The sequence below is a fragment of the Manis pentadactyla genome, chromosome 3 (assembly GCF_030020395.1).
Source record: "Manis pentadactyla isolate mManPen7 chromosome 3, mManPen7.hap1, whole genome shotgun sequence".
NCBI lineage: Eukaryota > Metazoa > Chordata > Mammalia > Pholidota > Manidae > Manis > Manis pentadactyla.
Window position 1 is genome coordinate 75,431,230 of NC_080021.1, and position 123,764 is coordinate 75,554,993.

Below are 123,764 nucleotides of genomic sequence, written 5' to 3' on the forward strand. Positions count from 1 at the left end.
TCTGGTCCACAGAAAAGGATGAGAATCCCAGGTCTGGACCATAGAGCCGTGTGTGATCCTCCATGCACTTTTCCCCTCCCAGATGGCTAGATTAAGTTGGCTCCTAGGCCTGTCTTGGGAGCCGCATGTTGAACCCGGCAAAGCCACGTGATAGAAGAAGCCAGGCCCTTGACTCACATCATGGAGGACTGTTGCCCAACCAGAAATATCAGCCTTAGACTGTGACATGATCAAAATACAAACTTTCAGTATGTAAAGCTGCTACGATGTGGGAACTTTTGTTTTAGCAGCTAGCAGAATTCAATTGTGGCATCAAGAATATACCTCACTGAAGATAGTCATAAAGTAAAATGTGCATTTTCAGACCGACTGGGGGAGAAGATGAAAGTGAATTAGTGAGAAGGGCGAATGACAGGGCTTTTATGTAGTTTTATTGCAGTAAATAAAAGTAGGCTGTACAGCCACTGCTTTCCAGAAATCTTCGAAGACCCACTTTTTGTGACTAGAAGGTTATATGTACCCGCCATCAGTCATTTGGGTGCACTATGACATTTTAATGTGCTTGAGGGTATTTAAAAGTTCCTCTCTTAAACACTTTAAATTCACCCTTCCTACAAATGTGTTCACTCCAGACATGTGCATTTTCAATGATTATCAGAGCGATAAGTAAATTTCATTTCAGCTTCTGTCAAATACTACAAATTCCAAATGTGTGGCACTACATTTAATGAGGTTTATTGAATTGGTAGCCTTCATATTCCACAACAGGAATAAAGTATGTGATTGGAAGGAAGTCTCAACCATAGTTGGATGATGAAAGGGTTGGTATGAAAGGTGTGTCTTCTCCAAGAACAGAAGAAATCCTGCAATAGAAGCAAGCAATGAGGTAACCATTTGAGATAGGAGGGATTTATACCAAGACCTTTGGTACATAGATATCACAGAGCTCTCTGGAGTCTTGACTGGCATATGCAGTGAAGGTAACCAGGGATTATCACTATTTACATTAGTGGGACTGCTGGGTGAGAAGATAAAAGCTTTCCCAGGTACACTCATGCATCTGCCCAGCTAAGGGAGGGCAATAGATGCCTGAACAACCTCTCTGCCCATGGACCCAGAAGAAAAAGAGAAACAAATTGATTTCCTTTCCACACTGAGAAGATGCATACTGAATCTTCACAGCCCAAAGCCACCATGAGTGGACTTGTGCTCTGCTCATTGGGTCTTGAAGACACTGCATTTGAGTGTGACTGGCCCTTTAAAAACCGCTCAAAGCCAGAGAAACCTCATCCAGGAGATTAGTCAGTTTGTTTTAGCAACTGCTCCTGTGCCCTGGTCTCCCATTACTTCATCTGCATTCCCCAGATGCTGAACCTGCCCTCCTCTAAGCCCACAGCAGTCCCCCCACACTTGCTTTCACACTAACTTGGAACTCCCAGTACCAAGCCCTGGCGGCCCCACAGGATGCCACCTCTTGGGTCACAGATGGAACCTGATGCCCTCATCCACTTCTCTGGTTGCAACCTTACCTGCCCCAGATTTCAGACCTGCGTCAGAGGCTGCTACAAGAGGAGATAGGGAGGTGACCCTGTTTTGTCCTGCCCAGGCTGGCCTCTTTCTTGCAATTCTAGGCAGCTAAGAATAGTCCTGAACCCAGGGGTTGCTTAGTCAGGTTCATTAAGAGGACTGCATGGCAAGGATTGCCAGTGTCTCTGACTCAGAGCCCTATCTAGTCACTCTTTGCTTGACCAGTGAGTCAGCAACACGCCTTCCTCGTGCTTTCTCCGCTGTTGAGTAGCAGCCATCAGGGAAAACTCCCTACATGTACTTGGGAATGCCCACGAGCAAAGGATGATCCAAACTAGCCCAGCACAGTTATTGGCTGGGACAGAAATGGAGTCCAAGGGAGTAGCAGGCTGCAGGCAGAGCTGCACCCAGAGCTGGATTGGTGCTATTGTCAGTGTTCTGTCTCTCTCCATCTTTAGAGAGTGAGCCCACCCAGCAGGCTGATGTCCACAGGAGGTCATGACTCGAATCCCAACACTTAGCAACCTCAGGGGAAGGAGCCAAGTCTATCCTGACAGCTCCAGGAGAAAATGTCTGGAGAGAAGTTTAATCGGCCCATCTGGGCCATGTGCTCATCTCTGAACCAAGCACTACAGTTGGCCAGACCTAGGCCTACAAGCCTGCCCCTGTGGCTAAGGAAAAGGCCAGGAGACACCCTCAAAGCACACTGAAGAGTGTTCTTGGCAGAAAACGTGGCTCTCCAGTAGCCTCCACTTTGCTGTTGTCATCTTTAGGCCTTGTCTTGACGTGGCTAACTCCCTCCTCCTTGAAGCACTGCATATGCTCTCCGGCACACCCCATTCTCCTTGTTCTCCTCTTAACTAAAACTTTCTCTCCTGTTGTCAGTTTTTTGGCCTTCCCTGGACTCCTCATACTGGAGCCCCAGGTTCACACCTTTATCTCTCTCTCTCTGCTGTCTTCTCTCTGCACCCCATGGGTAATCTTGTTCTGTCCAGTGGCCTTAAATGCCATCTATTTGCTGTGGACACCAAATTTACATGTGATTACTGTCTTCCCCTGAGTTCCTGACAGCCCTGGAGTCCTCCTCCGCTTGGATAATGGATAGGCATCTCAAACAAACCCACCCAACACTGAGCTCCCCACCGGCCTCACCCCGAACTGCTCCCCAGCCCCTTCTCCTTGTCGTTATGATAAATTGCTCCATTCTTACAGTTGCTCAGACCAAGAATTTCAGAAAAATCTTGGGTTTCACACTTCTTCTCATCTGCCACATCCAGGTGACCGGTAACTCATGCCATTCCACCTTTCACCTTTCACCTGAGACTGTGACTATTTCTCACCTCCTCCACCACCGCCAGCCTGGGCCGAGACATACCATGTCTCCCAGTATGGGTCACTGTTGCCCTAACCAGGCAACCTTCTCGGCTGTGGTCTCCTGTTGGTGTTCTCTCATCTCGGCGGTCAGAGGGAGCCTCTGAACATAATCAGATAGTCCTTCCTCTGGCAAATAGCCAGAAGTGACCCTCGTAAAACTCGAACAGTGGTCCACAAAGCCCTATACCATCTCCCTACAACCCCATTTCCTCTCTGATATGACCTCTGCCCTAACCTCCTCCAGCAGCCCCAGCCACACCTCGCACTCACTAAGTGCAACTGTGCCTCCAGGCCTTTGTTCTTGCTACACCCTTTGTCTGGAGTCCTCTTTCCCCTGATATCTACATGGCTTCCTCCCTCATGTCCCTCAGAATTTTAATCAAGCCTCCTTCCTCCATGAGACCTTCTCTGACCACCTGATTTAAAACCATAAGCCCCTTCCTGACCCTGGCTCTTCCTGTCTTCCTTCACTACTTTGTTTTTCTCCATAGTAGTCATTCTGTTCTGATGTATTTACTCTTTATAAGAATTTTTTAACTTATTTATTTAATTTAATTTTTTGCTTACCTATTTTCATCCCTGTTTGCCCACCTCTAGACTCTGCAGAGGGAGCTGCACCCTCTGCGCCTCCAGCACCCAGTGCTGGGAGATAGACCCTCGGTGATTTAGTGAGTCAGTGAAGTGGAGTGACTTTCGCAGTCCCCCAGGCTGGCTCGCACGGAGCGTGGTGGCCTTCGGTCCCCCTCTTGTCTCACCCTCAGAGTCTCCCTCACCAGCAGTCTGCATGCAGGGACCAGAGGCAGAGCAGTTACTGCCAGGAAAGGTGAGACCAGACCCCAGGGCAGGAGGATGGGCAGGAGGGTGGGCAGCTGGGAAAATGTGGGTGGCTATGACGTTCCAGCTGTGGGACAGAGCCCAGGGGGTGGTGGCCAGACAGGGCCAGGCAGTAGGGGCCGACGCAGTGGGTGGGAAGCTGCGTGGCCTCAGTCCTTCATTGGGTTGGCACAGGCAGATGCCAGGTCCGAGCAGAGAAAACAAAGGAACAGAATTCATGAGACACACTGAGGCAAAAATGGATATAAGCCAAAACACAACACCCAGTGAGCTCAACCACAGAGGCAAGCCATTTGTCATCCTCTCCAGCTGGGGCTGACTTGCGCTCTTTAAAGACGCCAGGCTCTCCGTTCAGGCCAGCACCCTCCCTTCTCCATGCTCAGCTCTTTATGTCTCTCATTTGGCAGGCTGTGCCTCTTCAGGCAGGCCCCTGGTTACTGGCTCTGGCAACCCCGGGGGGGGGCAGTGCCTCCAGCCTGGCCTGCACCCTCGGGGATGCAACCGCTCTGCGTCCCCAGCTGGCGCCAGGCCACCAGCTGCAAGGACACCCCCATCTGCCCAACTCCCCTACACCTGAAACAACTTTTTTTAACATTATAGAATTTAAAACTACTGTAGCAAGTCCTTCAAGTCCAATGTTCTCAATTTCATCAGTCGAAACCTGAGCCCCAGAGGGTGGCATGAGCTTGCGGTCACCACACTGGGGAGATGCTCAGCCAAGGGCTCTCTACACAAAACCATGCTGTCCAAAGTCCTCCACTTCAGAAGACTGGCTAATCGCAGGCCAGGCCTGGTAGCTTTACCTGAGAATTAGAAGCCTTCAATGTTCTAGGAATTTCCAACGTGACGGGTGACATAATGAAGGGATGCCGCAGAGGAGCCTGTTTACACCACCCTCTGGCTCTGTCCGCTGCTTCCCATTTCATGATAGATTGGATGCGGTCACTCCTCAGCCTGATGGAGTCTCAGCCCTCACCAAGCTGCTTGTTCTCTCTAAGCTCATTATCCAACTGCCTCATACTTTCCCAGGGGTTGCAGGAACGAGGAAAGGTAATTAAGTGTTTTGCTTAAATGGCCTTTTCAGCTGACAGAAATAGCTTCCCAGGGATGTGGTGGACTCTCCTTCCTGATTCTCCTCCTCCAGTACAGAGCTGCAGGGCACACATGGGCACCAAGGGCGAGGGAGGAAACCAGTGATGGTGCAAAGGCCACATGGACCAAGGCTCTGCCTTCCCCAAACAATCCCTAAGTGGTTCATCTGCAGGCAGATAATGGAGGAAAATGAAATTGCTCCTAGGAGTACCGTGCACAAGCCCAGATCGGCCTCTCCCCTCCGTGACTGGAAAGCGTCTGATTTGTGTGCAAGGGTGCCCTTGGGTGCCATGTATGAGCAGGCCAACAAGACCCAGGACCTTCCACCTGCCTTATAAAGCCCTCTGTTGGACCAGCATACTGTGTGGACCAAACGCTGGTGATGTTTAATGTCCCTTTCCAGCCCAAAGCAGTCACTGCTGCTTAGAGAATGCGTTATTTTGAAAGAAATGATACTGCCATTTGCAGAACTCCCGAGTTACCCCACCACCACCAAAACTTGATCACTTGATGCAAAGGCTAGGGGGTGGGATGGGAGACACAGCACAAGGATGCATCTGCCCCAGACCCCAGGAATGACAATGAAAGCCAACAGCCTTCTCTGACAAAGGGGATTTATGTGTATTTCCATTAGAGAAGAATTTGGATGCAAAAGGAGTCATTACAGAAACACACAAGAAGGGAAGGGACAGTGAAAGCAAGAAAAAAATAAAATAAAAACAAGAATGGGAATTTCAGAGGTTGGAAATCACACATAGGGCTATAAGTTGCCACCTAAATTAGACCCCAAAGAGTGAAGTCCAATCTTAGCTAGTAGCACCAGCTGGTAAGTCCAGGGCACATTCAATATTATTGTGTTAAAGATAATAGCAGCCTTATTACAACAGAGAGTTCTATATACATTAGTGCCCACACAGTGTCACCTGTCTGTGAATTCAGCAGAATTTTATTCACAGAATAATACAGAATTGTCATTGTTACAGATGAGAACTACACATTCATTAATAAAAACAGTTTCCCTGGCACTTCTATCCAACACTAAGTCCCAAAAAAGGCTCATTATGGAATGTGGCCCCAAAGCCAGTAATGGCAGTCATTATGATAATGTGCCTTAATATCAAAGGAACTGTAAACTTTTACATTTTTCCTGGTAGCACCCAGTGATTCTCTAAACTGTGCACTTCTCTTGGTATAATCATGTGTCCTTATAGGTTCTATCCACATGCAAAATTTTATTGCAAATTGTTAAAAAATTGCAGAAAATGTGCCTAATAGAATGTTTATGAGCTACCATTTTGTTTCAAATTGAACCTTGAAGTATAGTCAAAGTGACTTTACTCTCATTTAGTGGTATTTAGCCCAAATCAAATCAATCAAGTTCTTCCTAATTTGTCACTGTAACAAACATACTGAAGACAAAAATCTCTCTCCTCTTCTGCATTGCTTGTTTGGGATGGTTTGAGGTGGCCACTAACACTCAGCGAAAGGAGAGAAAGTAATACCAGAAAACTCAGTAGGGAAAAAAACGACTTTGCCAAATGTGTGTTGATTGCTGTAGAGATTCCTAATCTAACCCTTGTCCATCCCTCCTCTTACAGGTGGGCCATGTAACAAGTTCTGCCTATGAAATAGAAATGGAAGTGTGATGGTTGTTTCTGGGCTGAGTTACAGAAGACTGTGTGACACCTATATCCTTTCTCTTCCATTCTGCTATTTTCTCGTTAAAGTTCAGCCAGCTGTATATTTCAGTGTGCTTTTCTAAAACATAAAAATAAGACATGGGCCTGGGTAAACGTTGCTTTCCATGGTAATCTGCCAGCTGCGGGCTCCATTCATGAGAGTTCATAGTTTTGTTCATAGAATAGTGAACAGATGCCTTCTCCCCAGGCCCCTGCACCAAATGAGGGAGAAAATCAGAGAAAATCAGACTCGGGTGATCAGGATTTGTTGATGGAGTGCCTTACAGGAAAAGCTGGGGAGGGAGGGAGGGAGGGAAGCCTGGAGGTAAGGCAAAGTGCTAAGAAAGGCTGTTGTTTCAGGTACAGTCCAGCCTTGGCCTGATCCATGGTAGGGAGTGGTGGGAGTTCTAGAGCATAACACAACCTGATCACTTGATGCAAAAGATTAGTCAGTCATTGCCTGTGGGACACTCCATGCTGGAAGGCAGTGCAAATCTTCACAAGGCTGTTCCTATCAGCTGAGGGAAATGTTTTAGAGAAAAAGATTACTGGTAGCTGTGAGCAGCAGACACACACAGCAGCTGGGACATTCAGGCTCCAGAAAGTGGTTCTGAGCAGAACACCACAGACCCACCACAGTCCACCCCTTCCACTTGCTTCTCACATTAGGTTCACTCACTCCAGGCATGGCTTGTCCATGATTTTGGGTCACAGTCCCTAAGAGGACCTTTCAAGGAGATGGTCAGTGGAATGGACCACAGCCCCCACTGCTGTAGCTGGCCACAAGGCCATACTTGATCATCATAATTTCCCTGCTCTACCACCCCGTCGAGATTCCCCTACCCTTGGGTAGCACTCTGGCTGGGGGTGGTGTTCATGCAGGAGCTAAGCCCTTCTGACCATGCCATGATCAGGCCATGGTTGCTATACTTACCCAACTTCAATTTAAACTGAGCCTGAGAACACCAAGAGACCCTGCAGCAGGACCCTCGAAATGCCAAAGCTGTGCCTCCCTGACCTCTGTACATGACAACAGTCCACTTCCCTCGTGATGATTGAGATCAATGGCTCTTCCTAGTGTAGCAAAGTTTTCTTTGCCCATTTAGCTACTGGCATATGGAGACCAAGTGACCAGAGGGGCAGCCACAGCTTTATGTTTACTGGGACCCTCACTGTGTTTCTTGGTGTAAGCAGCCTCCTCTATGAATCAGGCTTTCTAAGACTATATGGATGGAAAACACAAATTTCCCAAGTGAGTCATGAGAGTGGAACTACTGGAGAACAAAGCCACATCTATGTCCTGGAGTCCTGTATTTACCTCTTAGGGGTATCGCGCATATAACAGCATTAGTCTAAAAAAGTCTACTGCATACTGAAATAGCACCCCATCCACACAGGGTGTCATGTTCAAGCTGGTATCTCAGTTGCTTTGTTGAAATGCTTTTCCACTATCCTATCAGGTTGGTAATTTTTTAATAGTGTGGCATGGGGTTGAATCAGCAATCCCATGGTCATGTGCCTGCTGCCTCACCTCCTTTGCCCTAAAGTGAGTCTTTGGTCTAAAGACGTGTTATGTGCAATCCCATGTTAGTGAATCAGACTCTCTCTGAGCCCTTGTATAGTGTAATGGCCAAGTCTTGTAGACAGAAAGGACAAATCCATATCCAGAATATGCATCATTCTCAGTGAGCCTGAACCATTGCTTTCTTTAGGAAGGGAAGAGACCTATATAACTTTCACCACCGTGCCATTCTGGTCGGCTGAGAAGCTCAGCTTCATTGAGCCAACAGATCTTACTTTCAACAACAGCAGTAGCTACAACAGCCTTAGTGAGACAAAGTCCATGCTGTTGGGCCCATGCATAGCCTCCATCTCTGCCTTTATAACTGCTCCATTCATAAGCCCTTTGCTCATGTACCAGGGAAGCCAAAGGCAGAGGCAGACATCCACTGACCAAGTCATCCTATCTGTTTGGTGGTTAAGAACTCCTGCTGCCATGGCTCTCAGTGAGTGTCCACATGCAATGCAAAGATCTTCATGCTTTATGACCACTCCCATTGGTTCATCCACACATCTTATCCCTAGAACTTCTTGTCTCCTTCTTGTTCTATGCTTTTCTTAAAATCTAGCCAAGTCATCTGTCACTTCCCAGAACCCATGTATATTCTTTCCTTGAGCCACACTCTTTCTACACAGAGCAGATGACCATACCTGATGGTGAAGCTCTGTGCATCAAAGGTTCTCCCTCACAACATCTTTCCGGGCCACAAGAGAGGCTATAGAGCAGCAACAATCCATTTTCAGCTTGTGTCAATATACCTAATTCATCTCTAAGCCAAACTTGGGTTTTTTTCCATCAGCTGGTCATAAGAAATCCCCACTGTGGCAACAGATGTGAGCTGAGGGAAAGACATCAGTGCACAGTACTAGGTGACACAGATGCCGGAACCACCAGCTTATTTGTGTCCTCCAGACCAGCTCAAGCTCAATCTAGGATGTACCACTTCTATTCTATGTTGAATTAATCCTGGAATGTCTGATCTTGTATCTTGGTGGAGCTGATAGAACTCAGCTAATGATAGGCAGTTCGGCATATATTCAATTGGTATTTATTCAATGTTTAGATGGTCTGTCTCTACCAGTGCCCAATAACATGTCAAGGGATATATTTCAAAGAGTGTACAGTTCTCTGCCTTGCTCCAGAACCCCAGAAGTCTGCTGAATTCTTTGGGACTTGCCAGAGACTCTAGTCAGCATCCCTTTCTTCCCAGACACCTTGAGGACCATGGAGTCTGCTGGATCATATAGTCCAAAAGGCAAAACGGCTTTTACTGCAAGGGCTTCTTTTTTTTAATTGGCATGCAAAATTATATTGGTTTCAAGGGTGCAACATAGTGGTTCAACAATTAAATATATTAACAAAATGCTTACCACAATAACTGTAGTTACTATCCATTGTAATATAAAATTTTTACAATATTATTGACTATATTCCCTATGCTGTACTATTCATCCCTGTGACTATTTTATAATTGGAATTTTGTACCCCTTTATTCCGTTCACTTATTTCACCCATCCCAACACACCTCTCTCCTCAGGCAACCACCAGTTTGTTCTCTGTATTTATGAGTCTATTTCTGTTTTTTGTTTGTTTGCTTGCTTGCTTGTTTTGTTTTTAGATTCCACATGTAAGTGAAAACATCTGATATTTGTCTTTCTCTTAGCATAATACCCTCTAGATTTTAACATGTTGTCACAAGTGTCAAGATTTCATTATTTTCTATGGCTGAGCAATATTCTATTGTGTATATATATATATATATATATATATATATATATATAATAGAATATATATATCATATAGATAGATAGATCATATCTTTATGCATTCATCTATTGATGGACACTTAGGTTGCTTTCCTATCTTAGTTATTGTAACAAACATAGGGGCGTATATGTCTTTTTGAATTAGTGTTTTACTTTTCTTGGGGTAAATACTCAGAAGTAGAATTTCTAGATTACAGTGTATTCCTATTTTCAGTTTTTTTAGGAACCTCCATACTGTTTTCCATAGTGTCTCCATCAATTTACATTTCCACCAACAGTGCACAAGGGTTCCCTTTTCTCCACAGCCTCTCCAACCCTTGATGTTTCTCATCTTTTTGATAATAGCCACATGAGGTGAAATCACACTGCTGTTTGGTGTTGCACTTCCCTGATGATTAGTGATGCTGAGCATCACTGATTTTTGAGTGTCTGTGGGCCATCTATATGTCTTCTTTGGAAAAATGTCTATTCAGGCCCTCTGTTCCTCTTTTTTTAATTTTTTTTAAATTTGGTATCATTAATATACAATTACACGAGCAACCTTGTGATCACTAGATTCCCCTTATTTTCAAGTCCCCACCACATACCCCATTACAGGCACTGTCCATCAGTGTAGTAAGATTCTATAGAATCACTACTTGTCTTCTCTGTGTTATACTGTCTTTCCCTGTGCCCTTCCGCTACATTATGTGTGCTAATCGTAATGACCCTTTTCCCCTTCTCCCTCACTTCCCACTCACTACTCCCTAGTCCCTTTCCCTTTGGTAACTTTTAGTCCATTCTTGGGATCTGTGTGTCTGCTGCTGTTTTATTTCTTCAGTTTTTTCTTTGTTCTTGTACTCCACAGATGAGGGAAATCATTTGATACTTGTCTTTCTCTGCCTGGCTTATTTCAGTGAGCATAATACCCTCTAGCTCCATCCATGTTGTTGCAGATGGTAGGATTTGTTTTCTTCTTATGGCTGAATAATACTCTATTGTGTACATGTACCACATCTTCTTTATCCATTCATCTACTGATGGACACTTAGCTTGCTTCCATTTCTTGGCTATTGTAAATAGTGCTGTGATAAACATAGGGGTGCATATGTCTTCTTGAGACTGGGAAACTGCATTCTTAGGGTAAATTCCTAGGTGTGGAATTCCTGAGTCAAATGGTATTTCTATTTTTAGTTTTTTGAGGAACCTCCATACTGCTTTCCACATGGTTGAATGAGTTTACATTCCCACCAGCAGTGTAGGAGGGTTCCCCTTTCTCCACATCCTTGCCAGCATTTGTTGTTCCTATTCTTTTCTATGTTGGCCATCCTAACTGGTGTGATGTGATATCTCATTGTGGTTTTAATTTGCATTTCCCTGATAATTAGCAATGTGGAGCATCTTTTCATATGCCTGTTGGCCATCTGAATTTCTTCTTTGGAGAATTGTCTGTTCATATCCTCCACCCATTTTTTAATAGGGTTATTTGCTTTTTGGGTGTTGAGGCATATGAGTTCTTTATATATTTTGGATGTTAATTCCTTGTCAGATATGTCATTTACAAATATATTCGCCCATACTATAGGATGCCTTTTTGTTCTGCTGATAGCATCCTTTGCTGTACAGAAGCTTTTTAGCATGATATAGGCCCATTTGTTCATTTTTTTATTTTGTTACCCTTGCCTGAGGAGATGCGTTCAGGAAAAAGTTGCTCATGTTTATATTCAAGAGATTTTTGCCTATGTTTTCTTCTATGGTTTCATGACTTACATTCAGGTCTTTGATCCATTTTGAGTTTACTTTTGTGTATGGGTTAGACAATAATCCAGTTTCATTCACTTATGTGTAGCTGTCCAGTTTTGCCAACACCAGCTGTTGAAGAGACTATTTCCCCATTGTATATCTATAGCTCCTTTATCATATATTAATTGACCATAAATGCTTGGGTTTATATCTGGACTCTATTCTATTCCACTGGTCTGTGGGTCTGATTTTGTGCCAGTACCAAATTGTCTTCATTACTGTGGCTTTGTAGTAGAGCTTGAAGTCAGGGAGCATAATTCCTCCCACTTTATTCTTCCTTCTCAGGATTGCTTTGGCTATTCGGGGTCTTTTGTGGTTCCATATAAATTTTAGAACTATTTGCTCTAGTTCGTTGAAGAATGCTGTTGGTATTTTAATAGGGATTGCACTGAATCTGTAGATTGCTTTAGGCAGGATAGCCATTTTGACAATATTAATTCTTCCTATCCATGAGCATGGGATGTGTTTCCATTTATTCATATCTTCTTTCATTTCTCTCATGAGTGTCTTGTCGTTTTCAGAGTATAGGTCTTTCACTTCCTCGGTTAGGTTTATTCCTAGGTATTTTATTCTTTTTGATGCGATTGTGAATGGAATTGCTTTCCTGATTTCTCTCTCTGCTAGTTCATCATTAGTATATAAGAATGCCACAGATTTCTGTGTATTAATTTTGTATCCTGCAACTTTGCTGAATTCAGATATTATATCTAGTAGTTTTGGAGTGGATTCTTTAGGGTTTTTTATGTGCAATGTCATGTCATCTGCAAACAGGGACAGTTTAACTTCTTCCTTCTGCTCCTCTTTTAATTGGACTATTTTAGATTAGGTGTTTTTCTGTTTTGTTTTGTTTTGTTGGTGTTGGGTTGTATGAATTCTTTATATATTTTGGATATTAGTCCCTTATCAGATACATCATTTGCAAATATATTCTTCTGTTCAGTAGGTTGTTTTTGTTTTGTTGATGGTGTCCTTCACTGTGTAGAAACTTTTTAGTTTGATGTAGTCCCACCTGTTTATTTTTGCTTTTGTTTCCCTTGCCTGGGGAGACATATCCAGAAAAACTTGCTAAGGCCAATGTCCAAGAGCTTATTGCCCATATTTTCTATTAGGAATTTTATGGTTTCAGATCTTACATTTGAACCTTCAATCCATTTTGAGTTTATTTTTGTGTATATTATAAGACAGTGGTCCAGTTTCATTCTCTTGCATGTAGCTGTCCAGTTTTCCCAACACCATTTTTTAAGAGACTCTCTTGCCCATTGTATAGTCTTGCCTCCTTTGTCATAGATTCATTGACCATAAAACTGTGGGTTTATTTCTGGGTTCTCTATTCTGTTCCACTGATCTACATGACTATTTGGGGGCCAGTAGCATACTGTTTTGTTTATTATAACTTTACAGTATAGTTTGAAATCAGGGAGCATGATAACTCCAGCTTTGTTCTTTTTTTCAAGATTGCTTTGGCTGTTTGTGCTCTACTTGGTTCCATACAGATTTTAGGATTATTTGTTCTAGTTCTTGAAAAATATCTTTGATATTTTGATAAGGATTGTATTGAATCTGTAGATTACTTTGGGTAACATGGATGTTTTAACAATATTAATTCTTGCAGTCCATGAGCACAGCATATCTTTCCATTTATTTGTGTTATCTTCGATTTCTTAATCAATGTCATACTTTCAGAGTACCTCCTTAGTTTAATTTCCTAGTTATTCTATTCTTCTTGGTGCAGTTGTAAATGGAATTACTTTCCTAATTTCTCTTTCTGTTAGTTCATTATTAGTATATGAAATACATCAGATTTCTGTATGTTAATTTTGTATCCTGCAATTTTACTAAATTCATTTATTAGTTCTAATAATTTTTTGGTAGTCTTTAGGGTTTTCTACATATAGTCTCATGTCATCTGCAAATAGTGATAATTTTCCTTCTTCCTTACCAGTTTTGGATGCCTTTTATTTCTTTTCCACATCTGATTACTGTGGCTAGGACTTCCTATATTGAATAAAAGTGGTGAGAGAAGACATCCTTTTTTGTTTCTGATCTTAGAGGAAAAGTTTTCCGTTTTTTCATTATTGTGTATAAAGTTAGCTGTGGATTTTTCATATATAGCTTTAATTATGTTGTAGTACATTCCCTCTATACCCACCTCAATGACTTCCCTTGCTCTGGGACCACGCAAAGCTAGCAGCCCTCTGTACTACTTAAAAAATGAGTCAGAGAAGTAGTCTCAAGTATAGAATATACTACCCTGAAACCCAAGAAGTTCTAACAATTATCACACTTCTTTTCTTAACGGTAGTGGATATAAGGTACCCACTTGTCCCTTACTTTGTTCCTTACTAAGAACAAAGTTCTCGTTCATTAGTTTGGAGGGTCTATCCTGGCATACCCCAGACCACTGCACAACTATAACTTTCACTGATGGGCAGCTCTCTGAATCTTTGGAGAGTTTAGCTCCCACTCTCTGGAGCATTTATCTTACTAAAGCATCCAGAGTACTTGCCACAGAGAAGCAATGTTCTTCAGAATGTCCAGCCAATCCAGACCCATTCAGACACTATAATGACAGAGTGCAGGAGAATCAACATATCCATGAGAGTAAATCATGACCATATACTGTTGAACACCTCATATAAATGCTGACTGTTTCTGCTCCTCCTTCTTATGGAAATAATGCATTGGCCAAATCAGTGGCTGCATACCCCACACCTGAGGCTGTGATGATCTGCTCTAGTAAAGATAGCACATCTGACAGAGCAGCCATAACTGAAGCCACTACCTAGTCCCTTTGCCATAGTCCATTCTCATATGCCATGATCTGCCTGATTTCACAAAGACCATGCTGGCGATGATGCTGAAAGCCACTACCTTGGCATCATGTAAGTTATTCAGTGTTGCACTCATGCTCTCCTTTTCAGGATGCAGTTCAGATTTTGATGTAATATTCTGGTATGGGAAGGAACTTCCACTTAGCTTTTCCTACTACAATAGCTCTTACACCACAGATCAAGAAACCAACATGAGTATCTGTCAAGCTATGTTCTCACCAAACATTCAGGAATTTAGGAAATTAGGAAATGACCACCTGTTGGCCTATGGACCCATTCCATCCACCGTGAGATAGACCAGGGCCATGACCCCCAGAAAGTCCTCCAGGTATGACCTCTTACTGAGGGGATGGTCACCCAAGTGAACAGCCTTAGGTTCCCTAAGGGAAGAACTGCTCTGTACACTTGTTGCAGGATCCATCGTTACCAAAACATGGCCTTCAACAACGGGTGCCTGAGAACTGGCCCAGGTTTAGAACTTGGGCCATAAATCGTGAATTTTAACTGGGACCTGGGTTCTCTGTTCTCTTATGATGCCATATTTACCAACTAATAAGTAACATATGATGGATGCTCAATGTTGGGGATATAAAGGTGAAAAAGATGTAGCCCCTGACCTCCAGGGCCTCTCTCTGCCACCTTCTTTGATCTAATACCACAGGCTGGAAGAACTAAATATGAAGATGGAAAATGTAGATTCTTAGCAGCTAACATTTGAAAGTAAAAATACCAAATTAATAATGGCCAATAGAGAAGGATTACCATGTGTTCTAAGTATTTTACCTATATTATTTGATTTACTACTCATAACCCTAAAAGAGAGGTTCCTTCAATTTGTGTATGGGGTAACTTCCACTTACAGAAATGGCCAAGGCTTGCCCTGTGTGCCTAACTCTGTTTATGGCCAAATAAGTAGGATTAAATGAAATCAAGTGAAAATCAAGAAGGGATTCAAGCTGGTTGGAACTGACCAGAGGAACTCCCATTCTCCCATTCTCCAGAACTCTTAATTCACACACAGAGTACTCAACTAAACAACTTTTTTCTGTTTATGATTCAAGCCAATCTGGGACAAACAGAGTTCACAGTAAAACTCAAGAGATTTTTAGTCACCTCATGCAACCATTATCCATCCATTGGAAACACCTTTCATGCATGGAGCCTTGAGGAAAAGAACCGCCACATTGCACTGAAGGCGCTCAGCGCCTGCTGAGATGAACTTGCACACACTGAACAAGAAGGGAGCCACAGAAGAACGGCCTGGCTGCAGCGGTTCTCAAACTGCCGGTCTCGATCCTTTGGTTGAATCAGGACAATACCTTCATAGGTTTTGACCAGCATTTTAAAAACTACAATAGAACACAACTAAAGAGAATATTACCTGATAGAAAATATCAGACTGCATCTCTTGTAGGAAAAAAACATTGTTTCTGTAAAATTCTTACTGCAGTTGAAGTAAAATGTATTTTTTGTGGGGGGTTGCAGTCCAAAAATTTGGAAAAGAGCATGTAGAACCTACTTAAGAACACTTTAGCAAGCATACAAAGCAAGCCAGCCTCCAACCAAGGAGCAAAGGAGGGACCGAGTTAGTATTACATGAAGAGAAAGGTGAATGGCTAAAGCAGATGTTCCTTGGCTATCGAGACTAATGTAATTACAAATGTTACTGCATCCTAACGGATCATATTAATGGAAAATAACATATTATTAAATAAAAATAACAACATTTAACATTTTTAGACTTTCAGTGATCATGACCCCCTCAGGGTCATCTAGGAGAGAGGCATGTTTGTGAGTGTCCAGAGTCACCAGATCTCACCCAGGTGAACACTCACTGCTCCATATAGTAGGTCTGAGGAGGTGGTCCCAGGACACAGGCCTGACTGGGAGGGCTACGCATCAGTGATGAGGGCAGAGGAGACTGCTGTGGGCCTGGATACACTGTCACTGCCCAGCAGATGCCTTCTCAAGACTGCAAATGTCATTTTCCGTTCCCACTTGACACCATTTTGTTTGACCACCTAGAAATCCAGGATTTCCTCCTTAGCAATCCACTCCACAGCATAAAGTCTCCTGGCTTGAGAACTATTCCACTACAGGTCAAAAAAATGGAAAAGAGGAAATGTGGAGGTTTTCAAAGCACTTTTCCCTCAGGAAGGGCTCTAGGTAAGTCACGCTCAGGCTGTCTCAGCACCCTCCTTCCCAAGGGCTCCGAGAGCTTCACCCTGCTCGTCACTGCCTCCTATATGGGAAGCACCAGCAGGGATCCTTGTTTTGGACTCCCTAGGTTGTGTGCAGCCTGGGGAAGAAGGACAGCGGTGCTTCTTTCCCCCTGAGATGCTGCACTTTCCACAGAGTATGTCAACAGCAGGCAGATTGATGCTCCATTCATAAACCCAAACCCTGAGCTGCTGGAATGTCAGGAAACCAAGTCAACCAGAAAGACAGTCAGAACTGACTTGCAAAGGGGGTGCTGGCAAAGCAGTTCAGTTTTACCCAGAACCTGCTTGTGCTGCATCCTCCGCCAAAAGTTTATTCCCTCCCAGCCTGCACTGGCCTGGCTTCTTCTCATTGTCAGGCCTCTGGAAATGCCACCTTGTCCAAAAGCCCATCCCTGAGCACCCACCCCACCCACCCAACCTATGCTCTCTCAACACATCTTGCTCCTGTCCTCACAGCACTGATTGCAGTGAATAATCATACACTGGCTGGAATGTTCACTTGTTTAGTATCTGCCTCCCCAGGTGACTGGAAACTGTGTTAGCTGTGGGCTCTCCCTGGACACCCAGCGCACTGCCCCCTGCACCTGGCACTCAGAAGAACATGAATGTTTATTGAAGGAGTATATGAGTTCTTTTCATGAAAATGGAAGTTTGTTACCTGTTACTTTCAATGAAGTAATTTGCTTCTTTCATATTTTGAAGTGATAGCTGTTATTACCAAAATATTAAGTGTTTACATGCACTTAGCAGCATTATTCACAATAGCCAAAAGGTGGAAGCAAGCCCTGTCCATGGACGACCAGATAAACAAAATGTGGTAGGTACAATGGAATATAATTCAGCCCTAAAACGTAACGACATTCAGACACCTACACCAACGTGGATGAACCTTGAACACACCGTGTTATGTGAAATAAGCCGATGGGAAAAGGACATATACCAAGTGATTCCACTTAATATGAGATCCCTAGAGTAGCCCAATTTATAGAGACAGAAAGTAAAATGGTGGTGACCAGGGGCTGAGGGAAGGGGAGGCGGATTTCATGTTTAATGGGCACAGAGTCTCAGTTTGGGAAGATGACAAGTTTTAGAGATGATGGTGATGGGTACACAGCAGTGTGAATGTACCTCAGGCCTATGAACTGCACTTAAAAATGCACTTAAAGATGGCAAGTTTTATGCTATGCATATTTTACCACAATTAAAAAAGTGGAATTTAGAAATCTGTTTTAAGATGTTAAGCATTTATTACTACACAAATGCATGCTTTTGGTGTTGTGAGCGTATGAAGCATAATTTAAAGTGTAAAGTATAAAATATAAATAACAAAATATTGGTCGCATGCTGAATGAAAGTTCTGTGTTCTGGCTGTGATTTCCATGGAGCTTTACTCTCTCCCCTTTCCTTGTAGAAAGCCCAGTGCACAGCCCTGTGTCTGACACACAGCGGGTGTTGAGGAATGCTCCTTGAACCAGTGGCCAGAGGTATGACAGACACATAGGTGCACAGACAGGTGGGTAGATAAATAAAAGGACTTGCTCAAAAGCATGTTAAGGAAACTAGAATTTCATATCCTAGATTTTGGTAGTTAGGACATCTTATTTCCTCCAGGCATTTCATTCCCTTTCTAGTGAAAGCTGTTAAAATAACAAATATTTTTAAATAATCAAATTTGAGAGGAATCATAAATAAGAAAAGCAGAATTTTGTTTTACATTATTTCTGAAAGTGTTTTATTCTCAAAGATTCAAAAAAATCATCAGCGTAATCTTATTGGCAAACATTTATGAGTTAGCTGTTGTTGTAACCCACACTTTACAGGAAAAATAATTGGGGCAGAAAGAGATCAGTACCTTGCTTAGAGTACATGGCTAGGAAGTGAGAAAGCAGAGGTCCAAGCCGGATTCAATGTTGTCAACCAACACGTTCTACTAGCTCTCTCTCTGGAAGGAAGGAAGGGAAGGAGGAAGGCAAGGGAGGAAGCAAAGGGAAAGCAAAGAACCTTCTAGTTCAGCTTCTGAAAATTTAACAGCCAAGTCGTAGTTAATTATTTGGTCCATGTTAATGTTTACATTATAATACAAACAATTCAGACTGGAGTTTCAGTGTCTTCCTCCAGGCAAGTCTGAGTCTTGCCAAATGAAGTCTCCTCTTGTTTCCAGGTTGCTGGCCCTCTGCAGCTGCCCTGAGAACCTGGCCAGAGGTCCCACCACACACATTGCCTCACTCAACTCTTCCTGTAACAGGGGATAACTTCCCCTAACACTCCAGTTTTCAGACGGCTGCATTGTTCTCCAGTCCCCATTTTGGAGTTCTAAAAGACCTCATTTCCTCTGGCTATTCATTCCCCTTCCCTGTAGGTGGGGGAAAAGAATCAACTCTTCCATTCTCCTTTGCTCTAGTTTGCCATCTCTTAAGGAACCTTAGGAAATATATTTAAAGTGCTAAGACACTGACATCCTCCATACAGAAGTTTCAACACTTCAGGAGCATACTCTGCATGGGGCAGGAATGAGGAGGGAAGTCTGTGGCCACTGTGTCTGGACAATACCAGCTTACCTGTAAAATATTCATCAGGTATACCCAAAAGTATCATTGAACTGGAATTTATCCCAACAAATATGTTTTTATTATTGATAGTAAGTTAAACAGATTATATCTAAGGACAATATTTATAAATAGTAATTTTTTTAAAAAAGGATTTGAGGAGGGTGATCTGTGTTTACCAGCACTCTATTCTCTTTGAGAAGTAATATTAATATGTCATCATTGCTGGGGTGTCTGCCTGGTCCTTATTCTTCAAACAAGTGTAAAGAAGGCTTCCCATGCCTCAGAGAACTGGTATTGGTGTTACTCTGGGCAGACGCTGCAGCTCTGGGCTTATATTTAGATTACACTCAACAGACCTTCCCTTTTACCCTCTCTGAATTCTGGCCATCCCCTGACAGTGCAGACCTGCTCTTGGTAAGGGTGAGACAGGCTGGACACCTGGGCCGGCCACAGGAGCCTGGGGCCATGCACACCTATTCCTCAGGATCAGATTCAAAGTGTTGGCAGTCTCTCTCCTACCTGTGAGGTTGAGAAATCTTAAAATTCTCTTTAGTGTCTGCCCTTATTTTATCACTCAACTTGTATAAAGAAAAAAACAAAAAACATTAAACTTCAGACTGGAAAATGCAAACAAAAAAGGAAATGATGGGGACACTAAGATTTTTGAGCTCTTGGGAACAATGCAGCTTAAGTGACAGAGGAATTTCAGACTGTCCCCTCCCCGCTCCCTATCCTATCACCATATTGAGGACAGGGTAAAAAACCAGAAAACTGCAGATCTCCCCAAAATGGAAACACTAAAGACCAAGAAGATCACGGTTTTAGTTTTGCTCAATGAAATTTACATCTTTACATTCAATCTTTAAAATAAACAGATTTCAGGATATTTAAAAACTCAAAACATAACAAAAACCACATTTTTAAACAATATTATTTTCAAATGATATACTCTGCTTTTTTTTCAACTTCTAGACAATTTTTCAGATGAAGTATCTCCAAATGTAAAGCATCTGGTCCAATTATTAGTCTGCAAAACTCTGAAATTAAAAGTCTGCAAAAGTCGACAATATCTACTATCCGCGCCATCTGGAAACTCAGGGAAAGTTGTGCATTTTTTGCAATTCTAAGCTTTTGGAACTTGTACATCTATCTCTTTTTTTTCCAAGTCCTCTGCTTCTTTTTTGCAAGCATTTTACAGGCCTTCCCTCAGGAGCCACTGAATACAAGGTCCACAGAGAACGACTGCACATAAAATAAAGTCGCATGCAAAGTTACGCCTGACTTTGGGGGTAGTTCTGAAGTGGAACCTCACCAATGAACTAAGAGGGAGCGATTGTTAGGGGACTGGTGTGACTTCATAACCAGTGACTCTTGGGTGTCCCCAGTGTTGAAAGGCTGTTCCTGGTATCTCAGGCTCTAGGTAAAGAATTGCTGGTTTCTGAGGCTTGGAGTTGTGAACCGTGTTCTACTTTCCCCCTTGAGCTTGGGAGTGATTGAGAATACCTGGTGGAGCTGACCCAGCCGGGGAGCAGGCAAAGGACTGCCTGCCATCTCACTGACTTCACCTGAACCTCTGAGACAGTGGTATCTGCAGGGTGTTACTGCTCATTCCTGAGTGCAGATTTCTGTCTCCCTTGCCTGTCAGTGTATCGGTCATCTGTTCTACGACTTAGTTCACCTGCCAAGGTCTATCCAGCCCTGACTTGTAGCAGAAAACGAGCCTCTTGTCTCACTGATCAGAGGGAGCTCCTTGCTGGAGCAGTAGTCGGAGGGGCAGACCCCACTGGAGGCAGAAGTGACACCACAGCTGAGTGGTCTTGAGCTTTTCCAGCAGAAAACTCTCAGACTATTCCAGACTCTGGCCGGACTGAGGACAGCCCCCAGAGATTTCACAGGCCCCTGGAGGCATGAGGAGTGAGGAAGGGCCATCCCACCCTCACCCTTGCCTGAGTAAACCTGTCTCCGGTCTCCCTTGTCACCCAGTAAGACATCAGTGTGAAAGCCCCCTCCTGGAAACCCACTCTGCTCTTCATTCTCCCCCAGGCTCCTCCCACAGCTGTCCCCTTCCTCCCCACTGAGGTGTGTCCTCCAGAAGCGCTTTCTCATTTTGTCAAACTCAGGTCCCCATATAAAGAAGAAGAAAGGACAGGCACCCTGTCTGCTGCACACAGAGACACACACAATAGAGTAGCCCATGTGTGGTGCGGGACCACTGCTCTGGGTCTTCATTCCCCTGTCTGTCTTGAAACTTTGGGGTCCTCCCACCAGCCTCTCCACCCTGGGCTCAGCCACGTGCCTTGCTCCAGGCAATGAGAGGAGAACAGACCCAGCACAAGTGAAGGTTTCTTGACCGGCTTGCATCTTGCCCTTGGCCATCAGCATGAGAAGGGGAGCGGGGCTGGCCTGCTGTCCCAGGAGGATGATACAGACATCCAGGGCCAGAACCATTTCCAGCTGCAGCTCAGGCCCTCAGACTTGTAGGAACTAATGAAGGGCTGTTGTTTTAAGTTCTTGAGTTTGGGGAACTTTGTTGCATAGTATTTTGAGACAATAGCTAATAGATACATCCTATTGGATTTTCCCACTGGGGTGTGGTTGACTTACTGCGATTCAATTTTACTGAAGAATAGAGGAGGCTTTGGAGCCAGAAGGTACCAGAAGGAGAAATAGATAGCCTTTCCCTTACTCTTAGCCCTTTCTCTGTGGGGTGCTACTCCCCTTCCCAAGTCTCATATGACAGACCCTTAAGTGGAGGAAGTGCTTACACACAGAGAGAAGCAAACTTTGCGCTTCCTTCATTAGCTGTCCTGTTTTTCTTTAGAGCCTGGAAACCACCAGCATATCCCTCCACCCCTTGGGAACTAGTTGGTAATTGCCATTGCCTGTTGACGGCCATCAGCCCTTTGGCCAGCATCACCTCACTCCTGGACTGCATCGTGCATTACCCCCACAGGGTGACAGGAAGTTGCTCTCGGAAGAGACTGACACACAGAATCAGAGAAGACAAGGCAGCAAGATGCTAGTGAAGCAGCAGATGGCTGCCAAGCTGGTTTTACCCCCTTCTTGCTTACATTTGGTCTGAGAAAGTAGAACATTAAGTGCTCTAATGGGGAATACCACCAGGGCAGGAATGTTTCAACAGGTGACTCAGCCCCCTACCTGCTCTGTCACCCCTGATGTTCTTTCTGTCCCCCAGGTCTCGGTCTCTCCTCTCAGGGCAGAAGCCGGTCTCACCAATAGCATAGTTTTTGTTAGCCTAGAAGCTGTGTGCATTCCTGGCTCTGCTTCTGGGGCCTGCTGCACAACCTGCTCTAATACCTCATTCCTTTCACACACACTTGCTGAACCTATGGGAGGATCAAGCATCTTTAAAACCTTCCAGCACCCCATTGCCCCATATCTTATCTTATTTTGTTTCCTTGAATCCTTCTGCCTGAATCCAGAAGATTCTCAGTCCTCTCTCTTCTCTGTCATCAAATCTTAATTTTGCATCTTCCCCACCCATTTTTCTCCTTTCTTTGAGAACATTTGCCAATTAGGGTTTTCTTGCTTCATCTGCAACCTGCTCCTCCTGTTCTACAAAGGATTTCATCAGGAACAGCCACTAATCACCTTGTCCTCATTCTGTATTGAATTATTTATGCCACTCATGCTGGTAGATTTCAAGTTCCTCAATGGTCAGGAGCTTTGCAACGTGTTTTGGTTTATTTTCTCCGCTGTGCAGTTCTGTGTTCAATTGTTACTCCAAACACAGAATAATGAGGGAGTAACAATGTGAAACCCAGAGGAATAAAATGATGGTTTTCTTAAAAGGTCCAGAGAAAAAAATGGGACATTGTGAATTATTCTGGTGTTTTTCACTTCAAAAGTGCCACAGAAATTGCCCTTTTAGTATTTCATGCTCGACAAGTCCTAACATGGAAATGGATAGAGTTGGAGGTGAGAAAGCCAGAAGATAAGCAGCCCCTGGGTGGAGAAAGATGGTGCCAGAAGCCCATGCCAATTGTGTGGGCTCTGGTCCCCCTGACAGGCTCCACGCAAGCAAGTGAGCATCATCTATCTCCCTTCCTGTGACCCTCATGCCCCCACCACTCCCTTCTGAGCCTTTTGCTGCAGGCCTGAGGGCCGGCTGCCCAAGCACCCTGCCCTGGCATCCCATCCATGTCTGTTCTCTTCGCAGAACCTTTCCTTCATCTCACCAAAATTCCTTCCTCTCAACTACAACAGCTACAATTTCTGAGTTGCTCAGAACTTTATAGACTTGGAGCTAACATATTATGGAGCTTAAATGAGTGACCCTATTTAATTCTCACAGCCATCCTACAGTGAAGTAGGTGTTATTATTATTATCTTCATTCTACAAATGCAAAAACTGAAGCCCTAAGAGTTTATAACCCACCCAAAGCTACAAACCTATCTGAGATTTGGACCCAAGTAGCCTGACTCCCAAACCTATGTCTTCCTATTATTTGTCCTTCTCTCTACCCATCCTTTGTGGTGGCTGACCTTGGCTAAGTATTTGAACACTGTAGCTCAGGAATATGAGGACTTGCAGGTAGTAAAGGAGCCATCCTTTTAGGCAAGGACCTTCCCAGCACCTTGTAAAGCCTGGTGCCTGGCACATAGTACGTGGTTAATAAGTATCTGTTGGCTGGACACACACCTGGTCAGCAGCCACCTTCTCCATACTGGGCAGAATCCTTAGCCAAAGTTGTTTTGTCAAGATATTCTAAAAGGCCCGGAAGGTACCAGGACTTTGCCTAGCATTAGCCACTATGCTTCTAGAAGGATCAATGTAAAGTATGCAAAATGCACCTATGTGTGCAAAGACCCTGTCACCTTTATTTCTCCATAACCAAACCTAGCTATCTCTGGAACTCCCCATTTCCACTGATGCTGGAAAACTTAGCCCTGCTAATTCAGAATAATTTAGTCAATTCTAGATTTTTTCCGGTCGCTTTTGAGTACAGTTCAGACTTTGGTCCCCACCCCCACCCCCATGCCTTCTATTCGCTTCTTCTCAGGGTGATCTAAGTTCTGTGAAGAGGGACATTTCTTCTATGAGACCACAATTCTTTCTGAATAAAATGTTTCAAAACCACAGTCCTGTCATAGTGAGTGCTCTGGTCTGGATGACGATGAATGTGAGTCTCAGGTAAGGGCTCTCCTGCCCGGGCATGCCCGGTGGGCTGCCACAAAATGGGCAGCCCACAGGTAGATCCGGAGGTCAGGCTGTGCCAGGACCTCTAGGATTCCAGGGCTTTCTGGGACTACTGCAAGGAGACCTCAGATGCAAATACACCTTTGAACAGGAGGCAGATGTAGGAGGGCCTTTCCTCCCAGGAAGCTATGACTTACAGGAGTTGTACAATCATAGTGGCTGAACCGAACCCACCTTAGACTGTCACCCTTGTTTTGCACCCTATATTGGTTAAGGGAACAAATAAGCACCAACCTTTCTGTGGCTTAACATGATAAAAATATATTTCTGACTCAGATAACAGCCCAACACAAGGGACGGAGTGATAAAGGCATCTCTGATTCTTAACAGTCCTGAGTGACACGTTTCACTTCCATGCTGGCTCTAGGGCTGCTCTCTCTGCCCCTCCTCCCTTTGCCCTTCCTCTCGGTTGACCCAGTTTCCTGGGGCCTCACGTACAGCAGACGCTCACAGGGAGACCACACCCTTACCAGGGCCCTGAGAGCCTGGGGTTGAGGCAAATGCTTGTGACAAATAAACCCAGGTCAAAGTCCCAGCCCACCTCTAACATGCTAGGTAACCCTGAGCAAGTTCCTTAACTCATGGTGCAGCATCATCTCAAGATAACCAGAAACATCTGGCTTGCAAATGCTTAATAAATGTTGGCAATTCTGTTCATTGCAGTCTCCTAATCAGACTGCATAGGACAGTGCGAGATCCCCAGGCCTGTGATGTTTGCTCCCAGCCTCTGGAAGCATCCACATGGTGCTCATTAGTTGGCAGGAGGGTGGGCACCCTTGCTGTCACCCTGCTCTGAGGTGGCACTGCCAAAGGAGGGTTTGAAGCAGAAACAGGCCCAGGGCAGGAAGGGCCATGGCATCCAGGAAGGAGTATTCCAGGAGTAACAGAGGAGGGGCAGCCAGCAGAGGGAGGGTGAACAGGAAGAGAGAGGCAGGAGGAGCAGGCAGGGGCTGGCCAGGAGTCTGAGCAAGGAGCAGGACCAGCAGGAAAGACACAAGGGACAGGCGGGGCACACCTTAGACCCCCTAGTGCAGCCCCTGTCCACTTCTCCGCAGATACGGAAATGGGTGTTGGAGATTGTCCTGTCCAAACTGGGCTGAGTAATGATTCGCCAAAGTACCCATCTCAAAAACGTACTAATGTTACTCACCATGTCTTGAGGGTTGAACTGTGCCCCCCAAAAAGAAACATTGATGCCCTAACCCCTGTACTTACGAATGCAACCTCATTTGGAAATAGCTTCTTTCCAGACATAAGTCAAGATCAGACTGTACTGGACTAGGTGAGTCCTTAATCTGATATGACTGGTGTCTTTATAGGAAAAGAAGAAACACAGGGCAGGCCCACACAGAAGGACAATGCATATGAGGACAGCAGGAGGACACCATGTGACCACAGAAGCAGACTGGAGCACGGCAGCTGCCGTCCAAGCAACCCCAGGACTGGCAGTCTTGGCCAGAAGCTAGGAGTAGAGGCATGAGCAGATTTTCCCTCTGAGCCCCAGGAAGGAACCAGCCCCTCTGACCCCTGGATTTTGGACTTCTGCCCTCCAGAACAGTAAAAGGACACATTTCTGTTGTTTCAAACCACCCGGTTTGTGGTATTTTGTTACAGCAGCCCTAAGAAACTAACACAGTACTCATGCCTTGAACACTTATCGCTGCACCCCTGTGGCCTTCAGGTACTGTGAACTACATAGATTTGTTTCTTGCCTTCATAAAGCTTATAGTCTGGTGGGAGGAACCAACATTAATCAAATAGTTAGTTGTGAAGGTCCAGGGTGCCAACTCTCTCTCTACCCCAACTGTGAGGGGAGTGAGGTCCTAGTCACTTTTGTCCATGGACTTGGCCATGCATGGGAAGTTAGGCTGCCTTGACATCAGTCTCTCTGTAGTGTCACATTCAAAGCAACACAGCTTCCCAAAGCCATGAACAATGATGTCAGTCATTCGTCCAGTTTCCTGGAGGAGGTGGCAATGGGGGATTACTACCACAAGGCACACAGGCGAGAGTTCCTGAAACTCCTCTTTGGGAGTCCCCTCCCCACGCAGTCATCCCTCCACAGCTGCTCTGAGTTCCTTTCCCTCTTGCCTGCCTCTCTCTGGAGGTTTTCTCCAACTCCTGGTCTTTTCTCAGGCAAAAAATTTGACCTCTCTTGGCTTCTCAAGAGCATTCTGTGTACATCCTGAATTCTGAATTTGTGAATTGTCAAACGAATGTGCAAACAGCCAGCTCCAAGTGGTCTCAGGTCTTTGCTTTTTGCAAAGTAAAAATGATTCTAAATTGCTCAGGCAGACCTAGAAAGCCCAGGATTCTAACACTAGGCAGTAGCCCTTCTCCTAGGGCAGGAAATAAACTCCTTCCATAAAGTATTTGGGATCATTTGATTTATTGCCTGGGGTTTCTGGTATGATAAATACCTTAGCATGTTCCTCCCTTTGGTTCCTGCTCACTGCTCAGCCAAGGTGCTCTATTGGAGGCCAGAAGAACTCTGGGCTGGGGTTCATAGGTGTGTGCTCTCCAGGCTGCCCCTCCACTTCTCCCCATCTCAGCATGAGCCTACAAAAACTGAGAGGATTCTAGTGTATCTCCTTTCAGGCCAGAGCAAGCTCCAGAATGCAATGCACCCAGGCAGCAGGCAGGAAGGGGCAGAAAGACAAAGCAAAGAACAGAACTTCAGTTGGAGAATCTGCAAGTTCTATATTACCCAGGACCTAGTGATTTGCTTCTGCTCATCAGCATTTCTTTGGTAATAGTTTGTTTAGGAGACTCACTGAGCAACCAGCATCCATAGAAGAGCAAGTGGCCTGGACACCACTTTCATAAAATCTGGCCCAGCAGAAGCAAAACAGCCAGCAGAGAAACTCACACCGAAAGGCCTGGGAACCTCTAGAATTGGGCTTGACATGATCAGACACCTCCACACGGCCAGGGATTTGTAACCCTTGATTCTTTAAGGCCTGGAATTCTAAATGCCTAGTTGTTATTAATTTATTGTATATTCAATGTAATTATCCCACTTGTAATAAATTCATTTGGTATGAATTTCGATGTCATATGTGCAGTACTTTAACAAGAATTACCGTATGATTCAGCATTAATTAATTTATCTTTAAGGTGAAATATTAACAATCAATTCATATTACTTGGATCCTTAAGCCACTGGCAGAGCCTTTACTGTAATTATTATTATTCATGAACTGCATAAGGTGTTTTCAAATGTGTGCATTCACAGGTTTCTCCCAACACCCCTTTCTCCTATGTATATACACATCACTGCTGCCTTGCCAAATAGATATGTCTAATCGATACTTCAGTGTCCTTATCTTTAAAGATGTCACCTTGTGTTTGCAGCTTTTAGCCCATCCATACACATAAAGATTTCTGAGCTGCTTCTGAGGCAGTGAAATGTATCATATTTTTATACTACATTCATCTCAAGGACCATCCAGATAGGAAAAACATCAGGATCTTTTCTATTAAACCATGAAAATGTTCTCTTGATTGCTTAACATGCCTTATCACACAAAGTGGTCGATTCACCAATAAACAAAATAATATTTTAAACTGTGAACATTAGAATCAGATTGCTTTAAGAATGATATTTTAAGTCATATGACTTCATGTGAACATATCAGGTATATCATGCTGACAAGTGAAAAATGAAAAACAAGGCAGATATTTGTCATATTCTAACCAGACACTGAATATTATAAATACACAGCCCATCAGTCCTCTGGTGCAAATGGGAATAGGGAGAAAAAAAACACACTAATGCTAGAGAAAGATATTCAGAATAGAAACACAAAAGGGTAAATCATTGTAGTGCTGACACTTCTTGAACTTGACCTTAAAGATCTCAACAGCAAAAGAGAGTTATTTTTAAAGGGGTCAAACTATAAACTTAATTTATGTGGGGTCTTGAGATATAGATCCAAAGCAAAGAGGGCATACATATATAATTTGGAGTTTGACAACTCATTTTATTCATTTTATTAATTCCACTCCAATTTTTTTATATTTGATTAGCCCTCTTATTATTTAATTCCCAAATCCCAAAAGCAAATGCCTAATGTCTACTGAATTATTTTTTATTCCTGCCTGTGTGTGTGTGTGTGTGTGTGTGTGTGTGTGTGTGTGTGTAAAAATACCACCTCATGCTGAGTAGTGAACAATTTGCTATAAAGTAAAGGGTCCACAATAATGAGCATTCTTGTTAGTTTTTATCAGGAAGACAGTGTGAGCCTCCTTGCGATATTGTGTCTTACTCGTGACAGTATGATGTCATGACGGTATGATGCATATGATCTGTCATCCCATTTCCTTCATGCATTCTTTGCCCTATTGGAACAGGCACGAGATGATGGTAATCTTATGAAAACTCAACAGAATTTGTTTATTACTGCAGGTTTATTTAAGGCGGTCGGTGGCCATGACCTGTATCCATTAGTAACCTCACAGTTTCTTAAAGGGCCAATACCCAATCTTTTAAAAATCCTCCTGAGCTTTAGTAAAAGTCCATGTCTTTGCTCCACTTCCCCACTGCCCTCCCATCCTTTTTGAGACTCATTTTGAGTTTTATCCACTTTTCCACAAAAAAAAAAAAAAAAAGATTTCAGGGCTTCTGTAGCTAGCCAATGTTAAACAGTGTGAGTTACACTAAGAAAATAAAAATGTTCTACGTTTGTTTTCAGTGAGATTGACTTCTCATGAATCAACTTGTTTTTGAAATGTTTATTTACTAACACAGAAAGAAAAATCCTGTCCAGCTGAGAGTTGTAGTTGTTTCTTCATATCTACTAAACGAAACCATCACATGTACCAGAGGGGTAGCTGTGTCTGCTGTACTCTCCAGGTCACAAGCCAGGTTAGCTTCTGGGGGGTCACTACAAATGCCACATGGGATCAATGCAGTGCCCAGAGCACCCAGCAAAGGACTAAGCATTTGACCAAGTGCTTCCCAGGAAAAACAGCTGCACCGATGAAAAGCCGAATCCAGCAAGTCCTTAAAAAGCATTTGTGGATGAGGACTCACCTCATAAGCAGAAAGCCTCCATGTGGGCGACACAGACAGGTATGCCAGTGTCTAGGGGCCAAGTTTACAGGTCAAGTTTATAGCTTATCTCTGTTCAAAATCATGTGGAAGGAGGTCTGCAAAAGAAATGCATAAAGCACTATGTTTTCAAAGTGTTTAGTTTGCCAGCTTGAAAGTGCTTTTTGTGTCCAGGCATATGAAACCAAATAAAAGACAGGGCTTTCCGTTCTGAAGTCTGAGCTGGTGATGCTACACAGACTTCAGGGCTACCTTCGAGTCTACCCACGGTTCAGCCGTTAGGTTAGGGCCAGGCTGGAGACCTTCCGGGGCCTCATTCAGTGCACCATCCTGCCCCCAGACCCCCAAGAACATCAATTTCCCTGCCAGGGAAGATGAGCCCCAGGCTCTTCCCAGTGACGGAAATCCTTTTGGAACAACAAAATAAACCAGTGACTGAATTAATTTTCTCACCTTCTGTTTGAGTTTGTGTGGGTTGCCATAACTAAGAATCATAGGCTGGATGGCTTAACAGTAGAAATTTAGTGTCCACAGTTCTGGAGATGAGAAGTAAGAGATCAAGGTATCGGCAGCATTAGTTCCTTCTGCAGGCCCTGAAGGAAGGCCCTCTCCTTGGCGTGTGTCTGGCATCTCCTCCTATCAGGGTCTCCTCTCCTCTTTATGTAAGGACACTAGTCAGGTTGAAGTAGGGCCCACTCTCATGACCTCATTTAACTTAATTACCTCTACAAAGACCTGTCTCCAAATAAGGCTGCATTCTGAGGTACTGGGCGCTAGCATTTCAACATGTGAACTTCACAGGGGCATAATTCAGCCCATAGCACCTTCCTGGAGGCATTTTGGTGTCAGATAGCACAACCTTTTAGACACTTGTTCCTGGTTTTATCCATAAAAGAAGAAGAAAACAGTTGAGCGAGTTTGGGAGTGCTGGTTCACACCTCTGTTTTCTTGCCAACTCCTTCAAACTCAGCAGAGGAAAAAAAAAAAAAAGAACACCTAAAAGTTCACTGTTCACTGTATTAGACAGAAGGCCATACTACGAAGGTGGGTAGACCAGGATGCAGGTGGGTAACGCCAGGACACAGTGCCTGGATCGTGGGCTGGCTGGCTGGTGGAGCCTGATGAACCTGGACAGAATGCAGGACCATCTCCACAGCGGCCTACCTACAACAAAAGTCATCCTAATACCAACACCACGGGAACTGCAAGGCCAGGGTGTTGAGAAGAGCTTGCCTTCAGTTCCCAGTTGAAGGAAAGATGATTCCACCATCAATGTTAACAGTCTGGCAAAAGAGTCTTTGGTTTTTCCTCATACCACTGAGCAGCCAGGAGGACTGCTCTCAGCAGGTCCTTTAAGGATGGGATTTTCTACATTAAATGTAAGCTCAAAAACAAGACTCTAGCACCACTCATCCTGCTTTTCTTGAATCAAATGAAGGATGTAACTCAGTTTTGACTCTTGCTTGAAAGATAAAATGGTCTTAAAATCTCCAATTTGTGACCCAACAAGTGCAAAAGAACTGCAAATTAGGTGCTTTTGTTCCCAAGCACAAAACAGACCATCCCAAACTCAGCAAAAAAACCTTAAATCCCAGCTGTTGCTAGGTTGAACCATTTCAACTGGGGAGGGGGAGAGGAGACGGCTGACAAACAAGGCACTCTTAGACACAGAAGAATCCACTCTGAGTCCTCTGCTTGGGAACTGAAGGAGAAAAGGAACTTGGTAGATGCCTAGCTGGAATGCTTGGATTATTATATTTTTAAACATGTGAGAGCATGTAAGTGGCACACTTATGCAACTTTACTAAAGCAAGATCGATTACACAAAGGTACCAGAGAAGTTTGAAATAGAAATATTTTAATGCTGCTTTGAAGCAATTTCCCTCCTACACATACCCCCAACAGCCATCATTCAATGATTTTATTTGCTAGACTTAGTCTATTAAACTATTAAATTTAATGTAAATCTAAGCCAGCCTCTAAAACAACGTCTGGCTTGCCATTGGTTGCCCCTACCACACCAGAATTCAACTCTTTCAGAGGTGTTGAAGGGAAAAGATTTCCCAGGAAATAAAACGCTTTGGCAAAATTCTGCATTGTCTTTATCCGGGACATCATGCTTTTGGCATCAGCAGCCACTGTCTCTGAACTTCACTGTGCTCTTCAAACAGTAATATGCATGAGCAGAGAATAGCTCTTGGCTTCCCAGATACGTCGGGTAAACAGCAGTTTGATTCGATCATCTGGCCTCTAATAACGAAGAATGGGGCAGAACACCACCATACTAAACGCGTTGGTTTTGCAGCCAGAACAGAAAACACTCCTCCAGCCTCAAAAGCAAATCTCTCTGGGTTGTCCCCACGACTTCAAGTTGACCCACAATGACAAAGCCCAAGGGAGCAGTTAGCACGCTGAGAACAGCGCCGTGTCTCTGATGTTTACGTGTGCAATGTGGCCACACTGGCTTGTCAGCGCCGCTCAGGGAACTTCCCGAGTCCTGAGGGCTCCAGGCGCGCTGTGCCCGAATCAGCCGGCAGATGGCGCACCAAGCTACCGGCTCAGCCTAGCCCGCCGCCAGCAAATTTGGGCAGAGAGGCAGGCAAGGATTTTGATTCATAAGAAACACAAACTCTACTTGATGAACAATAACAATAAAGGAAATTGAGTATTGGGCACCACAGAGATGACTTTTTTAAAGACATGAAATCAACGTATTTGAGATTATTTAATTTACTAAATCTGAATAACTCTGCAGTGTAATAATGTATGGCAGGGCATTCAGGTTTTGTAGCTTCTAAATGCTTCTCTCTAGGGTGATTGCCCTCAGTTGCATGGTCGCCAGAGAAGTCTGTCCCCATCTTCAAACTGTGTAAACAAATAAAGGAAAGAATAAATACACATTGGGAGAAAAGCAAGGAGAACCTGTTGAAGATAGTGAGCCCCACCTACAATATATCCCCCCTTTTAAGGTAACAAACTACCTCAAAAGTACTCAAAGCCCAATCAATGTTAACAAACTTCAGTAGCATAAGCACAGCAGCTAAGCCAAACTAAGCACTTTCTGGGTGCTTCTTGAAGGAGAATCCTCATCTTCTAATAAAACAAATAAGATCTATAACTATATTTATATTTACATCTAAATTTTTTAGTTGGTGAATGTGCATTTCTAATAGCTCCTAAACTGACAAATTAGAAGTTCTGCTCATCAATTGATCAATGAAAATTTTCTGCAAGCAAATGTCAAAAGTCCTTTTATAAAAATGCAGCCCTCAATTTTTCCTCAGTGTAGCTCCAGCTGCAATGTTTGCACAAATGTATGTATACATCTGCATAAACATAGGGAGCTGCACACACAAACACATGTGTTCATTCAGATATCTGTGAGTGTGTACATATATGAGTGTGTGCATATATGCTGTCTGTGTACCACTCTCCTCTATTGTTTCCAGCATAACGGATTTTGGCACCAGCTCTTTAGCACTTTGGAAGGGCCTTCATTAGCACTGGGATGGTATCCAAAAAGAATCCAGAAAAATCAACACATGGCTGCTCTTGTTCTCACGATAAATGACAGCTTTGGTGGAAAACAACAACAGTCAAGAAGCAAAACAAAAACCAAAAAGCAACAAGAGTAGCAGTGATATGAATAGAGGAAGTCAGACATGACTCACTCAGATTTTTTTTAATTTTAATTTATTTATTTATTCAGTTTTTACAACTCTCTTCCTTTGCAACTAAGCCTCCGGGTACTTTCACACAATGAAAAATATAAATAGTGAAAATATATTAAAGATCCTAAGGGGGAAAAAACAACAATTGTGTGGGTTTATGTCTCTTTATGGACACAAACATGCTTATTAAATTCTTAAAAATGTATGAAAGCATGTGTGGCACATCTATGTAACTTTACTGGTCAAGCTGCCCATTAAACCATACCAGTTCCCAAATTGAAGGCTGTCCACTGAATCTTCCACACCAATGATCCACCATTCCTTGGAAATGGAGGGGTGAAGAGATTAGCCTGACTTGGAAAACAAAATGTTCCTAATTACCTGAATTACCTGAAAGTCTTGTCCCAAAATCATTAACAAGAATTCGTGGGTCATTCAGATGCCATAAGAATGTGTAGGGAAAGCAGTGATTTCTAAACTAGTCTAAAAACCAATAATATCTGATGTATGTGGGCATGTGAATATGCCCACACCGTGTTTTAATAGGGAGATAATAAATCACACTTTGAAGAAAAGCAGTAACCAAACCAACTAGAGAAGACTTTGATTCAAAGGATTAATGCCTTTGCACTTCAGCTGTCAAAACAACAGTGGAAAAATTGAAGTGTGCATGGCCCTTTAAGATTAGTGGCTCTGCCCTGGAACCCAGCAGAGGAGGGAGAAAGCCCCAGTGGGTCTTCAGAAAAGAGAAGTATTTTGCTATTTCATTGGTCCTCCACTTTCTTTCCTTATATTCTCAGTTGTATTTTGTGAGTTGTTTGTCTTGGAAATTATTTTCTTGAAGTCTTTCAGGGAAAAGGGAAAAAGGAACAGAAAAAGTCTGAAATAATAATAATAATAAAGGGGGAGCACGTGCATGGGATTTGAGGGCAGATGCTTCAGAACTGGAAAAGGGAGAATGAAGGGGGGCTAGGACTGCCTTATGGGGAGGCTGACACATGCTCATGGCAAGGGTCCCAAGGAAAAGAAAGCTGGGCACAAGGAGGTGGCAGGAGAGGCATTTAAAAGAGCCAAAACTTCAGGTGAAGATTTCCTGGAAGTGTGGCTCTGGAGTGATTCAAACTACAGAAACAGCCCAGGATTGTAAATCACCAAAAAGAGGAAGAAAAGTGTCTCCAAATTCATCCATTCATTCCACAAATATTTATTAAGTAACTCTGATTGTGACACCATGGTAAGTACTAGGCATGCAAAAGTGAACAAGATACTTCCCCCTGGTGTTTTTCTTACTTAGAAGCACAGCCACTATTTTGTCCGACTGCGAACTCAGTCAGGGCACAAAATCCAACTCAGGAGACAGAGGGTAAAGACCTTGTGAATCTGGGCGGAGGGAAAATTGAGCCCCAGGGCTGAGCACTCCTAAGGTGGTGTACCTGGCAGCACCTTCCACTGCCTTACCCCTTCCCTGATCACTGCACAGGAACACACACCCTCTCGGGGGCTAAACAGTTATCCTAAACTGTAGCCTAAGTACCTATTGACAACAGTTCTTCCTTAGAAACAACTCCATTTCACCCTATGCCTGATAATTATTATGAATAAGCTAACACAGTCTCATGTTTGACAGAATTGTCTCACTCTCCAAGATGGGCCAGAAAGCCGATTGAAAGGTTTCCAAAAGGAGGAGAGATTCCAGGGAGAACTGAGGCTACTTCTCAACAGCCTATTCAGTAACGCTTCTCTCTTTCGTCTCCCCCCAAGATGAGGATAGAAGCAGCCTGGCATTTGGCAGGGAAACCAGTGTCAACACTCTCTATATTTACTTATTTATTGGCAGTTTGGAAGGCAGCCACCATTTGTGGCCCTTCATTCCCAAATAGAGGGAGCGATGATTCCTGCCAACAACATCTCCATGCCACCTGACTGGCCTCTCTCTGCACGAGCCAAGAGGGGAAATGGGTCCAGGGCATTCACTGTTGGCCGCCATGTTATAAACATTTAATGCTGTCTGTACTCAAAGACCCCAAGTGGAGAAGACAGTGGGCTGCAAGCTCTTCAACATGGTTCAGCTCTCACAGAAGCAAGGTCTAGAAAGGCAGAACCTGCCTCGATCCATACCTAACCACACAACCCCATGGCAGTCAACCCATATTGGTATTCTGTTTGGAAGGTGCAACTAGAGAGTGATGTGAAGACCTTCAAGAGAATCACAGTTTCACATCACACATGGATGACGACATGCTTGGGAAAACTGTCTTTCTGAGAAAAGGTCAGATAAAGTGGGATTTGTCTTGGGAGCAAAGAGAGAAAGCTAGGATGGGGAGGTAGGACCTGTAACAGTTCTTTAGAATGACACCAGGAAAGAGAGATTGTCTTTGAATGAGAGTATGCAGCAGTTTTCACTTTTAGCACAGATAGGACAAGAGAAACCGGGAAATTTTAGAGCCAGTTATGGCCTTAGCAATCGACAAGGCTGGTCTCTTTGACAGATGATAAAACTTATTTTTAAGGGAAAGATTCGGGACTAGCAGTGGGACCCCTCAGGCTGAGTGGAGTGCGAGACTCTCACACTTGTCTGACACCAGCACCAGAGGCTTAGTTGAGACATTGTTAGAAGTACAGATATGTCACCAAAGACACTCAAGCCACAGGCTAAATTCTAGACCAAGGTAAGCAAGATTTTTAGTCGTGAGCAGGGCGTACTCCTTGCCAGGAATCAAGAGACCTCCTGACATCCTTCTGATGGGATCAAACAGCTGATTGTCCTGCACTTGTACTGCTCTCTAAAGTAGACCAACTGTGGGAAGGGAGTGCAGGGCAAGTTCCCCCAGTCCAAGGTGAAGGAGAGCATGTGTTCACTGAGTCCTGGAGCAAGCCTACTTATGACGCCCAGAGAGCTGTCTAACCATGCAGCTCAGCTGCCACTTCCCAGGTTGTCCGCACTTACAGGCAATTTCATGGGAAGCAGGTTGTGGACACACCGTGTAAGTCACTAAAGCCCAGCTGGCCTCCATCACAGCACTAGCATGAAATTTCCCATTTACTCCACAACCTCCGAATTCAAAGCAAAATTACCACCAGCTGTGCTCTCAACTTTCTTCCTCCATTGCAAGTGAAGAGCAGAACATCTCTGGTGATAATGTGGATGGAAGAGAACTTACAGAAACCCTTCTTCACTGAGAGTCAGTCAAGGTTGGCCAAAGTCAAAGTCAACCATTCCATCTGAGTTATCAAGCTGCACTCAAAGCTGACTTTCAATGTTGCCCAATAGATGGAATAACAAGACCAGTTGAGAGGTCAAAAAAGACTGGAGATCTTATCGTTCTGGTAACAAAATGTATGATCAAGATACAAATGTATCCACACGAGAAATGTAACCTGAACCTTCTCAGCAGTTTAAACATTAGTCAGTGTTGCAGAAATGAGGTAAATGATATATTTCCAGTTCTTAAAACACCTTGCTCTGCTTTTTGCCCTGTATCTTTGCACACAGCATTTTCTCTGCCATTCTCTCCCAACCCATCTTCCATCTCCACTTGGTCAACTCCTGCTCATCCCTCAAACCCCAACACAAATATCATCTTCTCAGTGAAATCTCCCAGTGTTCCCAAACAAAATTAGAAAAATCCCTCCTCTGTGATTCCAGATATAAAATATTATATATTACACATATATATTTAACACTGACCACATTAAACTTCAAGAAATTGTAAAGGGGGAAAGAAACATGAGCTTTGGGGTCAGAGATGAAAGGCTGTACACCTAACTCCTCCATTTACAAGTTCTGTGTCCTTGAGCAATTTATCCAATCTTCCCAACCCTTAGTACAATTCTGTCTATAAAATGGGAACAATAATGCATACTTTAGAATATTCTTGTGAAGATGGTATGAGATGGTCAAATAAAGCCCCCAGCACTGGGCCTGACTCATTATCAAAACACCATAAATTAGTCCCCTCCCTCTTCTCCTCTCTCCAACGGCATAAGAATGCCTTCCATCACTATGTCCTTAACAGCAGGCACAAAACGTATTAGAACATATTAGGGATTTAATACATGCAATTGCTCAATGAATGTGATAACAAAGGACAAATAGGGGCCAGCTTTTAGTCATAGAATGTCAGGCCTGGAAAGGGCCCTAAACCAATGGCATTTGACCCAATTATCACTGTGGAGGGAGTTCAGGGCTGAAAAGGACAGGTCCCAGATGAGGCCCCTCTTCTCCCACACCCAGGCCAGGACCCTCCACTATTTCTTACCACCAGTGCATGATGACCTGCTTCTAAGTGTTGCAGACCAGGGTGAACCTTTTCTGGGGATGCATTTCAACTGGTCTCTTTGCCACTAGAACTGAGACCGGAACCAAGCTTGGTGGCTGCTTTAATATGGAATCCCATCCAGGGATGAGTGGTTAAGGGCAATTTCTCTTCATCCACACTAATATGGCTTCATTCAAATTGGAAATGATAGATGATTAACAGGCATGAAAAAACTTGTTGTGCTACATTAGAAAGGATGCAAATGACAAAAACATGTTGCCTTCTGGATAGGCAGGGAAATGGCATATAGCAGAACGCACTAGGCTTCTTGCACCTCCATGTCTGGCTAGACGGTTTTATGGCATTTCCCACCACATACCATAATTCTCACAAAACAGCGTTTTCATGTGCTAATGGCAACTGAATCAGAAACACATGGATTTAATTTCCTTCAAAATACCCACGGGTATAAAAATCAATGCAGAAAAGCCATTTGGCTAACTATATGTGGGGCTTTTCTGAGCCCAAAAATAGTGAGAAATTATTGGAGATGGCTGCTGAGCCTAAAATCCCACCAGGTTCAGCCCTCCCCAAGCACAGCCTTGGCCTAATGTGATGTGAAACCCGGCTGTCTTTTTGGAAAGAGGCAGGTGCTTGCTTAGCGGCTGCCATCTCCACAGATTTCCTGTTTTCTGCTGTTAGTTCATTGGCTCAGCCTCTTCCACCACATAGCCATCAGGGAGATCTCATTTTGGCAGCAGATCGGGATCCCTGCCTGAAAGTTGATAGAGGTTGAGCTATTTGCAGAAATAATGCTTTCCAGACGTACTAAACAGTACCCCTCTTTCCAGATGGAGTGGCATTAGTGTTGCTTCCAGCCATTTCCTCACCTTCTGGCGTACTTGTCAATTCTCCCATATGCACCGCAAGCCTTCCGTATTCAGGGGAATCTCGGAGAGCTGCTCAGACCCTCAGCTTCTTGCCACTTGCAAACACAAATGCATGCATCCATGCACACACACACACACACACACACGCACACACATTTATACAGCCCCACTCTTATGTATGCATACACAGTTTTCTTCTCCCACCTCCTGGGAGTCAACTTAGATTTTCAAGAGAGCTAATCACTAAATGTGATAGTTTAGCAGCTCAGGGAATTAGACAGGCATGAATACATGGGACATCAAAGAAGTCCCTTGCCTGGTAGATGCTTCCCCCACCCGCAGTTCTCAATGACAATCTCATTCACATTGTTACTCACACTGCCTTTCCTTGGGCTCTAGTTTTCACTGACACCAGGAGTCTTTGTTGAAGAGGCAGCTCCCTGGCCCAAACAAACCCCTTAAGATCTGCATTAAGTCTCTTTGTGTTATGGCCCCTACACAAGATGCTTTGGACTGTGGGACCCCATAAAATCACATCCGAGTGCTATTTCCTTTTTGAGAAATTGCCCGCTTGCCACATTGTATTAACTCTGGACAGTTTCAACATGCCCAGGCCAGAAATCAGGTACTTCAAGCAGGTCACATATCGAAGTCCTTCCCAGAGCGAGGTTTGGGGCACTTGGGGGTCCTGATGCTGCTTTCACACTCACGCCCTCCGCCTAGGTGTCAGACAGCACACTGGGCCACACGGTGGAAGTCCAGGGTGGAAACCAGCCTTGCTTTTCTATGAGTAAGCAACTCCTTTGGTTGGCCATTCTGCTTCCTTTTCTGAGTCCCTCCTGAAAAGGAGCTTCCCTGGTTTCGGCAGGCAGGCCAGGAAGGGGGTGTTACACAGACTCTGTCTGTTGCTCTCTTTTCTCACATTGGCTGAACGTCGTCCCTGAGAATGTTCAGGATGGACATGCTCTCCCCAAAATAAAAGCACTGGCCTGTTTCTGCTCTTACAAAGTGAAGACTCATGCATCCTGGAGTGCACGAGGGACTTAGGGCTAGCGTCTCAAAAAGGCCTGACCCCAGGAGCTCTCAGCGCTGCTATATACTGTGAAACTCAGGTTGAGTTGCTGAGGCCAATTACTAAACACAATGAAGACGAGGTAAAAGAGAAAATACATTTTAAAAATACCAACCTTTGGCAAAAACTGACACCTTCTTCTTCAACTCAACTGTTCAATTATTTCTCATAATCAGTACATCCTATGTGACCTTGGGTGAGTTAACCTCTCTGTGCCTCTGATTCTTCCTCTGTAAAGTGGGGCTAATGCTAGTAAATACCTCATGGGTTTGTTGTGTGGATGAAGTGAGATAAGGCCTGTAAAGTACTGAGAACAGGACTGGAATATAGTAAATAATCCCTATCTGTAGCCTCACAACCAAACCATGAATTTTCTTTCTACCACCAGGAAACCTTACTTCCTATTACCATCCATGCTTTTAGGGACTGAAAAGACCTTGGCTGTCAACCTGGCAGTTGCCACTGGTAGATTTGATATTCTACCACTCTGGGTCACTGCGGTCATTCAGGTTCTTGTCCCTGCTGGGTGAGTTTAATCACTGGTGGTTAGGCTTGCTCCTGGGAGATGTGGCCCTCAGTGATGAGCTACTTTGTCTTCTGGAAAAGCACTGTCCTGGTCATCTCAGGGAAGATCTCACACATTCTGGCCTAAGTCCTTGATCCCTACATCTCTGGATCTTGCAGGAATGACAAAGATCACTTTGCAATTGTTGTACACAGTTGTGCTTAGCACAAAAAGGGAAAAAGAAGGCTTAGCAATCAAATCATTGCTTTATTTGATCAACTGTGCATCTCTCCACCTTGATCAAGTCTTCAGATTGCCTGAATCTTCCCCACTCAAAGCTTGGCAGATTTGCCATGCTTCATAAAAGCCCCAGACTTTTTTCTCTGATGCTTTGAAACACATAAACACAACAACAATAAGCTTTTTACAGGCTATAGCAATTTTTTTAACATTTCAAATTGTATCTTATTACTTGATTGATGTCTGTACAGTTCAAAAGTACAAATCAACTGTTCCATATTTATTTTCTCGATGCCCACATTCTTTAATTCCTGGAAGTCCTAAAGAGCAAAATATCACCCTCTCTAATTCTTTCTGCTACTGCTGTTGATAAAAGGAAATGAAATGTATTAGTACCACCCATCAACTACGACTTGATTACATTGCGAGACTTACTCATTAAAGCAGGTATGAGGTGCAGAGCAGAAAGGAGGAGTTTCCACTTAGCCCAGAATGGGAGTAGCAAGTTGATCAGCATGACACACCAGCTCCACGAGGGAGAATACCTTAAACAATTCCATCAACATTTAACCAGGTGATATTTTAATGAGCCAACCCCAGTGCTCCCTGGATGACATGACTTCTTAAACTAAGAGAGCACACCATGTTTAAAAGAAAAAAAAAAATCACTGAAAAATCCAGAGAATTGACACTTGCAGATGAGCCGAATTCCCTTTGTCCTGTGGTCATGCACGATGCTGGGAGAGCTCCAAGTGCATCGAGCTGATTTTTGCTGTCATCAGAACTGACCCTTGGTCCCCCAGGAGGCCTACAGCCTGTCTGCTACAATGACAGGGAAGGAAGCCAAGCTTCAACATGGGGTTCTCAGATGTGGAGGACCACAGGCTACGCCCAACCCTGATGAGGGCAGCTGGGCATATGAATTTTTAAAGTACAACAACTGATTTGGGGGCAGGAGAGGGTTGTGAGTTTTCCTTTCTCCCCCTGTGAAATCCCTGTGGAAGATTTTGTTGATTTTGGCGTCAGCACATGGGGTCCCTCTGTTCTGAAGCTGAGCTGACATGTGCAGATTTGCAGATCAGCCATTTCAAAAGGTTAATTAAATATTACCATTGTTTTCCAAGCTATTCATATATGTTCTTTTATTTCTTCATGTGAGAGGTTTCTCCCTACTCAAAAATCAGGGTTTGGACTTGCTTCCCAGTCCCTTCCCCTTTTAAAACCTGGGAAGAGAACAACCAAGGGAAAGGGCCTAGAGAGACAGAGAGAAAGGAGAGAGGAGCAGAGACTCCCAGGCCAGAGGCAAAATGCATTTTGGAGCTAAGGGAGTGACCGCAGCTGCAGCTGGCACTGTCAGAAGTAGAGCCCCTGAAACACAGTCTCAGCTGCAGCTGGAGATTAGAATCACACCTTTAAGGAAGGTTCTAGAAAAGGGTGAAGAAAGAAGCCATGCTCTTTCCACCTTCATTTATTTGCTGGCCTATCTGACCACATGGGCCCTCAGGAATGCTGCAGGCCTGGGTCTACAGTGGTTCTGGAGGAGAGTGGGCATGTGGGTCAGTCAAGTGGCCAGTAAGGACTAAAGCATGAACACATCCCACCTTGCAATGTCTGTCTTTCCCCTGCCACCTCCAAATGGTGTGGTTTTCTACCTGTTCTACCTGCCTGGCACATCCTGAGGTTAGCAAGACCAGGACCTCCTTGCAAATGGGAGAGGGATCCCAAGATGGATGACAAGGGATAATAAGACAGAGGTCAGGGAGAGGACAAGGTTCCTCTCTGGCAGGAAGTGCCACCCTCTGCGACTGCAGTTTACAAGAATCCGGAGCCACTATGAGCACAGCAGTCTTCAGGAAATCTCTCCAGACAGCCCATCTTCCAGGGCAAGCAGGACATGTTTTGTTTGCAAAGTAATAATGCCTCCCTAGATGTGGGGAGGAGGCAGCTAACCTACAGTGTAATGAATGAAAACAAAGCAGCGGAATGGAGACAGGTGGTGACAAGTGCCATGGGTGAGGGGGGAGCTGCTGCTGGGGGGAAGAGGAACAGGGAGGGTAGCACCACGCCTGGGCACTGAGAGATTTGGAAGTCCTGTGCGGGACTCCTACCCCAAGTATCTGCCCTGCCCACCCCATCCACATACATGCCATGCAGTCTGAAATTCCATCTGCAGAGGGCTAAATGATGCTATAACATAGTGCTTACAAATGCAGACTTTGTAGACAGAAGATCTGGGTTAAAAGCTCATCTCCATCATTCTCTGGCTGGGTTTCCTTAAGGTTTGTAATTTCCTAATATTTCCATTTTGAAACACAAATTGCTGTACTGTAGAGTTGCAAAAATAATAAAATGAAAAAAAAAAGGTGTGTGAGGTGACTAGTATATGGTAAGTGCTCTTGAAATAGGTGGAAAGAGAGGGAGAGCTAGCCATGGGCAAGCAGAGAGGAGAGAAGAGAATGCCAGGGGAGGAGGAGGGAGAGCACAGAAGGAGAAGGGCCTGGATACCTCTGTCCTTCTGGAGCCATCTGTTAGCAAGCCGCCCCAGAGTGTCCTGGGCCCAGCTTCCCAGGATGAGCTCATGATGATCTCCTGCAGTCCTGACCCAGTGTCCTTTCAGCTGCATCTGCCCCAACACAGTGTCAGATAGGGTCACCTTGCCATGCTGGCCACCCACACCCAGAGCTAAGCCCCTGCATACCTGTGAGGCTTGCTGGTGACCAGGCAGTCAGGAATGGAAGGAGCCAAAGGTGATTGCATGTTGCACAGGCTAGAGTTCTGAAGGAGAAAAAACAGGCAGACCTGTACTCTCAGATGCAGCCTCCAGAGAGAAGTAGGGGATGTCCTATAAGATCAGGGTCTGAGGATAGGAAAATGGTGCAATACATACAGGGACCTTGGGCTGAATTTGTCCAACTCAGCACGTACTGGCACCTAGCATGGGATGGGCCCTTAATGAAATGTTGGGAGGCACCAGAGAAGCCTGCTCTTCACATAGCTTATATCCCAGCACAGGGAACAGAGACCAAGACAGTGAACAGTATATGATAGAACCCTGAGCCCTACAGAGTAGGGGTAAGATTAGGTGGTCAGAGCCAGGGAGAGAGATGGCAGGAAGTCTGTTCCAAGCAGAGGAAGCCGCTAGTCTAAATAATGCAGGGACAGTGGACACCCCCAGGGCTGTCTGCTCAGCACAGGAACCCCACACACACTCCCACCAGCACCAAGTAGGCAGTGGTGAGGACACGATCCAGCCTACTGGCCACAGTTAACTGATGTGAGGGTGGACAGGACCCCAACTCTCTGGCTCTAGGCTAACTGGTCTGCAAGCAGACTCCTGGCTAGGTTTGCCAAACTTAGCAATATAAAAATATAGGATGTCAGTTACATTTGAATTTCAGATAACCAATTGATAATGTTTTGATATAAATATATCCCATGCAACTTTGGGAGATACTTATAACTAAAAACCAATGATTTCTTTCTCTGAAATTCTAATGAAACTGGGCATCCTGTATTTTATCTGGCAACCCTACTCTTGACCCAAACTGGGCCCTCAATAGAGCACTTTCTGTAAGATGCAATTGAAGAACTGAGTCCACCTCTTCCATGGACTGAAATCACAAGATGTTTCTTGCCACATGCAGAAGGCTGGCATACCAAGGGAGAGAATGAGATGAAGTCAGAAGTCAGTGAGAGGCAGAGACAAAGGGAGCAAGAGCGCTGGCGGCAGTTGAGGCCAGGTTCAAGAATCCTCCCTGCCCTTCCTGCAGCTTGGTCATTCTGCTGTCTACTTGCTGTCCAGGTCCTGTGGACAGGGGAGAAAGCAGAGGCCCTTTAATCCATCACCTCCATGGTAGTAAGGTCAAGCAAAGACATCTTTAGCACAATAAGGCCATGGTTACTATGTTACATGGTACATGGGCAGAGATATATTTTAAGAAGAAATATCATTTCTTATACAGACCAGACCAGGTGTTTTTCAAAAGAAAATTAATCCTCAGGATGGTGACTTATGTTTGATTTCCAAATTTAAGGAAAATACAAGCCTGAGTTGAAACACATACCTTCTCCCCATCCTGTTCACAAAGCCAAAAGTTACCCTTCAAACCAAACAGAAAATCTCATGTCCACATTGCACGGATACCTGAAGACCCTAAAATCTGCATGACAAATTATTTCCCACAAGTAATGGATCCTGGGTTGATATTCTATAAAGAGGTCCTACAAACCAGTAAGAAAAACACTGTCAGCACCTTTTCCCCAAAATAGGCATGCGATATTCACAAAATAGAAATTTCTAATAAACATGGGAAGAAAAGCTCAACCTCATTAACAAGCAAATAAACATAAACAAAACTTCAAAATGCCCTTTTAGATTGTTAAATTGACAAATTAAGAAAATGTATTCTACTGAATGCCAACAGGAGTGCAATAGAGCACTCTTTTGCACTAATGGTATAAACCTAATGTAAAAGAACTTTTGCAGAATAATAAAGGCAAAGACCCTGACAGAAAACTGGGCAAAGCGTTTGAACAGGCAATTCACAGAAGAGATGCCAGCGATCAAGAGAGATCACATGTAGATACAGATTTTCCATTCAGATGGGGATTTAGATTCAGATAGCTCCCATCCACCCAATCAAGGAAGGTCAAGATAAAACAAGGTACCAGCTCTTGGTCTATGATCCCGTAAATATGAGTAACTTCTATTACTGGAGAGGCTTTGGGAAGTAGCCAGTCTCTCTCAAACTGGTAGGTGTCAATATTCCTGCAGCATTTCTAAAGGATAATTAAAAATCTATTTAAAGTACCTGAAATCACTGACATCCTGATGTTTCTTCCTTGAAAATAAAAAACCATTGTTTACCGTCCTCCTAGTAAAAATAAATTCTTACTGTCTCAGGAAATAATCATTACTCCACATTCTTCTTTTTTCTAATTTAAAAAACACTTTTATTAAATGTTCAAACCATGGGGTTATTTTCCCTGTGTTTTGATCCATATCTCAATTCTGGGCAGTCTTTGGTGAATCATCTCTCAGTTTTTAGCATCCCATTAAGAATGTGGTGGTCAATGTGGGCACATTCTTTTCCTTGAAAGAGCAAAGTTTAAATGCCAAGGATTGTAACGAAGTAATTAACGTTTTCAGCAAAGTTGGGGAAATAGTGATGGCGCTGAATGCCTGAGGATTTCCCACATCCCAGGCGTCCAAGTAGCCCTGCTTACACACAGACCGCTCCTCCTTTTCCTTCTTTGGCATTTCTCCCAGTGCCCCTTCAACCCAGCCCTATATTCCATCCTTTGAGATTTCCTTCATTCCTGGGTGGGAGTCCCTGTGCCTGGAATCCTGCCCCATTGCCTCTTGTCAAGCTGTCTCCTGCAATCATTCTACAAGCTCCTGAGATCCCGTTTCCTCCACAAAGCACCCACACACAGCTGACAGCAAATGATTTTCCTCCAGCTTCCCAGCTCTTCTGAGCCTCTGCTGCTCCCTCCCCTCCTTGCATTGTCTATACCAAACGCAAGGATGCCCTTTCCACTCAATGGCTGCAGCATCCTGAGCGTCCTTTTCTGTGCCCATCTGTGTCAGAGATGACCGCAGCCTGAGGTTATAAATGTGCTCTGCTTGTGACAGAAATTCAGTAAGTGTGGAGTGACTGCGTTCTCCAGATATCACCCTGTGGGGCATCACCAAGGGTCAAAGTCTGGAGCTTGGTGAACTGCACTTGCTCTTAGGGTCAAGTCTGCTCCCTGTGAGACGTTCTTGAGCCATTCTGTGCCTGTCTCAAGTGTCCTTGGGATGGAGTAATGCTGACGCAAACTGGCAACATCTGAAAATTAAACTAAGGATAATTAAGGATAGAGGGCTGGCTTTTTTCTTTTTTAAGTGGTTAAAAGTACCACCACCAACTGAATATAAATTTTAGAATCCTCCTTTCCTCAAACATATTTTCTTCTTCTTGATTCAGCATCACTTTGACTGAATTGGGTCCCACAAGATTAGAAATCTGGTATCTAGGACTATAAGACACCTTCAATTGGTAAAAGAGGAAGTTTTCCTTTAAGTCCTTTTTCAGATTTGTCTCTATCCACCATTAAAATTAATTTCACACTCATTCTCCCCCTTGTACCTTTTGGAAAGATGCTTGCTTTTATAGCCTTCTCTTAATGTCAAAACAAAAGCTCCCTTAGAATCTGGAGATTCTTTTTCAGTAAAGAGAAAAACAAATATGCTCAAATTAAGGCAACCAGGGAAGTACTGGATTACTACAGAACAGAACGAACCCTCCTAGACTTCCATGAACTGGTAGCTTTTACAGTAAAAGACAATATGAAACAGGAGAATGCCAGGAATCACACAATTTTCTCCCTTATTCTTAATTTTTTCTTAAAGTGTTGTATGGATTTTTTGTAAGCCACAATTTGAATAATTCACAGTTCAGGGTAAGATACAATCATTTTATAACATCATATAAAATTATACTCTGGAGAGCTGAGGATATTCTTCTTCCCCCTCCACTGTAAGGAACAAGAGAAACACAGCAAACTCAGGTCCAAAGCTCTGGGCCCTGTGAGTGACGTTTTCTTATTTTATATAGGCACTGAAAAAAAATACCCCAAGGACAACAAACAATAATATGTAATAAATTATAGATGCTAGAAAATTGAAGGACATTATGCTTCAGCATTTCTGCCTTCTAATAAGCCAGTGGGGATGAGATGCCCTTCTTCATCTGTCTGCTCTCAGACCGTTTGTTCGTTGACACCCACTGTGTCGCGGGTCACCTGCACGGACCTCAGCAGACAGACTGTAAAAGCAGGTGAGTGGCCGCTGACCGCCGAACCCTGCCTCCCTCCTCCTCCGGCCATCTCATTTGGTCCAAGGGCACCCTTGAGAGGGGAGAGAGAGGAGGCAAGTCTCTTCTCGGCTGCAAGGAGCAGCTGTGAAGACCCGCAGGTCCGGTCTCTGCAGAACCTTTATTGGCATCGAGGTCTCGCTCCCTCCCACGCCAAGCAGACTATCCTTTCCCCAAATCTTGAAGATCAGCAATAATTGATTTGGCTTCCGGCCCGTACCCTTCTGGTGCAAAAGCAACAGCACAGTTCACTAGCTCTTCGGATTTCTCCCTGCTCTCCCTTAAAGAGAACCCCCGCGTCTGATTAAAATCGGTAATGCGCTGCTCCTGGAGTGAAGGGGTGCTATTTATTTCTGTCAAGTTCTGCTTGGAAGGTTTGAAGCTTCCTCCTACCAGACATTTCACTAGTAAACAGAAAAGTTACCCGTATTGTCATGCTTGCCCTGACCTGCAACCTAGTGAACAATAAATCTTAATTACAGTTAAATGCCAAAATCTGCCAAGAATGAGGCAGCACTAGTCAACTGTGAATTGGTCCGGCTCCCCGCCTCAGCTGGGGTGCAGCTGCAGGAATACATAAATTAGTTTGTGATTCGTTTGCGCCGGAACAATCAGTGGAGGCTGTTTCTTAAGAGCATTTCCAGTATCAGTGGCCGTACTGGCATTCATCCTATTGCCGGGTCAGATGCAGGTGGCATCTGGGAAGTTTTATTTTGAAGGACTTTCAGCATTATGCTTGGGTTAGTAAGAAAACACTATTTCTAAATATCTCGGCACATTTCCAAAACAGGGCTCAGTCTCCTGACATCTGTTCCGTCCCTACTTGTTACCTTTCGGTTTACTCAGGGAACTACTGAATAACCTTTTTGTTAACAATCTCCTTTTTTTGCACCATCCAGGGCCGCTAGAGCACAAGGCAGGCATCCATGTAGGGGCTTTTTCCATTTTTTTTTTCCTCCAGTGCTGTAAAGCTCATGAGCTCCTTGGTATTCAGGCATTTGCTTGTCATAATGCTAAATAAAGCCACCTTGTTGTCCCCTTGCCTGGGTCCTCTTGACATACTGGCACCTATATGCAAGAATTAGAAAGGTGATTGCCAACATAACTCTGTTCAATGGCTTCAGGCCGTTCTATCAATTTTGAAACTGACAGGAGATAGGAGCTGGAACTCGGAAGAAAGAATGGAGTTCGGGCTGCTTGGTGCTCGGTCCCATGAATCAATCTGCAATTTACTCATATTATTTTAGATGCATATCCTGTTCTCACTGGGAGTCAATCACCTGCTAGATGCCCTTACCGGCATTTTTTTTTTCCAATTAAGGCAAGGGCTACTCCACAGGTCTCTGGAATCAGCTCAGGGCAAAGGCCAGCCCTGGATGAGGTGCTATTTCCTTAGGCAAGGTGAATGTGCAAGAGGGTCAAAGAGAAGTGAAAAAAACCTTTCCCAACAGAGGTGGGGGCTCGGACGGCCGGTCACAAAATATAAAGAAAAGGGTTTTTTTCTGCCTTATGTTTAATGAAGCGGAGGAGGCAGCCGTCCTGGGTACCTATTTAAATGGCCAGGTCGGGCTCACGCGGCACCCCCGCGGAGGCCTCCCTTCCTGCCCGCAGGGCGCCCCCGCATCCCGGCGCCCCGCCCCACCGCCCGGCTCTTCCGGCTCTTCCCGCGCGCAGGGCCCCATCCTGCCACCAGCGGTCCTGCTTCCTGTTTGTGTTGCCGCTTTGTTGCTTCCTGGTGGTCACCCGGAGCCCGCCCTTCTGCCGCGCCTCCTCCCTGGGACTGGCTCTCTTCCCAGCTCTCTTGTGCTAGCAAATCTGGCTCCGGCTAAACGCCACGATTTTAAAGGACCCGTCCTGGCACGGAAGTCTTTGCCCGGATCCCCCAGGCTGAGGGGTGGCCGCACGGAGATGCTCTGCTTCTCTGCAGACCTGTATCCCAAGAGCTGGCCCCGAGCATTTCTGCATTTGGTACCCCGCCTTACTTTTTGTGTTCCTGTGAGGAGGGGGCAAAGGTTATCTCTTGCTTTTACTAATCGAGAAAGAAGCCCAGAGAGTATGAGGGGCTGACGTGGTCCTGCAGAAGAGTAGGACGGACACCCAATCTGCTCATCCAGACTGCACATGGGGCCCCCACCATCCCTGAAAACACCCACCCGCATCCAGTCTCTACCCTGTGCCAAGACTTTACACACATTACTGTTTTTAATCTACACTAGCACTTTGTCAGGTAGGCATTATTAGTTTTATTTTAAACCATGGAAATGGAGGTTCAGGAAAGTTGTTATCTGTCCCAGGGTCGTGCAGCTGGCACAGTTGTCTGAGTCATCTCTATGCAGGTACCCTGAGCTTCCCCCAGGGAAGACACCCTTACTTCATCCAGGTCTCTGGACGCCACCACCTCAGATGAAGCTGCTTGAGATAGATTGCTCTGTCTTCAACAGCTTTCTGTTTACTTTCGGTACCCTCACCCATCTTATCTTTGGAGCATTTATTGCTGCTACCTGGTATATATATATATGTATTTAACTTGTCTAGCTGTTGCTAGTATATGTATGAGGTCAGGGACTTGGACCGTTTTGCACACTGCTGTCGTCTCCTGGTGCATGTCAGGCACTTACCAAATATCTGTGAGGAAGGAAGGAAGGGAAGGAGGGAGGGAGAGAAGAAACTGCATTTCTTTCCAGTGTGAAGCTACAATAGTCATAATGTTTGGCCAGACTGCCCAAAACGACAAGCAGCAGGCCGACCTACATGTGGAAAACTCAGGCATGAGGTGGACTAGCTCAGAATTCACCATAAAACAATGGTAGATCTAGGACTAAGCCATCAATTCTATGAGTAATAGACTAAGCCGTTGGGGTTATCCCCCAGCGGCTCCCTACACCTGTCAATTGTGGCTGGGAGCTGCTTTATGAAGCTTCTCAGTTTTCTTCCTGTGCACTGCAAAACTCTTGCTTAGACAGCACTAACCCAACAACCAATCCTTCACTGCTGCTGGGAAGCAGAAGGTGGCAAGCCTGTGGAGCCGATCCCTTTGTCTTCCACACAGAACCCAGGTACTTCTTTGTAAGTTGAAGGATATAATTCCTGTGTTTGCCCTGATCTTGGAAGTAACCCCTTCCAGTGTTTAATACTTAGAATATTCGAGAGGAAATGTTTGGAGCAGGACCCCGCCAGAGACCCCTCCAGAGCCAGCCCCACTAGACATCCCACAAGTGCAATACAGTCCCTTTGGAAACTGCTCTTTCTTCCAGGCCCTTTAACTTTTTCCCTCTGAGCTGCAGAGAACCAGCAAAGAAAGGAAGATGGCATATTTACAAGTCCATTCCTGACCTCTGTTTTACAGGCCTAACATCTGTAAAAGTAAATGTGAGGCAGCAGATTTGATGTGCTGGACTAGGCAAGATACAAAACCCAACTGCTCTCTCTTCCTTTTTTCTTTTCCTATTTCCCATATATGGTCCTTTTAGCAAATAAACTTAATATAAATGAGCCCACAATGAAGACTCACTCTAAACTGAATGCTTCCCCTGTTCCCCAATCATGGTGGCCCACAGTAGTCAACTCAAGGAAACGTTATTGCAGGTGGTGGGTGTAGGGATTTATAAAATGTGTGAGGCCCGGTTTTCTATTTCAACTTTAAGGACATGTGCATTTTGGTTTCACCTAGAATACACATTAAGTGGATTGATTGATGGCACCAACGTGATTTGAGAAATAAAAGAGAGATTATAGTTGACAGAATCACAGTTGAGAAAATAAGCAAAAATTGCATGGAAAAAGTAGCTTCCTTCTCGAAGGCACAGCAGGCTTTTAATAGGCAAAGATGGCATGAGGGCAAAATGCACTAGGATGGACCCAATACCATTGCAGTGGCTATGGTGAAACTGTGAAGGTTGGGGTGGGGGCAAAGGCTGGGTGAATTTGGCTGGAGTGTGGGGTACAGGCCCAGGAATTGCAAAAATAAAGCTGAAGAGAAATTAGGGTATGGAAAGCAGGTCAAATGAGCTTTAACTTACTTTAGAAGGCAAAGGGATGTGGGTGCTCCATCCCTACAATAGGATACTCCTCTGATGTAAGAAGAATGAGATTTTTTAAACTTGATTCAAATTTAGTGTAAATTCAGTTCTAAAAACTGGTATGTGATTCAGTTATTGCAAAATTTTAAGGTACACTTGGACAACTTGGTTTGTGAATCTTCTCTTAAAACTGTAAATCTCATGAATGCTAAATGCAGATTAAGTATATGTGATAAAATTTAACTTCCAAATCGAGATATGCTGTAACTGTGAAACACACACTGGATTTTGAAGCTCAAGGTAAAGAAAAGATAAAAAATATCTTGCTCATATTCTGTCATGGATTACACTTTATAATGGTAATATTTTGGATTTCTTGGGTTAAATAAAAATGTTGTGAAACAGAAAAAAACCAAGGCACAGGGAGCCACTGAAGGTCTTTGTGCTGGGCTGTCACACAATTAAAAGGCATTGGATAATGGTAATAAAAATAATACCTTTGAGGAAGTGTACGAGGCAGATTGCAAGGGGGAGAGTGTAGTGATCTGAAAGTCCATTAAAAGGTTTTGTTTTTTTCAATGGCTACATCAGAAACAGCCTAAGTCAGAGACTCAGAAATACGCCCTTCATTCCCCAAACATGGCTCAGAAGAGGGCTCCTTGTTCTCAGGGATGTTTCCACTGGGCGAATACTAACCCTTAATCATTCCCCAAATCCTTCACAGTCAAGGAAGTTCTGGGTTTGGCGGGGAGGGGTCAGCTCCTGTGAAGGGTCAGAGGTCACACTGAAGGATCCCAGATCAAACCTGACCCCTGGTTTGACTTGGTGGAAAACCTGACCAGGTTGGTTATTGCCTCCTGGGCTGGGATTTATGCCACTGGAAATGCAGCCTTTGTCACTGGCACAAGGAGAACTGTTTTGCATTTGATGACATTTTCAAATGGTGTGAAAAAACCTTGACGTTTTTATTAGAAAATCTATAAAGCCCAAACAAATGGTTTCATGCTGCTTAGCCTCATTCTTCATAGGCTCCTTGGCAATCCATCACCCACCCTGCTTCTCCATGCCCTCCTACTCCCCTTGAGCCCATCACCAGCAACCTGGAGCCCATGAACAAAAGGCAGGCCAACTCAGGGGAGCCCTTTCAACCTCGGAGGTCCTTTGCCTCTCAGGGTTTACCTCTTCAACCAACTACGACCATCCCGTTTTCACTGGCTCCCTTTCTGAAAGGCCCAACAGTGCTATAACCTCCCTCCAGAAACTCTCTCCTTTACCTCCCATGACACTGAATCACGGAAGCCTGACCTGCCTTCACTCTGGTTAGCGATGGGACTCCTGCTCTGGTGCCCCTTGCGCAGGACGAAACTTCCAGCCTGAACCAAATAATCAGATTCACAGCAAATAAATGAGGGCGTTCTCTCCTGGAAAAAACTGTAAGTCCCTTTGTTGGTTGCCAGTTTGAATCGAGTTCCTCTGTCCTGAACTTCCAATACGGTGAGCCGCCTCCATCTGCCTCACTCGCAACTCCAGCCCATCCGCGTTTTCTCCTCCTGTCTCTCTCTCAGGATGCCATTCCTGCCTCTGCCATGGGTCCTCCTAAAACAAACCGCTGTCTGACTGGTTCTCCCCCGCCTGCAGTGCTTTCCTGCCATGCGGACCCTCCTCTGGGTCTCTGCCTCCCCCTCACCAGCATGGTAGCTGACACTCTAAGTCCCCACGCACGGGGGCCGCTCTCATTCGTTGGCCCCAGAGCTGCTTCTGCATTTTTGAGTGCATCTCATGCCTCTGCCAATCATCGCCATTTTGTTCTTTCTTCCTTTCCTGCCTTGCTCCCCCTTCCTTACTATGAAGACTCATCTTTTCTCTATGTTACATTTTATGCTCACCTACTTATTTATTTCTCCAAACAAATTTGTCAGGTAGTCATGGTTGCTCAAGTGTATTGGCATGAGTTTTGGCTCATGGAATTTTCAGGTTTCCATTTAATTCACACGACGAGGGTGGAGATTATCACTGGCTCCATTTCAAAGATGATAAAATGAAGCTCAATGAGGGAAAGTCCCTTCCCTGAGGCCCCAAGCTCATAAAGGGCAGTGGTGAGACCCAGTATTCCACCTCCAAATCACAGCGCCTTTCCACCATACCCCACCGTTTCGCTTCCTCACCCCACTGGTCTTCCACACTCTCACTTCTGACTTCTGGCCTCTCACAACTCTCATCCGTTTGCTGCTTGTCCCGGCCTCACCTGCACAGCCTCCTCGTCTCCTCATCCTCCACCCATGTTCCTTTTGACTGCTAGCCAGTAGCGATGCCTGCTAGGCTGCGAGGCACAAATAAGCTAGATGTCTTGCTCCATCTTAGAGCTAATTCCCTGGTTTGGTGAAGAGCTCTTGAGAGCAGGATTTTTATCTGAAATGCTGTCATCAATTATCTCCCACCCTTCTCTCCATCCTTTCTGCTCCCCTGACACCTCGATCTTACACACGCCTGTCATACCCAGGACACTGGCCACTTAATGGCAGGACTGTCCCCTGTGTTCCCAAACCATGGGACTGTAAGACCCTCAAGGCTTGTTTGTGGATTTTGCTCATCCTCAGTGTGTTTTGTAACACTCCCTGGAAGCAAACAGTACTGGGGGGAAGGAAAGAAACACCCAGCAGGCGGTCTCCGGCAGCACAAAGAGCTGCCTGTGCCCGATCGGCTGACACCAAGTGAGACAGCCAACAAACCTGCACTATATGTAAAGGGAAAAACTGTCCCAAAACATAGATTGTTTTGTTCTGGGTTTTTTCTTTTTAAGCTGAGACTTTTGGGGTCCTATTTACTGATTCTCCTCCAAGACCAGGAACAGACTCAAATAGAAAATGCAGTATTGCTCTAAGAACACAAGTTAGCCAGAGATAGGGGGCAGTAAATGGCATCCCTACAGGAGTTATTTTTGTCCCCTAATCTATCTTCTGTGCCACCCAGAGTGGTGACAGTGGGCAAACCAGGCAGGCACACAGAGCCACAGAGAAGTGATGCCCCCACCCTCATCCCTCACCCCAGTGACCATCACCACCAGGGGCAAGCTCTCATGCCTTCATATGAAACTTCAGTTGGGTATCCTGGTATTGGTATTGTACACAGCTAAGGAATTAAGGTCAAATAAGTTCACTGAACAGGGTTGAGTGGGCTCAAGCTAGTAGATAATTCCAGGACAGGCAGGAGGCAGGTAGGTAGAGGGTGGGGCTAGCCAGCCAGCACCTCCCACATGATGCAGCACGCCTGTCAAATCTGCCTGTCCCCCTCTCAAACCACTGCCAACTAATAGCCTCAGCACTCTTAGCAAAAGAGTAGGACCATCCCTCTTTCTCCTCTTATGTCCTCCCTAAAAGAGCACTCAGCTAGGAGTCCACTACACAGGTTCTTCCTTCTGGGGGATGATGGGAAATCACAAACCCTCAGTGCCTCGTATTCTTTACAAGAGATGATGTTGCTTTCCTTCTGACCTATTCCCAACCTTCCCACCGTCCTACACATACACACACACACACACACACACACACACACTTTCTCTCTCTCTCTCTCTCACCCAGAAACACCCTGAGGGCTAGTAAGAACTCAAGTCTGCTGCCATGAGCTCTTTTCCATGAACTCTGCATGAATATTAGCACATCTTCTTTAGGCAATGACCACTTGGCTGTTTAAAGTGATCCTGTCCTATTTAAAAGAAATACTCTTGTCTCTTCTCAGCTCAAAAGAGATCTTGGCTGCAACTTGAGTGATTTGCAGACAGCCTCACCTTTTCTTGGTAGCCTGACTTGCATGAATGGCAGAGAGCATGCCTTAGCCTGGGCTGGGCTGGGCTGAGCATCGCCCACTGCTACAGGAAGCCATTCCCATCCTAGGTAGGTATCCAGGGACTTGTTTGTAGTAGCGGTCTGAGGAAGTTGACAATGGTTGGAGACAGGGAAAACTTGTGGTCTGCCACCCTCTTCCCCATTTGATTTTATTCTAATCAGCATAGATCTAACAAATGTCTAGATTTTTATAACATAAATATATAAACTTTGTACACATTTGCATGCATATATATGCTAGACATGTAGTCTGTTTATTCTGAGCACATGTACACTGAGTCTTTGTTGCTCTGTAGACTTGTATTTTAGGCAAGGATGTCCCACAGTCATTTCTAGATGCTAATTGTGATGGCTCCCAGGATTCCCAGCATGTCTGCTCACTCTCTGAAAGCTCTTTGAGGGGTTCTCATCATTAGAATTCCCTGAGTTTTCACTCCTTCCTTGCAAGCCATCTGGCCTCTCTGTACTGCAGCTGCAGCCCGCCCTCCCCCTGCCACTCACACCTGAGCCTTTGACATCTCCCACCTGAAGCAAATCTATCCATCAAGAAAACCCAAAATTGTAAACAAAAATTGTTTTCCCAAAATTTAGAATTAAAAATTGTTTTCTTTTAAACCTGCATTAGGTTTTAGGCTTAATTTTTTTTTCAAATGCATTATTTATGCTCTTGGAATATACATTGCTGTATACTGGAGAAAAAATATCCACCTCCACTTAATCATTTTGCCCAATTAGCTGATGCCCCTTGCCTCAGTGGTGTGCCTCATGAACATTTATAATTGTCATTAGCAGAAAGAGCAGAGAAGGTCAGAATGCAGGGCCTTGGAGAGTCAAAAGTTGTCGGCAGTTGCACGTGGACTTGAAAGCCCCTGTCTGCTTCCCTCTAGAAGAAGGGTAGGTGCCAACTAGCAAGTCCTTGCTCGCAGTCATTAACCCTGGCCAGAGGGACACTTTGGCTGACAGAACCACCAGAGCACCACTCAAAGGAATACATAACTGTTGGTGGCATGTGTATGATGCAGGAACCTGGGAACAAGAAGAGAGAAAAGAAAGCAAAGGCCCAATAGCAGTGGCTGCTGCTGTTCTAAAATTCTAGAATTTCTAAGAGATTGGCCATGTTTTGGGGAAAATGGCAGTTCCTATGGCCAGGATCCTCACCTGAACCTAAACTACTTGATGATGTAATTGGCCTGCTGCTGGGTTATTGCTTCCACACTGTAGGCAATGATCTATTATTGACTGAGTCACTATATAAAGAGCTCTGCCCAGTGCTCTGTGCAGAAGCAGAGACAAAGGAGGATTACAGACCTGTGGGCTGCTGGATGCAAACCCTATTCTAGTGCTTGACCTACTGCCGGGAGAATAAAGCCAGGTATAAACCCTTCTGCCCCAGGAACGTTCCATTGTCAGTCCCCAGTCACTTTGAATCCATAATGAAGTTTCCCGGGGCTGAAACCCTCAGGCAAGACACATGTAAAAGAGAGCTTTCCACTTTTCCTATCTTTGGAACCAATAGCTTTCTTCATTTTTGTGGTTATTGTTACTGTTTCTGGTTGCTTGCTTATTTTAATGGAAGTTATTTTGAAAAGATACCCAAGCAGCCCAAAGTGTTCCTGACAGATTTGCCTTTATTTATAAGATGACAATTGTGAGCTTGTGCTCTAGTGACACAGGGCATGTGACCAGTTAGAGCAAATCCAGACAAGGATGATGTCCTAAAGCCCCTAACAATATGTGGCCTGAGGCAATTCAACAGGTCCGTGTTCCATTCAATAGCAGTGAAACCAGAAGAAAGTTCTTAGCTCTCCATTCATTTCCCATGGCCGGTGGTGACACCCCAGGTAGACAGCCATAGCATGTAACAGTTGTGCTGTGAAATAGAAAATAAGGCCCGACTGCCAATTCAGCCAACTTGGAGCAGCAGGTCCATCCTCCCTCAGGAACCACAAAGTGTCTGAATAAAACAGTGTGCAGAGATGTGCAGAGACATACTTAACCACGCTTACCACATACCTGCTTTATGCCAAGTTTTAACATACACTTTCTCTTTAGCCTTCTCTTATAGGCTGAATTGTGCACAAATTCATATTTTGAAGTCCTGATGCCCACTATCTCAGAACATGACTATATTTGGAGAGGTGGTTAAGTTAAAATGAGGCCCTTTGGGTGGCCCTAATCAAAGCTGACTGGTGTCCTTCTAAAAAGAGGAGAATAGGACACAGCTGAGGGAAGACCAGGCAAGGACACAGGGCGAAGGTGGCCTCTACAGCCAAGGAGGGAGACTCAGGAGACCCCCAGCCGGGCTGAGACCGTGACCTCCAGCTTCTGGTATCCAGAACTGTGAGAAAATAAACTTCTCTTGTGTAAGCCACCCCATCATGGTATTCTGTAGGGCAGCCCAGCAGACTAATGCACCTTCTCAAAAGCTTGTATTTTCAGGTTAGAAATGAGGACACAAACGCTCAGTGATGGAAAGTAATTTATTCAGAATCCCAAAAGGTCACAGAGTGGGAATGAAAACACACCTCCTGGCTTTGATGCGAGGGCTTTGAAAAGACCACGGAGCTTCCCTGCCCCCAAAGACAAGAGACACACTGGACAACATCCTTTCCCCATAGGTGAGCAGATGTCCCCTTAGCCTGCCACCCTGCGGCAGCTCTAGAGAGAGGGTTGATATGGAGGTCAGAGAGTGGTGGCAAAGAGGCTGACCCATCTCCTGCCATTCAGGAGTGTCCCTTCCACCAGATGCTCCAGCACAGGAAGGCAATCAGGGGATCCCACTACTGAGCAGTTACTGAGGGCAGGTTCCCCAAAGGCTTTCACAGGCGTTATACCAGATAATCCTCACCACTGCCACCTGAGCTTGGGACTACTATCACCCCCATTTTACAGATGAGAAGTCTGAGGCCCAGAGGTGAAGTGGTTGGCTCAGGGTCACCCACCAACAAGAGGCAGAGCAGGATGAGAGGCCAGGCTGGCATGGGGCCCAAGGGCTGCCAACCACACAAAATTGCTTCTGGGGTATAGGGTGCTGGGGTAGAATTCTGTGCTGGGAACTTCATAGAAAGGAAGCAAAGACCATGCCAGTCAAATGATACATAAGCTAAATGGGAAAGATTCAGTGGTTTAGGGATATTCTGTAAGTCTCTCTTCATAGTCCCAGAAGGTCAGTGAGGGGCTAAGGACGAAGCTGCACTAAGGGCCTTCCCCTCCTGCCATTCCATGGGACTGCTGTGATTTTCATAGGAAATGTAATGGAAATTGCATGAAAATCAAATTGGAGACAGAAAAAAAACCCCACATCTTTCCAGATGTTAAGAGTCTTTCTTATTCCCTCATGACACCCTTCTGTGGTAGATAAGAAGGTATTTTTGTAAAGCTCACCCACCCTTCCTTTTCTCTAACGGTGAAAACGAGGTTCAATAAAGCAAATGACATGCTTGCAATCCAGATAGTGTTGGAGCTCCCCCACCTAGTTTCAGCGACTTTAGGTGACCTTTCCTGACCCCTCTTCCCACCCACCTCCAGTCATGTCCTTCTCTTCTCCTTAGTTTGTCTGTTTGTCTAAGGCTGACAAGTTCTTCAGTCCATCTTAAATCTCCAGGCTTGAATCCTCAAAAAGCTATGAAGTTTACTCAGATAATTTTAAAATGCATATGAAGATTTCTATGGAAGTTTTCATGAGTTGCTATTGGCCACAGACACCTGGCTAGCAGCCCCTGCCCCAGATGTTTCCCTCTCTGTCTCCAATAAATTGTAAGTCTTTTCTCTTCACCCATCTTTTCCCACAACTTTCTTCTCGCCAATACATGATGCCCTTCATCATACTGATTCAAGGACAACCTCCACTTCAGAAAGCATCCTTTGGCTCACCTCTATGGTGCTGTCCTGGGCCACTTCCTGTCTGACCATTCTAGCAGCCTCTCTCTTCACCTTCACTTCTCACGGGAGCTCTGTGGACTCCTGCACTCTATTGATCATACACATGCAAACTGATCATTGCCTAATTTTCTGTAACTGTGGTCCCTTCACTTAAACATTCCATATTAAACTCCTGCTAAATAGGAGGCATAGAAATAGGTGATGGAATGCGGGAGAAACTTGTGATCTTGTATAGTCCACAAATGAGTAAAAAATATGAAATCAGACAATTACATACAAATTTGACACATTACCTTACCAAAAAAGAAACTTATGGGGTTGTGTGGGAGCATAGAGCAAAGGGACCTGAAGCAAGTTGCCGGGGGCGCTCAGGGGGTTTGAGGAGGTGGGGACAGCTGCCCTGAGAGAGTGGCATCTCCAGCAAAACCTGAAGAATGAGCAGGGGTCAGTCAGACCACTCTGGAAGGAGACCACACCAGACAGAACAAAGAGCTTGTTGACTCTCCACATTAGGGTGAGCTTGACTGAGTTGAGAGCCTGCAAAATCCAGTCTGGCAAGCTCAGAGCTCAAGAGGTGACAGGCACGAGGCAAGAGGACACAGAAACCAGATTGTGGTCATCCTGAACAGCCACCAAAAGGACTGTGCATTATATGCTAAGAGTCATAGGACCTGATAAATAGACCTCTTAGGTTATAGGACCTCTTAAATAGAGGAGCAATATGGTCTGACATGGAGGAGGAGTTGAGAGCTTATTTCACTTTTTTTTTAAGTTTGGATATGTAATACATTCATATTTTTCAAAAAACCAGAAACTATGCAAAGGTTTCTATAATTCAGCAAAAGGTCTTTCCTGGCTCCCAGTTCACCTCTCTCTTAAATAGATAACAGTTTTTCATAGTTTCTTCTATCCTTTATGACTTTTTTCCATGCCAGTAGAAGTAGATATTACCAGATTCTTATTTTTCTCCTTATACTCGATAAGTAGCATGCCATGCACTGTTCTGTACCTTGAATTTTTAGTGATAGCTTTTGACTGTTTCATGTATTGTCAATTCAGCTCTTACATTAGGATTAGTACTAGGACTAGTGTATCATCATACCCTTCACAAGTGTAAGTCCCCTCCCCTTCCAGGTGGTAAGCATCTGGGGGACAGAAGCTGCATCCTACTCAATTTTGCATGAGGTAGGTGTTCAGTAAAGACTCTATTGAATTGAAGTAGGTAGTGAAAAAGTATCTCTGTTGAATAAGTTACTGCTGAAAAGAACAAATGCTTCATCTGGCCTTTCTCTCCCATCATTTCTTTTAATGATGCCACTTTTCCAACATTCACCAAGGTAAAAGAATAAATCATGAACCCCCACTTACCCATCCCCTAGTTTCAACAATTAGCAAATTTGGGTGCTCTTGAGTCTCATCTATCCCCACCACCCATCCACTCAGGGAGGAGAGGACTGCAGTATTTTAAAACAAATGCAAGACTTCATGTCATTTCCTCTGTAAATACCCCAGAATGCACCTCTAGCTGCTGAAGCCTGTGCTCTAAGAACATAAACGCATGCCAACAAAATTAATTGTACTTCTATCATCTAATAACCAGTCCACAGTTTGATTTCCCTGATTTTCTCAAAATAACTTTATTCAGTTGACTTGTAGAGGCAGCAGCCACACAAAGCCCACAGATGATATTTGGTCATTGTATTTATAGTTCTTACATCTCTTCGATTCCAACACAGTCCCCTCCTGTCTTCCTCCCTCTCCCTCTTTCATGCCACTGAGTTGTTAGAGAAACCATGCCTTTTGTCCTACATAGTGTCCCACATTCAGCATTTGGCCGATGGCTTCCTGACAGTATCATAAAACTTATTTTCTATCCTCCACATTTCCTTGAAAACTGGCAAGCTTTGTGTTTTGCAAGCTTCCTCCTAGCTGCTATGGGGAGAACTGATTGAAGGTGGGAAAGTGATAGGCGGGTTACAGGCATGAAGAGCAGCTTCTCGTTTACAGCAATGGCTCATAGCCTCAGTGAGGACAGAGGAATAGGCCAGTTCAAGAGACACTTGGCAGGTAGGATCAACAGGCCTTGCTGACTAACTGGAAAGAAGTGTGCTTCTCAATGCTCTGGCAAGAATCTGGGCCTCACCAAAGAGCGGCTTTCTCCTGGAAAAGCATTTACATGTTTACTGACGTTTTCCTCACAATTCTCATTTATGGCAAGTTTTAAAGGCGAAGTTGTAATATTATTGTTAGTATTAAATTTTACTGCTGTGGCTTTAAAACATAAACAAAAATAATTCCTTAAGTAGTTGGAAATTGTAATGATACTCTCGGGAATATATTTTATGGCTATGGATACTGTAAAGCACAAAGATAATAAATTTAAATTGCAGTATTAGTATTTGGAATATATTTTATTGCTTTAGCTAGAACACAAAGAAGCAGGATTCATAATTCTTTTTCTTTCCCCAGCAGCAGGTTTACATGCAAGGACACTTGGTCTGGTGTGTAGGGAGGATCAAAGGTCACCAGCATCACAGGTCATGCAATGAGGTAAGCAGCCTGGGCGGATGGGACAAGGTATAGAGAGGCATGACTCTGACAGGTGGTCAGGGAGCTGGAGAGAAGCAGGTAAAGTAAGGAGGCGGAGGGGCAGGTGGTCCCACGGCATTGAGGAGGTGAGATGAACCCCCCACTCCACTGAGAGGTCTCTGTACCCCACCCACCAAAACACCCCTGGACTTCACATGCTCCTGATTTGAGTCTAGTTTTGAAAACAAGCTCTACAGACCAAGGGCTGGTTTGGGCTTTGGTGCTGTGTGGTCTTTCAGGGTGTAGACACTGCCTGCGGGTCCCTCTGGGTCCATCTCAGGGAAGGGGCTGCCTTACACCCACCCGAAACCTAGAGGGGTTCCTCTCTTCTCCCTCACACCCTGTACATTGTCAGATGCTGGCCTTACTAGTTCTGCCCTCCCAAATATTTTTCACACGGGTGACTATCTTCCACCGCATCTGGGACCACCATCATCTCCACGGCCACTTTCATTACAGCCTCATTACTGTGTCAGATCTTGCCCCTTGCAAGCCATCCTCCTCGCTCATTGTAATAAACCAACCACGATTTACAGAGCATTAGTAATGTGCCAGGGACTGTGCTAAGCATCTTATATCAACATCTCATTTGGCCCTGACATCTTCCTTATGAAGGAGGGATATCTCTTTCTCATAAATGAGGAAACTGAGTTCAGATGTTAAATATTAAAAGACGTAATGTACTTAGAAAAATCACCCGGCCCAAGCAGAAAATAAATCTTAGATCCTTTCCTGTTCTTCAATACCCCCTGTTGCCCTTCCTTCCTTCCTTCCACAAATAAAGCCCTTGGCATGAAACACAAGAGCACTGCCAGTTTCTCCAGGCTCATCCATCACCACAACCCTGAGGAATCGAGGAACCATAGCTCTCATTAACTTGTAGTTCTTGGAAGGCCATGTGCTCATTATTCCTCTAAGCTAGAGTGCAACCTCTTTCCCTGTCATTGTCTAACTTCTATTTATCCTTCAAGATTTAAAGGAAGCCTACTTTTATACTATGCACTTCCAAACACCCATGAGCAAGGGGCGTGTGTGTGTGCACACATACCTATACTCACAGCTAGATCTCCCCTCCTGGCTTCCGCTGTACCTTGGGTATCTCTGGATCACAGCACTCACCCTGTAATATTATAACCACCTGCTTGTCTTAGGAGTACTTTTATCCTGTAACTTGTGTCTTTTGTCTGTGAAATTCCAGAATTCAGTACCTGAATCCTGGCACACAGTGGGTACTCAATGGCAGTTTGCTAAATGAATACATGAGCAAACGAATAGCATAAAATGCAATGAACACAACAGTAATTACTATAACAAGGAGACATAAGCCTTTTAAATCTCAAAGAAATATTTTATTTCTATTCACATACTTACATTTAAGTATATAAAGAAATCTATTCATATACTATATTTCAAATTCATTCTGCAGTTACTTACCTGTTCTCATTCTGACGCTCACCAAATGTTACTTATAAACTCATGGTGGAGTATAACTGATGGAGAATTGGCAATTCCTTTCAGTAAGTGCATGGAAAACAGCACCCTAGCAACCACCCAAACAAACATTGGGAGTTGTATTTACCACGTTACAGCAAACTTGGAATGCATCAAGCAGTTAAAGAAAATAGAAAGTTGAGTAAGTTTGAATCCTCCTGAATGCCAGAGTTGACCTAACCTCTGTGAGCTTCTTGCTTGGGAGAAAACTCTTAAATTCTCAAGTTATGTGAAGCTCTTTTCTTTGCAGTTGGTCTGCATTGAGCTCGTAAACTCCCAGAGTCAGAGTGTGGCATTCAGGGCTATGGAAAGTGGGAGCAGCCGGCAGGAACGAGGCCTCTGACCATGGCCCGTTCCAGCCTCTGTTCCTGTTTCCATAGAAACGGCCATCTGATCAGCAAATACAAGTTCAAGACTCTTTGACTTTGTTTTCCTTCCTTCTTCCTTTGTGCTAACCCTCAAGGTTTGGCCATCAGAGAAAAATGGGCTCATGGCTAAAACTCACAATGTTTGCGAGGTTAAATATTCTCCTAGTAGAAACACCGGTCCGCCGGGGCCCGGGATAGCCACCCCTCCTCCTCGGGGCGAGGTGCTCAGACCTCCACAGCACCAGTCATCTTCCAAGTCACTTCCGGCAGCCAGTGACCTCCACGACTGCGCAGGTTGCTGGGTATTCATGATGGTCCCTATCAAACTGAGATAAATGTGTTCCGTAATGTCTGTTTTTATTACATTAGGCTAGGAAGATGAAATCAAAAGGACTTCTTTCAACAAAAATGTCCTGTGTCGACAGTTCAATACTCTTTCTGCAGGGCCTCGTGATTGCCCTCATTGTGTGCTGGATAAAGGCTAACAGTGCAGCTACCTGCTAGTTTGACAAGGCTGTTCTCTCGCCCCCAGATTGCTAAGGCTTCTTCTTCTTCTTTTTTTTTTTTCACAGCATCCCTCTAATTCCACCAAACCCACTGGATTAACAAAAACCTAAAAGCAGAATAGCACAAAATGATATCTCTGCATGAGCTATTATACTTTGCAACCTGTGATTACACCAGTTCAATCTAAATGCCCCAAAACATAATTCATTAATTCAAGCCATTTCAAAACTGGTAAATAGTTTCACTTCTTGGACTTTCTGTTACTATTAGTTTTCAGCAGAGAATTATGAAGCAGGCAAAGGCCACATGAATGAGGTGGTGTAGGGCCAACTGCATAATCAAGATGACTGGAAAGGAGGGGCTGGCACAGGAATGGGGCTGAGAGTTGACCAAGTTGGTTTGGAGGAAATAAAATGAGCAGAGGAAAAGAGAGAAAGAGATCAAAGAGAGGGACAGCATGGAGATCAAGGAGGAACTCTCAGGTTGGGTAGATGGAGCTATTCAGGCTGCTCCCATGCCTGTGGCTGGCACCCCTTAGTTATCTTGGAGATGCAAACCAGTGGGGCTGTGCTCTAGGGCCACCAGGCACACACCAGGCCTGGGCCTCACCCCTGCTTGAAAGACCAGCATTCAGGATGTCTTTGGTCTCCCAGCCCAACCCCTCAAGAAGATTTCCTGCTGTGACAGAATCCTTGGACTGATACAGAAGCACAGTGTGTATTTAATTTACCATATCAGAGAAAAAAGTTGTCCTAACATTCTTAGTTGGTCCAAACTCTTCCTTGTAAAATAGCTTTCCAAACTGGGAAAGAGGATGTTGGGGAGGAACGCAGATCTTGGGCCCAGATGAACAATGTGTGGGCCCAGATGAACAATATTTCTGGGCAGTTCTGGTTAGGATGGAGAGGAATAGAACGTTTAGTAGATTTGCTAGAAACTCTCTCTTTACTACTGACCCATTTCAGGAGCAGTTTGGTGGTTAAGAGGAGGGATTTTGGAAAGAGCAGGACTTTGACTCCAGTAGCAGATTTGTCCCTTACTAGCTGTGATATGGGCTGATTGAACTTCCTCAAGTCACTTGTCTTCATCTATAAGAGGGAAGTAAAAATAGCACCTACCTCATCAAGTTCCTGTGAGAACTAATTGCAATGATGCAGGTAAAGTGCTTAGCACCTTTCTGGGCACCTATTGGACCTCCAGTGGAGTTTGATCATATTATTTGAAGCATAGTAAAAAATGATATAAAATAGAACTAGACCATAGCAGTCTATAAGAGTGAGGAAAAAGGATTAAACACAATCTTCGGGTTTTAATTCTCTTAGCAAATTCAGGGACACGAAGCTTCATGTTGGTACTAACATCATCCTAAAATCCAGCCCTAGAATAGGAAAGATGCTCTAGAGAGATGGGAGCTCCCTTCCCACTGGTGAGGATGGCCCTTTGCACCTGGGATGGAGGGAGGCACCTAGAAGTGCTGGGGAAGGTGGGTCAGAATGCAGGTGGGGCTGAAGCCAAAGGAAGTAAAGAAAGAAATGGCTGGAATGCAAGTTAAGCTGGAGGTTCTCCTTTCCAGAGTCTCCTCCTGGAAAATGTCATGCTCTCACCTAAGGGGCAGCTCTGCCAGGAAGAGGAGCACCTGGTACTGCAGTTATTGTGTGGGCTGAGCTGACTGGCCAGCTGGAGCTCATGGGTAGCGTGCCATCCTGGATTTCACACTGTTTGCACAATTACGAAACAACAAACAACAGAAAAGGTGCCAATTCACTCCTCAAAGGCACAGGCACCCTGAGCGCAGCACTCAGACACCACGAACATTGATCCACACTCTCTTCTCCCTGGGGAACCTCATGCAGGGCCCAGAGCCCTCCCCAGGGGCACTCTTCACCCCCTGCCTTTGGATGGAGAGCCAGCTCCTTGCTGATGAGCCGTCTAGGACCAAGAACCACTACACACTTTGTGGCAGCAAAAGCTTTTGTAGATTCTGACCCCTTGGTCTCTTCGCCCTCCCTGGCTGCTGAGGAGGGAAACCAGCTGCATCTCGGAAAATAATTCCACTCAACAAACAATGCAGTGCCCCGACGAGTCATAATGAGATCTGGTTCAAATGTTGGCACACACACAAAATATTAATTAAAATAACGTGCGTGATAAATAATATTGGGATCCAAAGCATAGGACTCCTCTAATATCACAGTTGGTAATTATGTGAGCGCTTGCTAACACACACTCAGAATTCCAGTGTTGCTTCCATGACAAAATTAGTCTCTGGGAGGTGACCTTGAGAGGTCCTTAGTGTGAGTGACCTCCTGTTTGTAAACTGAACAATGTCTGAACAACCCCAGAAGAAGAGTATCTGACCTGATTTTCAAGTGCAAAGGGAAGAAATTCCTTGAGAACTTAATAATTCAATTAGATAATAAATATTTGAGTGCCAGCTAGTGTAAGGCTCCACTTAGCACTGGGAATAGGGGTGGGGGTTGGGGGGGAACTGTGGTTCTTATTTCAAGAACTGTTGGTTAACAGTTGTCCCAGATAGAAAGCCCTTCTACATGCCTCACCTCAATCTTTCATGCTGCTGTTTTAAACCCATTGCTACCTGTTTAGTCCTTGACTGGGGACCTCACAGGACTTCAGTTCTTATGATTCTAGGACCTTTATAGGGTACTAGGGACTTGAGGTTAGAGCTGAAAATTGGTGTCTCTAGTACTTAATGCTCACCACGGAGGTCTGACCTAAGGATTCTCACCATCTCCAGCACAGTGAAGCAATGGTATGCCATCTACTTTATCTAGACCTTTTAAATTACTGCCGAAGTTGACATTTATTTCCCCTGTTAGTACAGAAACCAAACTGGGAAAGGAAAAGACCCCCATTATCTTAATTCCAAAACCATTTTCTATCTGTAGCTAGGTCAACATTTCGGCATCTCATTAAATGTATCTAATTTCATTCTCTGAACAATAACCCATGCATCACACCAGTGACCACAACTTCAGTGTCCCAGCCCCTAAATTCTATTAGTGTTCAGAAAGCCTCATGGTTGCAACATAATGTTCAATCAGTGCAGAGAAATTAATTAAATTAAAATTATTTTTATTGTGATTTAATTAGCTCGATTTAATTACTTTGTTCGCTGACTGAACATTCTGTTTACAGCCAGATCCCCACTCTCATTCATGGCATGAATGTTCCCATAGAATTACACATTTTCTCTGTTCAGCCATTGAGGCGGGCTGAGGGAGTTTGCCAGAAACTCACAATTTATCACAATCAGCATCATCACAAATTATAGGAAGCATTCAGCAATATGATAACTTCTAAATGAAGTGTCTGAAAGCAGGTCACACCACCAGCCTCGGCTGTTAATCCATCATATTTCGTAGTCAGCCTGACACCCTGTCCAATGTGCTGTGCCTGCTTTATCGCCGGGCAGCTCCTATGAGATGCTGTCTCCCAGGGTGCCCCTGAGGGGTCCGGCTCCCACACAGGCTGCTGTCCCTACAAAAGGCCTGCCTGACTCTCCTCAGCCTGCCTACAGCCCTGACCCACCCTTGCTGAAGCCATTCAAGCTGGCACTCCTGCCTTCTCTCCCTTCGAGCCAGGGGTCCTGCACCTGAGGTTCACCATCTGAAATTCAGTATTTCCTCTGACAACGGATGTAGGCACCAAACCCCACAGCCTGAGTAGTCCCTGGGACTTGTTCACCAGAGAACACCAGCATTCCTACAATGCCATTACACTTACTGTACATATCTGGGAACATTTTACTTTCACACTACTTCTAAACAATAGTAGGTATTAGATCCCCCCAAGACATCACACGTGACCACAGCCTTTTTTTACTGCAGGTCACTCTGCGACATAGTGTGTAATCAAGCTGGATGACAGTGACCTTCACACTGGTGCCTTTAAAAAATAAAATCAGCTCTAACTTGCCTATATTTGAAATATGTTGTCTTGATTAAATGCTCAAAGTTGTACATAGTTGTTTTCCTATGTTCTACAACTGTATTTCAACATACTTGGCTTTCTACATGGCCATATGTATTTTATTTTATGATCTGAAACTATTTTACTGAGAAGGGATGCACAGGAATTTACTGTTGTGGTTCTGGAGGCCAGAAGTTCCTGACTTTGCCTGACTGCTCTAATAGAGGCCTAAGCTTTTGTCCCTAGATTCGTTCCCTGTGGCTGCTGTAACCTATTAGCACAACCTTGGCGCCTTCAAGCAACAGGAATTTACTCTGTCATGGTTCTGGAGGCCACAAGTTCGACATTGGTCTCACTGGGCAGACGCCCTCCCTCCAGAGGTTCTGCAGGAGAGTCCGTCGCTCGCTGCCCCGCCACGCGCCCAGCGGCTGCCAGCATCCTTCTGCCTGTGGCTGCATTGCTCCAGGCTCCGCCTCCAGCCGCACACTGCCTCCCTCTCTTCTGCGTGGCTGTCTCCTCCACCTGTCTTATAAGGGCCCATCTGAGGACATTTAGGGCCCCACTGGATACTCCAGGATGATCTCACCAACTCAAGGTCCTCGACTTAATCATGTCATCAAAGATTTTTTTCTAAATAAGGTAACATTTACAGGTTCCAGGGATTACAACTTAATATTGGAGGGGAGGGCCACCATAGTCCTTTGGCCTAATTCTTTATTGACCATGCAATTCTGGTAAGGGACATAAAGCGATTTCAAAGATGTGACAAAATTCTCACCAAATTTAAAAAGATGTCCATACCAAAGCCTAGTAAAATAATTAGGTCAGAGTTAATGTGGTGGTTAAAGAGAAAGCAAGGCCTTTAGAAAATTAAGTTTTCACTAAGGCCCAGGAGAGGAAACCAGGTCTCTTTGTTCATCTTCAGGTGGACAAGAACAAGTGTTACAAATTTTGCCACTAGAATATGTGCGGCTCTTGGGCCCCTGCATGCTCGGGTCTGTAATGGTGCTTCCCTCCACCTCTCAGCCTGCCCTGAGGGTGCTGTACTTATGTGCCTGCAAAGTGGTGAATGAGGAACTTACTCCACTAACCAGAAGTGAAAAACAGGAGGGACTGTGTGTTTTTCAGTTAAATAGAACAAAAGGAAATAAGTGTTAACTTTAACATGAGAAAAGCCGCCTGTTTGGAGCAGAATCCCCAGACAGGTGTGCCAGACCAGAGTTCATTCCCAAAAGGAACTCTATAACCACCTCACTGGACATCATGAGAATGGTGCATGCACTGATCCAGGGACAGCCTGGTATCATTCTCTGGTCTAGAAATCAGACCCAGCTTCTTGCCCCAACTATGCCTCTTCTCTATGTCATTTCATTCTAAAAACCCAACCTTCTATGCACCAGTTTCCCCATCTGCGGGAGATGGACTAAAAGGACTCCTTACAGACAGGACTCACTCTTATTTTCCTGTGTGCAGCTTTGAGCACATTGCTTGGCACACAGAAGGCTCTCAATATATAGTCATTTACTTGAACTGAATGTTTGCCTTACCTGACTCACAGACTCAGAGTGATATTAGGCGTGCTGCTTCTGAAGATAACTCCGAAACTACTAAGACAGAAGGCATCGATATTGATGCAGATGTCATTGCTCTTACACTATGTCATTGTGCAAGGTCCCTTCCAGCCATATGACAGTTTCATTCTTTTTTTAAAATAGCCTCAGAGAGTACACATCTGCATGGGTAATGAGTAGAAAGAGCTCTCCATTACTCAAGCTCTTCAATTCACAGGGCATGCCCTATCAAGAGGGACTGTGTGCCAACCTTGGTGTTTATCATCAGGCTGGAAAGACCTTTGAGATTATCTAATTCAACATCTTCCCTTTACATATAAGAAAACTGAGAGTTGTCCAAAGTCACATTCCTTGTTAACAGTGAAGAACCAGGCAGCTAGAACCCACTTCTACTATCTGCTAATCCAGTGTATTGTCTATCCTATTACACTCTTTCTTTAACCCAAGTTCTTTACCTGACCTTGTAAAACCGGCATTACCTAAGAGCAAAGTGTTCCAAGCTGTCAAAGAGTATGTTAGTGACTTCTCTCCCACAGGCTGGGTTATAAGAATCCATAAATAAAAAACATTACAAGGTACTCTGCAAAAAAATGTAGAACATTTGGTAGTGCTTGATTTTGTAGTGTACCATTTTGATTGCCTCTTCTTGCTTTCCTTGTAATCTTTTTTTAGTTATTTACTTAGTGGTTACCTTGAGGATTACAACTGACATCTTAAATTTATATTATTCAAACCTAGTTTGAACAATAACAACTTAATTTCAAGAGTATACACTCTGCTCATATATCCCAGTTTCTCCCCTTTATATTGTTATTGTCACAGATTACATCTTTATACATTGTATGCCCATTAACATGATTTATAATCATTGTTATGTGCATTTGCCTGTTAAATCAATAGGAAAAATACAGAGGTTACAAACCATAACAAAAGTGCAATGATACTGGATTTCAAATTTACTTATGTAGTTACCTTTACTGATGCTCTTTGTTTTTTCTTATGGCTTTGATTAGAGTCTACTTTCCTCTCATTTCAGCTTGAAGGACTCTCTTTAACATTTATTGTAGAGCAAATTTACTAGTAATGAACTCCTTTGGCTTTTGTTTATCTGGACAGGTCTTAATTTCTCTTTCATTCTTGGAAGATAGTTTTGCCAGATACAGAATTCTTCATGGACAGGGTTTTTTTTCTCCTCCTTGCAAGACTTTAGCTATGTCATCCCACTACCTCTGGCCCCCATGGTTTATAAAAAGAAATCACTTGTTAATCTTATTAAGGATCACTTGAACGTGATGAATCACTTCTTTCTTGTTGCTTTCAAAATTGTTTTTCTTTGAGTTTTGACAATTTAACTATCTTGTGTCTCAGTGTGAATTTCTTTGAGTTTATCTTCTATGGAGTTCATTGAGCTGCTTGGATGTGTATATTTATTTATTCACTCAGATTTTAGTAAGTTTTTGGCCATTATTTATTCATTTTTTTCCTTCCCCTTTCTCTCTTCTTCAAGGACACCTACAATGTATATATTAGCATGTTTGATGATATGCCATACATTCCTCATGTTCCGTTAATTTTTCTTCACTTCTATTTTCTGCTCCTCAGACTGGGTAATTTCAACTTTCTTATCTACAAGTGTATTAATCCTTTCTTTTGCCTGCTCAACTCTGCTGTTTAATATCTATAGTGAATTTTCATTTCAGTTATCATAGTTTTCACCTCCAGAATTTTGGTTTGGTTCCTTTTCATAATTTATGTCTTTGTTGATATTCTTATGTTGTTCATACATTGTTTTCCTGATATCCTTTATTTCTTTGTCCATGGTTTTTTTTAGCTCACTGAACATATTTAAGACAGCAGATTCAACATCTTTGACTAATAATTCCAATGTCTAGGATTCCTCAGGGATGATTTCTGACAAATTCTTTTTTTTCCTATGAATGGGCCATAATTTCCTGGGATTTTGTGTGTGTGTATATATATATATATATATATATATTTTTTTTTTTAAGACTATTATCTTTTTTTTGGTATAATTAATATAAAATTACATGAGCAACATTGTGGTTACTAGATTCCCCTCATTATCAAGTCCCCACCACACACCCCGTTACGGTCACTGTCCATTAGCATAGTAAGAAGCTATAGAATCACTACTTGTCTTCTCTGTGCTATTTTGTATATTTTTTAATATGTTGTTGCTAAGAACTGGACATTTTGAGTATAATATTATGGTAATTCTAGAAATCTAACTCTCCCACAACTCAAGGACTCCTGAGTCTTTTTTACTGAGAGCTAAAGCCAGCCATTTGTAACTCTTCCAAACTATTTTTTTGCAATGTATATAGTTCTTTTTTTGTGTGGTAGTTGGTGTTTTTGTTCTGCTAGGATCTGCAATCAGCCAGTGACCTGACAAAGATTTCCTTAAATATCCTCTTCCCAAATGAAATGCAGAAAGAGGGCAAAATGAGTTCCTATCTCTGTAAATCCCATCAAAACCTGCTTCAGTCCATGAATGGGTTGACAGTTCCTAACAGCTCAATCATTGGTGGAGGGGCAGATTCCTGTAGCTTCCAACTCAGCCATCTTCCTGTGATATCACCCAGTAGTGACTGATTTTAATTCAGAAACAAGACAGAGAAAATAGCTATTAATTCAAAGTTCAAAGCACGTGTTTTTCCCAAACATGCTTCCCAAAAAATATTGCATCAATTTGGGTCTTGACTTTCTCATGGTCTCTCATGAAACATTAAACACCCCAGTGATGTTTTTCTGCCGTCTTTAAGTTACATATATTCTCAAAATCCCCCTAGGAGGCAGGAAAAGTACAAAACATGCTAAAAAACATGATCAGGAAAAACAAATTAGGCCTAGCAGAAGGGTCATAATTGAGGGACAAAATGATATTGCTAAATGAGATGCATCTTCCAGGACATGAAGAGAGAGAGAGAACTAGTTCTCAGGATCAAGGAACACTTGATCAAGAGAAACATTGAGTCTAAGAACAAAGAAGTCCCTGACCTCCCTGTATTTATTATATGCTCTCTTCACTTAGCACTCAGCCGCCTGATGGGTTGATGGGAGCGCAACATTTCCAGAGAGGGCATGGAAGCACCAGGCTCCTGCCCCAATACCTTGCCCTATGTATCTCTTCCATTTGGCTATTCCTGAATTTTATCCTTACAATAAACCAGTGAACATGAGAAACCTGTCTTCCTGTGTTCTGTGAGCAATTCTAACAAATTATCAAGCCTGAGGAAGGAGTTGTAGATACCCAGTTTTAGTGCTGAAGAATTGGAAAATTGGTTGGTGTCAGAGAAAATACTGCACAAAGGTTAAGATTTGGATGTGTGTTTTGGGGGGTACATAACTCAGCTAATTACAAGGAAGAAGGGAAAGAAGCAGAATCCTTGCTTTCTCACAAAATCTCTACTTCTAAGCATACATTAATTAAATGTATGAATGCTTTATTTATGGAATCAAGAAAGCAAAGTAGAGAGGTTAATGGGTGTTTCATGATAGAGATTTATTTTGCTTCTATATAGACATGAGATTTTGCCTGAACTTTATGAAAAAGATTGTAAGATTTCTTCAGGACTTACTCCACCTGCCCATCAGTGCTGCTTTTACATTGCAGGTGATCTTTTGGGAGAATGAGCAGGAAATATGGCTAACATTTAATGAGGGAGACATCTGTGAACTGATCACTATGAGAACAAAGGAAGCATTCTAGGATTTAGGTCCCAGATTTAGGCCACTTTTGACTCCTTCTGGAATGTCCCCTGCAGTTTCAACATTAAAAAATATCTTATTTAGATTTATGCCAAAGTCAGGCAGCCAATGAAAAGGGAATACCATTGCATTCAATCTTACTAATTTTCTTTTCATATCATTTTTTTTCTTTTTTTTCAAAATAATAACAGACATTTTCTTTCACAGACATGCAATTTTGTCTTGCATCAATGCCACAGGGTAGGTCTCATTGTTCCTATGTTACAGAGAATGAAATGGGGCCTCAGAGGTAGTATAAGGTTATGCAAACATTCAGTTGTAGAGTGGCAATAGGACACAGGCACTAACTAAATCCCACACTTTTCCTCAACCCTATGATGTCTTCCTTCTTTCTCCTACTCTTTCCTTTTTCTCCTTTTTCCCCATTCCAAAGGCACTCACAGCCTCGGGACATGGACATGCACCCGTACTTCTAAGATCCACTCAGAACTCTGAGTACCAGAACTACCTGGGGAAATTTTGTAAAATCTGATGAATGGATCTCATCACAGACAATCAAATCATAACTCCTGGTTGTACAGCCTAGACATTAGCATTTTGTCAAAAAAAACACATGTGATCCTAATGTGCAGCCAGGATTGAAAACCACTGCTGTAGAGCATGTCTGCACACCTTATTAGCCATAGAAAAGAAAATACTCACTCTTTCAAACAGAATCAAATGTCTGGAGCACGTCAGTGTCGGTTGACAAAAACAAAAGACAAAGTGACTGGTGAGACTCACAGAGGGCAATCTGAGTGACATGTTTAATGCCCCACTGGGATCACACAATGTTATACTAAATAGGGAGAAAAGTCTGGAACATTCTTGTAAAATAAGGAAGAATGGTGTCAATGGACTAGAAACTTTGAGGTAGTAGGCATGATTTGGTGATGGTGAAAAGAGAGGGGTCAAAGTACTAACAAAAACTGGTCGGCACTGACAAGTGCCCTGTGGGAAGTGAGTGAGATCCCCCAAACACCTGGGAAATTCTCAGACTTGAACTGGAGAGAATGGGACTGTGGGACAGTTGGTGGGTGGCAAAGGAGAACAGTCTGGTGATCACACCTGTGCCTCACACACAGGGCTGGTGGCTGCCAGGCAGGGACCTGGGGAAGGGCCCCCATAAGCACCTCCACCACAGGAGGCTTGAGAGGAATTATTTTAAAAAGCAGTGAATTCCTGAGGCAAAAATGCCACCCTAGTAATTTGCTGCCACCTTCTCCCAACCTAATAAGATCCCTAAGCAAGGAAATGCAAACCACCAAATAAATAAAAAATTTTAATTTCCCCTTTGGGGCTAAGAGAAGAGGAACCAACACAACGGCTGAGAAAACCATCTCAAGTTTCCGAACAGGGTGAATGCGGAACTCCTTCTGAAGGAAAAAGCAACTGAAACGAACTAAAAATCACAGAATTTATGAAAAGATTTAGTATAAAAAGGAAAGAAAATGGTTTGGAAGACTCAGGGCAAATGTTTATCTATGAAATAAACTTATTCCGAAAAGCAGGGGATACATTTAACACAATCTTTAATTTGGATCTTCAATGTTAACAGGACATTATGGGGAATAGTCATAAAGAGGAAACAAATGATAAATATTCCTATTGGTGAAAATCATGCTCACTGGAATTTTTTTTTAATCAACTTTAACCCGGGCAGTGTGGCAGATTAAAATTTCCAAAGGTGGCAAATCTCCCAACCCACATGCTCATATGCAATACGACCTTTCTCTTTCATCAAGAGGAGTCTATTTATTCACATTCTTGAATCTAGGCAGGGAGTAGGGGGATCCCTGTGATTTGTCTAATAGAATGTTCTGGAAATGATACTGTACCAGCTCTGGTCATAGCAGGGCTGGCAGCTTTTGCTTCCTGCCGGGCCTGCATTGGAAGTCAGCAGGCAGGTAAAGGCATGTCCATCCTTCGACCATCATGCTGTGAGACGCTCAAGCCATACAGAGAGCCGCTGGAGAGTGAGACACCACAGAAAAAGAGAGAGACTCAGAGAGGCCATGCTTAGGGAGAGAGAAGGGAGCATGGAAGTAGACCCAGCCCCTGCACCAGCTGAGGCCATGTGATCAGAGATACACCCCCCAGCTGAGCTGCAAAATTGCTGACCCTAAATATTGTGAGCAAACTAAAATGGTTATTCCAAGCCACATAGTTTTGGGATAGTTTGTTAAACAGAAATAGACAGTGGGCAGAGGCAGCCAACAGCAGGCAGCCTTAGATATCTTACAGAAACAGGTGAATTTGGTGAATGTACACTTGCTAAATGTTGAAATCCAGAATGTTGGCAGCCCAGATATTACCTTACAAGCAGGAGATGGGCAGATTCCCCTCTTGGACTTCAGACCAGCTACAGGGGAAAGACCCAAAGCAACCCACTTGGGAGCTCCCATGGCCACCCTACAGAAAATCTCCCTTCAGCAGGACCCTGCCCACAGGCACACAGCCGCCAGGCAGCTGTAAGTCCCTCATCCTAGATGTGTGCAAACAACCCAGGATTGCTAGACATCCAAGGAAGTCTTCACTATGAAAGAAAGAGACCAAACACATAGAAAACGGGAGTTAGAGGAAACAAAGGGGGAAAAGAAAACTAAAAAGCAAAAGCAAAATGATCATTATCGTTCTTGGAAAAGGACATATCAGAGAAGTTACTGCACCTCTAAAACAAGAATAGGATGCTATTAAAAAGAAAAGGTGGTCAAAGAACAAAAAAGAACTTTTGGAAATTAAGTGTATGATAGTATAAATCAATAGCTCAGCAGAATGGTTGAAAGATAAGTTGGGGAAACTTTTTAGAAAGAAGAGCAAAAGACAGATGGAAAATAGAAGAAATAAGAAATCAGAGACCCATACAGATCAACAATGATCTGTTTCATTCAAAAAAGGAGTTCCAAAAAGAAAGAACAGAGAACATGGGGAGTAGGAAATCACCAATAAAGTAATTCAAGGGAATTTCTCATAATTAAAGGGCATGACCTGCACCAAGTCACATCATCATGATACCTTACAACAAATGGTGAGAAAAAGAGAAGTATGAAAGGAGAGAAAGAGAAGTTGAGAGAAAGGTCACATATACATGTGAAGTCAAAGTGACTTAGAACTTAATGCAACACAGGGAGCTGGAAGACAATGGTGCAGTGCCTTCCAAATTCTGCAGTTATCTCCATACAGGGCTTATCTTTCTAGACAAACTATGAGTCAAGGGCATGTGTAGAATGAAGATGTTGTCAGGCACAGGAAAATTAACCTCCTACATACTTTTTCTTAGGAAACTACAGGATAGTGTTTCATTAAGCAAAGGAATGAACCAAAAAGGAAGAAGATATGAGATCCAGGAAACAGGCTTCAACACAGCAGAAAAATAAAGAGGATTCCAAGGACTTTAGTGAAGGGGGATCCCAGAAATGACAGTAGCCAGTTCAGACAAGAGCTTGTCAGACAACTGCAGGACAGACTCCCCAGGAGACGAAGATAGAATGTCTAAAATGAATGCACACCTCTAGAAGAGATCTGGAACACTTGCATAGAATTGGGGGTTGATAAATGTAATGAAAATCAAATAAATAAACAAGCAAAACAACTCTAATCCGATGCAGCATTCTGCAGATGAAACAAAGTATGAACGCCATATGAAATTTTAAGCTTATTACTAATCACATTTTTAAAAGAAAGAGCTGAAATTAATATAAATATATTTTATTTAAAACCCAATATATTGAAAATATTATTTTAACATAAAATCAATATAGAATTGTTAATGAGATATTTTATATTTTTTTTCATATGAAATCTTTGAGATCCACTGTGTATTTTGCATTTACAGCCCAGCTCAATTTGCACACTAGAATTTCTCAAAAATACTTGATTTTACCTGTATCTAGTTCTCATTAAATTTGCAACTGAGAAGGTTATTCACAAAGCAAAAACATTCCGAACATACTGGAAATATTTCCAAAAGCCATCTGTTTTCAAATTTAGATATAAAAGAATTTAGAAAAATCAATTCCTTAGTCACACTAGCCACATTTCAAGTACTCAATAGCTACATAAGCCCAAGGGCTATTTTATTAAATAGTTAAGATCCAGAGAGATCAAACAGTTACTTGGAAAAAGAAAAATAATCACAGTTACCACATGGCTCAGCTTTAAATAACATACTCTAAATAGTCATTTAATCAAAATTATAATATGAGCTCCATTGGGAAGATGGGGATGGGAAATGTTCATTGTATCAGGGGAGGAAGAGGATAGAAAATAAAACCTCAATGTCTGAAACTGAAAAATCAAAAAATAGCAATATAATCTTATTAAATAGAAACATAGAAGACAATAAAAAAGGAATCTATCAACATAGTTCCAAGTGACTGCCTCTGAGTGACGAGGAATGGAAAGTGACTCAGGGCCCTTGTTTTCCTGAACCCTCACAGTATTGGTTGACTCTTTAAATTCATGCACATATGATTTTGACTTTTATAAAGATCTTGAAAAATGATGATGGGAAGGTCTGTTCACGAGTGTATAGAGGGAGCATTTTCTATGTGACATTAGCAATGTAGGACCATCCCCTTGAAACATGCCACCTTCCCATTGTCCTGCTGAAGGAGGCGAAGCTGGGAGCAGCCCCAAGTGTAGGAGGGAAAATAAACAGGAAGGAATGCGTTGCTGACAGATGCACTCTCCTGGCCAGATCCCAAATCCCACTCCCAAATGCCCATGCCCTGAGTAGGCTCACAGGGGCTCTGGCGAGGTCCAGCTCCCCGAGGCTCCCAGGGGAGGCAGAACTCTCAGGAGGTGAGGCCACACCACAACAGGGTCACATGCACTGCCTCCCACTTTCTCTCCACCTGGGAAGGCTGCCCTCTGTGAGGTCTGGCTATCCCACCTGGGACCCCATCCGCAGCCCCAACACCTCCTCTGTCCTCTACACCAGGCCCTACAGCCCTTCACGACCCAGAGCAGAGCTTCTTTTCCCATTACATTTTCCCTGACCAGTCCTGTCCTCACCAACTATCTTTAAGAAAAAGATCTCATGTGGTATGTCTCACAGTTTGGGCCTCAGTGATAAACTGTTTCAAATTACACACTATTATTTCACATATAATTTCCAAACTGCATGGTAAGAACAAGGACAATACCATATGCTTCTGCATGCCCCATCCTACCTGGCACAGGATACACCCGAAGTGCAGATGTAAAGAGTACTTGATGAGCAACTGTTGATGGTGACATTATAGATGCATTTATGCATTTCTATAGTATCTCTTATCACAGGAAGTAGAGTATTTCATAGATAGGAAGATCAATGAGAGAATTTTTATACATAGGAATTCAGGTTCAGTGCAAGTTCACTCTTCCTTCAGTTCATGGCACAATATTATAATTGGCAGTAAAAAAACCTCTCCCTTTTTAAATTGTTTTTGCATTTTTTCCTCTTTTCCTTGATTCCTATGACCCATTTCCTTCCTCTCTTCCTACCCAATAGATACCCATCTAGTGTGTTAGAACTATGCCCTTGGAAACGCATGCACCTTAACAATGTTTGTATTGCATGCTTTTCTTAACTTTATTAAAATGGTGTCATGTTATAGATCTTGTTCTATTTCTTGTTTTTCATTTAACACTTTTTCTAAAGAACTGTGTTTATCCATTCTTTCGATTGCTGCATAATATTCCCCCATAAGCTTCTATCACATTGCACCTATCCATTCCCCAAGTGAGGGACACCTATGTTGCCTCCAACTCCCTAGAGCCCAAAATAATGCTGAGGAATATCCTGCCATGTGAGTTTCTGTATGGGTGTGTGCAAGAGTTTCTCTGATGTACACTGAGATTGCTGTGTCATGGAATGTAAAAGCATGTAACTTGGCTAAGTGTTTTTGAATTGTTCTCCAGAATGGCCATACCCATCTCACTTCTACCAGCTGGAGATGAGAATCCACTATTGTGTCATTTAGAAATAGCTATCACATTGAGTGTGACAAATAGTTTGGGGAGCATAGCTGAGGACCTCAGAATATAAGTCCCACAATGATTCTTGTCATTTCCACAAAAAGGAGAGAACATAAAGACAGAGGCTGTGGCCTGTAGGTCGGTTTACCTGGGCCATATCCCGTTAAGGTAGGGATGTAATGCACCATACTGCTTACCCAGTCCCCCTGTTCTGGGCTTCTGACTCTTGGCTGTCCTAGTTAGGGCACAACTGATTTCAGACAGCCCTTTGATTATATGTCTCAAAAGGTTCTCTGACTTGGGAAAAAAAAAAGAAAGAGGGAAAGTGAAAGACAAAGGATTAACTAATAATACCTGAATCCACAGTTTCTTAAAAGGTGAACACACACACACACACACACACACACAATTAACTAGAAGTAATGTGGCTCTGAGGATGACACGTATTTCTCACCAACTGGGGAATTGAGGAACCCCTTCACCAGGTGCAGCTGAGTGAAATGTCTCTGTCTTTTCCTGCCCGCATCCTCATGTTTCATCACCCAGGGGCTGCATGGTCCCAGCGGTACGGGATTCGCCTGTTTCCCCTGTCCCTGCCCTCCATCTGGGGACTCCCTAACCGTGGCTCCTCTGAGTATCCCTCTGCTATCACCCGTCCTCCTCAAGTGTGTCCTGTCCCTCCACATGCCCACATTTGAGCTTGAAATCAGACGTGTCAGGCACCCTTTTCCACTTTGCCACAGCAGCAGAATCTTGAGAGGTGGGTGGCTAAGTCGCAGATCAGATGTGGAGACCGAGGAAGACAAACACCTGAAAATGGGCAGAGAGCCTTCTTCTGCCAGGCCTCCCATCTCACCGAGTGCCCCTCAGCTTCCTTCCCTGATTCCCACCATCTGGGGTCCACCTATGAATTGACAAACTCCTTTTGGTCACATCTGGTTTAAGAGAAAGAAACAAGGCGTTGGGAGACCTGCACTAATAGGCAGCACTGGGCACACACACTGGAAGCAGCTGCTGTTTATAGCCCTCCCTTAGGGTGGCCTCATGCTGGACCTCACACCTCCCCTCCCTGACTTTCCCCTGTGGGGCATTGTTTTACACAGAGCATCTGGAACCTCACGCTCCTGCAGCTCAAAAAAAAAAAAAAATCGTAAATCCCATGAGTCTATGAAACTAAAATTAACCCTCTTCCTAGGAAAACTTCCTAGACCCACTCCTGATTTACCTCTTATTGTAAGGCAGGTCCCCACAGCTCCCAGCTCCTCACTTTCTCTATCTTAGATGGGAATATAAAGATCAGCCAGTCAGCTATCCAGTAGAAATGCTGCCCTGTGAATCCTTTGTCTACATAACAGCCTATGAGGTTTGAAATGTTTCCAATTTCTTAACTGGGGGGAAAAAAATGCATGATTTCGGGTTGTCAGTTCAAGACTAATACCACACTGTGTAGGAGGCAAGTAGCAAGGACCTTCCCAGACACATCCAGCTTGGTGTGTTATCTGTGTGTCTCCTCTGAGCCCAGGGCTTCTCCTGCCTGGTCTTGTCCCCACAGAAATGAGCGTGGAGCTGGCAGGCTCAGAACAGGCTCTGAACACACCATCTGACCCCACCAGCATCCTCCAATACCTACTCCCGATTTCAGACACCTGAGCTGGCTCCATTGGGCAAAGTGGCGCCTAATTACCTCCCTTCTGTTTTTTCCCTCCTCTCCTCTCTTGTCCTTTCCCCTCCCCACCCCTCAGAGGACTGCCTTTCCAAGAAACAACACACACGCACACCTGGCACAGTGCGATAGGGAAGCTCACCATGGATACCGGGCTACCATTCCCACTCCGGTGGCGGCTCCTGGGAATAAGTAACTATCTCTAGAATGCTACAAACTCCAGATGTGCTCCGACTAGTGCCTGGAGACCTGGTTTCCTTGTCTCATTATGCCAATTTTTTTCACAAGTTTCATATATGCATATCAAGCCTTCAAAAGAGGGAAAAATGGGAAATGGTAATCTTTTTAATATGCTACCACATGCCAGCCCTGAACAGCTGTGCATACACAACACGTTGGACTGGACATGAAATATAGCCCAGGACCATTTTTTAAGCATTCATTCCCAGGGCTTACAAAACATATTTACTTGGAGGGAGGTCACACAGTCTTCCTTCTGCATAAAAAGGTGGCTTTAAAATAGGTAGAGCCATCTGGAAACCGACTCCTCTGCCATTGATATGTAAAATGCACATATTACACCATCTTGCTCTGGACTGTGCAGCAGGAGGCAGAGACATACACAGGCCATAATGGTTTAAATACATAGCGTCAGTTCTCTGGAGTGCTTACCTTGCTCTGAAGACCCATTTGCCAGCAGCCTCAGTGACTCTGGACAGGCCAGGGAGGCAATTTGCTCATGGGGGCATTCATCTGTGCATGGGGAGTGTTCCAGATTTGGGTGGAAATTATTCAAACACTCTCCAGTGATGCTCCAGTCTTGCTAATAAGAAAGATGTCAAGTGCATGACCAGGAATAAACAGCAAACACCCCATTGAAATAATGACCTCTGCTCTTTTGCTCATTGCAGCCCAGTGATTGCTTCCCTCCCTAGAAGACTTAGATCCCACCTTTAGTAACTGGTTTTGTCAGTTCTTTAAAGGAAAAGAGCAATGGGTCTTATATAGTTAATTGATCTCTCTGTAGTGGGGGTGAGGGGGATTCTGTATGTCTATTAACATTTGCTTATTAACTTATTAACATTTAGTTCATTAAAATGAGTACCCCCACCACAAGACCCTCATTGTGCAGACCTTCCCCAAATGAATTCTCGAGCTCTGAAGCTATTTAACTTTTGTATTGTTGCTTCCATTTTACTTCCTACACTTGTTTTTTTAATATCTGTTTCTTTTTTTAAATGTTTACACGATGTGGATAACATAAATCAGCTGCCTTAAAGCTGAAAATGCCACTCCAAAGCTAGGCACTCTCCCCAAAGAAATCCCAGAAAGAATGCAGAGCTCTGGAGTACTTCAAAGGGTTAAACTGTTAAATGCACAAATAGCAGAGCTCCTGTTACCAGGAGAAGGGAGAGGGAGCCGCCTGGAAGGAGGAGATCACTCTAGGTCAGCCTGTCCTTTACATTGTGAAGAGCTTGAAAGGGGCTAATAAACCCAGCAGCCTATGGCAAAGGTAATTTATTTTATATTCCTAGTCATCACATGCAATATTTTTTGGAGGGGAGAGCAAATATAATTCAAAGAAAGTGATACACAATAAAAAATCCCCACAGTATCTGGTGATGCCTCCACCCCAAGTTAAGAGAACACGTTGCCTTTCTCTGCTTTTGTGGTGTCTTTCTCATCCTGTTTGTGCTTCAGCACCTTCAACGTGCCTAAGTAGCTGGTGGAGAGTTTGGGGTGGGGGTGGGCACAATATCATGACGTGACGGCTTTGCCAGCCTGGGGTAGTGGTCCACCTTGAGGGGGCCGCAAATCTCCCCCTCAACTCCCAGATGTGGGCAACACATTTCTGCACAGACAACTCCCAGCCCCACCCCCAAGAAGACACATCCACTTGGCTTATGAATGGGCCCCTGGCTGAGAGTAATTACTAAATGGACAGCTCTCCAGCTGATTTTCTGAGTGGACATGGAGGGCAGCTTCTCTGGGGCTCTGAGCGAGAGGCTGGGCCCATTCTGCTCCTGTCTCTCACTTGCCACATTTTACGTGGGTGAGGTCACTAGGCTACAGATGAGGTAAGTGCAGCTTGCCTGTGAGCTGGGAGAGGTTACCATATGACCATGCAAGTAAACACATGAGGTCCTGTGGGGAGTGCTGACAGCTGGGCTCTGCTGCTGGCTGCAGAGGGGTGGGGGCCGCAGGCCTCCTGGAGCTTGTCCATGCTCTTAAAGGAGCCAAATCACTGCCGGAGCTCATTTCACCCCCACTTATGGCCAAAGTTTGAAGTTGTTCAAGTATTTTTTGTTCAAGCTTTTCATACTCATTTATTACTTGGACACTGGTCCACCAGCCTCGGGTCAGAACAACACCGCCCTTGGGAGAGGATGGCTGGATGGTCCTATGACAGGTTTGGAAGGGGGCTTGTATGACTAAAGGGCACTACCCCTGAAAAGAGGACCTTCCCAAGGCAGAGAGATGCTGTGGGCAGAGGGGTGAGTGCTGCTCCACAAGCCCAGCCTGAAACCTCTCTGCTCTCAGATGGTAGAGGCAATTCCACCATTTGGACATTCTAGTAATTTACAAACATGGCTGGAAAACAAGCATTTTTTAAGAAAAACAATAAATACGTTTTAAAGCTCTTCTAAACCATCAAATGACAGAATACATTTGCAATGTGGAGCTGTCCTGCTCAGGTGTCCCAGAGTCCCACGATTCCCAAGGTCAGAAAGTTCTCTACAGGACTGAGTTAGATTAACTAAATTCTGCATCTATCCCACTCATTCTTTGTTTATTCCATTTTTACTGAGCCCTACCATGTACCAAGCACTACACTGAACTGAGACCACTGTAGGAAACAGAGGTTGCTCTCATGCTCTTAGACTCACACACCAGCAGTCAATTACAGCCACTACACAGGAGCTGAGATGTACGAATGAGTACAATAAAGAGGGATGCAGGCCGGGAGGGGAAATGTGGGAGCCTGGAAACAGAGGGCATCTCAAGGAAGACCTCCCTGAGAGCCTCATTAAGAGGAGATCAGAAGCATGAGAGTCACAATAAGTCATGGTGGTAGCAAAGACACACTGCAGGGCATGTCACATATCGTGTAACAACCTGTGAGGCAGGTTCACTGTGATTCCCATTTTACAGATGCTCACACAGCCCAAGAGAAGTTAAATAACCTGCCCAAGGAATGGCAGAACCAGGGTTTGAACCAAAGAGACCCCAGGCCCTGCATTCTATAACCATTCTGCCCTAGACACAGTCAAAGGGACACCAAAATAAGCAGAGCCTCATGGCCAAGTGTGGGACTGAAGCCCTTCATCAACCTAAGCATCTAAATGGGAAGACCCTAGTAAAAGAGAGCAAGGTGGTGGGGAAAATATTCTGGAAAGAGAAATCAGCATATGTGTAGGCTCATGTGTACAGGTTGGCAGGGGGAGGGGGCAGCTTGCACATGCACACATACATACATGAGATAAAGAGGGACTTCATGAGTCATATTAAAGAATTTGAATTTTTTATTAAGGGCTATGGGGAGGCATTGAGAGGCTTTAGGCAGAATAATGAGATGATCAGATTTGTCTGTAATGTCACTCTGGCTGCAGTGTAGAAAATGGATTGGAGAGCAGTGAAGGGTGTGTTGGAATAATCCAAGTAAGAACTAATGGCCAGACTGAGAAGTAGTAGTGGGCCTGGGACCAGTGCAGAGACTTGAGATCCAGGCAGGAGGCAGCATCAGCAGAGCTTGGTAATTGAATGGAGGTGGGGTGCCTGTGTGGGTGGGAGGAGGGAAGGAGCGCAGAAGAGGGAGGAAGATGTTTTCTGCAGGAGCTGCAGGACGTGGAAGAAGATCAGGCTCACATATGCTCATTAGGCATTTAGACATGCAGATCTCAAGCTCTGGAACAACATCTGATCTGCAGATAGAGATTAAGGAGTCATCAACATACGCATGGCAAGTGGACTTTGGGGCTTGCCAAGCATGACTGAGATGTTACTAATATTCCATTTCTTTAATGTGGGTCTTTTGGATGCTTGTGGGAAGTCACATTCTCCCCCACTGGAACATACATTACATGAGGACAGGGAAATTTCTGTCTGGTTCTCCACTTGTTCCCCCAATACATGGCGCATGGGATGTAGGAAATGCTCCATAAATACTGTAGAATAAAAGAACTGAAGGATAACTCTTTCTAAAATAAGTTGTAAAAATAAGATAGGCAGGGTGTTTAAAATTTGTAACATACCAAAGAATTTAACATTTATACTCCCCCTCACACCCTCGCCCCTCAGATGCACTACGTAAGATGAGGAAATGAGCGAACCTAGATGGCATTGTCCTCCCAGCTTTCAGCAGCTGATGTTGCATATTTCTACAACATCCAGGTTTATAACATTTATCTTCTGTTTTTAACCATATTTGGCTCCTTCTTGCTTTGTCAATATAGGTTGAATCTAAAACTCTAAACCCAAAACAACATCTATACTACTGCTATTATTGCATAAATATCTCCTCTGTGTAGTGGAGTGACTGACTTATAGATAAGTCAGTGCAGCAGTTGGGTTGTATGTCACTGAACCTATCCTGCCCAAAGGAGGGTGTCCCACACAGGATCAAAGGTGTTCTCTTTTCTTAAATTACATCAACTGCTCTAAATCATGCCACATTTCAGCTTAGTTCATATTTAACTTTAAATGTCTTATAAAATTTTTATTTTTCTCACAATTTTTATTGCCTTTTTTTTTCTGATAAACAGAAGACAAAGGCACTCAACTTATCATGAAAATCTTCCAGGCTCTTAATAATATAATGTGTAATGGAACTCCTTCTTATTTAAGACATTATTGGGCCCTCTGCTTTCATGTGCCAATTTGGACCAATTGCTTTCTAAGACTGATGCACAGCTGTCACCCCCTGGTTGCTTTTCATCATACTCCTGGGTTAGGTCCATTGTCTCTCAGATTACCATTTTCCCTTTATTGGAGACTTTTACCATTGATTTTGCTTTTATAGGCATATACCTCAGAGACATTGCAGGTTTGGTTCCAGACCACCACAAAAAAAGCAAATATTGCAATAATGTAAGGCAAGCAAATTTTTTGGCTTCCCAGTGCCTATAGAAGTTATATTTACACTATACTGTATTGCGTAAGCGTGCAATGCCATTATGTCTTAAATAACAATATACATGGCTTCATTAAAAAATACTGATTGCTAAAAATGCTAGCCATCATCTGAGCTTTTGGTGAGTCATTATCAGTGACCACAGATCACCATAACAAATACAATAATAATGAAAAAGTTTGAAATGTTATGAAAATTGCCATAATGTGACACAGAGATGGGAAATGAGCAAATACTGTTGGAAAATGGCACCAACTTACTGGTTGCAGGGTTGCCACAAACCTTCAATTTGCAAAAAATGCAGTACCTGCAAAGCAGAATAAAGTGAAGTGCAATAAAACAAGGTGTGCCTGTGCTGTATCTCAGCCACATTAGCATCCTCTTTGACCCCTGAAAATACCAAATGACTCCAATTTGAGAACCTCTGCCCTGGCTCTCTCCATCTGTCTTCTCCCTTCCCCTGCCTCAGACCTTTACAAAGCTTGTTCTGTTATTTCATTCAAGTCAGGTTTTAATGTTGCTTCACAGGTCACCCTACCTCCACCCACCATTCATTTGAAATAAACAAAGAAAAACAACCACCCAGTTATACTCCAGAAAACAACTTTTTATTTTCAACACAGCACTCTCATTACCTGATATTTTCTGGTTTTATTCACTTATTTATTTCCTATTCCTCTCCATTAAAATGTCAGGTCCGAGAGAGCAGGATTTTTTTCTCTCTTCTACCAGTAAACTTTAGCTCCTACTGCAGTGAGTGGCATGTAGAAGGGGCTCAGTAAACATAGCTGAAAGAACTTTCAGGAGGCCACATTCATCTATAACACCTACATTTCTTCTACTCCTTCTTCTGACATGAAAGAAGAGGTCAGATTCCTAGTAAGTATTTCTTTTGAAATATTGCTACTCTGAGACCATAAACTCTCAGATGGAAGAGGAGCTAAAAATTGGTGCAACAAGATGCTTAAGGACTAGGGTAGATGTTTACAAAAAAAATAATGCTTGCCATACAGCTATTTGCCAGGTTTTGGTTAGGTGAGAGGGTATGTAAGTTGAAGGAGAGAAATTGTTCGTGTTTGCTACTAGAAATTCAGAAGATGGGATATTTTGAAAATTCTTCCATTGCAGAACACTAATACGTTGGAAAAATTGTAATATTAAATGAATTGATTATTTCACAAGATAATAGAGGAAATAAATTCCTACGAACATAAAATGAAATAAATAAATAAATAAGCCATAAGCAAAAAAGTAAGAAAATTTAGGAGCTGGGGCTGCTCAGGAAATAAATGCCAAAACCAGGGTCCTAGAGCAGAAGTTGGCAAACCAGAGCCTGCAGTCCAACCACCTGTTTTTGTGAATGAAGTTTTATTGGCACATAGCCATGTCTATTTATTTATGTATCATCTATAGCTCCTTTTGTGCTATAAGAGCAGAGTTGAGAAGTTGCAACAGAGACCGTATGATTTGCAAGCCTAAAATACTATCTGATCTTTTAAGAAAACCCTTCACAGTGCAGGGAAATGGGGTCTTCGGGCTTGCCAAAGTAGAAGGATGAACCTGAGACTCCCATTAAACTTGAACCTTTAATAGGGTTCATTCTCTGGGAAAAAGGTGGACTAGAAAAACACACCAAACAAGTCAGAAGGAAATCTGTTTTTGCCACAGCACCAGGTGGAAAACATTATTAACAATAGTAATACAAATAAAAATTTTAAGATAATAATAATGGTCTCCTCTAAGTACATGTAACTACAGACCTGCTCTCACATGAGTCTTATATTCAAATTTTTGCTACTCACCTAATTTTAAAAACCCCAAACAAAGAAAATTAAGTAGTCTCAGTTTGGTAACACCAGTGTGTCTGGCAAAGGGAAATGCAAATCCTCTCTAGAGCAAAGCCTTCTTAACCCAGGCAAGTGAGGATTCCCACCATTTACATTCAATGAAATATAAGCTTTAAAAGGAAAATCATTTACCAAACCACAAGGTAACCAATCACCATAATTGAGAGTCAACAGAAACAAGCATGATTAAACCCCCAAGATCTTCAAATATTAGAATTATCAGATACAGAACATAAAATATGTATGAAATGTTGAAAGAAATAAAAGATAATAAGATGAAAAGAAAAGGGTACTAACAAAAGGGACCAAACAGATTTGACAAAGAAGCAAATAGAATTTATAAATAAAAAACAAAACTATATAATTAAAGCTATACATGTAATAAAACATGTGTGTGTGTGTGTGTGTGAGTGTGTGTAAATGGATAAATGAAACAGCAAAATAAACAAGGGTAAAGAGAGGATAGTGACTGAAGGTAGATTTGAAAAAAACGCCCTGTATGCAGCACAAAAGATAAGAAAATAGGACACAGAAAGAGAAGGAGAGGGACAAATTAGAAGTTCTAACATATCCCCCAAACAGAGTTAAACAATAGAAAAAAGAGTGATGAAGAGAACTTGTTTGAGGAGATAATAGCCAAGAAAATGCCAGAACTAATGTAGGATATGAATCTCCAGAGACAAAAAGTATAATGTATCCCAGGCAGGAAAAAAAATGTTTAAATGATTATACACACTAGGCACAACATATGAAACTGTGAAACACCAAAGCCAAAAAGAAAATCTTGAAAGCAACAAGAAAAGGCAGATCACCTACCCAAAAATGACTATGGTCTGATGGCAGACTTTCAATACAAACAATGAAGACAAAAAACAGTGGAACCATATCTTCAAAGGTGGAAAAAATAACTGTCAATTGTGTTCTCAGAGATATTTTCTCTTAAGAATGATAAGAAAGTAAAAACATTTTGGCCAAACAAAAACTGATACAGTTTACCATTCAAAGACTTTTATCAAAGGAACATCTAAAAAATGAACATCTGGAAGAACAAAATGATCCTTAAAGGAAGCTCTGGAATACAACAAGAATTGCTGAGCTGAACTGCTCAGGAAAATAGATAGGATTATGAGGCAAGAGAATAAAGGAGACAGGAAAGCTGGAATAAAAAGAAATAATTTATGGGAGTCCAAAGAAATGTCTAATAGGATATTATATTTGTTTATTTTGTGTAGTGTGCAATGTATTGTGAATTCTTCCTCCTGAATTCCACAATATCTTTAGTAAAATATAATACTCTTAAATATTTTATGGAGCTAAATTTATTTCTCAAGATAGGATTAAGAGCCAATTCATGCCAAGTGTGTATGTGAGGCAAGAGCAGGGCTTTGCATGTTGTGTATGCAGCTTCTTGGTAGGGTAGAGAGCACTGTCTAGATGTGGGCCCCAACTTCAGTGGGCACAACCTAGGTGTGTGCTGGGGGAATCTAGTGGTATATTTCCATAGGACACTATCATAGCTCTTCTTTCCATACCACTCACGTAAGCACAAAGGATTACTCACCAGGCTGGACTATGGAGAAAAGGATATACCCTTCTTATCTCAAAAGTTAGGACAGCACAACCGTTTCCACTAAAGTCAACCCTCAGTGTTGATGGCAGTTTCCAAGTACCACCTTAGGAAAAAGGAAATTGGGAAAGGAACATTTTTGGAGTACACCCATGACCAGGCTTTGTGCACCATTCTCTTCCCATATTATGTCATTTAACCCTCACATAGAAAGTACATGTGGCCCACAGGATATGGGAAGAGGGCATGGAAAAGGGAACAGCCAGAGTGAGATAGGCCTTATGAATTTGGAAATAAATTTGTACCTAATAATTACATTATAAAATCAACACATGATGAATGAGATCAATGATTTAAGAAGTTGTCTAATTAGAGGCAATCAGACTGTTATCTAAATCAGGGATCAGCAGACACAGCCTATAGGCCAAATCCAGTCTACTACCTGATTGATTTTTATGTTTTTAATGGTTGAGAAAAGAAAAAAAGAAAAATATTTTGTAGCAAGTGAAAATTACATGAAACTCAAATTTCAATACCCATAACATTTTATTGGAATACAGTCATGCTCATTCATTTTGGCTGCTTTTACCCCACAATGGCAGAGTTGAGTGGTTGCAACTGAGATAACAGGAAAGGGGATGAACAAGGTGTAAGGAAAGAGGCTGAGGCTGTTATTTCAAAGGAAATAGTGCCTGCGTAGCAACTGGCGTCCCCCAATGCCCACAGCTGATACATTTGCCCCTTGTCCTGCTGCTTCAGCTCCTTTTCCTTCTGCCTAAATTATTTGTTCTCATATTCTTTATACCAAGTGTATGCCAACCCCTGGCCTAATTTGTAGTACTAACTTTAGTATTTAAAGAAAAAATGCAATAATCAGAAAGGTTAGTGGGTGTTTAAGAGGAAAAAAAAGTCAAGAAAACTAGATCCAGATATACCCATAAGATAAGTACTAACTTATGAGGTTAGTTTGACAAAGGCCCAGTTAGCAAATCCTGGTAAGACCTGTTGCAAAATGAATGTGTTGAGCTAAAATAGTGTATCAATACCACCATTGAGCATGTCCATGTGGCAGACATTGTAGTTAGCACTTTATATACATTATTTAACACTCAAAACAAAACTATGAGTGGGGTGCGTGATATTTTCATTTTAGAGGTGAGAAAATATGGAGGTCAGAGAGGTTGACTTCCCCAAGGCTACACAGTAAGTAGGTGGAAAAGCTTGAGTTTTGGACCATCTGACTCCAAAGCTCCTAGACAGACTACACAGAGTCATGAAAATCCTAATGTTACACCCACTAAGGAAATGTCCATTTGGTTCCGCAAATTGCAGCAAGTAGCCCAGAGTCTGGTCCATCTTAAGTGACCAGAAATGGTTTGTTGGGTACATGAAAGACCCTATGCTCACCCAGCAGGGTTTTTACTATAGTTTGGCTTCCCTTATAGCTGCCTGCATGGAAAGATTCATCAAATGGAGAATTCAAGACCACGGCCTCTTGCCAGCTCACTCTACCTCACTGCCGAGTAATTTACATGAGTCATTTATGAAGTTCATTAGTGTAAGTCTATCCCTGATAAACTCTAGGGTGATAACAAAATGAATATTTTTAGTCTGCAGAGCTGTGGGGACCAACCCGTGTTCGCACATAAACACCTATGGACCTTTGGGGCCACAGATGACAGCCTGTCTTGCTGTGAACTGCTGTGAGTCCTCAACAGCAGAACCAAGCGCTAAGGCCACCTCGTTAGTAGGAGCAAAGCTGAGACTCAAGACCAGGTCTTTCTGACCCTAGAGCCAGGGTTATTTCCTTCTTTTATTCCTTCTCTTCCGGATAACAAGATGTTTACAATCTTCCATTTTCTTTACTTAATCAAGAAATCCATACACATTTTAGGAAAAAAAATCAAAATAATAAATTAGAAAAATGAAAAATGTCACACATAATCCCTCTCCCAGAGTTGATCTATTTATAAACCAGGTTATATTTTTCCATATTTTTATCTTATGTATGCATGTTTTAACCAAAATACCATCATACTGTCTCATAATCTGCTATGGCCTCAAAAAGAGTATGAATATCTTTTGACAATCTAAATGTGTCTACACTTTTAAGGTTATCATGTTTTATTGTATTGGTATGCCATAAACCCAAATCTTATTGCTAGACACTGAGATTGTCTTGGTTTTTAGTTTATAATCTAATGTGCCTATCTTATTCTCAGTAAGAAATTCCCCCAACTCCAATCCTAATCCTTACTTGATCTCTGTCTTAATTGCTAGTATTAAATCCCATATACTGTTAGCATTTTAGCAATGATCATCACAACTCTTTCCCAAGTTCAGAAGCAAATCAAAGTAGATACAGTTGTTCAAAATAACAAATTTATTACCAGTAAATCTGAAATGGATGAGCCATGAGTGGGTCTTCCTAATGGAAGACCAAGTCCACACTGAAGACAGCCCAAACCCCTGGCTCACACCTCTGAGTTACAACAAGCACAGCAGGCAGCAGGCCCGGCCCCCTGCAGCAGGGAGAGCGTGGAACCCGTATTTGCCGACTGGTAACTCTTTGAGAGACGAACTGGGCTAAGATGCCATGATGCTTCTTACAGCCTCTCCAGTCAGGTTAAAACCACCCACACCTGGAATGGAGAAGGCATGAGAAAGAGACTGCAAGGATCATTCCAGCCAAGTCATGCCCGCACCTGCTGATATTCGTGTGCCAGTGCCCGCCTCTCCCATCACTGCTGCCTCTTTGACTTCCTCCTCCCTGCCCCCAATTTGAGGTGGGACCAGTCCCCGCAGCTTCCCCATATATCACATGCCTGTTAGAAGGCCATGACCACAAGGCTACAAATTTGCTCCGGCCACAGGCTCAGTGTGGCTGCCACCAGTCCCCCTGACTCAGCCCTGGCAGAGCATCAGTCTGCAGAGGGCACATGCTTTTGCCTTGACAGGAGTCATTCCAAGTAATTATAAGAGATGATTAACTCTGCAGGAACCTATTCTTCTCTCCCATGAACTGAGACACAGAGGCCCCTGCCTCTGGCTCTTCAAGGTGGATACGGAAAGGTTCCAAACAACTTTGGAGCTCCTGTGGCCAGCCTCCAACTCCCTCTAGGAGGCCACAAACATGCCCACGTTGAACTTGTACTCCAGCTGCCTTGTCTCTTCCTGAGCTGGCATGGTCAGCAGGCTGAAGTCCCAACTCTGCCACTGAGCCATGTGACCTTGGACAAAGCACCTGGCTTCTCTGAACCATGTGTCCTCATCTGCAGAATGGCAACAAGCCTCTTTCAGAAACTGTTGAAGTTGGCATAGGCAGGCACCCCCAGCCTCCCCCATGCCCCACCACACTCACACTCAGGTGTGCCCTGCTGGGGCTCCCCACGCCCCTCCACCTAGGTCTGTTATTCCTTGCCTTGTTTGCGTTTGCCCCCACAGTCCCAAGCATCTGTCCTTTAAGTTCAGCCTTCCCAGGAAGTTTCCACACCTGGGCTTGCTTAGATGCCATCCCCCTAGGCCGGAGGCCTCCTCTGCTTCCTGCTTTCATGCCCTTGCTGCAGGGCTTTGAGATTATTCCCACACCTGCCTGCCCCACCCACCTGTAAAGTCCTTCAGGGCAGGTGGCTTGACTCTCTATTCGGCATTTCCATTCTCAGTGCCTGGCACATCCACAGGATTCCAATGAAAGGTAGGGAAGGGGACTGGAGAAGGTGTCCTAACTACAGCATTCTTGAGTTCTGGAAATCTATGTGATCTTCTATGTCTACAACTCTTCAAACCCAAACTCTTAACCTCTTAGACTGGAAACTGCCCTTTAAGGGCAACAAACCATGGCAACTCAACAGGAAACTTTGTGCAAGCCACCCTGCTGGCGCTGCAGCAACAGCTGGGAGCCCAGGATCACCGAGAATCTGCCACAGGAGAGTTGGCCCTGGAGCCCAGGGTCATGTGTGTGCACAATCGGTAGGCTCTTCAGTACAAACAATGCCCAAAAGTCAATACCGGTTTGTTCCAAAGAGAGAGGACTCCTTAGCAGTTGCTGTTTCCTGGTCGACTGAATATTCTTTGCCCTGGAAACATACAATCTGAATAAAATTTATTCAAAAACATCTTTCCCCCTTGTTGAAATTAACTGGTACAGTGTGACCTCTGACCAGCCTGTGGTGGGAGGTCCCACCAGGGAGGCTCCCCAGGATATATCAGTACTCCCACCTTCTCCTCCTCCTCCCCATCCAAGGAGTATGCAAATTTAAACATAAAAACCAGAAATGGAGGTGCATGGAAGAATTCTGAGTACATGAACAGTTTTCTAAGAGACCAGTAGGCATAATTTCTACCTCTGATCACTTTCATTGTGCAAATGATTGTGCAAATGAGCCTAACATATAGACTTTTTTTTAGCTTGAGTATCAGTCTAAGGAGAAAAACACTGAGGTCTTTTATAAGGGAAAGTGTCTCCCTAAGGAAATAATTGAAGGCCCCAATTGCTCAAGTCTTTCAGAAGAGACTGTACAAAGCTCTCCTGAAAATACTGTAGGGAATAATTCTGTGTTAGCTGGGGAATTGGCTAGATGATCTAATAGGTCTTTGCCCTCGCTCTAATTTCTATGATTCATGTGTGACTTATTTAATTGTTATCATCTATTGCAGATACATAAAAGAATGCTTTTATTCTAAAAAAAAAATCTAAATTCAAATCATCTTTAATATCACACCAAGTTCTTACTGCCATCATCCTTCAGAACATTGACATATTAACTTTTTGACCTACCCTGAACCCTCCTGCCACCTCCCAGGATACAAAAAGTGCATCTGCCAGTGCCTCTGGGTATAGCGGGGAGTCCTCACCCCACAGTGCATTGAAAACAGGTTTAGGAGAACTAAGGGTTAAATGCAGTCCCTCAGGAATTCCAATCTGTTGCAGGCTGCTAATTCAGAAGCTGCCTGGGGCCTAGGTGGAACCACAGCTAGGAAAACAATGCCTAACTGCCTTATCCCCTGCAGCATTTAGCATTTATCATGGTCAGAAAACCACCTGTTACTTGGGAGAGATTCAAAAGAATTCTGAGCCATAATTAAAGCAATAATGAATAAAAACATATTGTGAATTGCTACCCAAACCCCAGGCAGATGTATTATTTAACAGTGGGCTTGATCTGTGTTATTAACTTGGAATTAAAAATAACAGACAACAAAACATATAGCCCCAAGACCCTGCCTGCCCCTGGGCATTGTTCCCTTTCAAGTCCTAGACACTTGTGGTTAGTAACCCACTGCAAGCAGAGCTGACCATGCATGCAAACCTGAGTGGTGTAGGCAGCAGGCAGCCAGTCCGATCAACCAGACCCCTGGATCATTGTGACCGCCGTAAGTGAAGTTGAAGGAGATGGGTGAGTATCTGGGGCCAGTGTGGTTTCTATCCTCCCGCTCTGCTGAGGGCCCTCTCACACTGAAGCTTTTTAGCCCTGCCCAAGGTGAAGCAGATCCTCCACCCTAGAAGAGTACCCGTCTGACTTCTCAGATCCCTTCAGATACTCCTGATACTTCAGATAAGTCTGCAGATACTTCAGGGGTTCCCTGGGAAACATCGGAAAACACATTTCTCCAACTGTCGGCAGATTGGCAATTAAACACAGAAACACATGGGAGGGTCAGCAGCAGGGGGAGGGTCAGTTTCTACTCGCAAGGTCTGTCTGGTAGCCGTTGGTTTGTTCTTAAGGCTCTGAGTCTGTCTCTTTAAGCGCCTGCAAAATCTTCAGAGAGCACTGTGCTCTCCCAGGGTGAAGGGAAGGGCGGTGGGCGTGTGAAGTGAAGAGGGGCAAAGCAATTTGGTGGGACGCGGGTGTTCGTAACTTCAGATTAAACATCACTGTTAAAAGAATTCAAAATTCGGTTGACAGGTCTATGCAAATGTCTGAAAAGTGGAAAAAGACAAGCTAGCGTTCATTTCAGAAGCCGAAAGCATCACTTTGATTTGCAATGATCTTTAATCTGCCTATTTTGCCACAAAGAAACACTGCAAAAGAAGGAGCCCAAATGTCATGAAATAAAGCTTCCAGTGTTCTGTTGGCATATATTTTAATTCTTGAACAATTACCCTGCCATATACATTTATTCTTGAATTTTATATATTGACACACTAAATTTTGGAGCTGAGAGAGAAAATGACACATGTAAATACTCCCAAATGCAGAAGTGACTTTAAAATGTAGGCTACTGATGTATGTGTGTGTCTGCTACAGCAAACCTGTAAACTGTTGAAGTGCAAGGGTATTGTCGGTCTATCACAGTTAACTGAATGTCACCCTGAAAAATGTTTGAGTAGGATTTTCTGGGGTAGACTATCATCTATATTAATGACTCTAAACTAGCTAAAATAAGTTGCACTAATGTGAATTCCTAGTTGAGAGTAGCCTTTATGTGGCTATTATCATACTATTGCCTCTCAATGGCTCTTCATTGCCTTTCAAATTAATTACAGATGTCATTCAAAACTGCCCAAATATGGCCCTGAACACCTTGTCTGGATTCACCTTCCATTACTCAGCTAACGTCACACCAGCCACAGATGGCTCCAGGATGCTTTACACAGCTTGCTTGTTGTTTTTCACCCCTGTGTCTTTGCTTGCCTTATTTCTTCCTCTTGCAATGCTCTTCCCAACCCACCCCAGTTGAAACCTCATCCTGAAGACCATTCCCTGGATACCATGGGTCTGTCTTAGTCTTCACTGTATCCCCAGCACCTCACACAATGACTGGCAAAGGCGGAGATTCAATATGCATCGAATGAACGGATTCCATATCCTTTTCAAAAAACAGTCTTTTAATTAAGCCTTTCCCAATCCCTTTCTCTACTGCACCCCACTGTGGTGTTGGGGTTCTTTTGCAGGACTTCACATATTGGATCTGATACTACCATTACTTATTTACTCTTCCTCCCCCAGCACCTCCCTTTAGCCCCCCCATAGTCTCCTGTCTTGCTGACTATCTGATAAAGCTATTAATTCACATACTTTACATGTCCCTTACACTTGGTCAGCATTTACTAACGACAATACTACCTAACATTTGAAGATTCATAAAATTTTAGAGTGCTTTCACATTTGTTGTCTTATATCATCCCTACAATAAGTATATAAACTAGAAAGGGCCACCATTTGATAAATAATAATAAGAGGTAACATTTATTGAAGGCTTACTTCAGGCCACCCATATTAAATACATGGTCTGGTTTAACTCTGACACGCCCATGAGGACAGCCCTGGTGTTGTCCTCATTTTACAGAGGAAGAACCTGTGGCCTGGACAGGCTAAGTGAAGGGCCAGGGTACCAAACTGGTAGGTGACAGAGTGGGAGGTGTGAGCCCAGTGTGGTGTGGCTCCACCCTGGGTGCACTAAGTCACTGCCCTCCACTGCAGCTTAGAGAGGCGGTCTGGACACCGGGGTTATAATGGGGAGAGCCACACAGGGTGTCAGTTCTTTCCACTACGCACTGCTGCCTCTTCTGTCTTCTCTGGAAAGAGAACTGAATTTAATTTGAGGGCTGAACTCTGACGGGTGACATAGTGGTTAAGGGCACTGACTGTGGGACCTGACTACCTGGGTTCAAAGTCCAGCTCCACCACTTACCGGCCTGAGGCACTGAGCAAGCTGCTGATTTCTCTGTGCCTCCTCTCTTTGTCCGTACAGTGGTGGCAATCATAGCAGCTGCTATCTAAGGTCTATCACAGTTGACTTAATGTCGGAGAACTAGGTGAGTTAATGTCTCAAGGTCATGAGGAATGGTGTGTACTTGATGCACACTTGGTGCCCTGCCCATTCCGTGGGATTTGGAAGCCAAGTTCACAAAGGCTTTGCTTGGGCTTCTAGGATCTCTGAATACTAGGACCACCCTCAGAAATTCAAGAGAATGAGTTCACTGGAGGCAGAATAGGTCCTCACATCTTAGCTCTCTGTATGACTTGGTGGGCACTCTACCATCTTCCCAGCCTCATGCATGTACAAGAGAGCTGACTACAGCTGGGGGTGAAGCCTCTTGCCCTGGACACCCAGGTGCCTCATTCTCATCTGCCCCATCCCACCTCCCAACCCATTAGGAATATACTAACGACCACACAGATGCTCATTTTGTCTTCATTTCACACATGGTCCTCCAGATGGGACTGACATTCTACACTATCCCCTTTTCCATTTGCGTGCACTTAACCCAACTAAAAGGCCACCAACAGTGCCTGTGTGCATGCACCACCAAGCCCTTTTATCTATCCATCTCACTCCTTCCAGCTCTGCTTGTCTCTGTCTCCTATTTCTGTCTCCCTCTTCTCGCGCAATCTCTCTCTGCATCTCTTTTTCCCTAAGTTTTTTTCCCTTACACTTTTCTCCTCTTTTTCTACCCCCTTTTTTTTTTCTCTCTCACACACACACACACCCACACTCCCCCCTCCCACCCACACCACATGACATGCTGATTGGGCTCCCAAGTGAGCTTGCCTCACCCTTACGGGCAGAAGTGAACAGACATGGGCTAGAAAGGACCTCTTCACACCTGTCAATTAAGCTCAGTCACTTGTTGTGTGAAAATAAACCCCATGCTCAGGGACAAGCTGACCTGGCTGGACTGGACCCAGCCTCAGCTGTCCTTCCAAAGCCAGCTCAGGAACAAATGCTCCTCCTGTTCTCGGCGGATGGGATCATCTCCTGGAATGTTCCGGGAGCAGGTGTGGGCCGCTCCATAGGGTGGCGGGAGGGGCCTGTTCCCAGCGAGTCTGTAGAACTACATGTACGGCAGTCGGTCAGCTGTTTTTACAAAATTCCAATTACACGGCAAAAGGACAAATACCACATGAGGAGGAAATAGGTGATGTGCCGGCGCTCGTGTGGCTGGGGTCTATCAGTAGCTAGGAGATGTCTGGAGACTACACTGGCCATAATAGGAAAGAACATTACCCAGAACAAAGGTGCCTCTATTAATATATTACTTTTGATTTAAAATGGTCTGCCAACTGGAACAGAGCCCAACAAGAGTGAAAGCTGGATGTGTCTGAGGGAAGGGTAGGAACATTTTTAAGAGTAGGAACATTTTTAAGGGTAGGCTGAGGTCCAAGTCTTCATCTCTTATTTTATTTACTTGGCAGTTACTTGAGGGCTTATAGTATTGAAAGCATCATGACAGCCCGAGAGGCCACCCAGCCTCACAGAGCTTCAGTTTAAAGGAAAATAATCATGGAAGCCCACAGGGTGGAGCGGGGAACGGGGGTGGGGCTGAGGCGGTGGGGCACCTGGGGAAGGGGCTCCCAAAGGAAATGGCTAGGAAGCGAGTCCCCACTGTTGAGGAGGGAAAGAGAGGTAAAAGGACAGAGAGGGCGAAGGGAGAGCGATGGGAGGTGGGGAGTGGGGGAAAGCCGATTGACAAGGGCTGAAGGGCGCCCTTAAGGAACCTCAGCCTCATTCTGAGGTCTGCGGAAAGCTGTGGCAGGGTTTTCAGTGGGGCACAACGTAATCAGAATTGCACTTGAGAAATATCATTTGGCTGCCACGGGAAGAAAACGGCAGCAAGCAGGAGGCATAGTAGTAAACACAAGAGAGAATGAATGAATCAAGTGGTATTTAGAAGGCGAATCAGTAGGGCTTGATGGTTGATTGCTTGAGGGGCTGGATAGGAGAAGCAATCAAGGACAACCTTTTGCCTCTGGTTTAAGGTTGGTGTCATTTCCTACTGCAGGCAAGATGGAAGCAGAGGGGTCAGGAGGTGCTGTGTCCCACTTGGGGCATATCGATGATATTTATGAGCCTCTGTGGTACTCAGACTCTCAAGTGCCATGGCCCAGCTTCCAGGTGTTCATGCCCTTGAATAATCCTTTCCCCTAAGAGTGTGGGCAGGACCTGGGACTTCCTTCTAACCAACATGGCCAAGCCATGGGATGTCACTCCTGTGATTACATCCAACTGGAACTAGACACTGTGGGCTTGATGAAGTGAGCGGCCATACTGGGAAAGCCCACATGGTGAGGAATGGCCCGCATCCTCTAGAATCTGAGTATGGCCTCCAGCCAACAACCAGCAAAAATGCAGGCCCCCAGCCATACAGCCACGTGGAAATTTATTCTGCCAGTACCCCAAGACAGCTTGGAAGAGGATTCTTCTTCCAGTTAAGTCTCCAGATGAGTGCACAGCCCAACAGACACTTTGATTTCAGCCTTGTAAGACCCTGAGCAGAGAACCTGACTAAGCCATGCCCAAATGCTGGCCCTTTAAAATCATGGGATGATAAATGTGTGTTGGTTTAAGATACTAAGTATGTAGCAATCTGTTATGCAGCAATGGAAGAACAAGATAGTATCTAATTGGAGATAGCAAATAAGCAATTGGATATTTGGGTCTGGACCACAAGAAAGAGGTCAAGCCTAGAGATTCCCATTTGGCAATTTATCAACATACAGATGGTAGCTGAAGCCATGGGAGAGGGCACAGTGACAAGGAGATGGTCTAGGACACAAACCTGAGGATCCACCAACATGTTGTTGAGTAGATGAGAGTAGAGGAGTCTCAAAGGGTTCTGGGAAAGGGTGCCCAGCAAGGCAGAGAAAGAATTAAAATCATGGTTCTATTAATAATAGGCAACATTTATTAAGAACTTTCCATGTGCCAGGTACTGTTCTAAGTGAATGACAAGTATTAACCTGTTTAATTCTGACAACCCTTCTATGAAGAATTATCATGTTAGTATCCTTGTATTACAGGTGAGACAAATGAGGCACAGAGAGATTAAGTAACTTGCCCAAGGCCACACAGCTTGTAAATGGCAGAGCAAGGATTTTAACTCAAGTGGCTGCCTCCAGACTCCACATTCTCACCCATTTATGACAAATTGACTCTTTCTGTTCTGAGGAACAGAAACTCAGTGCAAACTGACAACCACACATTATTTACTGTTTCACCATAGCTAAAAAGACGAGAGGTAGGCATATAAAATATATTAGGTACACCTGGGGGACTGAAGCACTGTCATCATTCAGTGATGATGATGGAGAGAAAGGAGCTGAATCACACAGTCCTTCTCCCATACTCACCAGCTGATGATTTATCTTTCTACCCTGCTCCCAATCTCTCCACCATCATCTAGGGAAAAATGAATTAAAAAAAAATCCCAGGTACATACCTGTTAAAATGGCTAAAATTTAGAAACTCATCTCAAAGAGCTACATACTGTTTGATTCCACTTGTATGATACACTGGAAACAGCAGAAGTTTTGGCAAAAAATAAGATCAGTAGTTGCCAGGTGTTGGGGGTACAGAGAGGGATAAAATGCAAAAGGCGATAAGGGAACATTTGGAGTGACAGAAGTATTCAATGTCTTGTTAGTGACAGTGATCACACAACTACATACACTGGTTAAAATTCCTAGAACTGTGTGTATAAAAAGAGTGAATATTACTGCTTGCAAATTAAGCTTTGACAAAACCTAAAAAAAAAACAAGCAACAAAGAAAACAGGATGTTATGCTTGTTCTCAAACTTTACTGTGGGTCAGAAGCATGCAGAGAGCTAGTAAGACCCGGATTGCTGAGGTCCACACCAGAGTTTCTTACCTGTGGGTCTAGAGCAGGGCCTGAGAATCTAACACATTTCCATGGAGTGCTGATACCCTGGTCACACTCATCAAGAATGGCGGCTCTAGTGAAAACACCTCCATGCTGAAATGAGGAGCAGGAGACAAGTGCTCCTTCCTCACTGGGTATTTGAGCCAGCCCAGGGCAGGTGGTGGATCACTGAGGGACACCAGCTTCTTTATGGACAGACCCACAAGTAAAGTAGGGGAGTTTCCAAAGGGACAAGGGGGGTTATTTTTCCAAAGGAAGAGGATGAGAAGGTATGTTGTCCAAAACACCTACTTTGGAGGTGTACCAGAGAAACCAAAGGGAGTGTTTCCGCAAGAAAGGAGTGGGGAGCCCTGCTGGATGCTCTGATGAGTCAAGATGATAAGTACTAAGGTGTGTTCACTGGGTTGGCAGCATGGAGGCCACTGTGACGTTGGAAAGACCACATTTCAATGGGTGCCTACGATGGCAGAGCCAGACTGCAGAGGGGAGGTGATGCACTGTGGGGAAGCAAGTGCAGGGGCCTACATGACCCCTTCAGTAAGAGTGGGGCACATGGGTACATACGCAAGGAGGGGTGATGCAAGGACATACATTTTTTTTTTTTTTTGGAAATACTTAAGTGAGGAAGGTAATCAATCAATGATAAGAGGTTGAAAATACTGGAGAAAGAGTATGGTCATCAAATGAGTCCTTTGGAATGCAGGCAAAGGTGGAACCCTGAGCATAGATGGAGCAAGTAGCTGTTAAAAGATGGCACAAGGCAGATCAGCAGAAGGAAGGAAGATGGGAGCAGATGGAGGTAGGTTTGCAAGTTTAGTGGAGGAAAATTGAGTGTGTTCCCATCTGCTGGCTTGTTTGCACTGGAAAGGCGGTAACAAGTCAATCAAGGGCAGTCCTAAAGCAATGGGTTGGGCATTCAGTCTCCAAGTCAGAGGCCAAACTTTCAGCATAACACTGAACAAATCACCCCAATGTTAGCTAATGTCTGTAAAATGGGAACAATAATGAGACCTTTCTCAATATAAACGTGCTTAGGACTGTGCCTGAACCACAGCAAATACTCAAGTGAAGAATTGTTTACTGCAAGTGAAGAACCCAAGGAGGAAAATACCTACTAATCATAGAACTGCCAGTAGGTCACAGCTATTACAATCTCACCCGTAATCCAGTCAGCTGCAGGTCCAAGCGACCTGCAGTATATCCTCAGGGTTTCTCTTCAACCTCTAACAGACACTCCACTGGGCTTGTAAAACTCTGGGAGCCAGTGTGAGCACTGGAGAGGGATTCAAAAGCCCTAAATTCTGCTACCCCCTGAGCCACCACCATCTGTGAAGGCATTCCTCAGGCAAGGCCACTATCAAAGTCACCTCTGAAGTTTCATCAAGACCTAACAAGTCAGTGTTTCAGTCTCAGAAGTGAGTCACTCTCCTACAGTTGGCAGCTTCAAATGGATCCATTGTGCAAGACACCCAGATGGCAAGAGAAGGGGACTTGCTAACCTGGGGAGACCAAAGGTGCCTTTTCCTCCCACCCAGACCCCCAGCCACCAGACAAGATCGTGGGTCAAGGACACTGTTTCCATTTCTTATAGTAAGTGAAAAAGGAAGAGGGTGTTTTTCCCCAAAGCATTCCTTCTCCATTCTGCGTGCCAGAGCTGAGTTTGCATTTCCAACACAGTTCTTCCTCCTTGAATTCTTTGGACATGGAGGAACAGGAGGATTAGCCAGATTTTGCAACCTGCTCGAGGCCACATAGTCAGTAAGTAGCAGAGTAGGTCCTACTGCTTTCTGAAATATTTTAGCTGGGTCAGAATCCAACTATATTCATGAACATTACAGAGGAGATAAACAAGGCTCACGGGAGGATTTCAGCTGAAACTCCATCGTAATGTATGAACACATAAAGAGCCATGTACAGAGAAATTCAGAACCAGCAATGAGAAGAGGCAGCCAGAGGGCCCTGGGCCTCAGCATCTCATACATCTGATCACAGAAACAACAACTGTCACTTACTGAGGACGTGCCCCTAACTGGGTCTGTGCCAAGGATTTTACCACATTGTCTTACTTATTTCTCACAACAGCCCCAAAATAGTCAGTATCATTTTCCTCATTAGAAACTGTTGTACAGTGTTTAAGTCACCCACTCAAGGTTACGATGTAGCAAGTATCAGAACGGAATTCAGCTCTGCCTGTTTGGCTCCAGAGGGTGCTTAGCATCTGTACCATTCACTCCATCTGTCAAAGGAAGTGAGGGGCCAGATGACCTCTGAAGTCCTGTCCCTAAGAGGCAATGGTCCTGCTTCCACAAATAACTGCACAATGGCATCCTGCTTGATGACCATGCTCTATGATGAGGCGTTTAAAAGTGACGTGGGGTTGGTGGTTCCTCAAAAAGGTAAACATATAATGACCATTGATCAGAGATTCCACTGCTATGTATATACCCAAAAGAATTAAAAGCAAAGATTCAAACAGATATTTGGGCACTAGTGTTCATAGCAGTGTTACTCACAATATCCAAAAAGATGGAAACAAACCAAATGTCCATCAGCAGAGGAATAGATAAACAAAATGAGGTATATACATAAAATGGAATAGCATTCAGCCTTCAAAAGAAGTGAAATTCTGATATATACTACAACATGGATGAATCTTAAATGCATTATGCCAAGTGAAATAAGCCAGGCACAAAAGGTTCGAATGCTTTAGGATTCTACTTATATGAGGTACCTAGAGTAGGCAAATACATAAAGAAAGTAGAATAGAGATTACCAGGGGATTAATAGAGAATGGAGGGTTAATGTTTAATGGGCACAGACCTTCTGTTTGGGATTATGGAAAAAAAGTTCTGGAAATGGATGATGGTGAAGGTTGTTGTACAAAATTGTGAATATACTTAATGCCCCTGAACTGTACACTTTAAAATGGTTAAAATGGTAAGTTTTATGTTATGTATACTTTACCATAATTTTTTTAAATCACTAAACAAAAGAAAAATATTCGGAACTAATCATGCTACCCCAAATTAAGATCAAGAAAGCTTCTGAGACCTGTGTCAAGATAGAAGTAAGAAATTATGTCCCTGGAATATGTCATGGAGGACCAGGTGAGGGCACAAGAAGGGAAAGTTGCTCATTCTGGGAAGAGGAATAATGGAAAAGGCAGAGGATGTGACCTATGCTAGACAATCCTGGGCACAGACCCAGGGTATCTCAGAACAGATGGCAAGTTTGATAGTGACAGCAAGGAATGGGGCCGGGGATTCCATGTCATTAGGAAATAAACCATCTATCTCAGGACTCTGGGGAATTGCTTTAAAAACAAAATGCACTAGCCCTTTCTGTATCCTTCCTCAGACCTGTAAATACACATCTGTGCATCCCAATTTTCATCACTATAAGGGAATGGCTAATTATGAAGTCACTGCTTGGCCTTCAGGAGACATTCAAGTACCTAAAATATTTATTCACATTTGATGCCACAGATCAGGATTATAGAGGGCTGTGCTGCCCCTGATAAATGTGTGCTGACGTGCAGTTCCTGCATTTCAGGAAGGCATCCGATATGGCTCCAAGGAGCTCAATCCCCTGCAGCGAGGCTCACAGCCTTTCTGGATGTGATGCCTGCCTCCTGTTGGAACAAGCAGCACCCTGATGGGATGCTCTCATATTGTTTTTACAGAGAAAGGAATAAAGGCCTCTGTTCAGAAGACTCAGGAAGGACCCAACTCTTCAACCCATCTCAACTCTTACTTGTGTGGGTGTTGTGGTGGGATGAGAGGGAAGATGAGAAGGTACATGTCTCATCTGAGTATCGTGGGGGCTGCAGAAGAGTCTGCACTGGTTTCAAGATTTACCAGAAAAACAAACAAAGGAAAGTATTCTCTGAAAACGTAGCAAAAGTCCCAACTCAGGATCAGAGGATGATCTAATTGAATACCTCCAGTCTATTTCCGGCAACCTGTATAAATCTAAGAGCTAACCCAGCTGCCTGCCTGGTGTAGGCAGAGCAGGGCATCTAGAGCCAAGCTCTGGGGTTGGCAGCTCACACCATCTCTATCTGTCGCCGCATCCTTTCTCCAAAATGAAGAGCTTGAAGTAGGTGGTTTCCGGGGCTAGTATGTGTGCAAAATCTCCATTTATTTTACACTTGTAATTTTTAATAATAAAGGTGATATAGAAATAACAAAGTTCATAAAATGGAAATAAATTTAATTACCTCTCCCCTACTAGCCTAAGTCACTTTGGTTTTATACTTAAATGTTTTCAATCTTGCAGCATAGCTCATTTAACCATGTGTAACGGATTCAGAAAAGCACTAAAATGCTTCAGCCTTTTTTTTTTTTACAGAAAAGAAATTCTTATTAATATATTTGATTTTTCTTTTTTCATGGTTAAGCCCTTATGCTTTCTAAACTCCAAGGCCCTATTCTGTGTCACAATGCCTCCTGGTGATTGTTATGGGCTGAATTGTATCCCCTCAAAATACATATGCTGAAGGGTTAACCCCCAAGACCTTAGAAGGTAACTATATTTGAAATAGGTTTTGTAAAGAGGTAATTAAGTTAATATTAGGTCATTAGGTTGGGACTTAATATGACTGGTGTCTTTGTAAGAAGAGGAGATAAGAATGGAGACACACAGGAAGGGCGGACCCCGTGCAGACACAGGGAGCTGGCAGCCTCTGCGAGCAAAGGAGAGACGCCTGAGGAGGAAGCGACCTTGTCGACACCTCCATCTCGGACTTCAGCCTCCAGAACTGTGAGGAAATAAATTCCTGTTGTTTAAGCTGCCCAGCCCGTGGTAATTTGTTACGGCGGCCCTAACAAAGCAATGCAGTGAGATATGATCATCTTTCTTGGTAAACTATAGTGATCACACTAAATGGTCATTGACCACAGGCCCTCCATACAGTGATACCCAGGAAAGCATGTACGCACACACACGTGCACACACATACACATACACAAGCTCTTTCAATGGCTACAGGTCTATGAAATTGTAACATGAATGTGTTTTGCAACAATTTTTTTGATCCTGTAACAGAAAAGATTCTTGCAAAGGAACCACATCCTCTCCCTCAGCTGCTTCTCCCTTCCTGCCAGCCAGTGACACTCACATAGCTGCTGAGAGTGAGCCCAGGACACGGGGTTCAGTGGAATACCTCCCTCCAACCTGGACTGACTCTGGAATTCTTTTGGAGAAGGTTTGGTTAACAGTCTTGCCACTTTTCCAAAGAGGAGACAAGGAATGTCCCCCCATACCCCCCACACACACCCGGCCTACAATTTCTTCAGAGTCAGGTAAGACGGAGGCATTCTCCAGGGAGCAGGCCTTTGATGGCTCATTTCCACAGCTCTAAGCTGATAAACCCTCCGGTGCCCTGCCAGCAGCAGCTAGAGATGCAGTAAGGTTCACCTGTGGTGATGAGGAGGTAGTTTCCCAGCAACACTGTTTGCTTTTGGACTTAAAGCGCCAGCTTCCCTGTCCAGACCTGGTTGGAGGGAGCAGCAGCTACACAAATTCATTTAAGTTGTGCCCAATACAGCTTGCAGCAACAGCAACAGAGGAATCGAGAGGGGGGGCTGTTTACTGCACAGGAGCAGGCTCCCGGCCCCTCGGTTTTGAGTCTGTATAACCAGGAACCACTCAGAGTTGAAAAGGAAGACAATCCAACCTTTCCTTATTCCCTACAAAGTTCTAAAGAGACAGTGGAGACTGAAAGGACAAGGTCCTCTCTGGACCAAACAGAATGAAAGAGTTGCTGAAAAGAGCAGCCCAGTGCCCAGAGTGACACGGAAGCATTAAACAAGGCATGCTGAAAGCATTTACTGTGTGCGGCAAAGGATGGGGCCTGAACATCCCTAAGGATTTCTGGTCTGTCAAACCACTAGGAACAGCACTCGGGACACTTGCTAAAGGGTAGAACGACTTTCATGAATATCAACAACAGGCTGCTGCAGTTACAGCTTAGCTTCAGCTTTTGCCTCAGCCAGACAGTTCCTCCTCTCTCTCCTGGGGAACTCTCCTATGACCACTGTTAGCTCCTCTCAGTAAAGATCAGCCTGTGCACTAACACTTCCTTTGCATTGTCACTGAGGCCACAAAAACGTAAAGGAGAGAGTGACACCCACATGGCCCTGCCTATTGGTGCTTCCTTCAGCCTCCGCAGTGACACCTTTTTTTTTTTGCAAGGACTAGACTTTAGGGAGGCACTAGCCGGGTTTCCGACAGAGGCGCACCTCTGGGCCAGGGCTGCCCTGAGGAAGCAGGTAACAGGGAAAATGGTCACCAATGCCATCAGAGGGGCTCTAACATTATACTTGTTCAGAGTAGATTTTAACGACTGCAATTTCAAAGGAAAGTATTTCCAAGACAAAGGCAAAGAGGTCTGTGGGCACGCCTTCCACACACAACAGCCACTTCTCCCAGGTTCATCCTCCCTCCCTTCTGCAGAAATGCTCCTTCCTTCAGGCCTTCTGCCAATGTCAGCTTCTCAGTGAGGCCTTCCCTTTAGGAGTTATGCTTCTTAAAATAATCAACACCAGCCCCTGCTGGAACATTTCGGGTCCCTCTTCCTGCTTGCATTTTTTACCTTAGGACTCTATCACTCTCTAACATGCCACTTTACCTTCTTCTGTTTAATGTCTGTCTGCCCAACTGAAATAGATGATTTTTATATACTTACATATTATAAAAGCTCCACAAAGGCAGGATGTATGTTTTGCTCGCTGCTGTGTCCCCAGCACTCAGCACAGTGCCTGGCACGCACCGGAGGCTCATATAAATCTGTTGAATGAATAAATGAAGAAGGAAGGAAGGAATAAGGCACCTGAAGGCCCAAGGTTGAATCCAGCAGTATAAGCTATTAAGGGGCAGGATCAGGACTGGAACTCCTATCTTCTGAGAAGAAATTTTGCCCCAGCCCCTGCGGCCTCCCTTCCTGGTAGAAGCGTGAAAAACTACTACATCAGCTGGCCGCATGGGAGCTGGACCACCAGACAAAATGAGGGGCAATAAGACTCAAAGGGGAGCCCACATACACTGTTTGCATTTTCCTTGAGAAAAGCTAGAAAAGCAAAGACAAGTTGAAGGACCCATGAGAAAATAGAAAAGTGACAGCTAATTCCAGGCTGACGAAAGAAGAAAAACATAGGAAGACAAGGTAAAATGAAAATAGAAACAGAGCTCCCTCCAGGGTGGAGGAGCCTACTCCATCCCCAGGGATTTCTCTAGCAGCAGATGGAGAAAGGAAAAATGCATCCAGCTTCCTGGAGAGTCAGGAAAACGGAAAAGAGAAAGAACCACCACACATGAGAGAGTGGGCTTTTTAACAGCCTAGGAAAGCTTGGTATTGGGGTGGATATAAAACTGCAAGGGGCTGGGATGAGAGCTGTGTGGTGGGGGAGGAGGGACCCTAGGTGGGCGTGGGGGGGGTGCTCTCAGGGTGGCCTCAAGGCAGGTGGAGGAGTCTGGGTGAAGTTTCAGTGAAGACTAGCCAAGTAGAATGTAACAGAGAACTCAGTGCCTCTCTGAACAAAAACAACCTGCACAGCCAGCCTGTGTAGGACCCAAAGAAAGAAAGAAGGTTAAGCTGGGCTTCAGGGGTGGCCATTACCAGGAGCTCTGGGCTGGGATATGCCCTTTCCCAATACCAATACTGTAAGAAGGGGCAGCTGGCCCATAGCAGCTTCCCTTGGGGTATGCACTCAGGACCCTTAAAGACAGATGCAGCCGTTGGGGAACATCACTGTGGGCTGGCAGTTGTAGGTACCACCCCAACTGCTGACGTTCAAAGCTCTGTCCTGGGGGAAGATGCCTGGTTAGGAAAACACCAGAGGATACATGATGGTCGTGAGAGAACATGACGACAGACTGCGGATAATGACCCAAAGCTGAGAGAGGGGGACCAGGTGGCTACCCAGACCAGGCCAGCTGGAAAATCCAGCAGAGTGCCAGGACCATGACGAGTATTGCTGGCAAGGAACTCCTGAAGGGCAGTCTCAAAACCAAGGTGCAGGTGTGGCTTTCACAAAGAAAGGCTCTGGACTTGGCCCCAGGGTGAAATGACCAGAAGGGAGGTTGAACTTCTTGGAAGCATATAAAGGCCTTTCCAATACCTCTCGGAGCGTTTGGTCCTCTAGGCTTAAATAAGTACTGAATTAAATATCATCCATATGGGTGAAATGACATGATGTCTGGGATTTGCTTTAGAAGTCTCCAGCAAACCCGAAAGTTGAGGGAGGGGCAAAAGAAACATGAAGGGGAGGAGTGTTATACCTAGTGAGGCTGGGGGGAGGATTACAGGGACTGTATTATTCCAGTGGAACTCCTAATGCCCTTTCCAGAGGGTGCAGCAGCACCTGGGAACTCAAACAAGTTGCAACTTCTCAGGTTGGAGCAGGAGACCTCAGGTCTACTAAAGCAAGGAGCTCTGCGGGGAAGGGCCCAGTAATCAGTTTTAACAAGCCCTCTGGGGTTTCTGCTCAGTGACTCTGATGTAGGCTCAAATACAGACCCTTTGCCTTAGAGTATCATTCTCTCCTTCAATATTGGTGCGATTATTCCCACACACAAAAAAAATGTTAAATGAAAACCATCCTTACGGGTATTTTGTTGTTTACTTGTTTATTTCTTACATCACTTGTCCTCAATTGCTATTTAACTATTGTTTTGACCTTTTCCTGGAGCCAGAACAAAAAGCCGGGAAGAACATACGCCTACCACTCTCTCCCTCCACTGTTTGCAAATGTAAACTTCCTGTAAGAGACACGGGGCCGCGCGCACACACCAGTCACACCTGGAGAACGCGGACTGCCAGGCGGCCCAGGAGCAGCCCCAGACGGCGGAGGGGCTCTCCCGGGTCTCCATCGGGTGTCCAGGAGTCTGGGCCCTGCAAGCCTGGATTGTGCGTGGGACTCACGAGAATCCTCCCCGCTGGCTGACTTGCAACACTGCAGCTTGCACCACACGGGTGCCCTGATCTTTTCTGCTCTTCTTTTCAGTTCTTTAGAAAGCCCCGGGAAGGGAGTGAGAGAAGCGAAGGCCGGAACAGCCGGCGGCCCCTCTAGCACCGTGGGCGCCTCGCCGCTGTTGAGATCGTGGATGCGAGCGCGAGACTCGGTGGAGGGGAAGGGGGTGGGCGAGGGCCGGGAGGGGAAGGGTTAAGAAGCAGGGGCCACCTCCCCCTCCTGGCCACCGTTCCACCGCCACCACCCCCACCCCGAGTGCTGTAAAACAATCCCTTTGTTTCCTCTTCAAGACGTTAGCCTCAGGGGCCATTATGGGAAAGAAAGGTAGCTGGCCTCTTTCATCTGCGAGAACCCATTAGGAGGGGCCTCCGTGTAGCGGCCGCTCGTTTGTGGGCTGCTTCACCGGGGGACCCTGGGGAACCCCTCCCAAGCGAAGACCCAGACGTACCTGTACCCCATCTCACCGCCTCCCTCTCAGGAACTGGAATTTGGGGGCCGGGGAGTGGAGAGTGAGAAGCCCCCAGACCAAACAAGAGGTAAATTAGCAGAGTCGCGGAGCTCCGCCGCCCTGGGAGTGACTTCCAGAGCACCCAGTGTCACATCTCCCTGCACACCGGGATGGAGGAATACACGTTCGACGGCTAGATGGGAAATGACCCCCCTGCGCACTTCCCGCCGCGGTCTCGGTGCCACCGCCCGGCTAACCGCGGAGGACCGGCGCGCGGCTGCGCCTCGGGCTCTGGAAGGCGCACGTGTGCGGGTCCGCCGGCGGGTCTGCGGGCCTGGGGCCGGGTTGGCGGCGCGTGGACTCGCCCCACCACATCCCGCCAGGCCCTCAGACGGCAGACGTTCTCCCCGCACGCCTGACAGCAGCACTGCGGGGACTAGAAGGAGGCCCTGTACCTTAGGCAGCTGTGATGCAAAATGCCGGCTGGAAAGCACCGGAGGAGGCACAAGAGGTTTCACGTGGCTCATCAGAAAGTAATCTAATACCGATTAATTATTTATATCTTCCCCTAAGAAGCAATTGCCCCAAATGCCCACGTCGCCTGTGAGCTCTGTTACTGGCCTCCCAATCAGAACAAGGGGAGAAACGCAGACAGGCACAAGGCACAAGCCACCGGAGATGAGGCAGCGACTTTGAATTCTGGTCTTGGGGGCAGAGGTGGCGGGGAGGTGGTGGCGGGGCCCAGAGAAGGTCCCGTGGTACTCCCATGTAGCTTAGGGGGAGGGATGGTTCCTTTTTTCAAACTGTCAACGATTTAGAGTGTTAAGAGGAGCACAGGTGACAGGAAGGCCACGGAACAAAACTCTTTGAATTCTCTGTTGTACTGAGGCCAAAGACAGAAAATGGAGTCTGTGCCCTCCTGTTTGAAATCTCTGTGGAATGACCTTCTTTGGATCTTCTCCTGCTCTTTCCCCATGAATATAAATATTTTCTCCACTTACCATATGTTACCCACGCACTGCCGCAGACCCCATCATCACTGCCCTGCTGGGCTGCTTGCAAAAGGAAAGTCTGCCCTCCTCTCAACAAGGAGGGCAGGGGGAGGAGTGAGCAGCGTTGTTTAAGGGACAATGTCACTTTCCTCTTCGTCAAGATTCTTTGTCAATTGCTGGGGAAATAATTGACCTCAAGCTACTTCAGTCACAACCAATAGAAAAATGGAATGGTGATGTGTCCAGCTGTTAAGGGGAGGCAGGCACACAGGCTGGAAACAAAGGTGGCAGAGGATAGAGCTGACATGAAAAATATGTGAGCTTCATATTGGAATTCTTGGGAAAGAGAGATAGACTTAAAACTAAAACTGAAAAAAGAGAAAAAAGCTAATATTCTGTTCATTTGCTCTATCTTCAAGTTTAAGATCCTTGATTTGTGCCTCTGAACTGCTTGGAAGGAGAGTCCCAGAACAGAAGCCCTCGAATACCGCTGCTGGCTTTCCAGATCTCTGACCCTTTCCTTAAGTTGCGCGATGGGACTCTTCCCCAAAGTCCTCCACATAGTTGGCAGCCAGAATGACTCCGTTCTGTCTGATGCAGGGGCCCAGGAGTGATCCGAGAGTTCTGGGAGTACTGTTTAGGGGGGATGTTGGTAAGTAGTGGGAGAAGGTGATGGGGAGGGAAGAGGCACTACCTGGGGTGAATAGGGTTCTTGAAGAGAAGCCAGGAAGAGATTCAGCAACTGCCTTTTCTGGCTTCCCTGGAAAGTACAATGGGTAAGAGTGGTTTGTTCAAACAAATCTTGTATTTCAGACCATAGGATGCCCAATTTATGAAGCTGATCCTGTTCCAGTTTGGACCAATCAGGAAAAAAAATCAGTAAGGATATTTGATGCCACCAATGCAGTAACAAGCAAGAACAATATCAAACAGCAGCTCAACGAGGCCTCAGACATGAGCTCTTAGTCTGAACTGTGTGTCTTGAAAAAGGAGAATGAGAGGACTCTGGAGGAAACACATCCAGATTCTAGAAGAGCAGCCTGAGAGCTTCCGTGTTCACATTTTCACCCCTTTTGTGTGATCAAACTGCATGGTGGGTGTGTGAGAGTTGATGAACAGCCACATACTGAAGAACTAAAGTGCCTGCTGTCTCTAGGCTTAGCCCTGAAACACCAAGTGTGAGGTATAATGTTAATATGGCACAAACCCCTGTCATCCGGGAAAGGGCAGAAGAGGTCATCAGAGCCCACATGTGTATTTCTCAACAGCCTGTGGTCTCCTCTGTGGAGTTGCAGGGAACAGTAGGTATGTGGGCAAGTCACCCTGAAAAGAAAGCACGTCAATGCCCAGAAAGCACATTGTGGTAGAGCTAAGACCGATAAAGCTCAGTGCTGACATTCAGTGACAAATATTTAGATCCAATGTAGAAATTTCCACAAACATCATGATGCATTTTTCTCAAATTGAATTTTTGAAATTTGTGTGTCTGCTCTAAGACAACCTCAGGTAATGGGCATATTTCCAAATCTCTCCAACATCTTACAAGTACTCTCTGGGATCTTCTCCAAGTTTCCTTCCAGTCTTAGCACAATCAGTTAGCTACACCGTACTTTTCTCAGAATTACTAACTCCAACCCAGCAGAGTGGTATTAATTTAAAGAAAGAAAGCCTACTGAAGGAATTCTCTAGTTTTCTATTATTGTTTGAAGCTCCTGGTCCCTATTTCATGTGAAGTAGAAAGATTTTTTTTCATGTATTATCCTTGAATAGAGCTGGATCTCGACAAGTTTTGTTCTAGATGGGTCTAGAACTTTCTAGAATCAAACCATGGTTGAACATGAAATATTCTAATTGTGCCTATTAAGCATCCCTCCCCCATCTCCAGTTCACCTAATAGTTAAAGGTGAAGACCTTGAGTTGGCTGTCTAGAATGGTAATGGATTTGTATAGAACTCTCCCAGTTCTCTTTCAATCTCTATGGTGATCTTTGCCTTTCAATTGCAAAATGGGAAACAAAGATTGCGGTGAAATCTGTGGCTGTAGTAGTTAGTAAAGCTAATTAATTGTCTTCTGTGAGGATGAAACCTGTGGCTTGGGCCTCATTAGTCCTGCACTAAATCTAACATATCAAAGTACAGGTGAATGGACATAGCTCTTGCCTGGACTATATTTGTAGTTTAGAAAAGATTCTAACTGAACACTGCCCCATCTGCAAGACAAAACAGAGGAAATTAGAGTAAGATGCCAATCAATATTCTAGATTTATGACAATTAAATGCTTTTAAGGTATATGTTTCATTCTGCAAATAATTTATGTTTAAACATGTTAAAATGCTACATTTTACTGTGTGCAAGTTATGATTCTACTTATGTAAAAACAAATACAATGCCTAGGAAAAAAGATGAAAAGTAATAAATACTTTTTAATGGAATAAAATATTTGATCATTCCATAAACGTTTGTTAAGACTCATGCATAGGAATCCCTATAAAAAAGTGACTTAAGTAAAATTCCTGCTTTCTGGGAAAACACTGACTTGAACAAGCATAAAGGAGAAGTAAAAGGAGGAAAGAAGCAGCCACTGATGCTTCCTACCTGATGTCAAGCATTTTACAGTGTTATTTCATTTAATTCTCTCTCCCAGGGAAGTAGCCACTATCACTGATTTTACTGAGTAAGAAACTGAGGCTCTGGAGTTTATGTAAACTGCTCAAGATTTTACTGGTAAAGGAGACATTCACACAGTCTTGTCTCCAGGCACTCTTTTTTCTGCTCCAGGGAACACACAGTAGCGGATGAATCAATAATTAATAGGCTAGACAAGTAAATACATAATATATTGACATTGTGTCTGATCAAAAGTTCTGTACTCAACTGGCCTGGCCACTCTCCTCACACAGAATCCACACACACACATATACACAAACATGCACATACATGCACACATACATACATACACACATACATGCGCACATATACATACACACACATTGCTGTCACTGCTTGGACCAAGGATGAGCACCTGACCCAAAGCCACCATGTCACTAACTTCTTAGTGCCAATCGGATCCTCTCTTCTCAAAAATTTATATAAAGAGATGTATAAATTGTGGTGAAATCTATTGTAAGCTTTTCAACCAGATTAGGTCTATTGTGGGGTGAGAGCAAGAGACAGCTCTACAGACAGCAAAGATACGGAGGATGGAGGCCTATGACAGGGAGGAAGGAAGCTTGGGGCAAGGAGGGGCAGGGTGCGGGCGCTGCCCTGAGTGGCCCGGAAGAGCCGTGTCCATCTTCACAGCTTTCCTGTGCAAGACACAGCGCATGATACAATTCCAAATTTTATTTGAGCTACCCTGAATGATTTTCTTCCCTGACAATCAAAAAATCTCAAACTACAGCAGAAAAAAACATACAAATTGTCTGAATGCCTTTCTCAAGTCTCTCCTGGTTTTGCCAACAACGACTGATGTCCCCAAACTCATACCCACTTGGACGTCTCTCAGAAACCTCAAACTTCAAATGCACAAAAGTAAACCCACTTACCTACACACTTTCCCAGTTATTACCAAACTCAGCAAATGCCACTAATATCTTCCCAGTTTGTTCAAGCCAGGAACCTGGGAGTTATTCTTGACCTTCCCCTCCCCTTCACCTTCTGTATACAACCTATTGCAAGTCCTCTCAAATACTGAGCAAACCCACCCATTTCTCTGTCCCCCACTGCCCTGCCCTAGTCCAGGCTCTGTCACCTCTCATCTGGCATATGCAGCAGCCTCCTAAATGGGTTCCCTGACTCAGTCTTGCTCTTCTCCACTGCCTTTCTAACATCTAATACTCACGTCTGATCAGTATACACACACATGCCAGCATTAAAACTTCCCACGGCTTTCCTCTCCTTTTAGGGTAAAATAAAAAACTCAAGGCATGGTCTACAATGCCCTGTTCATTCTAGCCTCTTGGGTCCTGCCTCTCAGGGTCCTGCCCACTCCCTGCCCTGGCTGAACCTCTTTCAGTTCCTCAAAAATGTCATGCTTCTCTGCCTGAAGGCCCTCTGTGTACTCTGTTCTCATCCACGTAGAACTCCTCCCCTACCTGTCTGACTCCAGCTCTCCTCTTGAGTCTCAGCTGGGATTCCATGTCCTCCACAAAGCTTCATCTGACTCTAAGTTTGAGGTTAAGTGTCTCTAATATGTGGATCTGTGACCTTCTGTACCTGACCACCCGTAGCAGGTACTGATGTTCATGGTCACTGCCTGTTTGTGTTTCTGTCTCCCCTGCTTAAGTGTAAACTCCATGCAGGCCTAGCCCCAGGGCTGTGCCCACAGCACATACTCAGGAAGTGGGAGGAATGAGTGCATTCAGGCATGGCAGCAACGCTCTCAGGCCCATAACAACACAGAGACATGTTAGCAAACCAGCCCTTCTACTTGTTTTTGTTATAACGTAGAGTCTCCTAGAATCTGGCACAAATGCCCAAAAGGGAAGGTGGGGAATGAGACCAGACAACAGCATTAATATTTACTGTTATTATTATGGGGACCCCTGAGATTTCCCCTCCCTTCTCACACTAGGCCAGTGGCTTATGCTCTAATTACTCTGGTTACACTTTGATTCTTGCCCTTCCAGTGAGTCCTTACCCAGGACCCAGGGACTTCCAGAAGTCCCTCCTCCTAAAGGCAATCTCCATGGCACACATGCTGAAGCATGTCACTCAGATGAGGAAGCCAAGCTGTCACACAGTGAGGCTAAGAAACCAGATTGTTCTCTCTCTCCCACAGGCTGCCTGGGGGGTCAGTCTATTACAGCGCAGGTCAGAGGGGAGAACTTGGAGTTTGGGGACGGCGGGGCGGGGGGTGGAGTACAGGCCGGGTAATGACTAGAATATCACAGGCACAAAGCCCTGCAATGGTCTTGGAAAGGAAACAGCTATATGAGGGAGCCACTGTGACTGAAGATGCTTCAGACCCAGAGTCTCAGAAGATGGAGATGGCAGCTGAGCGGAAGCGTGGAACCATCTTCAAGAGAAGATGCCAGCACGGCTTCACAACAGGAGTCATACATTTGGAAGTTGGGAGGTGATTTCTGGTTTACAGGAAGGATCATAATTTGGTTTTTAGATGGATTGGGTTTGTGATAACACGAGAAGTCCAAGTGCTGCTTGCAGTCACAGGAAGTCAGCTGCACAGACGTGGGAGCTGGGCATGACAATCGGGAGGTGACTGCATAGAACTGACAGTTGAAGGATGGATGAGGGAGGTTCTACAGGGGATACAAGGGCAACAGGAATGCCCCCCTGTTAAATCAAGAAGACCAAAGAAGGCTGGGAGAAAAACTTCACTGAACAGAAAGCTGAGATCAGAGGCAATCCAGAACGTAGTGTGACATTACAAAGCCAAGGGAAGAGACGGTTTAAGGAGTTGGCTTGCAATATTCAGTGGTGGTCACATTATTTGAGCCCTTACCACAGGCTAGGCATGTTTCTAGGAAGTCTTCATCAATGATCTCATTTAAATCTCTCAGCAGCTCTATGAGATTTTATAAATGAGCTAACTGACTCCAAGAAATCATACAACTTTCAAGGGCATGTGTGGCCAGGAAAAGGCAGAGCTAGGATTCAAACCCACTGCCTTGGAACCATGAGCAGGATCTGGGATGTGAAGGGGGGATATATCAGTTTTCTGTCAATCTAGGTAGCTTGACAAAACAAAAGTGTCTGTTCTGAAGGAAAATCAAAATTGAAAAAGATGCCTAAATACTCCTCTGATTGAGTCAAGAACAGAAAGAGAGTCAGAGTGGTGAGGGGAGCCTGCTGCTGTTGAGCTGCTGCCTCTGCCTGGGCATGAGCAAGGAGGCCGGCCTTCTCTGGAGCCCTCGCCCCTGCGCCCCTGCCTGACTGGGAACACAGCCCCACAGTTGCCATTCTGGGTGCTTTCCAACAGCCCCAGGGGCAGTGAGGGCTGGCAGTGCAGAGATGGGGAAGAGAACACCCACTTTCCAGAGCCCCCAGATGAGAAACTCCTTGCACAATGGGAGGTGGAGGCCCTGACAGGACCAGGATGTGGGCAGACCAATCAATTTGGAGGCCCCACTGAGGGGTTGGCCTGAAGCAAACAGCTGGGGGTGGCAGTGGGGAACGGAGTCCATTCTTAAAAGCCAGAAAAAGTCAATTGTAGAAGCTCAGGAGTTTGCTCACAGGTGTAAACAATTCTCTTTCCCAAACAGATACCTGGGGTTAAAGTAAGGGTGTCTTCCACCCTCACCCTGGGCCTGGCTCCCTTTCTTCCTGCTGCCCCATTTAATATTCCTTTATTTTTCCCTTTCCCCCATATTCTACTCAAGAACTAGAAAACCTTTATCATTAAAAATCTAAATTTACGAAAGAGAGAAGGAAATAAAGGAAGAAGAAATGTGTGCTCTTTTCTTAGGAAACTCATAGGCAACTTGGTGCTTTTAGGAGAAGGAAGACCCAGGTCTGCCTACACCCACCCTGGATGCTGGGAGAGGCCAGAGTGAGGGAGGGAGGGACGCTCCAGGTCTCCTGAAAGATATTTGGAGCAAATCTTGCATCCTAGATGTCAGGCCCCTGTGAGAAAAAGGGGCCACGCCCAGGTCTGAGGGGATTCCTGCAAAAATCTCTCAGGAGGGGAAATGCTGGTCTTGCTAGAAGATCCATGGGTCTCACACCTCAGAACTAATGTAACCAGTGCCCATCCCCACCACTTGGCCAGCTCCACAAGACACACACCTCTACGTGTTTGCCCTGCACCTGAAACCATTATTTGCTCTAAGCTATCCATGTCTTCTGGGTTCAATCAATCTTTGGCTGTCAAGTCAAGGCAAAGAAGATTTGCAGATAAAGTGGACAGAGTCTGACTTTCCATCTGTTTTGCTGGTTTGCGTATAGAAGTGAATCAGGGCAGATGCTAGTTGCAGGCAGACATTAGGACGGTGCCCCATGGAGTTGTGCAAATTGCCACCTCTGCTGAGCACAGAAGAATCTGAAGTGAAGGAACCCCAAGCCTCCTCTCTACCTTATTTCTCCCCATCGCTGTGATACAGACTTTCTGTCTCTTCAACTCCAGCAGTTCATCCCAGCCTTAGACCTTCATGATTGTCTGCCTGGACTATTTCTCCCAAACGGCAGCCTTCCTTTTTTTTTATGTCTCAGCCCAAACTCAACTCCTCAAATTATCAACTTTTCTCTGTCCTGTTTTATTATTTTCAAAGCACTTATCCCTCTGTAAAAGTTATTTTAGAAGTTACTTATTAGCTCTCTCCCCCCATCCCCACCCTAGATTATAAACTCCCAGAGAGGACGCCTTGGGGTACTCTCAGCACCTGGGAAAAAACACCTGGCTTTCAGTGAGACTGCAAAGTAAAGTGTAGTAAATTGAATCCATTTGAATCCATGCTTCAAAGGCAAAAAGTGACCAAATGTTTAAAATGATCTGTTTATAAGCAATTAAAATTTAGTTACAAAGTAATTATTTATGTCCATTCCTCAAAACTATTGTCCATCTTCTCCCTAATGGTCCCCTTTCTCCTTTCCTCTCACCAGATACTACATTTGGAATGGTAAGAGTATCTGTAAACTCCCGATTGTTAAAGGGAACCTAGGACTTTAAACAACAGGCGGCATCACTAAAGACTGTACAAAACACACTGTGAAAGGAAACTCTCCAAAGGAGATAAAGGGCATCAGGAGTAGGGCGGCTCCTTTTTACCAGCAGTTCCTAGGTGGTGCCTGGCCACCTGCTCCACCCCTGGAAAATAGGGCAGCAGGGAACCCTGCCTGGGGCCCAGCTTAACCCTTCCTGGCACTCACCTCAATAAGATGCAGGGAGAGAGCAGAAGAATTCAAGCACTACTGCTGATTGGAAGAAAACAGCAACAGGGGTGGGGGTGGGGGGGTTGACTGATTCCAGTGTTGCTCCCCACCCCCAAGCTTTTTTCTCCCAAAGAGCCTTCTGTTCAGAGAAATTGAAGGACTCTGATAGCAGATCACAAATTGAGGACAGAAAAGCTTCACTATTCAGCCAGAGACTGTATAGTGGGGAACCAGACGTTGGACACTTTTTTTGCTTATGAACTTTTGGAGACCATTCGAATAAAAGACTATTTGTTCCTGGACGAACACTCTCCAACAAGGAAGCCTGTAAGAGGAGGGGAATTTGGGGTTTGCATTTTCTCTTTGTAAAAAAAGAGAAAAGAGACAGAGACAGAGAGACACTTGCTCTACTTACTTTTCAGATAAAAGGACGTAGACTAATCTGTTTACTCTTGCTGAGGGTTCATGTTTACAAGTTCCTGTGCCACTGTGGTAAAAGAAATGCTATTTTTAAAAAGTAAAAACCCACACAAGCTCACAAGCCTCCATGTGCAGGGTTCTTCTTCCCCTTCCTGCCTCCCCGCTTTCATTTTACAAGACATTTTTCATAGACAAGTCAAAACTCATGAGGCAGCTCTCCTTTCTTTTCCAGACTTCCTTCAGAAAAGGCCATACCTGCAAAGCAATCTCTAGTCCAAGTTCAGCGACATCCTTCTTGCCCCAAAACTCACACTCCAGGTTTGCTCCTTTTCAGGAAGCTGAACTCCTGGTACACATGAACACACACCCTAGGCTTCAGTCCCCTGCCCCTTGCAGCCTTCATTTCCCTTGAATACATGGAATGTTTCTGAAATCAAGCCAGTGAGATGTTGGATGTAGTGAGATGTTAAAAGAGGGTGTGCCACAACTGGGTCACTGACTGTGTGACTCATCACGGGTTGTCTGTAACCACAGCGACTGTGGCTTCAGCCTGGCTTGGTCATTTGTAAACCACAAAATGCCCCAGCCATCTGCAGGGGCTGCTGGCGCTGGCGCTGGCTGATCTGACCTGGGCTGGTCTCTCCTCTGACAGCAGGTGGAGTGGGAGCAGTCCTCATCTCCAGGCCTCTGGGCACTTGCAGCAGTCGGAATGCATCTGACCACCTCTGCTCTTTTCTCATTCAAGTCTTCACCCTCCAGCTGCAGCAAACATTTGCAACAGTTGCTCTGTCCTCTGTATTCCACTTAGCAACACAGTCCAAAAAAAGAAGAGGCCTAGAATAAATTTCTTTCCAAGAAAAAGAAAAAGAAAGGGAAAGGTAACAAGAAAGAAAACTTCCCCCAGCTTAGTCTGGGGTCCTTTTTGTGTCTATCACTTACCCATCTATTGCACTAAAACGTGATGAGATCCATAAATCATTTCCCATTCACTACAGCAATTTAAGGAATTTTCGGGACAGGAGCATCTTTTGCCAAAGGGTCCCTCAATGCACCCTAAATTAGGAGCACCTGAGCCATGCAGGCCTGTCCCAGGGATCCGTGGAGGTCAGGGGCTGCAAGGAGCAGAGACTAACCCCTTTTCTTCCTGCTGCCAGAGTCATCGTTTTTGCAGGCCTGGGGTGCTAAGAACAAACAAACAAACAAACCTGAGGACCAAAAGGTCGATTTATTAATGAGCAGATGTTTGGTGGTCGTGGCAGGGAAAGATCTCTTCTCTCTACCTCTCAGCACAAGAGTCTGAAACAGGGCTATTTTTTCTACATAAAATTAGTCTCAGGTGCACAGTGGACAAAGCATCTCTCCTTGCATCCCTCCCCATACCTGTGTTCCCTTCACCCCTCAGCAGTCCCTCAAATCAGAACCCGCTTTTTTTTTCTTATCACATCAGTTCAACGCAGTAACCGCTGCTGTCTTGGGGAGGGAAGAGCAGTTTTCTCCAACAGGACGGACAGAAGCAACAAATGGGAAGGAAACAGGCAACGCTTGTGAAATCCCAAACCGGACTGGTAAGAAAAACACCGTAAATTATGGATCCCTCGAGCCGCCCCCGGCCTGCCACGGCGTGGTCTGTCCCCATGGACTCGCCCGGCGCGGTGACGCTGTAGCCCGGGGGCGCTGTCGCCGGGGCGCCGGAAATCCCACCCGGCCCGGCCCCACGCCCCCCGGGGGCGGCCGGCCCAGGGCCCCGGGGACAGCTGTGGGGACAGCGCCCCAGGCGGCCGAGCACAGGCTCGCCTTTGTTCCCGGGGCCCCCGCGGGCACACCCAGCGCTGGTTCGGCGCTCAGGGCCGAGCGGGGCTGAACGGGGGCCGCCAGGGCCGCGCATGGACCGTGATGGTGGCGCCCGCCCCCCGGGCGCACAGGGCGCGCGGCCTCCGTGGTGCCCCGGAGCAGCGTGCGACATCTGCGCGAGAGCGCGGGGGCGGGAGGGGCGTCGTCACACTCAGGACGCCCATCTGGACGGCTTTCCTCCCGTGCCACATGCGAAGAGGGAGAAGTGAAGGTTAAACGCTGCAGCGGGCTGCGGCAGGCGCGGAAGCCCAGGCCCTCGGTGCGTGCCCGGCCCCGGGCCCCGGCAGCCCCACCTCGCCCTTTGTCTTCCCTCCGGAGCAGATGTGCTGTGACCCCTGATATTATTCGTGCTGTCAAGATTAAAGCAGCCTCCACCCTGTTTAGAAACTGCAACTCTCGTCCCCAAGCCCTCATCGACCCCACCTAGTTTTTTTGTTTTGTTTTTTGCTAGCAAGTCAGCCACTCATAAGGTGGGCAAAGCCCTGACCTCACATTAAATCGGTTTGTGTGCCAAATTGGCCGGCTGTTCTGCTCTTTCAGCTACTGTAACCAGCACCACAGAAACAATGAATTACGAGATTAAAGTTACCGAAAAAAACGACTCATCCTGCAGATGTCTGTTGAAGGTGGCTCTATTGACGAATGTGCAGTGTGTGTGCGTGTGCGTGTGCGTGCGTGCGCGTGTGTGTGTGTGTGTGTGTGCGTGTGTGTGTGAACAGCCAACAACCTCACATTTGTTCTTTGGTAATTTGTCTTCAATATGCCTTTTTTTATGATTTTTATGATGATGAACGGTCAATTATGAGATTCAAGAATAAGCAACCTTATTTGGCAAACCCGAACTCCCAGAAAGGAATGGGAGACTTGGGGTTTCTCCTGGGGAAGAGAAAGGGAACTCCACATCAAGCTGATTTGTGTGTGAGTCAGGCCCTAGAGAAAACTGTGGGTAGAGGAAATGTGAGGGGTGGTTTCCTGGATTTCTGTCGCAGGAAGAAGCCACCAGTGAAAGGGAGGGCGGCGAGGGGAAGGGGCCAGGGAGGGGGAGGAGAGGAGAGAGGGCCAGGAAGGGCGGGGGATGGGCCTCCTTCAGGCCGACGGGGAAGGGCGGGGTGGATGGTGGGTCAGAAAGCGGGGGCTGTCTTTGTTTTGCTGTGTGCTCAGGGCAGGGCCCAGCCAGCGCGCCTAAGTGTGCACAACACGGTCAGCTGCGCGGCGAGGTGACAGCTGGCACCTGTGCCCAAAAATGCAGCCTGCATTAGCAGCATCATTATTTAGCATGAGAGCATTACAAAGATAATTACTGCCAGTTAGAAAAGCAGGGGGAAAAGGGAATTGAAACCCCAGACCCCTTGGCATATCAAACTCCCAGGTTACAAGTGTAATTTCCAGCAGCGTTTGGAGGGCCTCCTCTCACAGAGCTGTGAGTCTGTGACTTCAGATTCGACAGCTGGAGCCAGTGCCCTGGGGCTCTTTTCCAGGTCTTATCATAGTTCAAGGGTCAAATGAGGGTCATAGATAAAATGTCAAAGGCCATCACACTAAACTTTTCAGATATCCAAAGCAGTTCTACCTAAAATACTAAAACCATCTTTTTTCCTTTGGTCTTCAAATAACAATAATGACCTCAACAGCTAACAGTTAGGAAGCTCTTTTCAGGGTCAGATGCTGTGGAAGCACTTAATGAATTCTCTCTCAATCATCACAGCTTTAAAAGGAGGACTTGATTATTACAACCCATTTGACAGATGAGCAAAGGGAGGCTTAGAGAGGTGAGGACAGTGCCCAAAGTTACTCAGCATTTTTTGGCTCTACCTTACTGCCTAGAGATTGAGGAGATATCATGAGTTGCTAAGAACTGACCAGAGAGCAGGGAGAATGGAGGTCATATATTGTGGTTTTCTGTAGCCAAAAGAGACCTTTTCCCAAAGCTTGAGATTTAGAACATAAGCTAGTTTTCCAAACACATATTCTCTCTACACGTATCCTCATTTGACTCAGAGGTAAACACTATGGTTTCTGGAAAATAAAGTATTTTCAAGAAGTGACTTCTTTTATAGATTGGTATGCTAACTTAATGAAATATGTTTCACAAATTCTGTCATTGAAAAGTTTGTATTCAACACATACAATTAACCATATGGACAATAATATGGTAAACAGTTTAGGAATCAAAATTGGTTTAAGTTCCAGGTAGGCCAGTAAATTCACTGCCCAACTCCTGACCTAATATTTTTTTCTCTTTTGACATTATACTAACTAAAATCAGAAAGGACATTTAATTTCAGTGTATGTGTTAAATTTATGCCATTAGGTTATGATGCCAAGCTGAACCATTACTATTATTAATATTGTTAATAATTATTAATAATGATCACTAGCTTGAACTGGGAAATATTATGAGTCAAGTATTACACCTCATGCTGAACATTCATTATCTCATTGGATCCTTACAAAGAAAGCCATGGTTTCCTCTCCTTCCCAGTCTCCTCTCCACAGGGTAGCCAGAGAGCTCTTTTTAAAATGT

The 123,764-nt window shown here is 44.5% G+C and overlaps 2 long non-coding RNA genes across 6 annotated transcripts in view; one reads left to right on the forward strand and one right to left on the reverse strand.

Annotated features, from left to right (window-relative positions):
- The window catches only part of LOC118923546 (uncharacterized), an 11,711-nt gene extending 5,142 nt beyond the window's left edge, over positions 1-6,569 (forward strand). The window contains exons 2-3 of the long non-coding RNA XR_005029227.2: positions 3,499-3,724; positions 6,426-6,569. This is a non-coding gene — a long non-coding RNA (uncharacterized LOC118923546). The remainder of the gene's footprint in view (positions 1-3,498; positions 3,725-6,425) is intronic.
- Positions 6,570-31,332: 24,763 nt separating this feature from the next.
- On the reverse strand, positions 31,333-121,224 carry LOC118923570 (uncharacterized). 5 transcript variants are annotated; one of them, XR_008996309.1, is made up of 6 exons: positions 120,018-121,224; positions 119,385-119,456; positions 107,416-107,516; positions 89,116-89,227; positions 81,249-81,399; positions 31,333-32,356 (listed from the first exon to the last, which is right to left on the reverse strand). It is a non-coding gene; the product is annotated as an uncharacterized LOC118923570 (long non-coding RNA). The 5 variants fall into 5 exon arrangements; XR_008996307.1 differs by lacking the exon at positions 120,018-121,224 and adding an exon at positions 119,645-120,011; XR_008996308.1 differs by lacking the exons at positions 31,333-32,356; positions 107,416-107,516; positions 120,018-121,224 and adding exons at positions 79,321-80,301; positions 80,719-80,885; positions 119,645-120,011.
- Positions 121,225-123,764: the final 2,540 nt, after the last annotated feature.